A 116,195-nucleotide genomic window follows, 5' to 3' on the forward strand; every position below is an offset into this window, starting at 1 on the left:
GTTATTCTCTTTTCTTTCACCATTTTCGCTTTTGTGGTTACGAACAAGGGCGCCGGTGAGGTCTTGTCGAATCGTGGTTATAAGGAGTATAGGCTTGGGGATTACTCCAGTTGGCTGCAGAAGAGGGTGAATAGTGCTAAAAATTGGAACAAAATCAAGAGCTGCTTGATTGATGGGAAGATCTGTTCCAGCTTTGCTGATAAGTATGTTAATGATACTGTTGAACAGTTCTACCAGGAGCATTTGTCTGCTCTTCAGGTATGATCCATGGGAATGAATTCGAGTTTTGGGGAACTTGTTTTATGTTAGAAGTAGAACCTAGTTGTTTGAATTTCGTTTCTGTTTCAACTTGAATCTTTGTTTTGAGTAATTATCTCTGGTTTTGAATTGCAGATCTGTTCGGTTGATCTTTAATACATATCGATCTCTGTTGTTTTTTCTTTCTTTCTGGTACTAAATTCAAATTTTGATTGGAATTTTAAATGGGAATCCACAAGCTTGTTGTGTAAAGTTCATCATAAGGTTATCTGAAACACAGTTTTGTAAAGTAGTATTGTTCTTGATTGTCTATGTTTTTCTGTTCACTTTCTCAAAAAGCTAATGATCTTTAGTTTAGGGGCATCCTTTTAACCAAAAAGGAAAATTGATACTCATATCATCTTTATGCTTTGTTGACCTTTTCGTCTCTTAGAAACTTTCTGGGTATAGATCTATCGTCTGGGCACCTCCTTTGAATCAATATCAGTTTGAGAAAATTGAGTTTGCATTTTCCAAATGGACATGGAACTTCTTTGCTGAATACATGTGGTGTTCATAGTTCTCTAATAATGGCACAATTTTAGGCTCTTGAAATTGATTTCTGTAGGAAGATAATGACTTTTGCAATATTGTCAATGATTGTAATGTGACATAACTCTGATAGAAATTTCTATGATTGTCGATGATCGTTCTTGCATCTGGGATCGACCGGTATTCAAGTGGTTTTCGACTTGAATGTTCTTATTTGATTTGTTGCATTTTCCCTCCATTTTTCTAGATCATGGATCATGTTCTTCATATATTGAATGTGATAAAGTTCTAATGTTCTTTCTTACATGCAGTCTGGTTGCTGTAAGCCTTCAAACGACTGCAATTACACTTATGTGAGCCCAATTTTCTGGAACCGGAATGCTACAACCTCGGCCAACCCTGACTGTAATTTGTGGGAGAATGACCCCAATATTCTGTGCTTCAATTGCCAGGCCTGCAAGGCTGGCTTGCTGGATAATATTAAGAGCAACTGGAAGAAGGTTGCTGTTGTGAACATTGTATTCCTTGTCTTTCTCATTATCGTCTACTCCGTTGGCTGCTGCGCTTTTCGGAACAACAGAGAGGACAATGCTTATCATCGTCAATGGAAGTGATCTCAACCCGAACCGATAGTTCTGTAAGCATTCTCTTTGTTTAGCTCGCGTTTTTGTCGATTCCCCTCGTGTATATTGTTATTCCCCTCCCTTTCTGGAGGTCGTGATTTTTTCGTTCGACTTTGATCTGCTGTTTTTATGGACATATTCATGATGATTTGTAGTACTGACATTGATCATCTCTCTCTCTCTGTCTCTATTCTTCCTTTTTGTGGATGTTGCTTAGCTTTCTGGTTACTGCACCATGAAGTTCTGCCATGAAATTTCATGTCTCTTTTTCTCCCTTTTGCTGTTTGTACTGTCTCGGAGATACGAACCAAAACCAAACAGGACTCTTGTAAGACCCAAAACCAAACAAAACCCACTGCTAGTAGATATTGTTTTCTTTAGACTTTTACACTCGAGTTTCCTCTCAAAGTTTTCGCATTCTTATAAGGAATGCTTCGTCCCCGTCTCTAACCGACGTGGGATCTCACAACTTAATGTCTAGAGCCCAAATATAAACGTTAATCCATAGGTGGACAGATCGAGATATTGGATGGATAGAACAACATCTCTTTATCATTCACTATATCTCTCTTTTAAGTTCTATGATTTATGAATTTTTGCAGCCTTACAAATCATAAGTTCTGTTCAATATTCGATACTTAACTTTCTTCCTCAATGTTCCTTATTTGCTTCCAGCCTCATCATTGGGCCAATATAAAGGCCCAACAACTTGTCCAATGGGCCTAAGATAAGAGTTTGAGTTGGGCCGGCCCAACCTCCAACAACCAGGCTCATGATATCTAATAAGTCCACAATTGTATCATATGACAATCTATATTAATATCAATTCTCTAGTATACAACTTAGTTCCAATGAATGTGGTATCAATTCTCTAGTACATTTTAAGGTGACCAAAGAATTTAATAAATTAAATAAACAATAAAAAATGTCGATTCAGTTCTTAGTTATAATCGATGTCGAATTTATAAACATATAAAAATATCGAGACTAACACATTATTGGATGGGGCCACTACCATTAGGATTGCATTATTTTATGTGAGAACAAAGCAAATTTGATGAACAACATGCATGTGGTTTGTTTTCATGAGCTTTTTGGACTATTTGAAATTCAATAATAAGTTAATTTTGTTTTTTTTTTGAATATGTCTACACATTTACAATAATATTTGAATAACGTTAGACTAATTAGATCTCGAGCATGAAAATTATTATTATTTAACGTCTATTGAAAAAAAAACGCCTAGAGTGAATAATTGAAAGTACAAAGATGACTTAGTATAATTTTTCCATTCGTTCGTACTCAATGATCACTTATTTTATTTCAACTAGCTTTCTTTTCACTCTTTTATTTCTCAAACAAATTTTCCTTTAAAAATCTTAGATCTCGAAATTTGTTTGAGAGGAAAAAAATAATATAATTAGATGCTTTAAAAACACGAGTGGTGATCAATTATTAAATTACAAATCACGAACAAAGTTCAATGTATAAGATTATTGATTATTGTCCTAAACATCGATGTTCGATGTTCGATGTTCGATTTTTGCAATTATCAAACTAAAAAAAATGATCACAAGAACAAATAAATTGGATTACGTTATTGACCTATCCCAGTAATGGATAAGAATAGAAGCATGATGTTCACACTTAAGCATCGAAGTGCCGTGTGGTTGAAAATTAGCATTGACAGTGAATTGTGCAGTCGTTTTCAAATATTAAGTCAATTTTGCTTCGTTTTATGATATTGTTAATTTTAAATTGATTATAGTTTTGAAACTCTTTAGAACATCTCATTGCCAAGTCCCTCATTTAGATATCTATAATTTTCTCTTAATCTAACACATTACGAGTTTTTGTCTGCATTTCTAACAATCTTTTCCTCGAATAAAATACTACTGAGCTCCCGAAGCTCAAAAATTTCTTTATTCGATATTGGAGGATTCTACTCACCTAACGAATTCAGGGGTATGACTTAGATATTGTCACAGAAGCCATTTTCTTGATTTTTAATTTAGCATAACGTAAATATATATACAAGCTAAAATAAACGATATATATATATATATATATATAATCTCTCCTTATAAATTCGTATGAAAATGAGGGAATTCTATCCCCTATAATTATGTTATTATGTTTCTGGCTTCGTATTTGGTCAACTCTCCCAATATGATAGAGATATTGAATTAGCTATAAAAATCATTCTTATTCATACAAATTAAAGGACAAATAGAGTTGTATATGATTATCCGGTGAAATGTTGATATTTTCAATGAACATATTTATAAAAAGATATTAAACATGGCATAAGATACTCCTCCATATATGTTCACATAAACGATTTGAATCAAATTAATGTAAAAATTACACACCGAGTTATATGAATATGGTTACCAAGATAAGATATCCAACTTGATTCCCCTGCTATAAACCTTTAAAATTATTTCTTGAACATAATTGTATTAATGTCAAGTAGTATGGTTCAAAATTACACTAACGACTTTGAATTTTTTATTATGTTCCCTTTGATTTTATGGGAGTAAATGCCTATAATAATTGCTATAAAATATTTAAAATGTGTTGCTAAAAACGATTCTTTGAATTTTAATACAACACAATAAAAAAAATTAGGAACCGTCTAAAAGAATTTACTTTGTTTGAATTTTTTTGCGTATAAAACATGTGGTTGAAAACGATATTATTGGATGATGATATAACGCCTTCGAGAAGAGGGGGAGTTTACACGACTAGTGGAAATGTTTTGAAACGTTCTATACTTAAAGTGGATGATTATATCTCGAGTAAAGTTCTTAATCATGATTATGCGCATGTAAGAGGACTTGATGTCTCGTTAAAAGGAGAAAGCAAATTTTTTTTATTAGACTAAATTAATAAAAATATTCATAAAAATTTTAAAAATTTTAATAACAATTTATAGACGTCTCATAATTATCTATAAATATTTTAATATATTTTGAAAAGTTAATGAACGTGATATTAATGTAAATGTATTTTTAAATTTGTTAGAAAAGTTTAATGGTGTCTGACATTTTTTAAAGTTATTTTTTAAATATTTTTAAAAGTGAAAGGGTATTTTTGGAACTATTTTGAAAATTCAAAAATATATTTGAAACTTAAAATATTTTTTTTCATAAAAATAGTATTTTTTTTAAAGCTTTTTAAAAATATTTTTTATAATTTTTTAAAAATTTAATTTAATTTAATTTTTTTGTTTTTTTTAACGTTGGACAATAAAATTATTGATTTTATATTGTTGTAACATTTTTTATTGGGCCACATTCAGTATGTTTAAAATTTTACCCATTTTTAAAAAGGAATTTATTTTAAATATAATTTCTATTGTAAAATGTAAAACATCATAATAACTTCAATATTTTTTAAATAAAAATAAAAATATAATATTTTCAATATAATTTCTAAAACTCAAATTCTCTATATTCACACATAATATAATATAAAAATATAATATAACGTTTTCATTTTTCTTTCTTCTATATAGATATATGTAAACACAAAAAAAAATCGAGTGAATGATTTAGGTAAGAAAGGAGACTAATAATATAATCTCTATCTCCCGTCCCATTTAGTTAATGGAGAGAAATCTCTCTTAAGACCCTCTCTTTTAAATAGAAATTTCTCATCCTGTTCGAGACAGTCCCTACAAGTTAAATGGACATCTCTGAATTTTATATTTTTTAAATTAATTTACACATTCATTCAATACTTTATCCAGTATCATTTGATTGATTTAAAATAGTTCAAAATATAAGAACGGCTCCACATTTTAGATGAAATCAAAATGTATGATCTAAAGTTAGATATTCCATCATTTTACTTAGAGATTAGGTTAAGTTTAGGGATGATTTTCAATTAAAAATCAATGGAGATCATGGGAGTACTATCATAGCATCCTCTCTCTTTTTAACCACAAAAACAAAATAATTCGTCCCCCACGTTCCAATACCCAAACATAGCCACCAACTTAAGATTATAAATTCGTAGTGTTTAAGAGCATTTGAGATGAGAGAGGCATGGGGGGTTTGGTTGAAGAATACTTGCCAGCAATGGCCATGTTTGGGCTTCAAGTCACTTATGCCATTATGGCTCTCCTCTCCCGAGCTGCCCTCATGAAGGGCATGAGTCCTAGAGTGTTCGTTGTTTATAGGCAGGCCATTGCCACTCTTTTTATTGCACCCATCGCTTATTTCTCAAGGTTTTCTCCTCAAACCTTCATTTTTTTTTCTTTTGGGTTCTCTATTTTTTGTGTGTTTTCTTACGTTTTGGGGATTTCAGGCCGAAATCAAGGAGGTTGTCTTTGGATTTGAAGAGCTTTTCTCTAATTTTTCTAGCTGCTCTTGTCGGGTACGGTTCATTTTTTCTTATTAGGGTAAATATATTGAATGGTAATTCTTAGCTTAGCTTAGATTAGCTCTTTTTTTAGTTAAAAAAACTAACCCACAAATCAAGTTTTTACCTTTTGGTTAGAAGTGGAAGTATTTTGTATATTTAGAAATTCTTGTTTCTTCTAATTTTTGAGGGTTTGGATAGGGCAACCATGAATCAAAATGTTTACTTTGAGGGAGTTTTCTTGGCTGGCTCGTCAATGGCGACGGCGATGACGAATTTGATACCGGCGGTGACGTTTGTGATAGCGACGATGGTTGGGTATGTTGATGGTAGGGTTAGGTTGGGTAGTAGTTAAAACTTTTGGGCTTGGTGATTTTGATTTGAAAATTTGTAGGATGGAGAGTTTGAAGATGAGAAGCTTAAGGAGCATGGCAAAGATTGGAGGGACAGTGATTTGTGTGAGTGGGGCTATGTGCATGGCTCTTCTTAGGGGTCCAAAGCTTCTCAATTCATCATTAGGGTTTGGGATGAAATCTTCAATATTTAGTGTTGAAAGTGGAAGTCCCCATGCTTGGCTCTTGGGTTCCTTGTGTGTCTTTGGGAGCTGTTGTTGCTGGTCAATTTGGCTAATTTTACAGGTATATTTGAGCAACCGTACAAACTCATCATTAGTAGATATTATCCTCTTTTGATTTCTCTTTCAAACTTCTCCTCAAGATTTTTAAAACGCGTTTGCTAGGAAAATGTTTCCATACACTTATAGAAAAATGTTTCAAAACCCGTCTGTTAGGGAGAAGTTTCCATAACCTTATAAAAAATGCTTCGTTCTCCTCCCCAACCGATGTAGAATCCCACAATCCACCTCCCTTCGGGGCCCAACGTTCTCGCACTCGTTCCTTTCTCCAATCGATGTGGGACCTCCCAAATTGTGTTTTAAAATTTTTGAGAGAAAGTCTAAAGAAACAGTATCTACTAGTGGTGGGATTGGACGGTTATGATTTCAATTTCATTCCGTTGACGTAAAATGATAATAACAAATTAAGTTGAAAAAAATTGAACATAAAAAAACAGGTACCAGCTTCAGCAAGCTATCCCGACAACTTATCATTATCAGCTTGGATGTGTTTGTTTGCCACGATTCAGTCGATCATTGTCACTCTATTAGTAGAGCCAATGAAGGTAGAAACGTGGAAAATACATTCAACAATAGAAGTCATTTGTTATCTCTTCTCAGTAAGTAATTCATTTGATTTCACAATCTTAAAATCTGCTAATTGAATTGAGTTCTTATTTGTGTGCTAATCTGGTGGGTTAGGGAATTGTTGGCTCAGGCATTGCCTTCTTTCTTCAAGCTTGGTGTGTTTCAAAAAGAGGCCCCGTCTTCTCTGCAATGTTCAACCCTCTTTGCACAATTGTCACAACTATTTTGGCAGCTATAGTTCTTCATGAAGAGATTTTTGCTGGAAGGTAAAGTTTTCTATATGGGGTTAATTTTCCGAATTAATCTTAACCCTAATGCGTATGCCCGACTCTAAAATTTGCATGTATCAAACCGTACAAAACTAACAGCCACACTGTCACAAACCGGCTCGAATAATTTTTTCAAAATTTGGTGGGTAAAAGTAATGTTTTGAAGAAGAAGATTCTTACTGTGAACGTGAGATGTTACGTGGAATGAAACATTTTTTATAAGGGCGTGAAAACCTCTTCCTAACACGTTTCGATACGTAATCGTACATTAGGGTGAAGATTCATCCTTTTCTCATATGTTTATTTTTGGAACAATTTTCAGCTTGGTGGGGGGTGTGGCTGTAATTATTGGATTGTACATTGTTCTTTGGGGAAAGGCCAAAGATTATGTGAAGGAAGAACATGGGGTTGAAAAAGAAGAAGAGGATTGTGAATCAGCTTCAACGGACAGAAGTAGCTCTAAAATTGGTTTGGAGGAACCCCTTTTGTTTGAAGGAGCTACACATCATATTGACAGCTAGGCAAAAAGGACTTTATTGCTGTCCTCCACGTGGCATTTATGGTCCACTTGTTCTCTACAAAAACATGTAGGAAAATAAAGAAAGGTATAAGTTGTATTTTATATGTAGTTTTTTTCTTCAATCTTTTTGTTTTGTTTTGGTTTCTTGGAGTTTTTAAGGTTAATTAAGTTCTTTTGTCTTTGATTCATCTCCAATTAGTGATTTTTCTTAGAATATTAATAAAATAAAATAAAAATTAACATTTTGAGTGTTTTAGTCGAATTTTAATAAAAATTATAGGGAATACAGAAAACGACCCAAAAATGTTTGACGGTCAACGATAAAGAAGTTGAAGATGATAGCCACATGTTACTTATACGGTGACTATTAGAAGTTTACCTACTCATTCCCAACAGTGAACTTGTCCCAATTGACAAGAAAATGTGTAGTATTGTAGCTAATCGAAACATGAGGTCATTCCCATACAAAGGTTGCAACTAAGCCTTTAATAATGAATGTCTAAGACTAGTTGGTAGATATCGGGTTATGCCCTAGATTCATGTGACGTGTAGTGCTATTATATCAGGATATTGTGTGTGGGGACGATTAGGGAATGGCTCGGAAGAGTTAGGTTATGTGAACCTAATCATAGAGATAAGTTCCGATGAGCTAGATTCGTGAATTCAATCATACTATTTTAAATAACTTTAAAACCTCTCTCATTTTTTCGATAATATAACGTCTCTCTTACGTTGCATGTTTGTGGTATGCCGATGGTCTCAACTCGAATATCGAGGGCAACCGGCTAGGTTGGTGTTGGTAGCTCACTAAAATTGACTCTTTATTATTGGAGTAAATTAATTATTTAGTAAGGATAAGTGGACCGTATCATATTATTGTGGATGGTGGTTTTTCCTTTTAGCATAGGTAATTTCAGCTAATACTCTTATACTCCCAATTAAGGATTTTCTATAAAAAGCATCTATATAACCTCGATTATATGTCCAATTATATATTATATTTATAAGTTTTTCAAAAAAAAAAAATTTTTAAGTAAATTTTTTAACAAATGAATTACGAAAATTCAAATTTTGTAAAGATGAATAAGGGAGCTTATAGAAGAAAAACGCTATAAATATTCCAAAATAAGCTATACTCACAGAAAAAGTTGCATTTTTCACAAATTCATACCAATTTTCAGAATCGGTTGAATTTTCATGTAACAAGTTTATAGATGTATCAGAATCATTTTCTTTATCTTAACTTAGTCATGTCAATAGAATTCTCAAGTGTCGAACAAATAAGTTGTAAGTCTATTTAAGGGAAGCCTCAATGGTGTCTTTTGTTCAAGGGTTCGAGAGGAATCCTTAAAGGAGGTTTGATGATGTACTTTGTCTGAGGGAAGGATTGTTGAGGATGATTAGAGTCCCACGTTAGACTAATTAAGAGAAGATCATGAGTATATAAATAAGAGACACTATTTCCATTCGTACAAGGTATTTTGGGGAATCCAAAAGTAAAGCTATTATGGGTTACCCTCAAAACTGATAACGTCGTACTATCAACATGGATATTATACGGCATATGGATAGGGCCACAGACATAGAATAATTATTTGACTTAAGAACAGAGCGACAAGTGGGTGAATAACATGTGACATTGATTGAGGTTTGTTTTGAAAAGGATAATTGGTTTTTGGACACTTTCTCACATATTAGTTAACATCCTTAAACAATTTTACTAGATTGTGTCGTAACCATGTCTTTCCTTATTAACATATATCAATGAAAGTTTTTGGCCAAGTTGTCACCTCATTCATTTAATTTAAAATTATATATCGATACATTTGGACACAATTACCTATTCACACGTAATTCACATGGGTTCTTAAATTACGTTAAAAGACGTGAAAAATTGATAAGTTAAATAGTTCAACTTGTGTGTATTGCACGAGTTGAGCTATTCAATTAAATTATGTATCGTGACGGTTTGATCTGAAGTTAATTTGACGTAAATTTGTTAAATATGAGATTGAGTTAGAATTTAAATAATCATAGTTCATTTAAAACAATTGGGTTATGTCGAGATAAATCTAAGTTCAAACGCTTGACCTGAAGTCAATCCAACTCAAGTGTGGTAATCTCTCTTGATCACATGTTTTCGATACAATTGACATCTACAATGTTTTCTTTCAAACTGTCTTCAATTCATTTCCTCAATCACGTTTTATAAAAAAAAAAAAAAAAAATCTCTCAAAACATGATAAGAGATTCGACCATACGTTAAGATTGTTTGTAAAATTCAATTTTCACATTTCTGAATTGTTCACTAAGTTAGAACATGTATCGCAATTCCCTGTCTCGTTGTCAAAAACTTGTGATTGTGATAGCCAAGGCACAAACGTCATTGTCAATCTTACAACTGCATCTCTTACAAAAAATCATATTGCAATGAAGGATTAGTTGGGTTGTTACACATCGACAAGCCAACAAGTCAAAGGTTAATTCAACGATATTAATAAAGTATCAATTTAAGTAGGTTAGCAAGTTAGAAGTCGATTCAATTTGATTAACAAGTCAGAAGTCGATATAGGTAGATCAACATGCTGAGGTCGATCTTTGTAGCTCAATGGTTTTGATATCCATTTCAAATATCGTTTTCAGCTCTATGCTTTATCATATATATTCAATTAGACATTCTTAATTTTAATAATCTCCACACGATTTAAGTGTGTTTAATGTGAAATATAATATCTTTTAAACAAAAATGTTATTGATATTAAAACAATGGCACATGTAGAAACTTGGAATAAGAAAATGTAGAGCATGTGCGATGGCTCCAATTTGGCCAACGCATGATTGGAAGGACAATGAGAGCTATAAATTAATTGTGATATGATATTAGAGGGAGAACTTGGGGGAGGTAAAACCTAACTTGGAGGGGCCTACTACACACAACCTCATAATTGAGTTTTTTTTTTTTTTCTTTATTTTATTTTATCAACTTGAAAAGAAGTTCCATAAGGCCGTGGAAATCCCTCCCTAATACACGCATTTTATAATCGTGTGATTAGTGGCGATACGTAATGGGTCAAAGCGGACAATATCTACTGAAAGTGTGTTTGGACTCTAACAAATGATATTAGAGTCAACACTTGACAGTGTACTAGGGAGAACACTGGACCTCTGATGGGGTGGATTGTGAGATCTTACATCATCCATAGATTCATTTTAAGGGAGAGGTTATGAGATCCCACATCGATTAGAGATGGACAATATTTGCTAATGAACTAAATTATTATAGAAAGAACTCTCTTTAACATACACGTTTTAGCTAAAGTTGAACAATATTTGCGATTAAACTAAATTAATATACTAAAGTTTGGACAATATTTGCAATTAAACTAAATTAATATACTGGAAACATCTTTTTAACCGAAACGTTTTAGTCGATGACGAACAATATTTGCTATTGAACTAAATTAATGTATAGGAAACTTCCCTTTAACAAACACGTTTGAGTTAAAATCATACCATTATTGAAGAACGATTGAGGGTAGAGAGAATAGCTAGGGAAGAAGGAACATGAAAGCCCATGAAAGAAAGAGATCTAGAGAGGGTAGGAAGGACAATGATATGAAGGACATTAATGAAAGAGAGGTAGAGAAACAGAAATAAAAAAAGGATTTTAATTTTTAATTTTTAATTTTTTAATATCTCAACCTGAATATAAATCAACTCGTTATAAGATATATACTCGATTATGAGAAAGATGTTCGAATCCTTCGAACAAATAATAATTCATTCCATTTTTAAAAAAAATAATAATTCATTCCTAAGTTAACTTAATTCAATGGCAAATCCAATGTTAAATTTGAATGTTCTTTAAAAAATTACATTCATCTTGTACTATCTTCACACTAGTTAGAGAGACGAACATAGTATTCTTTCTAAGAGTCTGAAAACCTCTCTTTAATAGACGTATTTTAAAATCGTGAGATTGATAACGATACGTAACAGATCCAAACGAACAATTATCTAATGAATTTAAGCGGACTTTTTTTTTTTTTTTTTTTTTTTTATTTTTTTTTTTTTTTTTTTTTTTTTTAACTTTTTTTTTTTTTTTTTTGTTTCTAATTTTTTCATTTTATTTTTCCAATGTCCTTAGAGCTCGTTTATCTTCTACCACCTTTTGAAAATGGACCTTTAACGCTCTCAATAAAATCAAAAAAAAAAAAAAAAAAAAAAATCATAAAAGCGTATGCACCCATCAAGCTCAGACATTACATTTATCTCGAAAATTTAAATAGTTCTTAATTGACATATTTTAAAGAATAGTAAAAAGGAAGTTAAAGACAAATTAGGGTTCCTTAATACCTTGTATGAGAAGTAGCGTCTTAGGAAGCACCTCCAATAGCTCAAGCAGGTGGATGTAAATGTTTTTAAAAAACACAATTAAAAAGCATTTGTTTAGAACATAAATGTTTGAGTCGGGACAGTGATAAAATAAAGAAGAAATTGAAAAGAATGAAGAGAAGATTTAAGAAAAAAGTGGTTTATTCTCCTCCATTTCATGTCATGTCATGTCATCATCTGGCCCTTATCTTGTGTTCCCAAAGTTGAACGTTAAAATTTAAAATAAGGAAGATGACAAAGAAATCCAGCTGCCAATCCGCAAGTTCAAATGGGGATTGAAAATGAATACCTAGTATCCTCCTCCTCCTCAACCTCACATGCTTCCAATCCCATTTTGCCACATAACTTCAAAAGCTTTGACATGGCACCATCACAGCCGTTGATACCCAATCATCAACTGGTTTTGACTGGTTGACTAAGTTGAGGCCCCATTTTGAGAACATCCAAACCTCCTTGCACGTGGGTTCCCATGGTAGGGTTGGTGTCCTTGTAGCCACAGGGTACCCCATCCACCACATCCATTCTTCTCTTCTCTTTAACCCAAGTCTTTGATGCTAAACGTAAGAGCATTTGAGATGAACATCAAGTCTTCTTTTTTGTTGGAAGACATTAAATCAAGGGTTTGGAGAGGGGAAAGAAGAAGGAATATAAGAAGTTGAATATCTAATAATTAATACCTTCCTTAAATGGATGAACACTTTGTTAGTATCCATCAAACATCCATTCTTTTGTTTAATCATTCCATTGCTAATTTCCTTTTTTATAACTTTTCATGTTATATAAATCAGTGTACCATCGTTTTTTGTTCGTAACATTTTGTTACTCATGTCGGTATTCTTACTTCTGATGAGTTTGGTTTGTCCACTTACCTTCGACCCTAAAATATCTATTTATTTTTATAAAGGAAGACAATAAGGTCCCTATTTATTAACTTTTGTTTGGATTGATTCTTAAACCTTGAATCTAAATTTAATCCTAATGGGAAGAAAGTCTAAACAAACTACTATAGCTTACCCATATTATCTCAATGAATGTTTGACCCATGGTGTAACAACTTAAGTTCATGACTAGTAGATATTGTCTGTTTTGACTTGGTATCGCCTTCAAATTTACAGTTTTAAAATGAGTATGTTGTTAGGGGAGAAGTTTTTACGCTCTCGTAAGGAATATTTCGTTATTGTAAGATCTCACATTGGATGGAAAGGGGAATGAAACATTTTTTTATAAGGACGTAGAAACCTCTCCCTAACAGACATTTTTTAAAACCATGAGGCTGATGACGATATGTAACACACAAATGTGAACAATATCTATTAGCAGTGTGTTTTGGTTGTTATAAATGGTATCAAAGCAAACACTGAGCGGTGTGCCAGTGAGGACGCTAGCCCCAAGGGGGGTGGATTGTGAGATCCCACATCGATTGGAGAGGGGAATGGAGGAAACCTCTCTCTAATAAACGCATTTTAAAATTGTGAGGCTGATGCTTACTAGCGGTTGGCTTAGACGGTTACATCTTGATTTTGATTTTGTAGAAGCTAATTTGGATCAAAAGGAAAAAGTTATAGAAAACTTGAATTTGGGTACTTACATTAGGGTTTCTCTACACGTTAATGTGTACATATATTACAACTTTTGCAAGGGGTTTCCATAGCTTATAAGACGAACAAATTCATAACTTGATTAAAATATGCAAACCCATGTACTTGATATGTACTTGAATTCTAATTTTGAAGTTACACAAATTTGTAAACTAAAAAGTTTTTAAATATAATAACACAAAACAATTAGATGGAACTAAATGATTTGACCCATTTGATCATTCAAACATAATGAGGAAGAAACCAAAAAGCTAAGTTTGAAACATCCATGTATGGTTGAAAAGAGTATGAACACATAAGGTCGCCATTGGAGGGGTACCCTACAATAATAATGCAAGCTATAAGAAGGCAAAGGGGAAAAAACATGAAGAGAGGGGGAAAAATGAAGAAGAAAATAAGAGCCATATTTATGTTTCCAATCATCCATACAAAGTCTTTTTGAAAAAAATTGAAAGAAAGGCCACGCACGTGTGGCATTTAATGCAAAACCCCACATGAAATCGACCATAACAAAAAAAATAAAATAAAAATAATAAGTGTATAATAATTCAAAGGTTCATCACCACTCAAAAGTCTAGCTAGGCTGGTTTGGTTTGGCCTCTTTCATTTACTACCATAGGATATGGTTTGTTGTGACAAAACAACGACACTTTATAAATGATATCAGGTAGAAGTTGGTTGATACTCGAGTAAAGAAATGATACATGAATGAACACAAACCACATTCGAATGAGAGCGATACTGAAGATATGATGACTAAGAAAGACAATAAAATGGTCGTTCTCGTTCGATGACTCAATTATACGAAATTGAATAGCTAAAAAAAAGAATGTAATTAGAGGAAGAGCATTGAAACGAGCTGTAGTCTTCGGTAGCAGGAAATGCGATTCTCTTGTCACCATCATATGAGTCCTCATTCACTTGATGAATTCATTTTGTCAACATCAAAACAGTTCACTCTCAGCTGTATAAAAACGTTTTAAATTCTAACCCATTTTTTTTTTCCTTCGTTTGAACACTATTTTGTTTAGGTACACTTGTTTTTACAATAACTCGAACTTATAATATACCATTAGAAAATGTAATATACCACTAAATCAGTTATGACCTTGAACCGAGTTGATTCTAACCACGATACAATAAGATGAGCAATACATGTATGTAACAGCCTAAGCCTACTACTAACAGATATGGTCTGTTTTGGTCTGTTAAGTATAGTTGGGAGAGGTTTTCACATCCTTGTAAAGAATGTTTAGCTTCTCTCTCCAACCAATGTGAGATCTCGCAGCGTAGCCGACATATATTCAACGTGACGATTGTTTACTCTCTGTATGATAAAGCCACTAAGAGAAATTCGAGAAGGAGAGAACCAAAAATCAAGAAGAAAAAAATCAAATGGATATCAAATGAGATTAATTATTCGTGTTATTTTCTTCATTATTTTTTTTTATGAAGGCCAGAGAAAAGTTCCATGTGAACAACAATAGCACATGGGTTAGCCAATCTTAAGAGGTAGGGAAGCTCGTTTGATAGCGTGACAACGATTTGGACTCGAATTTGATTGTTCCAATTGAAAGTACATTGCATAAGGACTAATAGAACATATGTCGATCAACAGCCTAAAATGTGAGCTTGTCATTTCCAAATTTGCATATCCCTATCTCCAAATTCAGTATTGTTTAAATGTAGCTATTAAACACAGTTCCTTNAAAAAAAAAAAAAAAAAAAAAAAAAAAAAAAAAAAAAAAAAAAAATTAAACATATAAACCTTATTTAGCACGATGTTTTTTTTACAAAGGATTTCTATTACTTTGAATAATACATTCCTAAATTATCCCCTAAGTCCATATTTATACTCTATACTTTTCTTGTATACCGTATATTAGTCACATATCAATAATATATATGATATATTTTATATTTCATATATTAGTACGTCTGATGTATTTTATATTTCGTATATCAATTATATATCAATAGTATTGTCACATTTTGGAGGTTTCCAATCTATGACTACGACTAAAAAAAGAAAAGGAGAAAAAACAAATAAAAAAAGGTAAAATAAAAGAAAAGATGAAAATTTGATAAAATTTAAATCCAAAGAAAGACAGACAACACTAAAATTTAAATACGAAATAAAATTCGATGAGGATCTTGTTCAAATTTATTAGTATGGAAAAGAAAATGAGTTTATGATAGAGTTAGAAAATGAAATACAAAAGACTCCCATATAAGATGATTGCTTTAGAACGATCCAATTTGTGACTACACAACTCTCAAACGCTTCACCACCTCGATTAGCAAACTGAACATGTGAGAAAAAAGGAAGTGAAAAAAAGAAGGGGAATGAGATCAGTATAAAAATATACTTTGTAAGCAACCTACTTATAGGCCTCATCGTATCCTTAACTAAGTTAGCACGGACTTTTCTCTAGGTTCTAAGAAGTTCGGGCTTATTACTACAAGTATCCGAGCTTTTGAGTAAGCCTCGAAATCCTAAATAAATCTTAGTCATCCATCATGAGTCAATTACTTGTGTAGACCCTAATCACATATCAAATCCTATTTCTACACTCATTAGAAACACTCCTTCAAGATATCTATATATGTAGTCTTTAATCTATTCCAAGACCCGTTTATGGAATCGCGACGTCAACCTCAACCCATTCCTACCCTCAATACTTATAAGTTCTTAGTACATATTTTTTATACCTAAAAAGAAAACATTTTTTCCGTACACATTCATAAATTTTGACAATTTTATATATCTTTTCATTTCCCTCACACAAATCTATTTTGATTCCTCCAAAGGTAGGATAATATTTATTTTAAAATCCTCAAACACAATGCTACAAAGATTTTATAACCGTTCAAGCTCATTTCATCACGGGTAGATATTGTCCACCACTTTAGTCTCTTATGTATCGCCAATAGCCTCATAGATTTAAAACGGAAGAGGTTTCCATACCCTTATAAAGAATGTTTCGTTCTTTTCTTCAACTAACTGGTTTTATAAAGAACGTTTCGTTTTACTCTCAAATCGAGCTTCAAAACAAGATTAAAATCGATAGTAGCCCTTTCACCACCGTCTCACTCTCTCCCTTTATCTAATAGCCATCTCTCTCCTCTCTCTCTCTCTATACACACGCGTGGGATCTCGACCTCGTTCGCCTATATAAACACACACTTGAACCATTCACAAACGACCCATCTCTCTCTCTCGCACTCTCTCTCCATTGTAGGAAGCAAAGTAGCCCACGCAAATGAGGTCTATCCACTCATTCCGACAAAGAAGACAAGCCACCTCCACTGCCAATCTCAAACCCACAAGAAGGAGAAGGCTAAAGCTTCTTCACCTCCCAAAAAACACCACCTCCTCCTCCGCCATCTCCGCCGCAGCCACCGGAACAACCCCCTCCCCCGCCATGCACAAACGGCTGAGAAATCTGCAGAGGCTGGTCCCCGGCCACAACCATGATACCGACCTCAACCACTTGTTTCAAAGAACTGCAGATTACATCCAGGCTTTACAACTTAAGCTCAACATCCTCAAAGATCTCACCTCTTTCTATGGCCTTTGAAGAACCATTTCCATATTATTATTATCATTATTATATTAATTTTGTATTTTAATATATGCTCTATGTATATCTATTATAAGTGTTATATTTATGCAAGTATTATTGTTCTTCTTATAACATAGCTAAAATATTGTTTTCTTTTTCAAAATTGTTATTTAAACTAAAAAAGTATTTTCCATGATGATTTTCTTTTCTGAAATTTGGAGCTCATGTGGTTTCAATTTTGTTTGTAATCTTTCAAATTTCTTTTTAGAATTCTAACCGAATTCTTAATTTTGAAAGTGTTCTTGAACGATCAAAAAAAAAAAAAAAAACTTGTAAACTTGTAAATTTTTTTTGTGTAAACTTGTAAATTTATTAATATTCAATTGCGGGTAAACAACATTATGAATTCGAATACGTGATTACCAACTATCAATTGAGATAAATTTAATGTTCAATATGTTTAAAGAAAATTAATATTCTTGTGTAGGATGAACTCGTAAAGACTCGACCCTAAAACTTCTGCACACTAGTAACTCGTGAAATCTAATAGCTCTCGATAAATTAATATATGGGTATGTTGTAATTCTTTTAAGAAAAATTTATTTGTTTTATAAATAAATATTATTAGAAAATTTGGAAAATACTCTATTTCAAATTTTTATGCATTATTTTTTCTGAAAAAATAAGAGTAATTATGATAAAACTTGAAATAATTAAGTAATGGGGGTGTAATTATTAATTTAGTTAGCAGCATTAATGAGTTTGTGGCCATCTTTTTCAAACTTTTTCAGGTAATCGATCAAATCCACCTATAATAGTCTTGTTAGGCATAATGAAGGGACATGCATCGCATTAATTTTATCTTCTCATAACTATTAATTGACTAAGCATCTATTAGAGTTGCATTATTAATACCCTAATCAAAATAATTAAGTTCACATTAATAATCCCACAACTAATCATCAAATCAATGCTTAATAGTTTCCTACATCAATCAAATTGGAGTTTGATAGGATAGCCATGAACCGCTAATGAGTCATTTAGTTAATGACAATGAAATTATTTAGAATTGCAACTCAAGATGTAGTTCTAATGGTGTGGATGATACACAGTTGAATACTTTGGAGAGGTCCATTTGATAAGGATTTTAATGGATAGAAAGATTTATATTCTCCAATAATGGAAGAAGGAAGATAAAATTTAATGGAAATAAATGTTGCATCATTTAAAGCTCTCCAGCTATGAGAATCCCTAAGGGAACAAAACTTGATGAACAGGATTATGAATGCAGACAAACAATGGCCGAAAATGTCAGAAATTGATTCAACCAACCTTCTTCATTGCTTATGAAAAACGACACAACTTGGAATCTTAGGTGTTTGACCATTTTCTTATGTTTAATTCATCTTTTCAATGCTATTACCTCAACGTTTTCAATAATCAAAATGCTACCTTCTATTCTTCTTCTTCATTCTAACAACCAAAAACCAATCTTTGTAATAGGTTATGTCTATTTTAGAAAACGTCTCAATAAATCACTTAATATAGAATTGCTTCAAGTAAAATGCACTTAACTTTGGGGTTTATATGATCGAGCTATTAAAAAAAAAAAGTGCACATTGTTGGTATAAGTGCACATTCTTAGTTATCTTCTCATTCACATGTGATTTCGATTCATTCATCTATCCCTTCCTGTGATATCCTACATGGGTTGTAGAGGGGAGCGAAACATTCCTTATAAGTGTGTGAAAACCTCTTTCTAACAGACATGTCGTGAAGTTGACAGTGATACATAAAGGGCTAAAACGAACACTAACTGCTAACGGTGGACTTGGGCTGTTAAAAATGGTATTAGAGCCAGACACCGGGTGGTGTGTCAACGAGGACACTAGCCTAAAGGAAAGTGGATTGTGAAACTTCTTATATGGGTGTAGAAACTTCTTTTTAGTAGACACGTTTTAAAATCTTAAAGGCTGACGACGATACGTAACGGTTACACTTCTTTACCGAGGGTATCACATTTTCCTTCTTAAAATTTAAATAAAAAATCATTTTCTAGAGATATTAATTTTATTATTTATTGAATTCTCTAAAAAATAATATCTCAAAGTAATAGTATCAATTGCAATTATGACATGTTATCCTTGTTGACTAATATGTGTCTTATTTCCATTGAACCCACATATAATAAAATTTTAATAAATAAAAAAATAATATTGATCATTATTGAAGTAAATAATTTTGTAGATAAGTGTAAAGATAGAGAGTTATAAAATATACCATAGTGGATTAATGTGCATGATTGAAAACACCCACTTTGAATAATCAATAGCATATAGAAAATCAATCCAATTTAATAACTTAAAAAATATCCACTCAAATTAATTAATCAAATACCAAATTCATACCTAATTTCTCTTTTTTTTTTTAAATACAATAACAATTCAAATTTGACGACAATAAGTAACGAGCAAAAACAGACAATATCTACTAGTGTGGCTTGAACTTTTACAAATAGTATCATAGCCAGAATGTTGGACCCAAAAAGAAGGTAGATTGTGAGAGGGAAGAGAACGAAACATTCCTTATACATCACAATATAATTGTGAGGCTAACCGACGTAAAGAAGTTTTTGGGACATTTTATTTTTTCGTTCTCTTTGTATTAAATTAAATTTGGAGTTGTAGGAGGTGAATAATGGGTCAATTATTGAAGCTTGTAGGGTTGTAAACCTAAGTTTTAGGACAGTACTATGGGTCCTATCCATGTGTGCACATGCATGTGTTAGCTTAGGGTGCAAGCGTGTGCAAGCAACACTCTCACTTTGCTCATTTGACTAAAGGATTTTTTTTTTCAGAGGATATGTAATTTTCTATTCCCTGTTTCTTCCATTATTGTATTGCTAAGAATGCCAATAATGTTTGTATGATTATTCTAATGGGTCACACTTTTAATGGTGGTGTGGCGTGGATTCACTTTCATTAAGATATAAAAATTGTGAGAATTAAGTAAAGGAGTTGCGCATGAATGAACTGAGACCGTATTCGAATAAGAGTAATTCTGAGAATAAGATGGGTAAGAAAATCTTAAAAGAATTGAAAGTTATTATCTATATGGTAAGGTACATCTTACTTTTTGGTGGCTCAATCATAAAAACACCAAATTTAAGTATGTTTTTGTTTGGAGTGATTTTAATTTGGGTGTCCTTCTGAAAAGTTTTTCATATGAGCGAGGACAAAATATGTTTAAAAGACTCGTGCTGGTTTGTAGAAATAGTTTTTACTCTAAGAAATGATGAGTAAATAATGTAGTCATGTCGTAGAATGACATAGGAGAATGAGAATGAGTCAGAACACTCAATTAAGCGTTTGTTGGTATCTAGAGCTTCTACTGGTGAGTACCACAAATCTTGCCTTTTGTCTATCCATGGTGCCATTTTCCTTGAGTTTAGTTCTTTCTTTTCTGCTAAGATGTGAGGTTATGGTTGAGTTTGGATCACACTTCCTTATTGCACTTGAGCTCCTTATGTGGGTGGATGCCATGTTGCTGCATTTAAATAATAGGATAAATCTAGAGACACTTCATAGGTGGGTTAGTAGAATCATGATCAAATGGAAGACAATTTTCATCTAATATAACATATTTATTATCGATTAAAAATAAAACGAAATTCAATTACATGCCAATATTGTTCGAGTTTATTATCAATGGAGAATGGGTTTGGGATACAAATTCATACAAAATATGAAAGACCCAAAATACATAGATTAGAGTGATGTCATAAGACGACCTCTTTTGTGACTGCACAGATCTCAAACGCTCTCTAACCTCAACTAGCAGTAAGTGAACATCGAAAAAAGAAATGAAAAATGGGGTGAGTAAAAAAAAAAAAATCAAAGAGTTAATTGTAGACTCTCATCGCATCCCATTACAAGTAAGTATCTACAGGTTTTACTCTCGGCTCTAAAATGTTTAGGCCTAATTCTATAACTATCTGAGTTTTTAGGGAGGTCTCGAAGTTCCAAGTAGTTCTCTTATATGTCACGGACTCCATGTAAATCTAGAAGCTGTTCTTGAGTTCTAGCATTGCCAATTTTTTGGACGACTAATCATTAAATTAATATAAAATCGTAGGGTATTTAATTTTGTATGACTTTTGATATTTTTAAGGAAAACTATAAGAATTGGACTTATCGAAATGACTCCTTTTTCGATGAGGGTCCTTCCTTCTCGAACTAGTTAGAAGGTTTGCAGTTTCTAGATTGACAAACACTTCTGTCTTATAGAAAAACCAACGATTCTGTCCCCATGAGGAAGAAAAAAAAAAAAATGTATCTATATTTTCTTTTTGCTACTCGGGACAACTCATTTGAAGATAAATTTTATTTTTCGAATCGTTGAATTAACTCAACCAGACTTAAGGAAACAACCAGTTATCTGGAGTAGGAATGAATCAGTTAGCTAGACCGCTGAATTTGGCTGAAAACTCCTTTTTAGCTAATGATAGAGAGATAGCTTTTAAAGATTCTTTCGTTCATGCGTATGATAAATTAAACCTGAGGATAGCACTAAACTTTAATATAACTAACGTCTTATGTTCAAGATTTTGATCCATATTCAAAATTTGGATTTGATTCCTGATTGTCTGAAGAAAGATTATCCCTACAAAATAACACAAGTTCTTCTAACATGATTTGTCCCACAAATCAACAGTTTGAAGCGAAATTATTCAAGGATATTCTGACCAAGAAGAAGAGACTAGAAGAGTATGAGACAATGCTGCCATACATCAAGCCAAGGGAACTATGATGGTTGCGTTGAGAGGCTACTTTTAGAGCATTGGGCAGAGGATGTGAAATTTTCCATTTTTAGCATTGACACTGTCATCATATTTTGGACTTGCGTTTTAATGGCATAGTCAACTTTTTTATACAAATTTTCTATTAAGAGTTTAAAATTCGTATTCTCTCAAGCTGCTCCAATCGGCCATAAACCGGAGAGTTTTAACCAATTTGAAAGATCATTTGATGTAGTTGAAATAATTGAAGTTTGGGTTACTTTATACTTCTACTTCTACAGTTAACAATGATATTATTGGTTGTCTTTTGTTGTACAAAGAATTGCTCCTAAACTGAACTTGAACACATACCCAGTAGTTTTTCTTTGTTATTGTGGTCTCCTGCATAGTTGGCATATCTCAAGATCCGTCGAGCCACATTGAAATGAGGCATCATTCTTCACATTTATCTACCATAATTTCCAATTTTTACTTGCTGCAAGGGCTAGCAGTACCAGTATAGTAGTGATTTTCGCCACTAGACTAAAAATTTAATCAAAGTCTAGTTCATATTATTGAGAGAACCCTTGAGCTACATGTTGAGTCTTGTAGCTCTCGATTGATCCATCCACACTTTATTTTGTAAACCCACTTGCTAGTGATAAGTTTAACATCTCCTAGTCTTGACACTAGTTTCCAGGTTTTATGTGAGATTTCACGTCGCTTGGGTAAAAGTTTTTATAAAGGTGTGAAAACATATCCCGAAAGGAAAAGTCCAAAGAAGACAACAAATATATGTTTTTTGAACGAACCTATCTCAAACCTACAAACACGGGTTTTTTTAAATTTGTAAAAACCAAAACATGTAAAAAGGGTGAAAAGAAAGAATATAATAGGAAAACACAGGGTGATGTATAAGTGGAGTGGATAGATGATGTATAATTCTGTGGCTCCAAGTGAGTGGTTGTGTATTGTGTGATGGTGTGAGGGTGGTGAGGCCATAAACACAAGCAGGAAGTAGGCAGGCAGAGGGGCAAAGAGAGAGCATTAGCATTAGCATTAGCATGTAGCAGTAGCGCCCATGTTCACATGCTTTTTCTTACGTACGCTTCTTCTGCACCCATCACCTTCACAACACTTTCCAATTTGATGGATATAAGTGAAAACACAAAGCTGAAGAAACAAACCAAAACTGATGTATTCACCATGTCTTGTCCCATCAACAACCTTCTCATCATTACCCAAATATTCAAATAATATTTTACTTTCATTCAAAATCAAAATTTTTAAAAATCAAACTCGAACCAATTTAATTAAAAAATTTAAGGATTGGGTTAAGTTCGGTTCATTATTTAATAATGATTATTTTGGTCGAAAAAATTCATAATATGAACCATTGTGGGGATGGAGTGTGAAAGTGGGCAAAAAAGTTTGTTGTTTTGTGTTTTAGGGTTTGTGTGTCAAAAAGGTGTTGGAATAATTGGGCAGTGGGAGTCGACCTCTGATTGGTTCATGAATGAACAAGACGACCAGAACTACCTATCTATATACTCTCACACTCCCCCCCTGCAAACTCTATACCTCACTCTACACAAATAACAGACTTCTTTTATTCTTTCTATGAAAGTATGATAATACTCTTGGATCTCTTGTAACCTACTCCTTTCTCGTTCTCTTACGATATCATCAAGTTAAACACGTTTAATTTTGTAGTTCTTGTAATTGAGTTACTGGAAAAAGATGTATTTTGTTGGTATAGACGAACTCTTTTAAATTTTTTATTAAATTAAGAATGAGAAACATACGAGGGATTGAAAGTCTAAGTTCAATCTTTATTGATGTTTACGACGTTTAAATAGAATACAAACTACCAATTTAACTCCTAAAAATAGGAGAAAATATACGAGAAATGTTTTTTTTTTTTTTTTTGTGAGAAGGCATGTAGCAACGTTGAATGTTGTGTTTTTTTGGATATTTGATTGTTTCAAGACAGGGTTTTTGCGACCATGCATGCAACTTTGGGTACATACAAGTTTGCTTGTTCAGCTGTGTTTTGTTTTGAAGGGTTCAGAGTTGCAGCTGTGCGTAAGCTTCTTCTTCCAACTCCAATCCTCGTCTTCTTCTGCCTTTTCTTAGCACAGGAATTATGTGGGCAGTGGATGAACAGACTTATCACCAAATTCTTCATATTTCTTACCCTTTCATTACTATAATATTTGTTCGTATACTCATAAAAGCATTCATGTGACATCTGAGTGAGTGAGTAATAGATTGATCTTGAGAATATGATGGTTAAAAAATGCTTAAAAAAATTGATAGTTGTTATCTATACCAATAAGATGTATCTTTCATTTCAGTGGCTCAATCATAAGAACTTCAAATCTAACTAGTAATTTCATGATAGGAACTGCAAATCTAAGTGTGCTCAGCTTTGAGTAATTCAACAATAGGCGACCTCTTATGAATTTTCCTAGAAAGCGTGTAATTGAGGACAAAGTATCTTAAAAAGACCTGTGTTGGTTTGTGAGGTTAGTCCTCAAAAGTACTTCAAAATAAGTGAGTAGCGAGGTCATGTCGTAGGGGAAACAGTGAAATATCGGGGTTATTAGATGTCGAATTTGGATTCCAAATTCTAGAATGAATCTTGACATGATGTGCTACTGATAATATTGGAATAAAACTTTTGTTAGTAAGACGTGGTTCGAGAATGAACCAAGATGGAAGCTAATGAGCATGTGATGTCTGACTAAAGGGGTATATGAATGAACCGAAACACGTTCTTCAATAATACACGACAACGCCTAGCTTTAACGAGTGTTAAGCTGCAATAGATCTTGGTCTTCAACAGTTCCTCTTTGCACAATAATTATAACTTAATAGTAATGGACTTATATTCCTTGTACCTCACCCCTTTTCCCTTCATGCACCACGCTTTTTGCTGTTCATTCAAGACAACCCCTTTTTGTTCTCATGATCGATCACCTCTTTTGCTCGTGGTATTTGCTCGTGGTATTTTATAAGATGTGGGTAGCTCCATTGAATTAGACATCCATCTTGTAAAACTTGTATGTTCAATAGTTCGTATCTCAAATTTTTCACTCAAGTCACTCGTGCACTTGAACGACCTTTTAGTACACATTATCAAACCCACCGCTAACAGATATCGTCTTTTTTGGACTTCCACTTTCGAGCTTCCTTTCAAGATTTTTAAAACGTATCTGCTATGGAGAGGTCTCCACACTCTTATAAAAAAGTTCCGTTCGCACCTCCAACCAATGTGAGATCTCACAATCCACCTTCTTTTGAGACCAGTATTCTCGCTGACACTCGTTCTCCTCTTTAGTTGACGTGAAATTTCACATAAATCGGAACTTAAAAGATTAAAACAACCAGGACCCATTTGAAACTAAACTCAAAAGTTTGTAAAAACTAATGAATTTCATAACTTTTTGTTGGGAAAATGAGAGAAGTTGCTGAATTATAGTTGTGTTCTAAAGTGGTGATTGGTGAGAGAGATGTGTTGATAATTCATTGATGAAACTAAAAGTAAGTAAGAAGTTCCCTTTCAGAGAAAGTTCTTAAAAACTACAAGTCCCCATGCTCCTCTTTCAGTATACCATTTGCTCATTTCTTTTCAAAATTTACGTGATTGAGAGGGTAAAAGATACACACACATAACACACAGTCATATCATACTTCTTGCTCGTCATGTCACATTCTCTCTCTCTCTCTCTCTCTCTCTCTCTCTCTCTCTCTCTCTCTCTCTCTCTCTCTTTCCCTTCTTCTTTATATAAACCCTAATTCCATATGGCCCATGGCATCTTCCTTCCCTCTTCTTGCATTTTTACATCACTTCATTCTTTCCCAATCTCATCCCTCCTCCCATGTCTGTCATTTCCTCTCCTCTTTTCTTTTCCATTTTTGCTCCTCTTCTACTTCTCCCATGGCCCTTTCTCATCAAACTCTTCAATCATCTTTCAATATAACGTATTTTGGCGATATCTCACCTGAGCTTTTGACGTCTTATGTTTATTTTATTAGTTTTTATATCGTTAACTCCTTTTTTCTTGACCTTGCAGGACTTGTTGTGTGTCACGTGTTGTGACTAGTAGTATAGTGTTTTGTTCATTTTGTCCAATCTTCCTACCTTAACCAACCTTCTCTATTCCTCCTGAGCTGGCTCGAGCACGATTATATAATGTGTACTTTAGCTTGATTCCTATATGTAATCGGTTTATTTGTATTCAAATTCAATAATATATTGTTCTCTATCAAAGCAAAACATGGGCCCCAAATCCACTGTGGGCAGCTTAGACAGTAAAAGACAAATATTCTTCATGTTCATACAAAATGAGGAGAATTTTGAACTTTTCTTTGAATATCTTTGAATTTTAAATTGGATATCTACAACCCATTTATGAGTATCACCAAAACTCAAGCATTCTCTTCGTTTACATGGAAGGGCTAATCAAAAGAATAATGTGAGAAAAATTTAATTTCAAACAAAATGTTTCCACCTTAAACAATTATCAGCAACCGCAACCATTCATTACATGATTCAGGGCAGAAAACCATGAACTTCTACCTTCAATATTGTTCCTTGTGTTCCTGTCAACATTGCTAGGAATCAAGGAAGAGCTGCTACTGTGAGGAGCTCCCATACAAAGATTGGAGTTGAGTATCATTGAAGGAAACCTTTGAGAGCTGAGGGGTTGACACGATGCTCCGGGTGGGGAAAGTTGGGAACAAGTGAACTCAGGGTTGCATAATGGGGTGGTTAATGTGGGAGGTGGTTCAGGTACCTCACTAGAACAAGTGCAGAATGATAGAGACAAACTTGTTCTGGCTATCTCTTTGGCAATTGGCTTTGTTTTGGGAAGTTTAATGAACGAAACTATGCCATTTCGGCAGAGCGGGCACGCAATCGAACCGGGTGGACCATTGGAACATGATGATGTGCAGTTTGTAGAACAGAGATATAGCGCACAGCTTGTGCAGAATTCATGATCACAACCTTCAACGTTTGAAATAATGTGCTTAACTTAGAGAATTATATGGTGCTAACAATAGGACATAAATGAGGATAATTATCATAACTAAGTTACCTTGTGCAGCAACAGTGCATTCTCTTTCCAAACAGACAACACATGGATCTTGGCTTGCAAGTAACGAGTCACAACTTCTCCATCCACATTCTCTGAAAAAACATCGACCGGTCCATAGGTTAGTCATTGTACAATTTTCTTGTGAGATACCACATCGATTGGGGAGGAGAATGAAACATTCTTTATAAATATAAGGGTGTGGAAATTTCTCCCTATCACATGCATTTTAAAAACCTTGAGAGAAAACCTAAAAGGGAAAAACCTAAAAAGAACAATATCTACTAGCGGTGGGTTTGAGCAGTTACAAATGGTATTAGAGCCAGATACCTAATGATATGCTTGCAAGGAGGCTGAGCCCCGAAGGGGGTGAACACGAGGCGGTGTGCTAGTAAGGACGTTGGGCCCGAAAGGAGTGGATTGGGGGGTCCCACATCGATTGGAGAAGGGAACAAGTGCCAGCAAGAACGCTGGCCCCAAAAGGGGGGTGGATTGTGAGATCTCACATCGGTTGGGGAGGAGAACGAAGGATTCTCTATAAGGGTGTGGAAACTTCTTACAAGCATACGCATTTTAAAAATCTTGAGGAAAGCCCAAATAAGACAATAAGACAATATCTGCTAGCGATGGGCATGGACCGTTACATTTCTAATGAATCACAATCAATTGAAGAGGAAAAGAACAGTAAAAACACAGCTTATTGGATATATTGAAATCAGCTACTACATCCATAACTAAGCTAGATCAAAACAAAGGCATGTCTATTATACCATATTTGTGCTATTTTAATAATTTTTGTCAAGAATGACTCACCTAGCAATTTTAACAATGCTCATAAGGGGAAGGGTCAAATATGGTGAAGGGACAAGATTTGTGGCTGCTTCTTCTGGTTCTTTGCTAAGAATTTCCTCGAGCCAGTCTCGGTGCCATGAACGAGCAACCATCAAGGGAGTCCATCTTCAATAAGATAAGAGTAACATTATATTACACTGCTACCCTGTCTTATTGTTGCTGAATAGAAATGAAATTACTTTAAACTCGGGGTGTGCAAATCATAGACAAACTTAGTTAGCCTAGATTCTACCACCTAGCCAGAGATGGAAGCTCCGTTTATTCATCAGGAATAAGAATGACAAAGAATAGAAATGAATATCAACCACAGAAACTGATTGCTATTAAGATGCATAAGCCACACAGTACAGGTCCACAGTTCTTAAAAGGATTCGATCTTTAGCGACGTCGAAAGTAACGAATTTGAACATAAATACTTGAGAGAAACATACCCATTTGCATTTTGAGCAGTAAGACTGGCTCCCCTGGCTATCAACATCTGGAACCAAAACATTCAGAAACCATGTTTATGGGTCGAATTGCGAAATCTTATCATTTCCTATGGTTTTTAAATCACGGACTTACTTGACAACATTGGGCACTCCCGCCGCATGCAGCGTAATGAAGTGCTGTGCTTCCAGCTCCTAAATATGACGACATAATCATCGTTAGAAACTTCAAGAATCTATCTTTTTCAGCTTCCAACAAACTAATTGTGAGATTCCACATCGGTTGGAGAGGAGAACGAAGCATTCATTCTAAGGGTGTGAAAACTTTCCCTAGCAAACGTGTTTTAAAAACCTTAAGGGGAAGCCCAAAAGGGGTTGGACAATTACAAATGGTATCAGAGCTAGACACTGAGCGATGTGCCAGCGAGAAGGCTGGGCCTCGAAGGAGAATGGACACGAGGCGATATGCCAACAAGAACACTGGCCCCGAAGAGGTCATAGAGATAACAGCTTGAGCATAATTTAATTGGTTAAAATATTATATCCAAGATGTCATAGAGAGGTTTGACAATCGCATTATTGAACTCAAACATGTAACTTGATACAGCAAGGTACATAGTAGACCAATTTTCATGATCGAGGACAGTAACAACATGCAATGAATTATCTCCGCTTCAGTAGTCTGGTAGAACACAGTTAAAACCAATGAACATGACATACTTCAACAACATTAGGCTTTTCAGTAATGAGAAACAAGAAAAGAAACTGTTCAATTTCACTAAGAACTGCATAAGAGAAACAAAAAACAGGAACGAAAACGCGACATACCTATTAGATCGATGGTGGTTCCATCTTCTACAGTAACCTGAGAAGCAGAGGCACCTAAGTCCAAAAGTAATTGCACACTGCCAACATGCCCGTTTAGCGCTGCCATATGCAGCGCTGTGATGCCTCCATCTGATGTTCTGTTAACCACCTCCTTAACAACACTGATGGATGAGATGCAGGAAATGAATCAGTGACTTGACGAAGTAGAATAGAGAAACTTATAACCGACTAGGATTAGATTCGAACGACGATACCTAAAATCGAACTTAGAAACTGGTTCTTCATTGTTAGTCCAAAATTTTGGTGTACTGGGTACATAATCAGCAAGCAGAAGTCGGATGCACCGAGAATGACCATTCAGAGCAGCCAAGTGAAGAGCAGTACCTCCGTTCAAATAATCCGATCTGTGAATCTGATCTCCAATGAAATGCATGACAACATTATCCAATATGTCCCTTAAACTACTTCATAAAGAAATCAGAGGGAGGTAGCTCACATTGGCATTAAAAAGTATAAGGGTCTGAACAACCTCCCAGTGACCGTGCTGACAAGCTTGCATCAAGGCAGTCTGTTGATGAAAAATGACATTCTCAATTTTGAAACTCTTCACAATCATGCATACATAGTGAACTTGAGGTCAAACGTTCGAATTCCCACCTTCATATGTTGTATAAACGAAACAATAGCTCACACATAACAAAGGATCTAGTCCTATCATAGTTTTGGTATTCATTGATGGATAAACATCACATTGAGGGATGAATGAAATGGAAACAGAGAGCAACAAACAACGACATTTCTCGTACCTGACCCCGGTAATTCTGTAGATTTATCTCGACCCCAGATTCGAGCAGGAGAGAGACAATCTGCATAAACAGGTAGTGAAGTAAGTTGAGTCACCATTAATGAAAGACATTATCGGTTGGGGAGGAGAACGAAACACCCTCTAATAAGGGTGTGGAAACCTCTCCCTAGCAGACCCGTTTTAAAAATCTTGAGGGAAAGTCCAAAGAGGACAATATCGGCTAGAGGTGAGCTTGAACCGTTAAGAAGAAAAGTGAAATACCTCATGGTGGCCATGAGCTGCAGAGTAATGGAGAGGGGAATTTCGGACACCAAAAGTTGAATACCTCACCAAACGAGGATTGTATTCCAACAGAGCCTTAGCTTCTTGCAAGTCTCCATCTCTTGCAGCTGAGACTAAACGTTCCCCAGAAGCAGAACATCCAAAGGAATTCCCAACAATGCTTAGAAATTTCATTTCCCCACAAAGATTTCACTCAACCTACCTGCTGATAATCTCATCTAAAGTTTTGTATGTTCAACAATAAACCCAAGGATTTACAAGCTAATCCATCCAAATTCACAGCAAAACACAACCTAACTCCCACCAATCAATCAGGAATAATATATAAACAACCTTACATAATTCTCTAGAGTGAAGAGAAAAAGTAAAATACAACAGAGAAAACCCCAAAACTGCAATTTCTTCACCAACGAGACAGACCCAGTTTCGAATTCGATTCAAATGGACGAACCCCACTTCGAAATTCTTCAACAATAGCATTCAATCGGTAAAACCCAACTCAGATATGAATCAAATGATCGAAAACTTAAACACCCACTTACGATTATGAAATAATAAAGCCCCAAATGGTAGTGGTAACCTCCGATTCTTTTCTGCTTTATCCAAAAGTAATACAAATCCTGAAGAAATGGACGCAGAAAAGAATCGAAGGGACGAAAATCCGACAAGGGCGTTTAGAAATCGAATCGATCGGTGTTGAACCCCCCACCCCCCACCCCCCTTGTCGGGATAAGATCAGTCCAAACGAAGAAAAGGGGGAAATGGGGTTGAAGAAGGAGTGACGGTTTGTGAAGATGGCGAAGAACGTTGTAACGAAAAATGGCCAAAAACGAAGGGCGTGTATTTTGACAGTTTTTTACAATACAAAAGAATTGAGGATTACTTGATATAAACTTGAAAAAGCATACAAGAATGGTGTTTGTGAAGGGAAGAACGTGTATTATGATTGGTGATAATTAGAGAGTGAATATATTAGATGGTTGTTTGTTCTTGTCTTCCATTTCTTCCCCAATCCCAATTCAATTTTTTGTTGGAAAAAAAAAAAGTTCGAATCTTTAATCAATAAAAGTTAGAAAATTTCCTGATCTCCCTATGTAATCTCCTTATGAAAGTGGACCAATCTCTTTCTTTTCTCTAAACTCATGATTTTTAGCAACTACTTAAATGCATCATCCATCCTGCAAAATCAATCTAAAATTAGACCTAACCTTTCTCAATGTATTTAATTATTAATCCAACAAAATCAATGGTGTGTCCTTTTGTAACATGAATGTGGTACAGTTCACTCGATATTCATTAGGACATTTCATAAGCTGAAATATGTCCTTCATGACGAATAACATGATCTCACATTAGTTAGAGAGGAGAACGAAACATTTCTTATAAGGACGTGAAAACCTTTCTTTAATAGACACGTTTTAAAATCATGAACTTGACGGCGATACATAATGGGTTAAAACGGACAATATATGCTAGCGGTGGGCTTGGATTATTACATTTTAGCTATCATTGGATCTTTAGATACCCCATCAAATGTACGAGGGTCCCACCCGCTAAAATCTTTAAAAAATGATACAAGCAATGTGAAACTAATTATTGGAAAATGATACAACTAATAAACAACTATACATTTCATCAAATACAATTAACCTAACTATAATGTAATCAATTCCATAAACTATAGTGTAAATTTAAATTAGAGAAATATAATGGAGAGTATGAAGATAATGATGAGAAATTAGCTTAAAATNTTTTTTTTTTTTTTTTTTTTTTTTTTTTTTTTTTTTTTTTTTTTTTTTTTTTTTTTAAATGGCTTAATCCATGTATAGTGAACGTGCAAATCATTAAACTCCCTATTTTTTTTTTTATTAAAATAAAACTTTCATTAATTTATTTTTCTTTTTTATTGTCAAAGCTTTCACATCAAAATCTTAAATTAAAATCCATTTTTATTAAGAAATTATAAATTTGACCATTTCAATAATATAATTATAATTAAAGAGAAAAAGATTAGTTTTTCAGTTTTTTTCCGAAATTATTAAAGAAAAATGCAAAATTTAAAAAAATAGCGGTCTTAATACAACCCTCCCAGCTTTCACGAGCTGACGATCACTTAAGTTCAGCTACTGATATAGTCCAATTTCATTTATAACATTCAAAGCATTCGAAAAGTTAATCTTAAAGTTCGTTTATAAATCTGCGACCATTTAATTATCCTAAATAAACGTAAATTAACCGACTTGAACCGGTTGAAAAGGCCCTATAAACTGTCTTAAAATAGGCTGAACCGCAGCTGGAATGATCGAACCGAGCCGACCAAGCAGTCAAGAGTTGACTGAAGGCCGATCAAAGCTGACACGACGCACGAGCAGCTGGAAGCTGCATGCGTTGAACCGCGTCGAGCTGAGCTGAATTGAGCTGGACCATACCGCACGTCTGTTTGAGCCACTTGCATGGGTTGGCCCGAGTGCCTGGGCTTTGAGTTACTGATCATATGGGCTGCGCTTTGTGGGCTGAGCATCTGGTGGGATTGGTATTGAGGTGTGGACTGGGTGGCTGGATTCAACCCATTGTACCGCTCTATGTCCAAGATTCGAAATTTAAATTTAGTATCTATCTATGAAGTTCGTATGATTGAACTACTAAAAGGGAAGGTGTACCTGGTTGATATGGATAGTGACTTATTTTTTAAGTCTTTCTTAGTCATTCTATTTCAAGATCGCTCTTATTCAAATGTGGTCTAAGTTCATTCATGTACCACTCCCATCAATAATTTTTAATAAATTTATCTTTCAAACTTGTTAAAAATGAGAAGTTTGAAAAAAATGAGAAATAGAATTGAGATGGAAGTGTGTATTCTCATTGATATTCATAAACTTTAAATAAGATACAAGCAAACAAATAATACCTACCGATAAGAAAAATATAAACTAATTAAATATTAAGAATAAAATAAAATATACTACAAATCAAATCATAAAAGAAAGAATATACAGATATAATATTTAAGATATATTCCATAATTAATATATTTTTCAAATATTATATCTTAACAAAACTACAACGTTAAATCAACCCGTCAAAATCATGTTAGGGAAAGGAGAACCCAATAATTATCAATTTGAGTAGTTTTGGTATTTTCCATAAAAACAAATCAAGATTTTTTTTTTTTTCTATTTTGTAAAATAATATTAAAAATAGTTTTTGTTATTGTTTTGCAAATAGCTTTTTGAGAATCATGTTTGAATTACTTTCATTTTTAATATCATTCTAATTTTAAAACCATAAATAAATGAGAGTGTTCATGTGACCAATAACTCAGATTGTTTTAGCTACTCAACTCTAATCATAAAAACCATAAATGTTCAATTGAGTTAGGTCGAATTTTAGAAATTTTTTTTTTTGTTTTTTGTCGGGTCAACCTAACCGATCCGGAACAAGATTACAATTCAATTCAACTCTACTCGAATTGTTTGGGTCTCCAACCAAAAATTTTGGATTGGTCTAAAAGTATTTTTCAATACGTCCATACTAAAAGAATTTTTTTTAACATAAAAAATAACAATAACCTAGGCATATTAAAAAAAAAACAACCTATAGAAATACAAAAAACAATCGATTTCTCAACAACCTTAACAAAATTATGTGTTTTTTTTATTTAGTATATAATATAACATAGAGAAAATGATGGAAGAGAGAATCCAAAGTAGACAAAACAAGTAAATGCAGGACAAACATGACCTCGTAAAAGATGAGAGGGAGAGGGAGTACACATCATTTTTGTATTTTGAATTTAAAGGTCCATTTTAAGCCACATTTACCATTGAAGCTCTATATATTCTTTTTGCTTCCCTAAAATAATTAGGTTTTGTTGGATAATTGTTTGAACTCCACTATACTATATCTTTACTAAATATCGAAAACATATGTTCATGACCTTGCATCAAACGTTGATACGATCATGCTTGTCCAAGACATGTTGTTTGTGGTCGTGTGTCGGAAGTCCTAGTCTTGTTTGTCCAAGACATGTTTTCCATGATTGCATGCCCGTTTCAAATCTCTTTTATTTGCTTTTATGTGGAGGTAGGTCATGTAAATACGGGGGTGTATGATTGTTCACTCAAATCATGTCTACGCCTACATGTGCTAAAAAGCCCCAAAATGTACTATAGGAGATGTGACTAATTGTCAATTACTTTTATACTCGGGTTATATGTTATTAAAGTTGTGATTATTGCTTATTCGCTTTTAGCCTATAACGTTACTTTCTTTCAAAAAAAAATTCAATGCATTTCCTCACTCATGTTTTATAAAGTATTTTATGTCAAATGTGATTCGAGACTCGATAATACGTCAAGATTGTTCGTAAAATTCAATTTTCACATGACTAATTTGTTCATCGTTTGGAACAAATACTGCATCATTGTTCTGCTTCTTGCTTCTACAAGAGTGCAATTGTGACACCATGCATCTCATTATTCTTACTTGAAAGAAAAATGTTATGGAAAAGACTAAGTAATATAAAATTTTCACTATATGAACCCATTATTAGAGTCGGAAAATGCAACCACAAGACTCGTACCATCCATATACATAGTCTTATGTGCACCTCTTCGTACATACATGAACCACCAGACTTATACCATTTTTGTAATTCCTTGGTCTCATTGGGAACACACTTCTTTCATGGGAAAGCGGTATCAATTTCATATGCACCGACGCTAAACTAAATGCTAAATGAAGGTAGGGATCCTAGAAGAGCCACATAAAGAAGAAAACAATGTATTTCATACTTTCTTGAATCACGCATATACCTGGAGTCCCACAATTTAAAAAAACATCAATTTCAAAACATGATGCAACATTATAAACATTTCTTTTCATGTAATTTAATTTACAATCACATTCACTTTTGGTTACCGTTAAAGATCATTTATTAACAACAAGAATCATGAACGACTATCAAGAGATCGATTAATCGAAGTATAAACACAAAAAAAAGATATCGAAAATTTGGACATGTTTGACCATCCCATTCTTGGTCCTAACGTATATTTCATAGAAGAATATGACAGAAGAAGAGAGGTTAAAATAAGGAAAAGGACATTGTTGTTTATCTTTGGAAGGTAAATAAAGAATTTCATTGATATTCATACACAAATTTCTTTGTTGTATTTTAGTTCCTTAAAAGTCAACCAAAGTTCCCTTATTCTTTTGTCCAAACCATTCTACTTATTATAATTTGTTTTTATACATTAATTGCATGTTCGTGACAGAGGTTGCCATGTTAAGTCCTAAAATGAATCATCTCAATTTGAATTAGAACAGAATTCATCTCGATCTTGATCGTATTAAACATCTGGTGCAATAAGAGCTATACAGAAAGAAATTCAAAGACTCGACCTACGATTGAGTTGATTTTTCATCAATCAAAATGATTGATCATGGAGCAAATATAAGTACTAAATTCATTAAAGATCAAGATAGTGCGAGATCTCACATCGGTTGGAGAGGAAAACGAAACATTTTAAGAATGTGAAAACCTCGACTCATTTTGAAAACATTGAGAGGAAGCACGGAAGAGAAAGCTAAAAAATGACACCATTTACAAACATAGAATACATTAAAGTATGAAGATTAAAGTATCTCATTCAAATCAAACGGTCTAATTAAGCAAGATTTGTTTATGATGTTAATTGATTTTCTTATAATTTTCTTTCTATGATTGATGTATTTGTTGTTATCTGTCAATCTGGCATCATTTATTTCTCTTCCTCTTCTTCAACCTAATATTTTAATTTCATCTTCTTTCTCCAAATGGGTCCTTCAAGCTTCTAAAGATTCATCCATGGCCGCTCTCTCTGAACCCATTTCTGCACTTCCTCCGCCGCCGCCGCCGCCGGAGACCACATCGGACGGGGGTTTTCGTATAGACAAAGAAGTGAGTCCCACAATTCTCTTAGCCATAATCATCCTCGCCATAGTCTTCTTCTTCTCCAGCCTCCTCCATCTCCTTCTCCGATTATTTCTCAGGCCTCAAAACAGAACAGACCCGGAAGATATAGCCGTCGGCGACGGCGATACCTCCGCCTTCCAAGGCCAATTACGGCAGCTTTTCGATCTCCACGACGCCGGAGTGGACCAATCCTTCATCGACACCCTCCCTGTTTTTGTCTACAAAGCCATAATCGGTTTGAAAGTAGACCCATTTGATTGCTCTGTTTGTCTCTGTGAATTTCAGCCAAACGATAAGCTCCGATTGTTGACCAAATGTAGCCATGCCTTTCATATGGACTGCATCGACACTTGGCTGTTGACACATTCCACTTGCCCTCTCTGCCGTGCGAGCTTGATTTCAGATTTCGCCGCCATTAATGGCGGATTCACGTCCCCACTTGTTGAGGTTCTTGAATCTGCAAGTAACAGCTCGAGAGAAATTGGGGAAGTTCACACCGGTTCCTTTCTGGGTTTTCTTGGAAATTCCAATTTTGATGAACTGAAACCAGAGGAACCTCCGGCAGCGGCGGCGGAGACGGTGGTTCAGATAAAATTGGGAAAATTCAAAAGCTTGGAGAGATATGGAGAAGGGAGTAGCAACAATGGCAATGTGGATTCAAGGAGATGTTTTTCAATGGGTTCATTTGGGTATGTAATGGACGAGAATTCCTCTCTGCAAGTTCCGATCAGGAAACGCGCGGCGAGGAAACAAGCGATAAAGAAGAAGAATCTGCCATTAACGCCGGGAACTCGAGCGGCAATGTCAGAATGCGATGGCGAATCGAGACGAGAGTTCAATTTCATGGAAACGAATCGGAGAGTCGAGAGTTTCCGCCTTGGGAGCTCGAAGGAGAGCTTTGAAGCGAAGGTCGTCGGCGCCGGTACCGGATTGCCGGTGACTGATTTAGCAAGAAGGGCATTTTCATTTCATTTTCCGGCAAATTGGAACCGACCCAGATCGGAAAATGGGATGGGAACGATGGATGAAGAGAATCAAAGAAGAAACAGCTCGGAATTTATTGAGAATCGACCGTCGTTTGTGAGAAGAACATTACAGTGGCTGATGGGGAAGAACAACAATAGGATTGTTCATTCATGTTCTACACCCAACGATTATGATTCAAACTCATGATTTTCCATTTCTGTTGGGTTGAATTTAGTTTTCTCCATTTTTCTCCATTAAATGTGTTCAGAATTGTTCATGGACGATGAATTTTTTAGTACCAAAAAGAACAAAAACATGACCATTTTTGGGCAATTTAGAACCAAAATTCCATATATGTTGGGATAGGGAGAAGATTTGGGGATATTTGGATAATTATTTGATAAATAAATTTTGGATTTTAAATTGTTTATGGAAATTGAAAGTTCGGTAACCTATATGAATGGAGAATCATAATTTTACCATAAAAGCAGCTGCTACCTTATATTGTTTGAATTATATTATTTTGAATAAATGAGATATAAGCTTTAAATTCTTAAATTTGTTCCACTAAACTCAACATTTCAATACATTTCCATCTTTTTTTAAGATTTGGGGTTGAGCTATGAGCACACTTTTAAAGATTATTAATTTTGTTGTTTATTTAAATTTAGAATAATAACTTTTTTTTTTTATGCTGGATTGAAAATTTTTCTTGTACTACCCCAAAATTTCGGGTTTGTTGGGATGGTAACCTAAAGAGTCTTAATATATGTTACATTAATAACTAAAATCTCATAAATTTCAAATATCAAATACTTATAAGTCAAGCTGCATCACTAATATTGGTTACAAATGTTAAATATTCTTAATCTGTAACTCTACTTTCGGTTGGTCGGGTTGACCCGATAAAAAAAATGTCAACCTAACGACCGAACCAAATTTTCAATTTTTAAAAAATTCAACTCAACCCAAACCGAAAAAAAAAAAAATGAAACCCAACTCAAAATTTATAGCAAATTGGTCGAATTATCGGATCATATGACTACCCCTCAAAATTGTTTGAAATATTTTAATGAAGTTAATATTTTGAATTGAGAGTAAAGGTGGTCCATTGGCAGAAGAAAATAATATAAGAGGGGGAAGGGTAGCTGTTGCATTCAATTTAGTTTTGTGAGGTATTAATGTGGTGATGGTTAAAGTGACCATTTCAAAGCGGTTGGAATGACCAATTTTAGGTTTTATTAATCCCACCAAACTTTTCTACAACACAATAAATATACAAAAACTCCCTTTGAAATATCTTAAATTTAAAAGTATTATCAAGTTTAAATCACGTAAATCTGTAGGAGCATAAAGAAAATTTGATACAATATTGTTTATGATGAGCTCGAATTTCATCAACAATCTGATACGTGTTTGTATGGCTTGCGTAAAATTGTTTGAGGCCATAGTACTAAAAGAAATGATGGTTAATCAAACTACAAGCTAAGTAGTTTTACAATGGTCTAGGCATAGTGATCAATTTAAAAAGTGGTATCTATATGCAACCGAGGGTCATTGTATATACCGATATTTTCTTCCATGCCCTCTTTTCAACTTCTTTCTTTAGTGGTCAATTCGCTACCCCACAAAATCTCTTCCACATATAACATGTTCATCTTCATAATTCTGTAGAGACGACACAATAGAAAAGTGTGAAAATTCTCTATTTATAATCACTTGGAGAATCAAATAAATTACTAGGAAAATGGAAAGAATAATAAATGAATACACGATATTTACAAATATGATATCTATCATGGGTGCCTATATATATGGTCAACTATAATTCAGAATTAAATATACTTAACATAGCTTTCAAAATTTGAGTTAAGAGACTGTTACTTTAAGATTTATCAAGTGTGTTTTGTAATCAAGACCTTGTTAAAAAATTAAATATTTCTTAATCCTAACTCATATCTATCCTTAAGCAATGTGATACGGGAGTAAAGGGTACATGAATAAACTAATGACCACGTCTAAATAATAGCAATTATGAGGATAAGATGGTTAAAAAAATGCTTAAAAGAATTGATCTTACCACCTATACGAACAAGGTGCACCTTCCTTTTTTGGTGGCTTAATCATAAAAACTCTATTGTTAAACGTATTTTGCTTGGAGCAATTTCATGTTAGTGACTTCTTGTGAATTTTCCTAAGATGAATGTGAGTTAAGACAAAACATGTTAGAATGACTTGTGTTTCTATGTGGGGATAGTCTTCACTCTTAGAAGTGAGGAGTACATAATGTGATCATGCTGCAAGTAATGCAGAGAAATGTTGGGGTCATCGAGTGCCGAATTCATATTTCAAATCCTGATGTGAATCTTGACGCAATATCTACCACTCAAAAGTGTGCATAGATATGAAAATATTATTACTCAACGAAAGAATACCGATTTAAGAATAAGAAAAAGAATTGGGATCGAATGTTCCATCTTCATTGATCTTCACAACCTTTAAATAGGATACAAGATACTAAATAATATCTACACAGAAAATATAAACTGACTAAATCCTGATAATAAAATAAAATATACTACTATTCAAATTCAACTGATTACGATATCTAAGATATATTTCCTAACTAATATATTCTGGAAGATTATGAATATCATATATTCCATAACTAATTCAAACTAAAATAAGTTGCACTAAATTGTGACAAATCTTAGGTGTGAGTCATGACAATTTGGATTCAAAATCTTGATCCAAATCCTAAATATGGGTCGTTACAAGCAATATCACTCTTTTCCTATTGACTTAATGAATTTTACGTTCCTTGTTAGAATTCCCCACCAAAAAAATTTCATAATCGTTTAAATCGTTTAAGTTGCTTAAAGCAGCTAAGAGGAGTAGGCTGGAATTGACTACGGGCATTGGCGATTACTGTGACATGGTTGGCTCGACACACATCATATGTTTGAGCGTGTCCATGGTGTCATGGCCTTCGCTTGGTCTTCGATCATGGTGACTTATTTTTTATGATTTTTGAAAGAAGTTTAAAGTAAGACCATAAATGTCTTTTACGAGATTCTTTGTTTCTAACCGAAGATATTAATGTACCTCCATCAACTATGAAAAAAAGTCCATAAAATTTTATTAAATAAGTGGTAGGATGCGTTTGACCGAAAGGAGGACAATAAGGATGGATGGATATAAAATTCAAAACTGTATAAAGGCTAATAATTGTGAATTTTAATGTTAGAAGGAGTATTGTGCACAAAAACATGTTTGAATATTGTGGTTGGTAAAGGGTAGGAGGAGGTGAATTATTATCACGAAACTTATTGGGAAGAATCATGGCATAACCATATAGGGAGACTTATAAATGCACCAAATTAAATATTATTTTAAATTTTAAATTAGGATAGTCGTGGTGTATAGATGACGTGTAAATTTAGTACGTTCTTTTTCTGCGTCTTTCAAGGTTACTAAGAATAAGATTGATACCCTTTACATACGAAAGTGGTGCCACCTAACAAGGTTTAGAAATTATAAAAGTGGTATGAACCTATCTGGAACTTAGAACGTTGTTTGTATTTGCATTTCTCGACTCCAACAATAAAGTTACTTATTGGGTTTTTTAGGCAAGAACTACTTTTTTTTCAAAATGTTTCTTTTTCAAGCACGAGAAAGTACATATGAGGTGACGGGCGATTATGGTTCAAGAAATTTTTGTATTTAAATTAGCTTGAGATCTATACGTTTAACTTTATGATTTAGTTTTAAAGATTTTTATGGGCCCGTGATCTTGAAAGTTATTCAACTCATTTAAATCTCGAAAGAAATTCATAGCTTAATAGTAATGATTAAAGTCACGTTTAAAAATAGGGCTAAAAAATATAATTGAAGTTATTGTAGAGAACATTTGACTATGAAAAATAATCACCAACTTTGTTGAGAAAATGATTGTCATTCTTTTGGTAGCATTGTGAAAACCCGATATCTAAAGAGATACAAATATTGTATATTTTGGTAGCGTAAGTGTATGCTAGCAAAAAACCAGGTTTAGAGGGTACGTATACGAGCTTGCTTGGGGTTCATGTGCACATACGTCGACCGTGTAGAGAAATACTACACATTCAATTATGGTCAGACTGGAAGTAGAGAACAAGGTCATGTCGGTCATGTCATGATATCTTATGAAATGATAGATCCCAAACATGATTACATGTGATTTTATTTTATGTTCCCAGCTATAAGATATTGTCCTCTTTGGGCTTTCCCTTTTGAGCTTCCCCTCAAGGGTTTAAAATGTCTATGCTGCTAGGAGAAGGAAGGTTTCTATACCCTTATAAATGAGATTTTGTTCTCCTCCCAACCAATGTGGGACATTACAATCCACATCCCTTCGGCGCTCAGCGTTCTTACTGGCGCACCGTCTCATGTCTACCCCCTTTGAAGAACAGCCTCTTCACCGGCATATAATCCGGTGTCTGGCTCTGATACCATTTGTAACGGCCCAGATAAGCAGATATTGTCCTCTTTGGACTTCCCCTCAAGGCTTTAAGACGCGTTTAAAGCCTTGATCGAAACCATAAAGAGGACAATATCGACTAACGGTGGGCCTGGGTCGTTACAAAGTCACGTGCCACTTTTACTTTTTAGGTAAAAATAACACACTTTTATACTGATAAGGATGTTGAGGTAATGATCATAAACCGAAGTTGAGATATATGCATTCATGTAGGTTCTAAACTTAAACTAAACAACTAAATTAAAAGAACTTATAAATAGATTTTCAAAAAAAAAATCAACAAATTCAATCGAATTTGATTGGTCTTTTTTTTCGCAATTATTTTAATATTTAATGTATCAAATATTATAAATATATTTTTATAATGTCTTAAATATTAATTTAAATACTTTAAATTAAATATTTTTCTTTTATATTTAATTATTTAATATACTAAATATTAATTTAAACTTTTCACAATAAATATATCGACTATAACATAAGTTACATTTATTGATATAATTATTATAAGCAAATCGATCCATATAATTTAATGAGGCACTATAATGTATGAGACTTGTCTCTACTAACTTAGTGTCAATTCTCATCCCCCAACTTCCAGTATGAAATATTTATCTTGTCCAGATTCAAATTCCACAAAGTATGTTGTATGTTTGTAATTATTATGTACATGTTTGTCGCACCCCATTAGATACTCAGCATCTTCAAAAATATTACTTTTCAAAAAATAGCAGTAACGTACAAATTGTGTATCAAGACATTCACTAATCAAGTCGTGAAGTTTACGTCTAGCATGATTTTCTACTTTATTATAGGTCAAGAGTTTAATTTTGGATCATGTTGGTGACTCGAAGATAAGAAGAATTCACAACTCAACACTCTATTTTCGGTTGGGGTTGTTCATTTATTAAAAAAATATTTTTTTAGAAACTCTACTTGTTTAGTATATGTTACATTCATAACTAAAGTCTCATAAAACTCGTTTATTTTTTAAAATTTCTAAATTATTTTTTAAAATATATAAATTTAGAAAATCTACTTGTTGAATACATATTATATTCATAAAAAATTTACAAATTACCATCCTTAACTAACCCTGTTGATAAACGTCAAATATTCTTAATTTTCATAACATCTTTAAAATTTGTACCAACTTTATAAAAGTCCAATTTCAAGAGGGGGTACAATCAAACCAAATTTTCAATTCTTCAAAAAAATCAAACCAACCCAAATTAGAAAAAAAAAAAAAAAAAATTATGACTCACAAACTCTTAAAGTTGGAAATGGGTAGGTCTGTTTGGATTCATATCGTATCAATTTCAAGAAAAAAAAAATAGACCAAACCAAACCATGCCTTGTCTAAGATTATTAGGAAAGGATCGTGGTTTTATAAGCAATGAATACATCTTCATAGTTTTGAGGCCAAAAATCATCTGAACTTATCCTTCAAATGTACATTATCATATCATTGTGGAAGTCCGTAATTTTTAATATGTTCATTCAAATAAAAAATAAATGGGTCGTTTTAAAATTAAATTATAGTCCTTAATCCTACCTAGCCAAATATAACATTTTTTTTAATTGAAAGAATAGATTGAAGTGAAGCATATCCTAAATATTAAAAAGACCAAAGTCAATAAGCCCGCCTCTCACACCCTTCAATACCCATACGCTCACGCTTTCCATTCCCATACTCCTTTTTTCATCGCTCATATCCCAAATTCCCAATCCCCCATTTCTCATCCGCCGCCGCATAACCATCCCAAATGCCCCTTCAAGATTCCGCCGCCGCGAGCGGCGACTCGCTTCCCCACCCACCACCGCCGCCGAAGCCAGAGGGTAAACTCCTCTCTCTGCTTCTCAAGGTTGCCGTCATGATCTTCTTTACCACCCTCTTCTTCGTCTTCCTCGGCCTCGCCACTGCCCTCCTCCTCTTCCACCTCTGCATCGCCAGCGCCCTCCATCGCCGCCGTGCCCAATACCCCGATTCCTCATCTGGGTTCTCCCGTCGTGACCTCAAAAAGCTCCTCCAGTTCCAATTCTCTAATGGGGTCAATCCCCATTCCCAAATTGATTGCTCTATTTGTCTCGATGGGTTTAGAAAGGGCCAGTGGTGTAGAAAACTTGGTGGGTGTGGCCATGTTTATCACCGGAAATGCATCGATTCGTGGTTAGTTAGGGTTTCTACTTGCCCCCTTTGCCGCCGCTGCGTTCGATTGGATATGGAAGAACATAAAATTAATTGTGTAAGCTCTCGCAACTATGAGATTTTGTATGCTCTGTAACCATAACTCTTGTTTAGTTTCTTCTTGTTTTGGCTCTTTCCCCCCCTTATAGATGTATATAATAAGGTTTCTATTTGTTGGTTCTGATATTGCTCTGTTTTCTCTGTTTCTACGATGCTTTTGCTTTTGGTTCTTGTTTTTGTTCATTACTTTTGAGATTCCTTTTGAATTAATCATATTCAAACCTCTTAAAGATACAATGACTTAATTGGACTTATATTCTTTACTTGTGAGATAGAAATTTTTGTTGGGAATTTGTTTAATTGGAAGTTCATTATCTTAGCTTAGGTGAGAACCCGTATGGTTTTGATACTTATTCTCGATCTAAAGGTTAGAGGTTCGAACTTTCGACCAACGATATAGCGTTGGAATGTTGATTGAATTGTGATTGGAGGAAACTTTTCTTCAAAACTTAGAATTTGTCCCAAGACTAATTTGCGTGGAAAAGTGGTGTGGCGTGAGTATTGGTCATCAAATTTGAATATTGACTCGTTCTAGTTATGATACCCATTTATATAGAGTTTATCATCTTGGGGACTTGTTCAAAATCAACCCCAAAATGGCCTAACATTAAGAATGAGGGCGGCTTTTGAGATGTCTTTTGAAAAGTGAAAAGAAGAGTTGTTGAATGATGTATATCTTTCAATTTTAATAAATCTTATTAAAAGTTATTTACATGTTATCTAACTCTTATAAGATCATCTCAATTATTGGTTTCACATGATCTGCACGCACGTACCTATTCTACGAGACAATTTATTACTAGAGATGAGTGGATGACTCTCTAGCAATTTCCATATAATTATAATTATAATCAACGTGACTCTTGTTCTTCATAATATCTCTAACAATCTCTACATAATAACCTATTGTCACTGTTATGAAATGTATATAGGGCACGACCTTATATCATTAAACTCATTTAGTACAAATGTGGACCATGTCTATTGAGACAATTTCACTATTAAAGATTGACGATTCTTTAATTCCCTTTGTGCCTCTGCTATGTGGACCCTTATCACTCGAAACAAGTTCAATATTAGAGATTAGTTAACTACTCCTATAGTTCCCTCACATCGAGGCCTATAAACATGAGCCACATCTTATCATGCTTCCAATTCTATAGACTCACGTGATATAGATTAATCAAACAATACTGAACACCTCTATATGCTATCAAAAACCTCCCTCAGGAAATCCGATCCTCACAAATTCTCTACGGACAATCCCTACTTCCCTACTTCGATCTCTAAGAAAATAAATACAAAATTTTGTGATAATGAAAATTGAAATATTTAATAAATCCTTCCACTTTCAATTTTATGTTTACAAAGTCTATCTACATGTAAAATGTCCACAAAATTTATGAACTTTTAATTTTGTGGCTAACCATTTATTGGAAATTTTAAACTTTTAAAAATTAATTATTATATTAAATATAAATTAAATTTTTTTAAATTGAGTGTCCTTTAAAGTTTAAAACCTAATAATAGAAATTATCATAAAAGTTTAAAACTAAATTTATAATTTAATTTAACCTCTTTTTAATATGTCAATTTTTGACAGTCTACAAGAATTTAATGTTGTTTTTTTTTTTCTATCAAATTAAGCCAGCTCGTTGGAATAAATAGAATTGTCAACTATTTGTACTCATTACCGACAAAAGTCAATATCTTGTTGACATATGTACAAGAGAATAAATTTGAATTAGAGATATTCATTTCACCTGAAGAGGTGAGGGTGGGAGAGAGATTTCTTGATTCCCTCGACCTCGCTCAAATCATTTCTCTGCCCAACTTTATATATATATATATATATATATATATATATATATATATATATATATATATATAATGGTAAAAAATTACATTATTAATTAAAGTTTATTAATATAAACATTCTATTATATTTTTTATTATCAAATGTCAGTAAATTTATTATGCTGTTTTAAAGTTTGTAACAGACCTCAGGTAAGAAAATGAAAATTATTCATGAAAAATTCCTTTCCAACTAAACAAATATTAAAATTAGTTTTGTAGAAATCGAAAAAAGAAGCAAAGAGAAGAATGATAAAGTTTTCTCTTTCTCTTTTTCTATATCAATTTGTACACTGCTAGAAGATATTGTTTGCTTTCACTTGTTGGGTATCACTGTCAGCCTCACAATTTTAAAAAGAAGTTTCCACATATTTGTAAATAATCTTTTCGTTCTCTTCTCGCCCGACGTGAATATCTCACTAATATCAGCCGGACTCATTTCTACCTCCTCGACCCTCTCTTCCAATTACTTCAAAACGCCTCCATCCCAATCTACATTTATTAAAAATTCCCTCGAGTTGCGTATTAAGTTTTTGGAAGAATTTTAATAAGCCAAGTAAACCAAGTTAGGTGGGATGCACGTATTTTTAAATATACCAAATAATGTATCAATTTGTTATATTTTTAAATATCTATGAGTTTAAAAAAAAAAATAAATAAATAAAAGAACATATATAATAAAATGTTATAAAATGTAAATTATAAGCATTTTTGTAAATTTTTGTTTATTAATTTAACGATTTATGAGATGAAATCTTCCTACGGTAAATCTTTGCAAAATAATTAAATAAATATCTTCGAAGATATAGAAACTAAAATGATACTTCAATGTAATTTATAAGAAACGTTTTACTACGTTGGGTTGGTCAACATTTTGACTTAACATCGAAAACTTATTTTAAAAATTTTCACAAAAAATAAATTCAAAATTAATATTTACAAAATAAAACTAAATATGGGAATCAATTTTACTTCATTATATTATTTCAAACCAAATAAAAAGTCAACGGATTTTGTTAGGTGAAAGTGTACGATAATATTCTATTATATTGATTTCCAATTCTTGATTTCTAAATGTATTAGCATATTTATTTTTATAACAAAATAAATCTCACCAAACATATTATATGAAATTTAATCCAATCAAGTTAGTAATTAATGTATTTTATTTTTATATCTTTACACGTTAACTATAACGAAGATATTTTAACGGGATGCTTTTTGCCTTTTATTTTTCCAATAAAAATATTATCGATGACATAATCTAATCATTGATATAAGTATCATATAATGATTATTATTAAAAAGTTTGAAAACCTCTTGCAATTTTTGTACCAGACACCAGTGGATTTTGCGTATTTATTGAATATATTATATATCGACACTGTCTAAAAATTATAACTTTGAATTTAGGTACAACTCTCCACAATAGTATGGATGTTGTCCACTTTGCTTTGGGCTTCCCAAAATGCCTCATATTAGTGGGGAGAATGTTTCTTGATTATAAACGCATGATCATTTTCTAAATTAGCCGATGTGGGACTTCAATCCAACACTCTACACTTTCGGGAATTCAATTACAATCAACCCCTTTTTATTAATCAAAATTTCGTACATTTTTATTTGGGTGAAAATGAAAGAAAACTAATTATCATTAAACTAAATACAAGTAATATCCACGTGGCAACAATAAACAATCTCATTGGAAAACTTGTCGCTTAGGATTTGTATTTAGGAGAACGCCACGACGACGTTTTGTAGTCCTACGTGGCGCATATGATTGCCTATTGGACAAACGTGGTCTCTGCACCTTTCATTTTCTCACCAACCACGGATTTTTGGACAATTTCATTTATTTCTATAATTTATTTCATTTTCAAATATTTTCACATGATTGACCTTAACTTATTCTTATTATTATACGTTCATATTTTCCTTTTTTAATTTTCTCCTCCTTGTACCACAAGTCATCAACATTTTGGAGAGTAATCATTGGCCGTTGCCTTCCTCCCGATCTGATTCTACGCATAATCTATGATTGTGTTTGGGGTAGCTTGGAACAAGTAAATTCATAGATACAATTGAATTGATGTCAAGAATTGCTAACGGTTCGAGGACAACTGTGAAAAGTGACAAAGTTGGCTAGATGAAGAGAATGAGACAGGGAGAGACACAATTAAGGGTGTTAAAAGAAATCCAATGATTCGAAAAACCTGGTCAACTCAATCCAACTTGAACAATGAACTTGTTTAGGTTGTGTTAATTTACGGGTTCTCTCAAACTAGATGGGATCGAACCAAACCATCTTAGATTTTGAAATGATTTTTTTTTTTTTTTTGGGTATTTGAAAAGGAGAATAAAAATGTATTAAAATTAACGTCAAACTCCATTTCATCAACTCCACCTGTATCACCACCTACTCCATATTACTTGGCACCAAAAGCGTTGCTCACAGAAACTAAACCAAAATTTCAAGAACCCCATCAAACCAAATTCTCTCATCCTCCTAATTTTCTCGCCATCCAAACACCCAAAACCGATGGATTCTCAACTTACCAACGCCCAGGATTTCATCTTCCGATCAAAGCTCCCCGACATCTACATCCCAAACCACCTCCCCCTCCACACCTACTGCTTCCAACACCTCTCCCAATTCCACCACCGCCCCTGCCTAATCAACGCCGCCACCGGCCAAATCCACACCTACGCCGCCGTCGACCTAGCCGCCAGACGCGTCGCTACCGGTCTAAGCAAGATCGGTGTCGGACAAGGCGATGTCATAATGCTTCTACTACAGAACAGCCCTGAATTCGTCTTCGCCTTCCTTGGCGCGTCCTATGCCGGCGCCATTAGCACCACCGCAAACCCATTATACAAGCCGGCGGAAATCAAGAAACAGGCGGCCACGGCGAGGCCGAAGGTTATAATTACGCAGGCGGAATTTGTGGAGAAAGTTCGGGAATTTGCATTGGAAAATGGGGTGAAAATTATATGTACGGATTCCCCGCCGGTGGGTTGCCTGAGATTCTCCGAGATCTTAGAGGCCGATGAAAATGAAATTCCGGCCGTGAAAATTAACTCCAACGATGTCGTTGCTCTTCCGTTCTCGTCCGGAACCACCGGAGTTCCTAAAGGCGTTATGCTCACACACAAATCTCTCGTTACAAGCATCGCTCAACAAGTCAGTAAAAACCCGTTAGAAATTACTACTCTCCACGATCATATGATATTATTTACTGGACTTCTTTAAAAATATTCGTGTCAATTGAGATGTATTCCTTACTTATGATTATTTCCTAAATTAGCCTTGACGGAAAATTTGAAAATTCAAATATTTGACCGTTTAATTTTGCAGGTGGACGGAGAGAATCCAAATGTGGATTTAAACAGCAACGACGTGCTTATATGTCTTCTTCCATTATTCCATATCTACTCTCTCAATTCCGTTCTCCTCTGCGGACTACGTGTCGGCGCGGCCATTCTCATCCTCCAAAAATACGACATGTCGTCTCTTCTCCGCCTAATTCAGACCCACAAAGCCACTATAGCCCCCTTCGTCCCTCCCATCGTCTTGGACTTCGCCAAAAACCCCGACATCCACCGTTACGACTTGTCGTCCATCAGAATCGTCATGTCGGGTGCTGCCCCCATGGGCAAGGCCCTGGAAGACACTGTCAAGGCCCGACTCCCCAACGCCACGCTTGGACAGGTAATTCTTAATTTTCTTTTATTTTAATTTACAATTGAAACAATTCTTCAATTTGTTTTATTAAAATATTTTAAAAAACATTATAAAATTATTTTAAATATATAGTATTACCATTATTGTTGGAGTATGATTAATATTAAAGTCAATATATATTTACAAAATATTTAAATTATAAGAGAAAACAGAGATGTTGGTGGGCAACTTGGTGGTTAATTTCTAATTTAAATTTTTGTATTTTAAAGTATAATATTTAATGTTGACTTTTCAAATGGATTTGATTTTTATTTTATTAATTTCGGTATATTCTAATTTTCATAGAAATATAAAAATAGAAGAACAATTCAAACGATACCATTTATATTCGATCATGATATAAGATATTTTTTTTATAAAGTGAGATATTAATTAATTTTTTTTCTAAGTCAAAATTTCTTAATAGTTTTTGGTTAAATTATTATTATTATTATTTTAATCTTTATAGTTTTAATAAATCTTAGTTTAATTCGACTTGAATAGTCTATAAACTCTTAATTATTTTATTTTAAATTGATTTTTCCATAAAAATTATTTGAATTCAACTTTTAAATTTTTAAATATTAATCTCAAAGTATATTATATTTAATGCGTTCTTGTTTGACTGCATTTGAATTTTTAACGTTTAAGAAAAATAATTTAATGATTAACTGTACATTAATTAAACTTCAAATTATGCCTAATTTGATATTATTGAAATTCTTAAGTGTATGATCCAATTTAATAAAATTTAAATGTTATAAAGCAAGTTTAATTTTCTTTTCGAAGACAAGAGGAAAATAATAATTAAAATAAAAAAAAAAGCATAAAATATAATATTTAATGAATTAAAAATAGAAAAATTGAATGTGCAGGGATATGGGATGACGGAGGCCGGTCCGGTTCTGTCGATGTGTCTGGGTTTCGCAAAGGAGCCGTTCGAGTTTAAATCAGGTGCGTGCGGGACCGTCGTAAGGAACGCTGAGATGAAGATCATACACCCTGAAACTGGTGTATCTTTGCCACGTAATCACCCTGGTGAGATCTGCATACGTGGCTCCCAGATCATGAAAGGCAAGTCCCACAATCCACGTCAGCTTTTTAAATTATTATTTTTAACGTCGGTAGACCCCACGACACGACACGACACGACAAATATATAAATGGAAGCCCTGAATATGGTAGAAGAGAATTAATTTTTCAAATAAATGTGTGACAGAAAAATAATAAATGCCTCTATTTATTTATTGAGGTCAGATGTAGGCCTAAATATGATCCATAAAATAATAAATAATGTGTTGAATTAATAAGGCATGTGAAATATAATAATGTGAACAAAATTAAATAATTAATTATTTTTATAAAACAAGATAAGGTATAATTTATAATGGGCTAAATTAGAAGCTTAATCATAAACCAGGTTACCTTAATAACAAAGAAGCCACAGAGAAGACTATAGACAAGAATGGGTGGCTCCACACTGGAGACTTGGGGTTCATCGACGACGACGACGAGATCTTCATCGTCGATCGACTGAAGGAACTGATCAAATACAAAGGATATCAAGTGGCCCCAGCTGAGCTTGAAGCTCTCTTGACTTCAAACCCTAATGTTTCTTCTGCTGCTGTCGTACCGTAAGTTTCCACGTGAACATGATTATGATTATGATTATGATTATGATTATGATTATGATTATGATTATGATTAAGGAAACAAATTGGTTTGATGGTTCATAGAATGGAAGATGAAGCAGCTGGAGAGATTCCGGCTGCATTTGTTGTTAGAACTGAAGGCTCCAAGATTAGTGAGGATGACATCAAGAAGTATATTTCTGATCAGGTGAGTGTTTTTATTTTTTATATTTTTTCGGACGCTCGTAGCTCTTATATTTCCACACTCTTATAAAGAAAGTTTTGTTATCTTCCCAATCGACGTGGGATTTCACAATATCTGCTAGTTGGGTCACTCATTCTCTTCTCCAATTGGTGTGGGACCCTCCAATCCACCCCTTTTCGGGGTCCAGTGTCCTTGCTGGCATACCGCTTCGTGTTCACCCCCTTCAAAGCTTAGCCTCCTCGTTAGCATATTACCCGATGTTTGGTTTTGATATCATTTATAACAAACCAAGCTCATCGGTAGAAGATATTGTCCTCTTTGAGCTTCCCCTTTCGGGCTTCCTTTTAAGGTTTTTAAAACGTGTACGTTAAGAATAGGTTTTCACATTCTTGTAAAGAAAGCTTCGTTCTCCTTCCCAACCCATGTAGGATCTCACTAGGCCAAGCATCCTCGCTGGTACTTATTCCTCTTTCCAATCGATGTGCGACCCTCCAATCCCCCCTTTCAGGGCTCAACGTCCTTGCTGGCACACCCCTTCGTGTTCACCCCCCTTCAAGGCTTATCACTTAATGTTTGACTTTGATATCATTTATAACGACCCAAACCCACTGGTAGGTGATATTATACTCTTTGGGCCTTCTCTTTTGAGCTTCCCTCCAAGTTTTTAAAACTGCTAAATCCATTAGGGAGAGGTTTCCAAACTTTTATAAAAAATATTTAGTTTTCCTCCTCAACCAACGTGGGATCTCACCGGTAGACAGAAACCAAATTGTCTCACGATGTTCTAAACCCATCCAGCATCTTTATCAACCGTTTTAATTAGCCAAATCATGAATCACCGTGGTTGGAGCCATGGTCGAAAAAGCTCGAGTGTGGCCATATAGACCTTTTTGGCTGCAAAGTTATAGCAATATATTTCTTACTAGAACGTTTGGTGGTTGTTATGGCTGCAGGTTATATACTACAAGAAAATCAGGAAGGTTTTGTTTGTGGACTCAATTCCAGTTGCTCCTTCAGGCAAGATCTTGAGGAAAGTGTTAAAAGCTCAATTGGAGAGTGGTGCCTTTTAAATTAGGGTTGGTCACTCAACCAATGGACTTATAAACTTTACAATATCCACATAACTTTGGGTTTCTCTCTCAAAAACAAAATGTATTGAAGAGAGAAAGAGGATGATTCTAAATTAAGAAGATGGGTTTCTTAATTTGTTGTGAATAATATGTAATTTATATCCACTTTCTTATACATCTTCCTTAAGTTGCAATCCAAATGTTTTTTAATATATGATCCGGCTTGAAATTCTGAGCGACCTTTGAAGGGTAGTTTAAAGACAAAAGCGATTTGTGACGACTTAACCTCACCGCTATCAGATATTATCCTTTTTATTTTTTTCTTTTCGGGTTTTCCCTTCAGGTTTTTAAAACATAAATGGTGTTTTGTTTTCCTCCCAACCAATGTGGGACATCACAATCCACCCCCTTTCGGGCCCAGCGTCCTCGCTGGCACTCGTTCCTTTCTCCAATTGATGTAGGATCGCCACCAAATCCACCCTCCTCGGGGCCCAGCGTCTGTATTGACACACTATCTTGTGTCTACCCCCCTTCGGGGAACAACGAGAAGGCTGGCACATCGTCCAGTGTCTAGCTCTGATACCATTTCTTGAAAGTGAAAAATCTATGTTCTGAAATTTCAGAATTAGATGCTGAAGAGCCAGTGAGTGATGCTCGATTACGACGTTATCTTATTCGTGGATTACGAAAAGAATTTATGCCTTTTGTTTCCTCAATACAAGGGTGGGCAAATCAGCCTACGGTAATTGAACAAACCGTAGAATCTTCTTTCAAATCAGGAAGCCTTGGTTAAACAAATGACCACCAGCAACCAATTTTCCCCAAATTCAGAAGATGCGTTGTATGTCAAAGATCAAAGGAGACAAAATTATCATTCAAAGCCTTCATCAACCAATGGTATACAATTCAGAAGTGAGGAGTCGTCAAAGAAGCCACAGTAAAACAATTCATTATGATAGGAAAAATTTTGACACCCTTATCAGGAATGTTTCGTTCTCCCCTCCAATTGATGTAAGATCTCACATATAATGGTTCGAAACTAAGATATTAGAAATTCAACGTTGTCTACTAACAAAAACTAAATTCTAACCACTTTTTTAATTCAAGCTCTCCTCCAATTGTGAGTTATTCTTAATTTTTGTTGTTGAATAAATTACATATATGAGAGATACAAACATTATCTAAATACTTTTAAGTGAATTATATANAAAAAAAAAAAAAAAAAAAAAAAAAAACATTAATAAACAGGATCAAAAGTGGGCCTAACCCATGGTGAATTATTTGTGGAGTAAAACTTTAGGCGCACGCTCTCTTGTTGCAGCCTAGCTACCTTTTAAAGTGAATTATTTTCAATCAATTATATCAATTTTTTTTATATTATTGTCAAAAAAAAAAAAAAAAAAAAAAAAAAGTCACAATAATTATTTAAATAAAATTAAGGGTATTTTACGGGTTGAATTGGACCTAGTTGTAACATTTTCTAAATTAAATCGGAGTCGAACAATTTTCAACTCAGCTCAACCATTAATTTTTTTTAATTGAATTAATTTAGATTCTTTTATCATTTATTAAAATTTTTAAAATAAAAATATAATATTAGTAGATAAAATATTTATTTATTTATTTTTAATTGTTTAATTAAATTTTGTAACTCAATTTATTTTTATTTTTAATTGTTGAAGACAATTCATGCTATTCCATAAAATAAAATACTGACTAAACGGATCATAGGATTACAGTACCTATTATTACAGGGTTAGTAACTAACTAAAAATTTGAGCGAAAGAACACGTTTGATAAACTCATATCTTATTCCCAATCTAAATAAAACAAGTTCTTCATAACTATATACCCGAACTAACAATAAGATTGTGCAAGTCGAACCGGGAGCACACGTACACATTACAATATGCTAACTAACGGAAACTTGTAGACACAAATACACAAATGTTGGAAGGTTAAGAGAAAAGGAGAAGAATTCAGTTGTTGGATTTGAGGCGCAGGAAATGGTTTGGTGAATAATGCCTAAACAAGTTGAAAGCAGAGAGGAAGGAGATGAGAAGCATGGTAAGGACAGCTGCATAGCCACAAAGGAAAGCTCCGGCAGCTTGGTAGCAATATCTGTGGAATCTGTTGCACAGCTTCATCCATTGGAACTCCTGGTTGCCCCTCACCGCCACAAACGCCGCCTCCATCCCCGCCGTGTTCGCCGCAAATGTTAGGTAAGCAACCGCCTGCCAATGTCAGTTCAAACTACTTTAATTCCAATCTAAATTTTTAAACTAACTTTTCTAATTATTTATATATATATATATATATATATGTAAGGAAAAAAAAAGAAAAAAAAAAGGAAAATAGTTTGGGGGCCTAATTGGACATATTATATGATATTATTTATGTGAAATATATAATTTTTTTAAAAAGTGATGATTTTGTTCTTATTTGCAAAAGTTTAATATAATTTCATAACCCAAAATAAATTTATGTCTACTTTGAAAAATATGAAAACAAAAAGAAAAAGACCAAAATCAGACCAAAATTGAAAATGTATTTGATTTTTAAAAATTAGAGAGATTCGGGTAATAGAACTAAACATTTTTTATACGGGTATGAAAACCTTTTTAATAGACACCCTTTAAAATTTTTGAGGCGAAGTCCGAAAGAGAAAGCGCAAAAGAGACAATATGATATGTTATCGAATTGTTACCTGATCGATGGAGAAGGAAAGCCAAAATAGGTGTAAGTGAAAGTGAGTTTGTAATTGGAAGGGAGGTTTTGGGTGAGCTGAAATCCAACATTTGGAGAGTTGAAGAATGTTGTAAGCAGCTGCGATGGAGTCCACATACATGATCACTCTGTAAAGTTACACCCAAATTCAAGACACAAAGAAAGAAACAAACAAAGGTTGATGATTTAAAGGGCTTACTTGAGAGCACCCAAACTTCTGAAAGAGGCTGTCTTGTCCACTCCAAAGATCTGTGTGGTTTCCTTGTCAAAACCCATCAAGAAAACTGTCAAAACCAAGCAAACAATGGCACACAATCTGAGTATCCATTCAGTTCTTGCATCCCCAAACCCCATTGCTGCCACTTGTTGTTCAGAATATTGAGAGGGCAGTCGGGTGGTGCCTTTATTTATGGTTTCTGGTTGGGCACACATCAGGTACACCACTTATTCAAAAGGAAGGGGAACTATTCCATCTCTTCACCATCCTTCACCCAACTTCCTATGCTATTTATTAACCCTACACTTTGCTTTCCATACTTCATTTTCTACTCCTCTNTTTTTTTTTTTTTTTTTTTTTTTTTTTTTTTTTTTTTTTTTTTTTTTTTTTTTTTATGAAATCGAGAGGCTACATCGTCATATGGCCTTCACAGCAACATCGTCATATGTACAGAGATGCAACTACCCTAGCTTCGGTTCTTTGGCCTTCACAACAACATCATCATATGTACAGAGATGTCTTACCTTTACCTGAGTAGTATGTGACTTGAGTAAGTAATCACATGCAATCATGTTTGGGACCTATTCTTTCATAAAATATCGTGACATCACCATGGTCTCTACTTTAGTCCGAACAAAATTAGATGTGTAGTATTTCTCAGCACACGGTGCATGTATGCGCACATGAACCCCTAGGTGAGCTCGCTTATGTACCCCCTAAACCTGACCTTCAACAAACGTACACTTATGCTGTCAGAATGCCATGGAGGGAAGAGAGTGCGCATAGTATTATGGTGTACACAATATCATAACATAACATCATAATGTACGCGTGTGTACTAATCATAACGAGGAAGTATCCTAATACACGTTAACATACAATATGCATGGAGTCCCTATAGCTTAAAATCATGGCATGTATCCGTAATACAAATTATACCTTCGTTCATTTCATTCATAACTTAATCATTTATGTCATCTCATATTAACCCTAAAACCATCTATATTTTCGAAAATTTAAATTTTAGATTTAGTTATCCGTTACATTTAATCTTTGAATACTTTCCGGCATGGATAATGATTTGTGGTCTTTGTTATCATTAATATTATTAGGGAAACGGTGTGACATGTTTTTAACTAACTTTTTGTCAATTTGGTGTGAAATTCGGTACAAACTTAGATAGTAAGACATATTATATAGTTTATGTTATATAAAAAAAGAATGGTTAAATTTATAAATTAATTAAAATATATTTGGAAAACATTATGTTAAAAAATATTTACCTTGTTTTATTTTTTTTTATTCATAAATATTTTATTAAGCATTGAAAGGAAATATTAATCACACTAGAACATTCATATTCATGGATGATTGCTTTCAACACATTTAATAATAACATCTACCTTTCTCATAAATGAATGATATAATTTTTTTGGTTAAATGATTTTAAAAGGGAATGAATTAAATAATCCTTTATACATTTTGGTTTTGGTTCAGAGTTCATGTGGTAAGCGATTGAAATTAGCTCAGACTCTCGCAAGCCAATGACATGACACTATGTTAAGCGATTATCAGAGAAAAACGACATCCAAGTAACTTGATGAATTTCGGTAATTTGCACTATGTGAGGAGGTAGAGAACACCAAACGTAATGAATGTGATAGAAACAATTTGAGGGTTGGAATGATCGACAAAGACACAAACGACGAAAAACGGAGCGACAATCATTATCGTGAAGGATAATTGAAGCTTAAACGTTACATCAGTGGTGATTTAATATGATATCATAATAGTAGATTTCACCATTAATTACTAAGATTTTGAGTTTAACAGTGATTTAACGGGTTCAATTACTTACCTAACTTAGGGTCGTAGAACTTAATCGATCCATTGGGTAAATAATGGTAAAGAAAAAGGAAAATAAATTTTGAGATTGATACTACATCCATATTGTGGGCTATCTACAATAGACATTGATTGCAATTTGGTGAGCAAACATGTTAAGGATTGAAACCCCATTTAACACACCATATGCAATTTGGGGACCAAACATGTAAAGTTTAATTAAAAATGAAAATGGGTGTTCCATTATTGCTGCTTTGTAGCAGAGGTTTAAGCAGGCTAGACAAGACAACACACAAGGCATTGCATAATAGTAAGGCTTTGCATTCAATCATTTCACTACTACTATTGCACTATTATGTACTTAGGGTTTATGAGTCACAAGCCTCTCCCTTAACTCAATTATTGAATTAAACTATTAATATTACCCGCTTGTCAACTACTTTTCACTCTCTATTGTAACAGTTCAAGTTCGATGCTAGTAGATATTGTCTGCTTTGGTTCATTGCATATTGTTGTTAACCTCACGGTTTTAAAACACATCTGCTTGGAAGAAGTTTCTACATCCTTTTAAGAAATGTTTCGTTCCTCTCTATCACATAAAATAGAAGATATGTGTGACACCCGAGTAAAAGAGTGGTACGTAAATTAATCGATATCACAACCAAATGAGAATAATCTTAAGAATAAGATCTCAGAAATGATTAAAAGAATTGAAAGTTACTATCTATACGAATAAGGTGTACTTTCCTTTTCAATAACTCAATTAGAGAAATTCGAAAGTTTATGTTTTGCTTGGAGCAATTCTATGTTGGGTGACCTCATGAGAATTTTTCTAAGATGCATGTGAGTGAGAACAAAACATGTTAAAATGACTCGTGTTAGATAGTCTCCACTCTTAGAAACGTGGTGTAAATAATGTGACCGTGTCATATGGATGCAAGGAAATGTCATAACTATGGATGTAAAGGAATGTCGGGACCATCAGGTGCCCGATTCAAGCTTTAAATTCTGATCAAATTTGGACATGAAATGTTATAATATATGAAGAGTTGTGTTCAAACGTGACAAAGTAAAAATTAAGTTTCAATATGAAATAAAAATGTTGACATCTTAATTTTTGAAAATGTAAACTCAATTGACTCCACAAGTTTGTAAAGATATTCTCGAACAAGAAATCAGAAGTTCGATGATCAAATGGACAAGATTAAGAAACATTAATTCAATGTTTCTTGTGTGTTTTTTAAGGTTGACCACCTCCTAGTAGGTGTTGAGGTAGCATTCAAGAGGGAAGCCTTGTGGGAACCTCTTTGTGTCTTGACAATAATTGTAGATCATGTAGTTATCTTGTGCCCATTTCATTTGGCTCTTCTTTGCATATTCATAATCAAGATTGCTCCACATCCATGAATTTGAATTGGGAGTGCAAGATGAGTATCCATTGAACCAAAAGCAGCCATCTTCACTGAAGTTCTTGTAATAAGCTCTGAATGGGGCTTCACTCCAATCTATCTTCTCAAGACCACCTCTTGTGGCCCAATCATCAGCTTCCCATAGACTTGAATGCAATCTCATGGCTTGGTATTGTGGGAATGGCACTCCTTTATGTTCAAAGTTCTTGAATTCTCTTATAGGAATCTCGTCTACGTAGAAACTGAAATATCCAAAGTTTAAAAGATATCGAATTCAGAATCTAAATTTAATACATGATATTGTCCTAATTTATTCATACAATCCTCCTTACTCAGACGTCACGTCATCTTTCAAATGTTTTATATAAATAATTTTTATATTTTGTCTCTGAATTTTTTTGAACCTTTCTATTTGGAAAAAAACTTATGCTAAACGTACTCGAAATTAGTGATTGTTTCGAGTAGACTCGAGGAATGAAAAGAAGAATGGTACTTACACAATGTGTTGGGTATTCCAGAAGATGGTGTAGGTATGGAAATCAGCAGTCGGGTCAAACCAAAGGTAGAATTGCATCTCTCTGTTGCCAACTCCTTGGCTAAACACATTGGTATGAAGGATGTAAGGATTTCCACTTGTGTTTCCAAGAAATTCGAAATCTATCTCATCGTGGTACTCTCCTTTTGAAGTTAACTAAAATCACATTATCATATTAAAATTTAGTTAATATGATTAAGGCATTAATCCCAAATCCAATATTGATCGACATTTTCATATATCTATGAGTTTGGTATCAACATACATGATAGACGAATCAATATTTCGATTGTAACGTAGAAAAAAATTATGAAGTATTACTGATCAAAAGGTTTGAATAAAGAATTCAAAATCGACGTAAAGATAACTACGACCAAAATAAAAATAAATAAAAAAAGATGGATCAGTATGAACTTAACCATTACCCATTAAACATTAAACTACATGCTCATTACGGAATGTAAAGTGCTCATTGATAAGGTTTTATCAATTTTGTAGCTAAGTGCTCAAGCCCACTACTAGTAGATATTATCTGAGTTGTGGTGCATCTGCTAGGAAGAAGTTTCCACATGCTTATAAAGAATGCTTTGTTTTCCTCTCCAACTGACGTGGGATCTCACAATCCACCCCTATTCAGGGCCCAGCGTCCTCGCTGACACTCATTTCTCTCTCAAATTGATGTGCGATCTCACAATCTACCCTTCTTCGGGGTTTAGTGTCATCGATGGTACACCGTTCGGTGTTTGACTCTTATACCATTTGTAATATCTCAACCCACTGCTAGCAGATATTGTCCGTTTTGAACTTTTCTTATGGGCTTCCCCTCAAGTTTTTTAAAAAGCTTATGCAAGGGGGAAGTTTCCACACCCTATACAAAAATGTTTCGTTCCTCTCTCCGATCATGGGAGAAGTTTCCACATCCCTATACAAAAATGTTTCGCTCCTCTCTCGATAGATGAGAGAAGTTTCTACACTCCTATACAAAAATATTTCGTTCCTCTCTCCGATCGATGAGAGAAGTTTCCACTCCTATAAAAAAAAATGTTCCATTCCTCTCTCCGATCGATGTGGGATCTCACATCTTGATTATCTTAGCATAAGTTGAACATTTTTTAGCAACGAAAATGTCAATAAACACATCATTCACCGACATTTTCAAAGTGGAATCACTCGATTTCCTCTTTCTAAATGACAAAATCTCAATATAACAATAACACGTCTCAATAATAAAGTATCCTCTTTTCATAACAATATAGGGTTAGGAAGGAAACTTACAAAGAAGGTAGTGACGGTGCCAGCAGAGTTACCAGGGACGAGTTTGATATGCATTTGAACCTTAGCAAATAAGTATTCATTCTTGGACTGAAAGCCAGAGCCAGAGCCTTTGTCCAAGCCAAGCATTAGAAGCTCGTTATTGTTAAGCATCTGACCTCGCCCATCGCCCCAACTGATATCAATAAATTTGAACAAGTCATTGGCCAACGACACATGAATAGAACAGAACACAGCACAAATAAACAGAAGCTTCATTGTTTGTAGGGAAACTTGGAAGCACATATGGAAGAATGATCTATGGAGAATGGAATTTATATGCGAATGAATTTGAAGTAAGCATTTTTTTTCTCATTTTGACTTCTAAAAACATCCTAAACGCGTCATTAATTATAATGGATGTTGCTGTATTATTCCACCGTTTTGCTCGACGTGATGGCCACACCATTTGGAAGATGCATTCCCTCATGGCTACCTGCACCCATTGAAGGTTGTGATATCTCGTTCATGTCTCGTGTTTGTCGTTAATGCTTGCATGACATGTTTGGTCATATTGATTAGAAAAGATATGACCGTGTTAATTTAACCATTTCAATAATAAAAAATATTTTTTTTGCTTTTAAAATAATATACTAATTTATGGACTTTTGGTCAACAAATGACCGTATGATATGATACGTATATTTACTAAATATTGTTTAGTTTGAGACAATATCTTATATATAAAGGTATTCAAACACTCAAAAATCTCGATCAGCCCAATTCAACTAGTATAGTTTGAGTTAGATTATGAACTTATTTAGAGTGAATTAAGTTCATTCCGTTTAAATTTGGTTGATTTATGGGGTTTTCTAAAATATATATCCAAATTGAGTTGTAAATTTTATTTAAATGTTTCAAAATAAGTAAATAGATTTTTTTACCAACTAACATTTTACTTTTAATAAATACAAAAATTTGAATAAAGGATCGGTATAATTTAAACCAACCAAACAAAAAATAAATTATAGTTAGGTTGGGTGGGGTTAGGTTCTTATTTAATAAGACTTGTTTGAGTTGAAAATTTTACAACCCGAACAATTAAGTTGAGTCTAAAAAAATGTCAACTTGTGAGATCCCACAACAACGAAACATTATTTATAAGAGTGTGGAAACCTCTCCCTAACATACGTGTTTATAAAACCTTTAGGAAAAGTCGAGATAGAATAATATTAATAGCAGTGGGCTCGGGATGTTACATAACTTAACCCACAAACACCCCTAGGATACATAGATAGTAAAAGTCTTTTGTGAAATATATCATTCTAATCGGATTAGTTTTCTACTTTTCATTTATCTATTGTGTTGTTGAAAATTTTAATCAACATTTGAACTATTAAAGTTTATGACCAAATTTATAATTACTACATATTATATCGATTAAATTATTATATACTTGAAGACTAGGTGTAAATTAATTTTAGTTTCATCAAACTAATATGTTATATTAAAAAGAAATGTCATATTTTTGTGTTTAGATACATCTTTGTGGGATGTTTCTTTCCAAGTTTAATTCAAACTTTATATTATAAAATAAATTTGAAGAGCTGTGCTGTCACGTTGACTCACAAATTATGGCGTGTTGGCCACCTCTTCCCTATGTACCTTTGTACGTGCTCCTCAATATTTATTCACATTTTATTAGAGATTCACTTATTTTTTTTTATAAATTACAAATAACATAAATAAATAAATAATTAATTAAATTTATAAACAAGATTTTGACTCTTCCAATATCAATAATTATTTCGCTTCTGAGTCTTCCAAACAAAAAAAGGAAAAAAAAAAAAAAAAAAAAAAAAATCTCTGAGAGCTCTTTCCTTGATACGGAAGAGAGTACTTGAGTTCTCCCAATAACTCAAAGTGTATCAAAACTTTGTTTTTGGTAGTCTCAAGAAGCCTCATACTAATAAAGATAGTGTCGGTTGCTTCTATATTCATAATATTTTCCGTAATTAGCATATTTAGTTAATTAGTGAGTTTTCAACGTCACAAAATTAAAAAATATTGTATGTCACATTCAGGTACATTCTCTCTAAACAGGAGATTCAGGCACGTAACTCAAACATCGAGATCTCTTCTCTTAGGTTGGTGGCTAATTTCACCTCACAAATATTGTTGGTGAGACCTAAGATAAAAGATGTTAGGGTTTTTTCGTGGAGAAAAAATGAAGTCTCGACCCATGTAGTGGTCATTTAGGTTTTCCATACGGCTGCATACACGCACAACTGAATTTTGATGGGTTATTGTGCCATTTTTCTGATTAACAATTTAAGTCTAGATTCATTTTGAGTTTTTGTGGTGTGGTAGCAAGTAAATTTGAGAGAATCGTATGTACTCTCTTGTCAAAGTCGTAAATTTCTTATGTTTTTTATTCTGAACTACTAGATTATAGTACTTCAAAGTCAACAATAATTCGAGTTGAGCTATTGAAGGAGTGATTCGTTAACGAACAAAGAGGTAGTTTGATCTATCCTTGAGTGCCACACTCAGGGGCGAGGCCTAGGGGGAACCTCTTGAAATCAGTGCAATAGTTATAAATCATGTAATTTTTGTGCACCCACTCGAGCTTTTGGTGTGCGGCCGAGTCCAACTGTTGGGACAGCCAAGAATCGTCTTTGGATGAGGCGGCGCAAGAGGAGGAGGCTGAGGGAGACCAAATGCATGCCTGATCGTCGTTGAAGTTTGTGTAGGCGGCGGTGAAAGGAGCCTGAGACCAATCGATCTTCACTCGGCCTCCCCATGTGGCCCAGCTGTCGCCGTTCCACAGGCTTGATTGTAGCCTCAATGCCTGCTTTTGGGGGAATGGAATGCCCTTGGATTCCATGTTCTTGAACTCTCTTATCGGAGTCCCATCCACGTACAATCTGCCAACAATTTATAACCATTAATAAAGTGTCGATCTTTTCTTACTTACTAGCCCGTGTTCACGTCCCTAACAGTCCAACCCCACTCACTGTTAGTAGATATTGTCTTCTTTGAAACACGTCTACTAGATAGATGTTTCCACACCCTTCTAAATAATGTTTTGTTCTACTTTCCCAGTAATTATAAATGAGAGAAGAGTTGTTAACTTACATGATATTTTTGGGATTCCATAAAAAGGAATAAGTGTGAAAATCAGCGGTTGGATCAAACCAGAGGTAGAATTGTTGCTCTCTATCACCTTTACCTTGAATGAAGATGTTTGTATGAACAATATATGGCTCACTACTAAGGTTTCCCAAGAATTCGAAGTCTATCTCATCCCATTTTGACCCTTCTGAACGTAACTGCAATTCGTATTACCATTCAAAGTTAAACATGCGATTGTCTTATAATAACTGTTGAAGATAAATTCACTGAATATAAATCCGAGATATTTATCTTTCATTATCCAACGATGAAAAACTTTAAAAGTTAAACATGTGATTGTCTTATAATAACTGTTGAAGATAAATTCACTGAATATAAATCCGAGATATTTATCTTTCATTATCCAACGATGAAAAACTTTAAAAGTTAAACATGTGATTGTCTTATAATAACTGTTGAAGATAAATTCACTGAATATAAATCCGAGATATTTATCTTTCATTATCCAACGATGAAAAACTTTAAAAGTTAAACATGTGATTGTCTTATAATAACTGTTGAAGATAAATTCACTGAATATAAATCCGAGATATTTATCTTTCATTATCCAACGATGAAAAACTTTAAGTAACCTTAGTTCCGCTTTAAGATGACTTTATCAAACTAATTACCTAATTTTGTATTGGGTAATATTTAAATTCAATGTACTAAGTCTTTTTTTTATTTTTTCATTAAAATGAGTTTGTACCTTAAATCTACTTTAATAGCCTAATTAATGACTTTTGACTTTACCGGTGATTTTTTTAATAATAATTAATGTAAATTATTATAGGTAAAATATCATATCATAAAACTCAATACTAAAAATATAAACTTTAATTAAAAAGAAGATGATTTGAATTTTTAATTATATTCCATAAAACCTTTTAATACAAAGTTATGAGAATATTTTATGAAAAAGACTCGTGTCATGAAAGTACAATAACTAATAAATCAACGAAAGTTAAATACAAATTTTTAAAATATAACTAAAATTGATATATTAAAAGTCCAATGTGAGTCATTATAGGTTCGAAAAAGTATACGGTTTAATAAAAAATTTATAAATTAGCTGGTTCACAAATTTTTCTAAAATTAAATTGATTGTTAATTTAAAAAAATATATATTTACTTCCAATATAATTATATATACATTTTTTTTAAATTTTATTTTATTTGTACAATGAATTAAAATTTATAATTAACGGTTAATAAATAAAGAATTTATGAATTAAACATTATAGTTTTATCAAAAACAAAATTTTAAATAAAACAATTTCAACAAATGATTAATTTATAAATAAATGTTTAATTCAATGTAATGGAGTGAAGCGGCGGCACGAATTTGAGTTACGTGTTTTAATTTTATTGAAGGAAAATCAGGGAATTAGAGAGCTTACGTAATACGCCGTCACCGTGCCGGCGGAGTTTCCGGGGACGAGCTTAATCTGCATGTCGATTTTGGCAAACAAATATTGGTTCCTCGACCAGAAGCCGGAGCCGGAGCCTTTGTCAAGCGACAGCGTCAGCTCATTTCCGCCGTCCAGAAACTTGGCTCGGTCGCCACCCCACGTGATCTCCAGCTCCCCGTTCATATCGGCGGCGGCGCCGGAAAACCCCAACAAACAAACAACCAAAACCACCAAACACAACGGCGGCGACGCTCCAGCCATGGGTGTCAGCGGCTTTGCTTTTGTAGTTGTTGCGAGAACGAATGGCACTGAGAAGTAAATATTTATAAAAGGAGAGAGAGAGAGAGAGAGAGAAAGTGTTGACGTGAAGATGAGTGGTTCGTTGTAAAGCGGTTAAGAAGAGATCGAATTTGGTTCGTTGGATGAATCAATGAGTGGGGTCATGAATGAATGGACATGAAGAAATAAAGGTAAGAAAAAAATAATACCAAATTTGAATATCTCAATTTTATAGCATCAATATATTTTTAATTATAGGTCTGGATGAAAGTCTCCACTAATTTAGGAAATGATCATGAGTTTATAATCAAGGAATACTCTTTTCGTTTGTACGAGTCATTTGAACTTATGCTCAAAATAGACAATATCATACTGTAGAGTGGTGTTCTATCAATTTAATAACATATATGGGATGGGATGAGAGGTTCGAAAATGCATGTCTTAATTAATTGAGCTCATAAAACGTATTCTACTACGGAGAGGTTATCACACACTTGTAAGAAATGTTTCGTTCCCCTGATGTAGAATCTCACAATCCACTTTCTTTGGGAGCCAGCGTTCTTGCTCGCACACCGCGAACAGATATTGTCTGTTTTCATCCACTTTCTTTGGGAGCCAGCGTTTTTGTTGGCACACCGCCCGATATTTGGCTCTGATATCATTTGTAACAGTCCAAACCCACCGCTAACCGATATTGTCCGTTTTAGTTTGTTATGTATCACCATCAGTCTCATGGTTTTAAAATGTGTTTGCTAGGGAGATGTTATTACACCCTTATCAGAAATGTTTCGTTCCCCTCACGTGGGATCACAATCCACCTCCCTTGAGGGTCAGCATCCTCATTAGCACACTGCCTAATGTCTGGCTCTTATACCATTTGTAATAGTTCAAACTCATCGCTAACAGATATTGTATACTTGGGCTTATTATGTATGACCATCACCCCTCATGGTTTTAAAATGCGTATACCGGTGAGAGATTATCACACCCTTGTAAGGAATGTTTCGTTTTCTTTTCCAACTAATGTGGGATTTCACTGAACTCAAGATATGTTTGTTGCTCGAATACTTATACCGATGTTAAAATTAGGTGTATAATCCAAGAATTTAAGCTACTAAATTAGAATCGAGTAAGATTACATATTTCATGTCATGTGAACGAAAATAACAAAGTAGAATAGGGCTAAAATTATAATTTTACAAGACATTTAATTCCTACCAACCGTAAGCCATAAAAGGCAAACAAGGTTGATTTTGATTTGGTCGAAGTTAAGAAAATGGTATATGGAAGAAAATAGAGCAGGCGGTTAGAGCTATGATATTACAAGTGATATTGTTTTTTAAGGTAATGAGTAGCTGTGCCCACCATATCTACTAGGCTTCCAATTATGGGTCTTATGCTGCATTCAACGCAAACAGAGGTACCCATAAGTCACCAAAAACTAACCTTCCCATCTCCAAATTTCAAAGCTTTGTTACATATGGATCCTCTAACTTCTGTAATCTTTCTTTCTTTGACCGTTGGTTGTTAATGTAATGTATCATCGGCAGCCTCACAACTTTACAATGCGTCTATTCAGGAGAGGTTTGTTTCTCTCATCAAGCTTGATTGAATGTCTTTTAGTGCAGGCAATTGTTTGCACCGAAAGATCTGATGTGTGTCCTAGTGTACTGTTATCTACCATCTTAGTGGGAGAATAACTTTTGCGTTCATAGAGCTACCTTGCGCCCATCTGAAATGATTTGTTAGATTGTTCGTTGTAATGGGCTTCTCTATTATCCTAGGTGGAGCTGTGTCGGCTCTTTTCCTCAGGATCTGTTTATTTAACTTGTATTTTGTATGATTGTGATTCGTTTATACATTGACCTCAAACTAGGAGGTCTTCTAACTCCTCACGGGGTCTTGCCTATTGATGTTCACTCAGGCCGATATTTTTGGTTATCGGATGGAGGTAATTTGATGCTCAACATTCTAATATCGGTTTTTAAATAAAAATTATGAATTCTTAGAAAATTTGTCTTTTGAGAAGATACTTTAATTGAAAATCTTAGTTTTATTTTAGTTGTAATATTGTCCCTATAATTTGGTCCAATCTTACGGATTGTTATTGAATTTATGACTTAGAATATGCTTGAAAATTGATTGAGATTGGCGTATTAAAGTATGTTAGAGATTGGTGGCATATATTTGTACTCATAAAGTTTAACTAGATTACATAAACCTTTGTGCCGCCAAGCATTAGAACGAGCTCAAAAGAACCAGATTATGTGGCACCAATCGTTAGGATAAGCTACGTGGAATTAGATAGCAAACATCAATCATTGAGTAAACTTGTGACACCAATGAACTAGATAAGTTCAAAGAAGCTAGTTGACCTACTCATTTAGCAGGTCATGAGACAACAATGATTAAGATATGAGCTTAAGAGAGTTAGACGATATGGTACTAATCATTAAGCTAGATCCAAGTTGACTGTTTTTTAAGATACGATGGTTGAACAAAATTTAAAATAATGACTAATTTTTATTTATATCCATAAGATACACTTTCTTTTTCGATGACCCAATTATAAGAAATTTAAACTTAAGCATGTTTGGCTGTTCATGGACATAGTTTTCACGGTTAGAAAAGACGACAACCATTACTTTTGTTTTTTATAATGTGGTTATGTTATAGGAATGTTGTGAGATCCCACATGTTTTAAATTCAATAGGCCGACGACAATACGTAATGGGCTAAAGCAGACAATATCGACTAGCGGTAGGCTTGGGCTGTTATAAATGATATCAGAGTCCGTTATTAGATAATATGTCAGCGAGGACACTAGTCCCTAAGGGGGTGGATTATGAAATTTCATGTCATCTTATAAATATGTAGAAACTTGTCTCTAATAAACACGTTTTAGAACCATTAAACACGTTTTAGAACAATTGGCCAAAGGTGTACTGATGGTGTATTATTCTTTCCTTCATAACAAGGAGCCAAAAAGGTATAAAAGCGAGAATATGAATATCAGGGAAAGGGCGGCAACCAACAGTTTTGTTCCATAGAGTAAGCATTTGCAGGAGCGAGCAAGGGATCTTCAATGGCTTCCCGTGGTGAAAATCCCTTGGTTTATCGTGGACATCTCTGGAACTTCCTAGAAAGGTAAAACACTATCTTGCCTTTCTTTCTCTGTCTTCTTCATGCTCATTTTCAAATCGTCGTGCACCATACTCGGACAAATCGAAGCTATACTCTCTGCAATTCTTTTTTTCAACTTAGCCGTCCTTCAATTTGTTGTACTGCAAACGATAGAGTTCGTTTTGAATTTTATTTCGTGTTCATCTGAGGCGGAGAAGTTATTGGTTGTCTTTGAATCCCAAAAACCCTTTTCAAATTTGATATAGCAAATTTATCAGCATTCTTTTGCTATTTGTTTAGAATTTGAAATTTTCTTTTAGGTATTATTTCTTTAGTTGCTTTGAACTTGAGATCTCTGGGTGTAAGTTTCATTACTAATTGTTTGCTCTTAGGATCGGTTTTGATTTGGTGATTTATTATTAATTGAAAATTGAAATCTCTCGTAGGAATGGCTTTTCTAGAGGTAAAACAGAAACTCCTACGCGAGATTGAAGATCTAGGATTCCCAAGGGCCCGAGTTGTCCGAGCACTTCATAGTACTGGTGAGAATAATTGACTGACATTCATAGGTTGAGTATATCAATCACATGCTACGATTTGGTATGTGACAAAGTAGGAGCCATTTCACTATTTTCATTTCTTCACTGAGTGTGAATGGTGATAATAAACGATTGATAATGACAAACAATTCTCTTTTACCTCTGCATTCCAAATGTACAGCTAAAGATAGATGTAAGAGGACTGAGAGCCTTCTACTGTTTATCATTCTCAGAGAAGTACTTTCTTTGTTCTTCAGGGAATGTCAGCACTGAAGCTGCAATTAATTGGCTCATTGATCATGAGAATGATCCAGATATAGATCAAATGCCCCTGGTATAATTCTTTATCTATATAGATTTCTTTACTACATTTCATTCATTCAGTTAGATTTATATTTTGATTGCATGCATTCTTAATGATCAAAGATCATGTGAGATCCCACATCGATTGGAGAGAGGAAAGAGTACCAGTGAGGACGCTGGGTCCCGAAGGGGGGTGGGTTCCGAGATCCCACATCGGTTGAGGAGGAGAACGAAGCATTCTTTATAAGTGTGTGGAAACCTCTCCCTAGCAGATGCGTTTTAAAAACCTTAAGGGGAAGCCAGAAAGGGAAAGTTCAAAAAGGATAATATCTACTAGCGGTGGGCTTGGGTTGTTACAAATGGTATCAAAGTCAAATATCGGGTGGTGTGCTAGCAAGGACGCTGAGCCCCAAAGAGGACAGATACCGGGCGGTGGACCAGTGAGGACGCTTGGTCCCGAAGGGGGTGGATTGTGAGATCCCATATCGGTTGGGGAGGAAAACGAAGCATTCTTTATAAGAGCGTGGAAATCTCTCCCTAGCAGACGCGTTTTAAAAACCTTGAGGGGAAGCCCGAAAGGGAAAGCCCAAAGAAGACAATATGCCCGAAAGGGAAAGCCCAAAGAGGACAATATCGGCTAGCCGTGGGCTTTGGCCGTTACATATCAAAATACTGTTGAAATTTTTATACGATGTCATATATATTTCATGCTTTTCAACGCTGGATTAGATTTTAGTTTCATGCTGATAAATATAACTAAGGAATGTTATGCAGGTAGCAATAGAGATTGATCTTGAATCTCCTGAACCATTTCATATCACAGAGGAAATGAAAAGAAAGGCTAAGGAACTAAGGTATGATGTCATAATTTGTTTATTGTGAAAGACTTCAATGCTTTACACTTTTTTTCTTTTTCTTTTTTGTTTAATTTAATTACTATGCCATTTTATTTCACTTTAGAGCCACCTTAAATTTAGAATTTTATAATCTGAAGTGCCTTCACATTAAGTTCTCGAATAATTCCCTGAACTTCCCTGTTATTTTTCTCTGTTTAGGGATCATGTACGGAAAGAAAAAGAAGAAGAAGAAAAAAAGTTAGAAAGACAGAGGGAGAAGGTATCACATACAAATCTGTGATTTTTCCATCTTATTCTTTTTAACTGGTTGAAGATTATTTTGTATAAATGTAGTAAATTAGCAATAATTGCAAATCAACAGAACCGGTACATGAAGAGTTGTAAATTTAGCATTGATAATGCTATGGCTTGGAAATTTACCATTATATGTGTATTACTAGATGGTATATGGCGTTTCTTGGCATGCTTTTACAAATCATTCAATTATCACCATTTTATTCCTTCACTATTTGGTGGCTCTAGTGTTGTAATTGTGGGTAACAAATTTTAAGCGTTGACCACTTGGTATGCGCAACAGTCTCCAATCATGAATATATATATTTTGATTTTGGTTCCATTTTATGTTATTTTTAAGCTTAACTGTATGTTATTTTCATCAGTTAATGCTTGCAATTTTTATAGGACAGAATTCGTTCTGGTAAAGAATTACAAGAAGCAAAAAGAACCGCAGAAGAAGCTGAACGGAAACGGTGTGTTTGCTTTATTAGTCTCGTTCTTAATTTTCTTGTGTCACTTAAATCATTGTAACTTTCTGTTTGAATTGAAAGATTTACTCTTCTTTGCTCAGCTATATAGACTCTAGGCAAGCTGATAAACAGGAGGAGAAGAGAGCAAGGGAAAAAGTTCTACAAAAACTTGAACAAGATAAGGTTGCTCTCTCCACCACTTCTTTTATCTTACTACCAATAATATATTTCTCCATGATTTATAATTAAATGGCTTATTTTTATTTCCAACATGTGATCAATTCATCAATTTTGGTTTCTGTCTGGAAATTCTGTTCTTCATGCTGGTGCTCTTTACTAGTTGTTACTATCTGGAATTACAGCTGCCTATCTGATTTTTTTGCCTTCTCTGGTTTGGAACTAAGGTTGTATACTGGTTTTTGGTCATTAGTCTCAAAGCCTTGAAGGTGATGGTTTCCCAAGTCTAAGTTTTTATCTGCTTCAAGGAGATTTCTTGTCTTCAATCATCCAAATTAAAATACAGTTAAATTACTGGTTTAATCCCTGAAACCTGAATTTTCAAGTCATATAGATCCTTGAACTTTAAAAACGTGTCTTAAAAGTTTTTAAACTTTTGACTTTGTATATAATAAATCCTTAAACTTTCAATTTTTGTGACACACCCACGCGAAATATCATTTCTTGATTGTCAGGGCAGGAAAAATATTCTGATCATTGTAATGTTTAAACCTTCTGCCAATTGCTGCTACATTGCTTGTTACTTTTGACTAAGATCATATCCTGGATAAATATCACTTCAGCTTAGGATACGTTGTATAGCTATAACTATAACAGGCTTGTTGCCAAAAAGGCTATAATTTTGTTGCTTCTTTTGAGCTAAGAGAACTGCTATGGTTAGGAAAAGGAAATTACAAAAGTTATACATTATAAAAAAATAAAAATTATGTACATCTCTCCAGATAGAAAGAAGGAGGAATAGTGGAATGCTCTCTGAAAGGTCTGAAAGCCTTGATACAAAATCTAACGCCACCGAAGCAGGGAAAAAGGATGAACTTAGATCGCAGAATTCACTGCCAGCAACTTCAGTTAGTAAAGCAGTTTCTATGAGAGAATGCTTAAGGTCTCTTAGGCGCCATCAAAAGGTAATGATATCTATGGAAAATGTGTGACTCATCTATTGATGAACCATTCTTTTAAAGTCTTATCAGTCATGATCACTGCAAAACGTCACAATTGCTAGATTAACATGCTTTCATGCTCCTAATTGTTCTATTTCTGGGTTCAAGGATGATTCTGATAAAGTGAGAACTGCCTACCGAACCCTCTTTATCTATGTCAGAAATGTAGCCAAAAATCCTGATGAGGAAAAGTTTAGGAAGATTCGACTCAGTAACCCTTTGTTCCAGGTAAACTTTCTAATCCTATATGTTGATTATGTTATGAACTCATAGTTACAACAGCATGTAAAAATTTCTACAAAAACTTAGATATTATCCACCAATGAGGTCCAAAAGTTTCTTGTAGTTCTTGGTCTTTGTTGCGTAGTAGTTTGAGCACTAAAGTAAATTAGTCTTCATAGACATTCAACTCCTTAAAATTTATAAGATCATTATGAGCATGAGCACAGGAGAGCAAGAACTGATAATTACTAATTTATTAAGAATCATGTGAGACCCCACCACGGTCGGGGAAGGAGAATGAATAATTCTTTATAAGGGTGTGGAAACCTCCTCCTAGCAGACGCGTTTTAAAAACCTTGAGGGAAGTCCAAAAGAGAATATCTGCTAACGGTGAGCTTAGGCTTGGACTCTTACAAATCATGTTTTTGGTACTCACAAGATCTCGTTCCATTTGCTCGTTTTTTTTCTCTCCCAAGTCTTCTAATTACTCATTGCAATTGAGCTTTATGAAAACTTTAGCATGAGATCCAACTAAATTTTCATTTTTGAAGCTCTAAATTAGAAAGATTAGTGTTTAGGAAGTGCAGGCATTGTTGGAAGTAATGTCAGCATCTTGTTTTGTTCTTGAACAGGAGAGAGTTGGGAGTTTGAAAGGAGGGATAGAGTTTCTGGAGCTTTGCGGGTTTGAGAGAGGAGGAGAGTTTCTGTACCTTCCCCGGGATAAAGTCGACCGGGGGGCTTTAGTCACTGCTGGATCACTGTTGAAATCTGCAATGACAAACCCCTTTTTTGGTGCAATATAATCATCAGGTAGAGCCTGTTTATTGAATTTGTTCAAAACCTTCTTGCTTTGGAATTTAAACTTGAACTTTAAAGAATAATGTGCATGTTGGATATTGTTACAAATGTGTATGATTTTACTCATTCGAACAAGATCAAGATGGATCATCCATTTAATTTAGTAGCTTTTGTAACTAGGCATATTTTTTGTTTTATATAAATAAGAAGTTGATCGAAGTATTATAGTTTTAATCAGAGAGACAAAAATTAGACTAAGAGATCTCGACCCTAAATTTGTTAAACAATCATGCTAATTAAATAGTGTAATCATTCGAACTTATGACCTCTAGAACAAATGCATATATCTCAATTATTAAGTTATACTAATGTTTTACCATTTTTGGTGATTATGAAGATATTTGAAGAAATTCTCTACAATTCTCAATCACAATTTTTTCATCCAAAAAAAAAAAAAAATTGTTTAGTCTTATCATGTAATTTTGACCTAATTGTATAATTTAAAAGCTCGTTCTACCCTTTTAATTACATTTTCATCTTAATTACTACTTATTTTCTAATAAAAAAAATTTAAAGAAAATTTAAAGATTTAACCATAAGCTAAGAAGTTGTAAGGCAAGTGGGAGCTCTCCACCATGACTCTACGGTATTTGTTTGAAGTTTAATTTTAAAACTCATAAATACTTTTTTTTTATATCGACGTTTGTCCAATTTTTTTCAGCAACCAAATAAAAATATCAACATAATCTTCATCACTACAAATTTGGTAACCCACCTATTTTCTTTCGTATAATCCACACACTCAACTATTTTTCTCATTTCTTCTTGATACAACGAGTATATCAAAAGGATGGAAGAACGAGAGTAAAAACGTACTAAATGGAAAGAAGAAAAAAGTGTTTTGAAAATTAATTAAAGAAGATGAGAGAGAAAATAGAATAGGAAGGAGATGTAAATATATTTTTAACCTTTTGTTTTAGTTATTAATTTAAATTAATGAAACTTTCATACACTCATTAATGATAATTATATATATATTTTTTTTAAGTTATTTCATCAATATATTGTAGTTTTTTTTAAGGACGTCTAAGATAAAATTGTAAAAGTTGAGGGACTGGTATCTGTCTACCTCGAGCTAAGTTCATAACTAACTTGAGCTCAGCCGTTTGGATTCGATTGGATTGATGCATTACAACAATAAATCACAACATTGTTAATGCCCTGATTTACAGAAACAGGATTTATCGATCATGAATGATTAGCAGATAAGCACACACAAAGATCCAGATTATACATACCATAAATCCACGAATGCAACCAGAAATGCACGCCAAGAGAAATTCCTGGTCCGAGACATTTCCATTGCTCGGTCAGCAGAATCGGCTTCAATCGCTTCCTACTCGACTCCCTTCCTCTGTTGTCGGAATGACTTCTGCAACCGACGCCGTCATTCCCCCTCGACCGGTCTTCCTCGGCGTCAACGCTGGCACCGCCACCGCTCACGCAGGTTTTTCCTTTTCCTCACTCCTCTGTTTTGACTTACCGATCGATATTGTTTTCATTTGATTTTATTGCGTTCTGGGTTCAAATTGGGATGCATTTGAAGTCTGCATGTGCGGTGTTGTATGGGTTTTTGCACTCGAGGATGATGGATATTCATTGTCTGTTTTGGTTCTATGTGCTATGAAATGTGAAGGGTGTTGAACAGTGGGTGAGTTTTTTTTATCTTATGTGGGTGATCAACTGGAGGTTAGTTAGCAGCCGTACAAGTCGTTGATTGGAACTTTGTTGGCCAAGTTGGGGTGCGAGAGAAAGTGTTATAAGTAGAGAGGACAGTTTTGGCTAGATTTGTTGTAATAGCCCAAGCCACCGCTAACAGATATGGTCCCTTTTTGTCTGTTATGTATAGCCATCAGTTAGGAAGAGGTTTCCACACCTTTATAAGGAATGCTTCGTTCCCCTCTCCAACTGATGTGGGATCTCACAATCCATCCCCTTGGAGGCTAGCGTCTCTGTTGGCACACCGCTCGATTTCTGGCTCTAATACCATTTGTAATAGCCAAAACCCACCACTAATACATATTGTTCACTTTGGCTTGTTACGTATCGCCGTCAGTCTCATGGTTTTAAAACCCGTCTGTTAGGGAGAGGTTTCCACACCCTTATAAGGAATGCTTCGTTCCCCTCTCCAACTGACGTGGGATCTCACATGTGTACCAATTTACTCCTAGTTTGCTTGGTTGGGGACTCGATTGGCTGCTTCCCAACAGTTGAAAAGTACATAAAATCTTATTGTTGGCTTGTTTTGACTGCTTAAGATTAACTAGTTGTTAGTTTCAAGGGGTTGTGAGATAGTTGGCACATGAGTTAGATAGATAGTAGTTTGTATGCTATCCTAGCTGAGGCGGAAGAGAGCGTATTAAACATGTAAAAGATTAGCGAATTTGGATAGTAAGTAGATTCTGGGATTACTTTGTGGAAGAGCTAAGCATCATGAATATATCCTTGTATGTTTTGTTTCCAATGAACAGTAAAAAACTAAATAAAGTTCACGTTTTGTTGATCTTCCTGTCCAAATTCTGGTTCCTCAGATTTCCTTCTTTGACTGTTGCAATTTATTATATTGGAGTTCTGTTTCAGGTATTTTTGATGAGAGTGGGAAACTTTTGGGTTCTTCTAGTAGTCCAATTCAGATTTGGAGAGATGGAAATTGTATTGAGGTAATGTTCTTCTAGTAGCCCAATTCAGCTTGCTTCTGCCCATATAACAATGATGATCGTTTGTATAGCTGCCTGCCCAAAGATTGTTGGGCTTGCATGATTATTTATAAGCTTTCTATTTCAAACCAGCAATCCTCGACAGATATCTGGCATGCAGTCTGTGCTGCAGTAAGATTAGCATGCTCCAAGGCGAACGTCTCAGGGGAGGAAGTGAAGGGTCTTGGATTTGCTGCTACCTGCTCTCTTGGTCTGTCTGTTATTCGTCGGTCATTTTATCTTTCTCTATTAAAGAATGACCAACTCACTAGATAATATTCGTCGGTTTGTTTTCAGTTGCGGTCGATGCTGATGGTTCACCAGTTACAGTATCTTGGAGTGGTGATTCAAGAAGAAATGTAATAGTGTGGATGGATCATAGAGCTGTAGAGCAGGCTGAAAGGATCAACTCTTCCAATTCACCAGTATTACAATACTGTGGTGGATCTCTTTCCCCTGAGATGCAGCCCCCCAAGGTACTCAAATAGATGTTTGATCCTTTTTTTGTGCTATACATATTTGCTTAAAAAAAGGATCCATTTTCATTTATTTAGTGTAAAAGTATATCTGATATCTTTGCTCCCTGAGCTTTGCACCAATGCACCCACATCCCCATCTTACTTAGGGTGTCTAGTTACAAATGTTGGAAAACATTTCTCTCGTACAACAAACTCTAATGATCATCTTGGTTAGATTTTCTTAGTGTAATAAATGCTTTTATAACATACTAAAGCGAGGAGAGAATATGTGAGATCCCACATCGGTTGGAGAGGGAAACAAATCATTCTTTTATAAGGGTGTGAAAACCTCTTCCTAGTAGATGTGTTTTAAAACCTTGAGGGGAAGCCCGGAAGGGAAAGCCCAAAGATGACAATATCTGCTAGCAGAGGGCTTGGGCTGTTACAAATGACATCAGAGCCAGACACCGGGCGAAGTGTTAGTGAGGAGGCTGGCACATCGATTGGAGAAGGGAAGGAAACGAGTACCAGCAAGGACATTAGGCCCCGAAGGGGGATGGATTGTGAGATCCCACATCGGTTGGGGAGGAGAACAAAACATTTTTAAAAAGGGTGTGGAAACCTCTTGTTAGTAAACGTTTTAAAACCTTTTGGGGAAGCTTGGAAGGGAAAGCCCAAAGAGGACAATATTGGCTAGCGGTGGGCTTGTGCTGTTACAGAATAAACGGACCCTTTGAGCTCGATTCTCACAGTTTCACTTTCTACTTCTATGTTTTGTATGCTTGTGTTTGACAACTGAGAGAAAGTGCAAGATACACCTTTTATTACAGATGCAGTCACTTTCCACTTTTTTTTTTTTTCTTTTCCGTTTCCACTTTCTACTTTCATGTTCTATAATCTGATCTTTGACTATTGAGATGAAGTGCATGATATGCCTCTTTTCATAAATGTGTCATGGAATATGCTATGATACAGATTATTCTTGCAGCTTCTCTGGGTGAAAGAAAATTTACCAGACACATGGTCAATGGTGTTCAGGTGGATGGACTTGAGTGATTGGTTGTCATATAGGTAAAGAGACTGCCAAACCTCTTGAAATTTCAATATCTTTCTTACCTATATGGTCAATATCTGCATGTTCTAGGGCAACAGATGAGGATACACGCAGTCTTTGCACCATTGTGTGCAAATGGAACTACCTTGGCCATGCACACATGTCACAGTACAACGAAAAGGATTCCCGAAACATGGAAGCTTGTGGATGGGATGATGATTTCTGGGAGGAAATTGGATTAAGAGATCTTGTTGATGGTCACCATGCCAAAATAGGTCTGAATGAATCACTTGGAAATATATCTTGGTTTTGAGTGTTCTTATTGATGAAATACTTAAAATTTCAACATCGTTTTTCACTGACGTGTTCCGAGCGCAGAACTATCTTGATTTATTTCTTGTATTAAGGACTCGTTCGTACATCCATTCAGAAGAAATGCAAGTTTCTCTCTGATAGTTTACCTTTTGATTGCAAGGGAAGTTTCTTGATTGTACAAAGTTAACAATGTATAATGTCATTAGGAAGAAGTGTAGCATTCCCCGGTCATCCCTTGGGTTCTGGTCTGACTCCAGAAGCTGCAAAGGTAAGAAATATAGTACTCAAAATTTTGACTTGGTTAGTAAATTCCATATTAGCAAATATGCATGCATATTCAAGGGGAAAGGAGAAAAGTTTCAACTTGATTGAATCGCTTCTTTCTTCATGCTTATCAGGAAATGGGTTTGGTTGCTGGAATCCCTGTTGGTATTTCATTGATTGATGCTCATGCAGGTGGAGTTGGGGTGATGGAAAGTATACCTGTGCAAGGTTCTAATTCTAAAGGTTGTGGCTCATCCAATATATGTTCATCTTTTTTTCCTTAGTGTATTTCATTCATTCATATTGAAAATAACTATTCTAGAATTCGATAAGGAGACGATATTGCATCGTATGGCGCTGGTTTGTGGAACATCTACCTGCCATATGGCTGTCTCAAGGGATAAACTCTTTATTCCTGGTGTTTGGGGACCGTTTTGGTCAGGTATGATTGAAATTAATTCCAATTTTTTGTCAAATTTTTCATTTTGAATAGTAGCCTGGTAAGGAAGAAAGGGGCAGGTGGACTATGTTCTAAGTTCTAACTGGCACGATCAAAATGCTTGTACTATCAAAATGTACATGGATATGTTCTGTGCCAATTACGATCCCATATCGGTTGGAGAGGGGAACGAAACATTTCTTACAAGGGTGTGAAAACCTCTCCTAGCATATGCGTTTTAGAATCGTGAGGCTGACGGTGATATGTAAAGAACCAAAGCGGACAATATCTGTTAGCAGTGGGTTTGGGCTGTTACAAATAGTATCAGAGTCAGTCATCGAGCGGTGTGCCAACAAGGACGCTAGGCCCCTGAGGGGGTGGATTGTGAGATCACACATTGGTTGGAGAGTGAAACGATGCATTCCTTATAAGGGTGTGGAAACATTTCCCTAGTAGACGCATTTTAAAACCGTGAGGCTGGCGGTGATATGTAACGGGCCAAAGCGAACAATATTTGCTAGCGGTGGACTTGGGCTATTACAAATGGTATCAGAACTCGTCACTAGGTGGTGTGCAAGCGAGGACGCTGACCCCTAAGGAGGGTGGATTATGATATCCTACATCGGTTGGAAAGGGGAACGAAGCATTTCTTATAAATGTGTAGAAACCTCTTCCTAGCATACGCGTTTTAAAACCGTAAGGCTAACGACGATACATAATGGGCCAAAGTGGACAATATTTACTAGCGGTGGACTTGGACCGCTACATATTTGTTATTTTGTAGTCATTGCTGCTGAGTTTAATTTACTAAATAAAATACCTATATAATCGCATGATTGCCATAAAAATACATACATGATACATGATTTTCTAAAACGACAGCGATGGTACCTGAGTATTGGCTCACTGAAGGTGGTCAGAGTGCTACCGGTGCTCTACTTGATCACTTAATTCAAAATCATGTCGCCTCTCCTCATCTTTCAAACTGTGCTGCTTCGCAAAGTATGACGTTTTTGTTATTATATTTTGATATTAATTTGTGTACTGTGATAAAGTAGGGTAAATATCAATGATTGTGTCTAATCTGGAATGTTCTATCTCCTCTTTTCCTTCTTCTTTTTGTCTTTTTAATCTTTCAGATGTCCCTGTGTTTGATATTTTGAACAAGTTGTTGGAGAGTTTGATGGTTGATCTAAAGAGTCCATTTCTTGCTGCTTTGACTGAAGATATACACATACTTCCTGATTTTCATGGAAATAGGTGAATGGATGACTGAATCATTTGCCCTGTTCTTTTTGTTCCTTCCCCTTCTAGAGATTGTCAAAACACTTCATTGCATCATGGATTAGGTCTCCCATTTCGGATCCGAAAGCCAAAGGAGTGATCCATGGTTTAACACTTGACACAAGTGAGCAAGAGCTGGCTATCTTGTACCTTGCCACAGTTCAGGCTATTGCATATGGCACTCGCCATATTGTGGAGCACTGCAATTCCCATGGTCACAAGGTATGGTGAATTCATCTGTTTTCTTTTTTTAAGACAAATGGGATTGGATAGCTGTAACGGCTCAAGCCTACCGCTAGCAAATATTGTCTTCTTTGAGCTTTCCCTTTCAGATTTCCCCTCAAGGTTTTTAAAACGTGAATGTTAGGGAGAGGTGTCCACACCCTTATAAAGAATGTTTCGTTCTCCTCCCCAACCATTGTGGGATCTCACAATTCATCCCCCTTTGAGGCCCACTGTCCTCGTTGACACTCGTTCCCTTCTCCAATCGATGTGCGACCCCCCAATCCACTCCCTTTAGGGCCCAACGTCCCTTTTGGCATACCGCCTCGTGTCTATCCCCCTTCGGGGCTTAGCCTCCTCGCTGGCACATCTCATGTGTAACGACCCAAGCCTACTGCTAGCAGATATTGTCCTCTTTGAGTTTTCCCTTTCGGACTTCCCCTCAAGGTTTTTAAAACGCGTATACTAGGGAGATATTTCCACACCCTTCTAAAAAAATGTTTCGTTCTCCTCCCCAACCGAGGTGGGATCTCACAATAGTATTAAACTAGTTGCGGCGATCTCTTGTTGCGTTAGAAAGATCCTCTTTTTTTCAATAAATTCTGAGTTTAGACACCCCACCATCCCTTTGATGTAACCTGATCAGATCCTTATTGACTGCTACAAATAAACTTATTTCATTCTCTTTACCCACTGAATGCTAGCACTTTCTGGTGGGTTGAAACGGAAAAGAAAGGATAGTTACAAAACTCATTAGAAAGAGCTATCCAACTTGAAGAATTGATATCTCTATGCAAATGTTGTGTGTGTCTTTGAAGGGGTTCCTGGGCAAAAGTTAAATATCTGTCTCAGCATTATGAACTCTATAGTTTATTTCAAGTATTTCTCCTTATTTTTGTTCCTTCTCCTCCGACAGATTAGCACTTTACTTGCATCTGGTGGCCTTTCAAAGAATTCATTGTTCATTCAAGAGCATGCTGATATTACTGGTTGTGCTTCACCTCTCCTCCCTCGATATGATATTTTCTAAGATTTTCTTCTATGTGCATCCTTCAGAACTAAGCATTTGGACTGTTTTTTCCAGTAGGTTGATATCATTTAGATCTTACACCTTGGTAACTTTGGTGATTGAGCAGGTTGTCCTATTATTTTACCTCGGGAACGCGAGTCCGTGCTCTTAGGTGCAGCCATTCTTGGAGCTGTGGCTGCTAGAAAATATTCTACTTTGCAAGAGGCCATGAAAGCTCTGAATGCTGCTGGTCAGGTATGCATCAAATTGTTCTTTCCTGTTTTCCCATGATCTAATTCAGGGACTAGAGTTTACCATTAAAATTTTGCTTCAATTGGCAGGTGATTTATCCGTCTACAAACCCGAAGGTGAAGGTATACCATGATGCCAAATACCGAATTTTCCGAGAGCTTTACGAGCAACAGTTGTCTCATCGCTCGATAATGGCACAAGCTCTGTCTTAGCTGGTGTCGATCGGTATCGTATTGCAAACGTTTCCTTCTTGTTATTATTCCATTCGTTTCTTCTTACGTATTTCTTTCTGTCTTCTGTCAAGCTCTCGCTTGCTTTGCTTCATCATCTCCTGGCCTTGCCTTTCTGGAGATGGCTGGACAGAATGAGAAGTGAAATAAGGAAACATTTTCACAGTTCTGATATTGTCACTGTCTATATAGATTAAAAAGTCAATAATTTTTTATATTAGAACTTTTTGGTTATTAATAAAGCTCTTAATTATAATATTTAAATCACTAAAATACTTTTTTAAAATAATTTCTGCTTTATTTGTTTGTTTTATTTGGTTCTCGTTATAATATTTGAATCATTAAAACGAGTTTTTTTAGATTCACTCCATGTTAGTCATGAACCCCTGAAAGGGCTACCATGCTAGTCTCTTGGAGCAAATAGGATGATCGGACCGAGGGCAGCCCCCTCTTCCCCTCATTCTGCTTTCCCTAATATAAACCTCGAGTCATGAAAGACTTTCTGACTCTGCCTAGTCCGATCGCCCTATACGACTGGCACAGCCAAAAGGCGAAGAAAAAAAAAAAAAATCTAAACAAATACCCCAATTCAAGAATGGAAGACATCTAAATTCCCTACAAACATTCAAAGTCCAACCCTAAGATTTTATATCATACAAAGCCCTCCATTTATGAAGAAGTACAAACGCAAATCAGCACCACAAACACAGACTTCCAAAACTCGTATATTTCATAACTCAACACCGGAAACATCGACTTATTAGCTCCACCGACTTACTAACCCCGACTTCATAGCCCAACTGAGGCACTCCTAAGTGCTTGAATTTTAAGATAAATCTCTCCCTTCCCCCTTTGCAACTAAAAGAATCTTCTGTAATTTGCTTTGGGGATGGATGTTTCCTACCTGATATTGTAATTTCATTCATCAACAAATTTGTTTCTTCTCAAATGAAAAGATACGAAAAGAAATAACTCATCACCTGACAATCATCAATCTCCGTCAATAAAATTTCAATGAACAGAAAAAATGTAGCCAGTTTGTGGTTGATACTACCTTCCTTGCTGTTGATTGTACTTCTCTCGCAGCAGCAGCATTACAAATCTCTAGATATAAATTCAAAGGGCCCATTCTTTTAACAAAAAGAACGTCACCCGATTCATCTCTAACAAATTGTCGTGTATCTCATTTCAAATCTAAAAGAAACGTCTCAACCAGGTAACTGGGTGCTAAATCCCCATTGTTCCAGATTAAATAAGGGGAAAATGAAGATTAAATCAAGCCCATGTGAATAGAGATGTGTACATGTTTTGCATCGACGTCCCGACTCCATTACATGTAAAGTCCTTCTGGAACTCCCTCTTTCTTTTTGAACATAACCTTATCTTTTGCTTTCTTAAAGTCTGCATGAGTCACCTGAAGAACAAAGCAAGTTATCACACGTTGATCATGAAGCCATACTATTATACCAGTAATTAAAGAACTATGCATACAACAGGAAACCCTCACTGTTTAGCTACCAATTTTCAGATATTGGTAACTTTATCGCGAGCTAAAATGCACTGCATGTATAGCTAGAGGAGAAAATTCTTGTTCAAGTTTATTAGTTGTTATGTACAATAGTATTACCTTCATTCTACGTTCTCTTAGAGCGAGCAAGCCAGCTTCGGTGCAAATTGCTTTGATATCAGCCCCAGAAAATTCGTCTTTGGTCATTACAAACTCTTCTAAGTTCACATCCTCAGCTAGTGTCATCCTTGATGTATGAATCTAGATTTTATGAACAGCAACGTTAATAAAACCATATGATAAAAAAAATGGTCGATTGCGATCAAAGTCTCATTCAAGGGTACGGGTGGTTGTGGGCAAGAGGGTATTTGAAGCACCTGAAAAATGCGTCTTCTTGTCTTTATATCTGGAAGGGGAAATTCAATTTTTCTATCTATTCTTCCAGGTCGTAAAAGGGCAGGATCGAGGCTTTCGATTCTATTTGTAGCAAGAATCACTTTAACATCTCCTCTTGAGTCAAACCCATCCAACTGGTTCAGCAATTCAAGCATAGTCCTTTGAATCTCACGCTCGCCACCAGAATGAGCATCATACCTAGCCAACATATAAATACGTGCAATGCAATAAGGAATGCTGCTTGCATACAACATAGAAAATGTGTCCCAAGAATTTTCATTAGAATGAGCACCTCTTTGTACCGACTGCGTCGATTTCATCAATGAATACAATTGATGGGGAGTGATCATCTGCAACTCTAAAGAGTTCCCTGACCAATTTAGGTCCATCTCCCAAGTACTTCTGGATCAATTCACTTCCAACTACACGCAAGAAAGTGGCTGAAGTGGAGTTTGCCACTGCCTGAACACAATCAAGTTACAGATAAAGTCAAGCACAGCCTATGCAGCAAAGACTTTGCTGTAAATTCATAAACTAAAAGTTGGACGTCGACTTGGTGAGCAAATATAGAACTTCTAACAACCATTTCACTAGCGTGAGTTGGAATAAACATTACACCGTTGCTAAATCAATACTCGTCCTAATTTCCAGAGTAATGCAATTTCGTGTGTGTGTGCGCGCGTTGCTAAGTTAATAGATACCTTTGCGAGCAATGTTTTCCCTGTCCCGGGCTCCCCATAAAGTATAACTCCTTTAGGGGGTTTAATTCCAATGTCTTCATATAACTCAGGATGAGTAAGAGGAAGCTCTACAGCTTCTTTAATCTCCTGGATCTGAGCATCTAAACCACCAATATCAGCGTAGGATTCCAATGGAGCCTTCTCAATCTTCATAACAGATACCATGGGATCGACCTCGTCTTGAAGAAGCCCAACAACAGAAAGAACCTGAGTAAAGTGCAAAAAACCATCCACATTTCACAAATCAGAAAGTAATTTTCATCAATATTGCACTTCACCATAGACAAAATCCAATTTTCCCAGCAAGGAGTCATCATAAAACTTAATCTAGGGCTCATTTTTCGTTCAAATTTTCCCGAAGCGAACAAACCCTAACCCGATATTGTTCTCCTTGAGAAATTGATATGATTACATATTAAAAATGCACGAACAAGAAAAATGCAGCAGCTCAATAACCTAGAATCGAAGAATTGCGAGAAGTAAACAGACCAATTGCAAAAATCCATCTCAAAAATGCAGATTTATCCAACTCCTCGACGTTTTCCAGTTACAGAAACGAAACATTGCCAGATTAGGTACTGTAACAAAACCTACCTTGTTGTGCATAAGAATCGCACATCCAGGCTCCAGTTGGTCTTTGTCAACAAACGACAAGATCCCGACATAGTACTCCGGACCGACAGACGACGACACAATCGCATGATTCTCGTCAATCAGCTCCTCCAGATTCCCAACGCTCATGGGCGACCCACGAAGGTCGTCGACCTTAGATCTATCTTCTTCATTCTTCTCCTCCTGGGGCTTCAACCGTTCCTGATTGGTAACAAACTCCTCCTCCATGAGCAAATAGTCCTTGACTCGATCGAGCTTCAGAAGGCGGAGCTTGCACTTGGTGTGTGGAGTGACCGTCGGTAGGCGGGAGGCGGCGTCAGGACCCTTCTGCTTCCGCTGCTTGCGGCCGACACGCGACGGAGGCGCCGCTGGCTCGAACTTTTTGTCCTTCTTGTTGGGATCATCTTGCTTGCGGTCGCCCGGAAGACCACCCTGCTGGTTGAGTCCGCCGGGAGTGCCTTGACCCATGTTTGGTGAAGTGAGAAGAGAGGTGAAAAGGCAAGGGAAGCTCGATGTGAATGTGAATACTACTGAGAATGAATAGAATGTTGCCCAAAAATCTCTCCTTTTGGACGGCTTTTGAATCAACAATTATACCACCAAACTAAAACTATATTACATTATATGTATAATTATAAACCACATCATTATCAAATCGACTATCTTATATGCAATGTCGTAGAGATGTTCACCGAGTGATGACGGAAATGTCTTATATTAGGATTTGCATAGAGATTCCAGTTGTTTTTTCTTAAATTCGAGATCTGCATCACTTTCATACACGTACAACTTACTAATCGAGTAGTACTTTCCATACTCCCTAGTCTTCTTAGGATATGCATTACTTTCGCACACCCTCTCCAACTGACGTGGGATCTCACAATCCACCCCCTTGGAAGTCAGTGCCCTCGCTGGCACAGAGTGTCTAGCTCTTATACCATTTGTAGCAACCCAAAAATCGCTAGCATATATTATCTGCTTTGGTCTATTACGTATCGTCGTCAGCTTTACGATTTTAAAATATATCTACTAGGGAGAGGTTTCCACACCATGTTTCGTTTCCCTCTCCAACCGACGTGGAATCTCACATAAATAGTCATTCATATTATTGCTTTATTATAAAGATTTTAGATATTAAAATGAAAGTTGTGTGTCATGTTTCTTAAGCTATGAGCTTGTTCTTTTGCATTTCTTGTGTTTATATTTGCATACTAGAGTCATTCAGTCCAAAAGAATACATCTATATATTCCTCTACTGGCATTGGCACTCGTTTCTTTCTCCAATCGATGTGGGACCGCCACCAAATCCACCCCATTTGGGGGCCAGCGTCCTTACTAGCACACCGCCTCGTGTCTACCCCCTTTGGGGAACAGCGAAAATGTTGACACATCGTCCGGTGTTTAGCTCTGATACCATTTGCAACAACCCAGACCCACTACTAGTAGATATTGTCTTCTTTGGGCTTTCCTCAAGGATTTAAAACGTGTCTGGGGAAGATTCCTACACCCTTATAAAGGGTGTTTTGTTCTCCTCCCCAATGAATGTGGGACAACACACGTTGTATCCATGAATATATCATTGATCCTCTCATGAACAATTAGTCTACACTACAATAATAAAACAAGTTCTTCTCGAGCCAATGAAAGAGTGGAACCCCAAAATTAGTATTTAAAGGAACTATTTATTACTTTTCCTATATGTAAATGTTTGTGTCCAAAATGACAAAAATCAAATGACAAACTCTTATCAGCACAAGTTGACAACATCCTCACAGTTAAAAATCGAGTCACATATGATCATCATAAAACACTAAAATTTTCTATTAATGAAATTATAAAAGATTTAAGGAAAGCATAGAAATTGGAATAAATGACTAGAAATTAAAGTGAAAAAGTGACATAAATAGAAAACACTTGAGAAAAAGTAAGATATATTTTGTTTGGAAAGGGAAAGAGAATAGCAATAAATGGAATAGGCATATCCCTGGAGGAGATAAATAAGATGCTGAGACGAACGCTGAAACCACGTAGTGCCACGTGGGACGCTACCTGGCGAACGGGCATCGCATCTTCCCTTGGAACCACCCTCGAAAAAAGAAGAAGAGGGAAAGAACCAAAACAAAAAACTAAGCCACCATTCCTATGGCGGTCCTCTTTTTCAATCGCCATCTCTTCCAATCATCTTCTTAGTTTCATCCTCGTCTCAGACTCTGTCTGCTGATGGACACTCTCTCCCTCGGACTCCCCATATTCAGAACCCTCTAAGGAGGGAGATTTTGCGTCTTAGTTGTAAACGAATTCACTTTAGCCTCGAATTCCCATCTGGGTTTGTTTAGTTTATCATTACCCTGCTGCCTTTTGATTCGTTTTCTCAGGTACCCAATTCCCGCTTCTTTGTAAATTGGAGGATGTGAATGATTTTTTGATCTGTTCTTAGAATTTCTCCATTTTTCTTTTAAGTTTTGTTTCTGGGGTTGCTTTGTTTTGGTTGATTCATTACTATTTTCTTCTTTTTTCTTCTCGTTTAGAATGATTTTGTCGGGATGTTTTTTTTTATTCCTGATGATGTATCAATTGGATATGGGGAAACCGAAGGATTTGGTTCGTTGAAAACCGAGGAACTTGGGAGTTGCTTTCTGGGTTGGTTTCAAAATTTTGGTTTGTATTAGGATTGCGTGATTTTGTTGTCGTGTGTGATTAGATTCAATGTTTGAGCAAGACTAAGAACCGCTGCATCGATTAGTGACGTTCAAATATCAGGCTGCAAACAGATGGATAGCCCTTTGACATCGATCTCAGCCCCTAATTCCTCACCTGTTTCGAATCCTGGTTCGAATGATGAAAACCCGCGTGTTAAATTCCTGTGCAGCTTCTTGGGAAGTATAATGCCTCGCCCCCAAGATGGCAAGCTTCGTTATGTTGGGGGAGAGACAAGGATTGTGAGTGCTCCGAGGGATATTACATATGAGGAGTTGATGGTTAAGATGAGGGAACTTTATGATGGGGCTGCAGTGTTGAAGTACCAGCAACCAGATGAGGATCTTGATGCTCTTGTGTCTGTTGTCAATGATGATGATGTGATTAACATGATGGAAGAGTATGATAAGGTGGGTTCGGGTGACGGATTCACTAGGCTCAGGATATTCTTGTTTTCGAATCCGGAACAAGAATGTTCCTTGCCTTTTGTGGATGGGGATGAGAGGGATACTGAGAGGCGATATGTAGATGCTCTTAATAATTCAAATGATGTGAATGATTTTGTTCGACAACAGCAGCCAGATTCCCCTGTAATTAGTGGCATAGATGATGTGCACGGGATAGAACATTTTTTGAACCCAATGAATATTGAAGGTAGTCTTCACACCCAGAGGAGTTGTGAGCCCTTGTCACAATATCAGCTGCATCAGCTCGCAGTCCCTTATATTGGATCTGGGCAGCAACAACAATCCGTGGCTCAAAGGTATAGTGAAATGGAAGCTCCATGGAGTCCTGCTTTCGTTTCACCCAGGCATCCTGGTCTGTATGATCCAAGACCAGTGGGAGAATATCCATCTTCTCCATCTGCGTGGTACCGTCTGCCATTCCCTGAGTTTCCAGATAAATACTTTGAAAGAATGCCTGAAGACTACACCAGGGAGCAAATGAATCACCAGTATATGTATGAACATCAACCACAATCTAATGAGAACATTGTCTGGCTGCCAAATGGACCTATTAGTGAAAAGTCAGGTTTCCCTGGTAATATATTACACGGACATGGTGTTCCTGATGGGAATAGTTCTTGTGAACACTGTCGATCAAATTATCATCGGTATCAAACACACATGGAGCAAGCTAATATGTTAAATGGACTTCCTCATGAATACTCTCAGAATAGGGAGGCATTGATGCAAAAGGCTGACACGAAGTTCCATCATGGTATTTTCCCAAATGAGCAGAATATTAATGATCCTCGATCTGCTTATAACGAGACACCACCCCATGAGAGAGGATGGATTGTGCAACACCAGATGAGCGTGCGGGGGGATGACACGAGAACATATGTTTCTGGGGCTGGACGATTGAATGATCACTACATTGTGGATGGTTCTGGCTCAAATTTTCCTCCTACACAAAGTAATATAACTGATGGCTACCAAGCTTCCATGAATTTTCATGATGAGGTATTTCGTGACCAGGTTGTGCCTAGTGGGCAACATATGTGTGTTCCTCCTCCTGAAGATCGTGGTGTTGGTTATATGAATATGCCTTATGGATATGGAGCAGATCCTCAATATCCTCCTGTGGCACACAGGCATATGCCTGGAAATGCTGCCTGGCGAAATGTTCAGAACCCGTCACATGTTGCTCCTCCTTATGAAGCATCTGTTTCCATTCAGCAAGGGAATGTGACTGTTAATCCAGGATATATCAGAGCCATGCAGGAGGGTAGCCCCCGCATTCATATTGGTACGGACCATCAAAATCCTTGGCATGAATCCTCACAGAAAATGTTGGGTATTGAGGGAGCAACTGGTTCAGAGCATTTACCTGCACTTGTTTTGAAGACCAATTCGACCATGGTTGGCCATGACAACCAACAATTCACAAATTTAGAACATATCCAACCACATCTAGATAAGATAAACCTCATCGCTTCTCCTTTGCAGAGATCAGATTCATCTTCAGCATTTATTCATGAAAAAATGGTTTCACCTTTTAATCCTAGCCAAAATCCACAACCGAGGACTGTTAGTGTGATTAATGAAGCTATGATGATGGAAAGGAAAATTGTGCCTGGGGAAGGAAACGAACACATGATAACTGATATGGGGGAAGCTGACATTTCTGAAGCAGGCCTTGTATCTCATCCAGAGCAGAATAACACTGATGATACATATTCCAAGGATGTACCCCCTGAATCGTTAAATTCAAATTGCACGAACACTCCAGTAGATAATGGTGATGACTTGAAATCTGATGTAGAGACTCTTGAAAATCCAAAACTATCTGTCAGCCGTCTGAGTTTCTTACCTGAGTTGATTGCATCTGTGAAAAGAGCAGCATTAGAAGTATCTGAAGAGGCAATGGTTGAAGAAACCGCTCTAAGGACACCTGATTCAATAGGAAAAAAAGAGACAGCTAATGAGCTAGGCTCCTTGGTTAGGACAAAGCAATTGAGCAATTTTATTTGACATTTGACAATATTTTTTCATTGTATTTGTTTATGTTTTTGTTGTTTTCTTTGCCATACAGAACGCCCATGGGGAACCTGAGTTGGAAACTGGGAGTGAGAATCAAAGCTCCACAATTGAGCCAACAAAGGCTGAAGAAGAAGCCATTTCAAGAGGATTACAAGTAAACTTATAATTATGCTCATCTTCTTTCACCTATACTTTTGTCCGTTTCTGGAAGGCGCTTTGGCTATTCCTTGTGTTCATTTATGACTTTGCTTATGCTTTTCACTCGTGCTTTGATGCTTTATCTTTGTATTCTTTGTTTAGACGATTAACAATGATGATCTGGAGGAGATTCGTGAACTAGGGTCTGGGACTTATGGTGCTGTTTATCATGGGAAATGGAGAGGTTCTGATGTTGCAATAAAGAGGATAAAAGCTAGCTGTTTTGCTGGACGACCCTCAGAAAGGGAACGTCTGGTAGAATCTTGGACTTATTGCTCTTCCTTTCGCTAGGCATTTATGGTTCCGTTGAATGAAGAACTTGGTCCATATCTTGCCATATGCTTGTTACTTGTTCGTGTGTCAACGTATAGTTTGTGTAACCAAATATTGACCAGCTTTTTTATACCACTTTTTGTATTGATTTGTTACTCATTCAGTTCAATGTTTTGGTGGACTACACGCAGTTATCGATTTTTACTTCTTTCCTATAACAGATTGCAGATTTTTGGAAGGAAGCTTTGATATTAAGTTCCTTACACCATCCAAATGTTGTTTCCTTCTATGGTATTGTTCGTGATGGTCCTGATGGTTCCTTAGCAACAGTGACAGAATTCATGGTAAATGGATCATTGAAACAGTTTTTGCACAAGAAGGACAGGTAAATTGTTGTGGGATAGTTCTTATTTCACTTTCTTAACGATCGTTTGTTCTTTCATTGAATGTATTTCATGTTAAACTGCTATGATAGTGAGTCGTACTGGGATTGTGATCGTAAATACTACCTTTTCTATAGGACAATTGATCGTCGTAAGAGACTAATTATAGCCATGGATGCTGCATTTGGGATGGAATATTTGCATGGGAAGAATATTGTACATTTCGATTTGAAATGCGAAAACCTTTTAGTGAATATGAGAGATCCTCAGAGGCCTGTTTGCAAGGTATACTGAGCTAAATTTGTTTGTGGTTATTATTTCCTATTCTGTTTTGTAGCATACTTTCTTCCTGTTATTCGTGTCGGGACCTATAGGCTTGTATAAATCCACTGCTTTTGTTCTGTTCTTTGTTTTCAACTTTTTCGATGTTCAGCTCATCAGACATATATTGTCGATGAAACCAACGGTTCAAAACGTTTTTCTTTCAACTAAAAACTATAAATTTCCTCCCATCGTGCTTTTCAAGCGAAAAAATATTGAACCGTGGGGGCATTTTGTGTCTTGGGAAGCACCTCAATTCTAAGTTCACATGCTGTGTGCATGATTTTTTAGATCGGTGATTTGGGATTGTCGAAGGTGAGACAACACACGTTAGTATCGGGAGGGGTTCGTGGAACTTTACCCTGGATGGCACCCGAGCTTCTTAGTGGGAAAAGCAACATGGTGACAGAGAAGGTAGGCTCACCCTTTTCTCATTCTTACCACTTCATTTGGCTAATCGCATTTTTAAAGCTTATCTGTATACTTAAACTGTTTTGGTTGAATACAGATTGATGTTTACTCATTTGGGATTGTTATGTGGGAAGTACTCACGGGAGATGAACCGTATTCAGATATGCATTGTGCTTCTATAATCGGTGAGCATTCAACTATTTGAGTAACTTCATGCTCTCTTATCTATCAGCTATGCATTGTTTCTTTTTAAACTATGAGCAAATGCACTATTCACGGTTCGGCACAAGCAGGAACGACCATGAATCCGTGAAATAATTTTGAAATTAACATTTGTTTGCTGTAGTAATGTCAATGAGATCTAGGATAATTATGCACATATATGATATTGGAAAGGTACGTATATTATTTTCCGTACTTTTTTAATAATGCAATCATATCTTAAGCTTACTACTGATTAAAAATATTCGGAACATTATATGAATAAGAAATTATCAAGACTGCTAGTGGCGATATTGTCCTTTTTTGAGCTTTCCCTTTCGAGCTTCCCCTCGAGATTTTTAAAACGCGTCTGCTAGGGAGAGGTTTTCACACCCTTATAAAGAATGTTTCGTTCTCTTCCTCAACCGATGTGGGATCTCACCACATGAAACTGGCTAATAGATTTGTAGTCTATCCATCAAAGAAATGTGGGATCTTTAAAGTAGGCCAAAGAAATGTAATTTCACTGTATCCTTCTTGTTTCTTGTTTGCAGGAGGAATCGTAAACAATTGTTTACGTCCAGAAATCCCGACATGGTGCGACCCGGAATGGAAGGCTTTAATGTCAAGCTGCTGGGACTCAGACCCAGCTATGAGACCATCATTTTCAGAAATTTCTCAGAAGCTAAGGAATATGGCAGCTGCAATGAATGTGAAATAGTACTAAATCTTGGATACAACCAACCCATCCACTATTCCATTCATATGCTAAGCCAAAAATTGGAAAAAGACATTAAAAAAAAACAAAACATGAAGCATAATTTTTGAAACTTTACGGCCGCCTGCTGATGATTCTCAAAGTATAAGAAGGCTATTAGATGTGATATCATTCTCTTGTGGAATCCTTTTCGTGTTCTATACACTGCATTGCTGGGAGACTACAAGTACAGATATGAAGGAGATCCATGATAGGCAATGGGAATGTAAGCCTAAGCCTTCTCTTTTCCTCTTCTTTTCGACTTCGTGAGTATTCTTGCTAGTTTAGTATTCTCGTACTTGTTATTTGTACTGATTCCCTGATTCCCTACCTCAGGACTTCACCTGGGAGTTCGGCGTTGGAAGCATACGCCATACGGTACGATACGGTACATTTGCCATGATTTTCTGGAAGACCTGTTTTTCTGAAATTTTTGTTTTTGAGTTGTGTGTTGGGAGTATATGTAAATAGGGCGGTGGGGGGAAGGAAAGGGAGTGATGATACTGCAACAAGCCTACAATGTACTTCCATATCTGAGATGAAACTGAATTGAAGTTATTATACATATTTTGAGAAGAAAAGATGTTGGTTTGGGTGAATTTGGTTTCCATTTTCTTTTCTATGTTTGGATTATTTTCCCCGACGTAGTACCTAGTACGCACACAAGATCTAGCCCTTTCGATATCGAAGTAGAGTTCGTTCTTTGGTGTTTGGACGACATAACCATCGTATTGTTAACGAAGATTTGGTAGTAGGTAATAAAGGGGAAAAAGAAAAGGAAAGAGGGTTGTGAATGGTTGGTGAACTTAGGGAAGGAGGAGCAAGAGACATGTGAAGTCATCAAGTAGTGAATGGATTTGCAATTTGTTCAAAGGGGAAAAGTGCTTGGACATGACTGCAACTACGTGCTTTAGGTTTTTTTTTTTTTTTTCTTTTACTTTAACTTTCATCAAAATATTTAAATCTTTAAACACAAAAATAAGTTTTCATCACTTATATTTTGAAAACAAATATAAATATCAAATTATTATCAAATGGACAATTTTTTTAACATACAAAACATTTATTATCTTCATGAGGTGTCTTAGATAAACGTCTTGAATTGAGTAATTGGTGAAGAAATTAAGGTTGGAATAAATGTTCCACAGCACTTATTGATTAATACAGGTGTTTGATACTACCTATAATTGTAAAACTAAAAAAATTACCTATAATTGTAAAACTAAAAAAATTACCTATAATGGTAAAACTAAAAAAATTACCTATAATTGTAAAACTAAAAAGCGATATGAACATTACTTAATCTCTTGAATTAATTGGTACTTCAATAATCTTACTAGTGTGCCCTTTGGTCAGTTATTATTATATCCTCCCCTAATTCGTTAGTTAAGTTATTATTACATCCTCTTCAAGAAAAAAATTATAATTCTAACATACATGCTGTTGAACTAAATATAAAAAGAAAAGGTCTTCATCGTCCATTACTAAATTTTTAAGCCTATGGTTTGATCATGAATGTGTAGTTTAATAAATTTGTTGTTAAGTCACAAACCCAACTCAAATTATAAATTTGGGTAAAAATAAAATAATTATGTATACATAATTATATGAAATTAACAACAAATTTGGGTAGGTTTAATTCTAACCCATCAAATTTTCATTTACATTTTTCAAACCAAATTAAACTACCTTCAACATTTACAGGGTTTTTTTTTCTTTATATTTTTAGTATTTATATGGCAAGTTAAATAATTTTTATTTTATGATTATTTTTTAAAAAGCAATTTTATATTTTCTTATAACATCATTTTAAAGGTAATACTTCGAAGAAAACAAAATTCAATTAGAGTTAAAACATTTATAATTGGCAATTGGAAATAGAGCTGTTAAAAAAACAAATGAAAAACGTTATGAATTCAACCATTTTACTATTTAATTTATTTTATATAATAAACCTTAATTAACTATTTTACCTTTTCTTTAAATAATTAAATTTAAACTAAATTCAATTTAATTTTCATTTGATTTTGTATCTTAAAATAATACCCTTCAAAAAGATACAAAATGTACGAACAAATTACCCTAAAGAAGATTAGTTTTGACACTAATATGCAAACAGACTATCAACATACCTGATATTCAATTCAGCTCTCTAAATCTATCAGAGCATTGCAAACACCAAAAAAACGACAAAAGCCTATCTCTTCAATCTTATTTTCTACGGCAGAAAACAGCATATCAAAGAGCAAGTCTGCACAAAAGGGACTCCACAAACCCAAGTTCCAGCTACTAAATTCTACTCTTATTCTGCTGCTGCTGCTGCCGCCGCTGCCAAAATCAACACGCCGGAACCTCTCTTGATGCTGATACTCGGTATATCCATTTCGGTCACCTACCCTGTAAGTGGAGGTGGTTTTGAACTCATCCTTCGACCCAACTCTCCCACTTGACCTCTCCTTGAATGTTTCACCACGAGAAGCAACCTCCTTTGTTGAAGCGGTCGTATAGGTTCCAGTATGCCTGTTGCGATCGTGAGTCCTCCAACTTTGTTCATAGCTGCTCACTTGTTTGTCTTCTACACTAACAACACCCACATATCCTATTCTTGCCACTTGTACATTCCCTTGCGAGGAGGACTGTACGAGTAGTCATCCAAATCATCGTCGTAACTTTGGTACCCATTCCCCCATTGATCTAGCTGCTTCCCTGACATAGCTGCGTTTTTCTACCACCACAAACAAAACGAATCAGATTTCATAGTTGAAACTACAAGATATCGCTTATAAGGTCAAACTGTTTCAATCATCCCACATAAAAAATAGCAATAGTTTCGAAAGAGAGAACAAACAGCTTCAAGCAAACGTTACTAGGATATTCAATATGAGAATCAGAAGTTAAAAAGGTCACTTAAAGCTCTATTACCACAACCCATACAAGCATAGTCTAGGAATGTGTGATATCCTTTTGTCGTGCATGAAATACCCAACAACAAGAAACCGCCATTTNGAGTTCGATTCTCGGAATGCCCCTCCAAAAGATAAAAATGACAATTTTGAAATGAAAAAAAAAAACAAAAGAAGCACACGAAAATCAATGAAACCAGTAGAATAATAAAGAATAAAGAACTGAGAATCTCACTTTAGCCGACAAGAGATAAGTAGCCATTAATATTTTAACAAGGAAAAAAAAAAAAAAAAAGCAAAACATACTATAGTATCTATTTAGTACCCAATTCCAGAAAGTAACACTTTGTAACCGAGTGAGATTGTTTCTTGGTTAACTAAGAGAAGAAATGTGATGTATCAATTCTAAAATGATGTTTCATTATTACTTCTCTCAACACCCTCCCTTGATTCTTCCTCTCTTTTCTCCTCTTCTTCAGTTTAACGTCATCATCAGTCCATTGATCACTCAGTTTCTGCTTCTGATTCTGTTTGTTCTCAGTTTTTCACCATTTTACACTACAACAGCAGGGAAGAGGAAGAAATTTTCTTCCTCTTTCCTCTGTATCTCGTGCTACTTTCTTCGTTTTCATTTTAAGTCGGAACTTTATTTTTGTAGAAATTAAAGAGGAGAAATGTATCAAATCCGTAGAAGATGAATCAAGAAACGGAGAAAAAAGACGGCTGAAATCAGCAGTAATCATTGAAGAAAATGCAGTAGAAAGAAGATTGTGTTGATGATAAATGAAGAGGACGAAACCATATATCATCAAACGCAGAGAAAGCCAAGAAAAAACCAATAGAAGAAGAAAACCTGCAATTTACTCAAAAGAAACGAAGAAAAGAAGCAATAATGAAGAGAAGAGACGGTGGTGTTCTCACCTTTTGGCTGTTTCTGAGTAATCCAAGGGTTAGGGTTTTGGCATCGGGGACGACGTAGGGTTTATATAGCCAAACGGATATGATTATCTGCTTCCGTTACTAGTACATCCGGCTTCCAATTCGAGAGGTGGTGGGCCCGACTTATGTGCCGAGTAAAACCATAACCGTTGATATCCGTTATTCATGTATGATCTCCGAATATTTAGGAAAACTTTCCATTTACTTCCGATTTTAAAATACTTAAAATTATTTTTAAATATACCTCTAATCATTCAAAATTGAAATTAATTGAATATTTAATTTAAGAGTTCATTTTAGTATATATTTCTTCACCAAATTAAATTATAATATTAAATTAAGAGGATTAAATGTGCATCGTGCATATTTAATAAATAGATATTGTGATTTATCGATGCTAAACTGTATTAATAATAACAAATATATGTTCTCATAACTTCATTTATTGACTTGAAAACGTAAATAATTCTAAATTTATTAGAATAAAATAATAAAAATATTTGAAAAAATATCTTTTCAATTTTTAAAGTTTTAATAATACTCATACTTTTTTTTTTTTAGCTCTCTATCGCATGTGACGGAGTCTTGGACTAGAGGGGATCTATTTGGTGGTGTCACTGACTATTGATCCTGAGAAGATTGTAAGATCTCACATTAGTTAAGGAGAGGTACGAAACATTGTTTATAAGAGTGTGAAAACCTATTCCTAGTACACGCGTTTTAAAACTGTGAGACTTGCGGTAATACGTAACGGGCTAAAGCGGATAATATCTACTAGCGGTGGGCTCGAACTGTTACAAATGGTATTAAGTTGAACTTATCATCTAGTTAGGATCAAGTTGAATGTAAATTTGTATAATCTGAACCTCAATACCCTAAATCTATTCCATCCCAACTCATGAATACTCCTAATGCGAACGGGCGCCTGTTCGGTTTGACCATCACTCCGAGTTCTGCATTTTTGGTATTTTGTGTGAGATAACTTAGACCTGATGGAGGATTTGTGTGCAATTTTTCAAGAACTTGCTAAGATGATTTATGGTCGGGATTAAGAATTCAGATTTGACACTTATGTGTCATGGTATTCTCCTATCTCCAACTGGAAAAGAAGGTGCATCTTGTTGGTATATATAATAACTTTTAATTCCCTTAAGCCTTTTTTAGTCATTCAATCTTCATGATCGCTCTCATTCAAATCTAGTCTCGATTCATTTATGTATCGTCATTTACTTAGGTCATCAGGTATCGAATCTAAATTTTGAATCCTAATATGACTCCTGGACATAGGACGTTACAACATAATTTATATCGTCTCTAAGATTACTTGTAAATGGATTGTTAGAATCAATCCTGTATTCATCTCTATTTGTCGACTTTATCAGAAAAATTCAAAAAATTCCTATACGTGGATCGAGGATGAACCAACATTAGGGACTTGGGTATAAATGATGAAGCATTGATCAACTAAGTGATGGGTTACATTGGACCTCAATATTGATATTATGAGTGAATCAATTTGAATGGTCAAAATTAACAAAAATATTCAAGCGTGGTTGTACATGCAAACAATTAAGGTCTCGTAAATGTATTTTACCGTTCATTGTTTGAATTTTAGTACAATAAGCGTCTCCCCTATATATATATTTATTTTTTTTAACAATACTTGATGTTAAAATTAAGCGTTTTTTTCTCTAAATTTCTATCAATTATCAGAGTTGACTAATTATGTTTTAACATCTATTTACTGGAATGGAATTAATTAATTATTTATTATCAAACATTCAACTTACATTTACTGAAATTAATAATCAATATATTACCATTTACAACATTAACTATACTTGAAAAATTAGTCNAAAAAAAAAAAAAAAAAAAAAAAAAAAAAAAAAAAAAATAATAATAATAATAATGATGGTAAATTATTTTAGATTAAATTAATAAACTCTTAAATTTTCCACGTCAGCAATTTCGTATTTAAAATTTTGTGAAAAAGAATTTTCCTTCAACATAAACAGAAAAAAATAAAAAAGGAAAAAAAAAGAGCGAATTTTGTTCATATAAAATTTTCCTCGGAAGTGACGTGGATAGAACGCACCGGAGCAGGAGGAACACGGCCATCAAAGAGATTTCGGTACTCCAGTTCTGGAGAATTTTGAATCGAATTCGAGAAGATCAGCGAGTTCCTAACTGTGAGTCTCCTCTTCACTGCTACTGCTTCTCCAGATTTCTCATTCAATTCATAATCCTGAGATCAACGCAGGTTCCGTCCTCTTCTAATGCCCGTTTCTTGATTTTCACGTCTCTGTTGGATGTTGAGTCTGTAGCTGGTTTTTCCAGGGATGTATTGAGCTCTGCGTTGAGATCTGATCCCTATCTATCTTCCTATCTATAACACAACACATCATTCTGTGCGCACCATGGGGATTTTGTTTACTCGAATGTTTTCTTCGCTCTTCGGAAATAAGGAAGCTCGAATCCTTGTTCTTGGGCTCGATAATGCCGGGAAAACTACAATTCTCTGTACGTTTTTTTTTAATTATCTTTTCTGCTTACATTTTGTGATGTGTTGGGTTTTTGTGATATCTGGATGGAGACTTGGCGCCATTTTGTGATGGATTCTTTTCAAAATTGTGCAGATCGGCTCCAGATGGGGGAGGTTGTCTCGACAATTCCAAGTTGGTATTCTTTCCAAATGTGATCTTGTGGTTCTCTTGTAATTATAATTTGATATGTGGGATACAAAGCATTTTCCTAATTAAGGCTATAAGAATTAAAATTTGAATTTTCGGCATTCAAGTTTAAGAGATTGTGTGGAGTTGCCATGATAGTTGCTGCATTAGTTTTGTAGATCATTTAATACTGTTTGGATTAGAAACAATGGTTGCCTCCTTCATTCTCTTTGGAGATTTCTATAGTTCGAATTTTTTGTTTTCCCCATACTTTCTGTGTTCTTCTTTCTGTGGACTCTCCATCCCATTTGGAGAAGGACAATGATCGGAAATTACATCTTGAATGTTAAAATTCAACCACAAGAAGCATAGGCATCTACTTTTGTTTTTTCAATTGTTTAATTGTAAATACTGAGAAGTTGATTGGAAACAACTATGGGCAGGCCATAGATCTAGATTCCTTAAAATGATGAATTCAAACTATAGTAGTTTTGTTGTGAATTTACCATGAGAAATTTCTTTGACTGAGTTGTTTTACGTGGAAATATTAAACTAGGTTCCGCATAATCGTTTGCTTTAGATTTGTTAGTTTGTAGGTTTATATGCTGTTCCTTTTTTTTTTTCCTTCTGTTACTAATTTATGAGTGGTTTCACTTATAGAGTTTTGTAAATTTTGTGGGGTATTTTTCTTTGTGTACCCACAAAGTTCTTTGATGTTCCTAATACCTTCTTGTTACAGTATATTTCATATTTCTCAGTGGAAGTTTCATAAGTGAAAAGCTGAATTGAAAACAATTGTTTCTTGCATTGACTTTCCTTCAGCTACTGTTCAAATATCGTATAAACTATATCCATTTTGTATGCAGCAATTGGGTTTAATGTTGAAACTGTGCAGTACAACAACATAAAATTCCAGGTCTGGGATCTTGGTAAGCCAATCTAGGTCCTGATATCTTTTAGTGAAGAACTGTGATCTCATGTTGTATTATTTTCTCCATGATTACTCTTATGAGATTGCAACACACTCGAGAGAGAGAGAGAGAGAGAGAGGCATGCATTGTTCTGCTAAATTGATAAATAGGTTATGCAGGTTTATGTTTCTTATAAAAACAAAAAACAAAGAAAGATTGTGCAAATTTGTAATGATTTTATTCTAAATTCTACATACATGCGATTCAGCATGAAAATTAATTTTCATATTAATAACATTAATGTTATAAAGCATTTGATAATACTAATTTCTTTAATAAAAAAAATTGTTATAGAAACCATTTTCATTGGGGGGGACGGGTGGGGGGATTATTCTAGCCATATGTGTGTTTGATTGCATGTCCGTGCTTTTTTACTATGACAATCTTATCGACTTGGGGCAAGTATTAGCTTCGATTATTTTGTCAAATCCATCCAAGCATCTTGGTTATGTCATTAATAGCTTTTCGTTGTCTGTAATGCAGGAGGACAGACTAGTATCAGGTTAGTCTTGTCCTTTTATCAGTTTTTGGATATTTTCCTCAAAAGTTGAAATTTGATATGCTTTCTAGTTTTTCTTTCCAATGCTTGTTTAAAATCTCTAGCTTGTAGAAATAATATCTGGTAAATATTAGGAAAGACAGGGTTGAATATAATCTGTTCAACAAAAAAGAAAGTTGTTTAAGCAGGTAAAGGCATGTAGGTGGAAGTTGTTTAAGCAGGTAAAGGCATGTAGGTGGTTGTATATTGAAATTAATGATATTGCATAACATATGCAAACTTGGAAGGTTGTAAGAGTAGAAATTTATCTCAGGTTGTCATTTTTGTTTTTTGGTTCTCTCTCTCTCTCTCTCTCTCTCTCCTCCTTGATGGATAATAGCTTATAATTTTGTTATTTATTATCAAGTGTTCATGATGGTTTTTTCGCCTAATTTTTTNAAAAAAAAAAAAAAAAAAAAAAAAAAAAAAAAAAAAGAACTCTATTTTACTAGAATTGTTAAGACACTCTTAAATTTGGATAGCCAGCTCTCACTTGTCTGTGAATTTCTTTGTCAATGTAAATATTTTCCCATCTAAACAATGGATTAGCTCCATCCTGCACCCCTGAATGAGATACGATGCTCTTTTTTTTATTTTCTCCCCCAAATATTTAACCTGGTGCTCCCCCTGGCTCCCGCCTCCATTTCCCAGATTGATGGTTTTCTCAGCTGGGAGGATATATATATATATATATATATATAATCAAAAGATAGGATAGGAGGATACTTTTCTTTTATTTTTTTCTTCATCATTTTTCCTTTTAAATGAAGACTTATTATGTTTCAACTGATAATTATGATAATGTAATTTAATAATCGTTCCAATAGTGCTTTTCAAGAAGCTATTTGATTGCACACTTACAGCAATACCAAATTCTGATTGAAAGAGCACGAATTTGGACTTTATTTGGTTCTTAGGAAATAGGACCGTGTGATTTATTGTTAGCTTACATGATTACTGTTGTGTGGTTATCAAATTCTGTGGAAGCCTGTCTCTGTGTCTGGTCTAAATGGAGATCCATGTCTGGTTTTTCCGTTAATGTCTTTATTTTTGGAAATACTCTTGAATTTAAATTTCTTATTCACCCTTCGGTTCTTTTGATAATGAAAATATTCCATCTATTCTTTACCAGAACTAACTTATGTCACAGAGTTTCCTTCCACAGATAGTAGTCTTGGGTTATTCCACAAAGAAACAGGAAGTGGATACTTGACCTTGTTCATTTGAGCCTGTATCAGGCTTCAAAAATAGACTCTCTCATGTCATGTGTCAACAATATATTGTATTTGAAGTTGACTAATATGTGTATTTGTGACTTGATGCATACTTCAGCCAATCTATATTCTACCTGTTTATTTACTATAATTAGCTCCTTAAACTTTTCTTTCTCCGTCATTTTTCCTTTCTCCTCTTTTTAAATTGTTCAAGCTAATTAGTTGCTTGCCTTGTGTCGTAGACCATACTGGAGATGCTATTTTCCAAATACGCAAGCTATAATCTATGTGGTTGATTCAAGTGATACTGATAGGCTGGTGGTAGCAAAAGAGGAGTTTCATGCAATACTTGAGGTACAATATGGTCGGCACTTGTTACAGAGTTGGTACACAAAATGTAGAATTTGTCATACCTGACCTTGTGTGTTTCTGAAATTTGGAAATAAAGTCTAATGATTAGTTATATTGTCAAATTATGCATTTTAGTATATAAGGTGTATGGTTTTATTTGATGCTGAGTAAAATCTCAATTCTGCGTTAATGAAATACATCATCAAGAGCGTGGATTGTATCTGGTTCCTAGATGGCAATACTCAGTAGTAGTATGTTTGCATCACTATTCCTTTCCTTCAGTTTCAAAAGTCCTTCCGCACAATAAATAAATTGAACGTCTCTGAACTGTCCACACTTTTTTTATGAAGTATTGAGCTTGGTAATAGTTTTGTAAGTTTGTTTATTAGTCAAGTTTACTGTTTTCAATTTTCAGTCGATTTTTGTCAGCCAGTTCCAATAGTTTTTCTTCTGTGTGTTTGTTCAGGAAGAAGAGTTGCGGGGTGCAGTTGCGTTAGTTTTTGCGAATAAGCAGGTTAGTGCTGTTGCCGATTATTTTTATTGTGAGCATTTTTGGTCAGAAAATAGAATCCAATAGACTTTGAATCTGATAGTTGAAGTATGCATATGCAATTGGGCTTAAATAGTAGGATTTAAGGATTCGTTTGTATGTGTTTTGGAAAGTACGTAAAAAATATCATTTTATCTTTTTTGTTTTAGAAAAACCGTTCGGAACTATTTTTCTTTCTAGTGTTTATTTACCTTTTATTTTATTTATTCAAATACATTATTTAGTTTCCTTTTGAGTTCATCAATGGATTTGAACCTTTGACCTTTTAATTGAGAATACACATGTTTTTTTTTTTTGTCAAGTTGAGCTATGTTCATGTTGACACATTATTAAGTTTAGTAACTATGAAATGTGAAATTGAATTGTAGGAGAGTTATTGCTAACAAATACTGGAAACAGTAATTCTTAGTTCTTTCAGAAAATAATGGAAAACATTGAAACCTTATTCTCTTTCTATCATTTCCCCGATAAATTTCTCAACTCAAGTTTTGTGAGTTTGAAAACTGTGTAGCTGTTTCTCAAAACAACGGAAGGTCCAAGACCAAGCATTTGTGATTGTGTGTCTGAGGTGTTTTGAAGGCTTGTACAAATGTTTAGTACAAATGGTTAATGCAGTTTCTATTTTTCTATCTTTTCTACATATTATCTTTCCCATCGGTATAGGATCTTCCGGGTGCACTTGATGATGCTGCAGTCACAGAGGCTTTAGAGTTGCACAAGATTAAGAACCGCCAATGGGCTATATTTAAAGCCTCCGCTATAAAAGGAGAAGGTCTTTNTTTTTTTTTTTTTTTTTGGGTTTTTTTAATGATTCCAGAAACTTTAATACTTAGACCCTCCCCGACCGCCTAAATGCATTGTTTTGTTTGACATAGTCGACCCAATCTTGTGAATTTATTTTTGGATACCTTTGTTCGATATCAAATGCTAGGAGCAGCATTGTCAGTCAGAGCTACGTTCTTAAACGATTTCACTTTTTTTACAGCTTTCTTTTATTTAGTTTAACCGGTTAACGTGCTAATTCAGGTTAAGTAACACCCTCAAGTCTGGAGGTGGCTAAGTATTACCAGCCAAAGAAGAACACTTGAGGCACCCAGTTGGAGAATACGATGTTTGAGCATCATGACTTGCAGAAGAGAACTCATTTGCCGAGTGATTTCGCCAGTTTTACTTGTTTTAGTCACAATTTTTTTTTATAAAAGGGAATGATCTATTTTGTATACATGTAAAATTGCTTTCATTAAAGAGGCTTTTTCTTGTTTCCCATCTTTAATTGCTTGCTGTGATTTGAATGCTATTTGTTAACATCATTTCTAATTCAGGGATAATGTCTAAGATTGAACTTTTGTCACGATTCCCTTGAAGAGGATATTCAAATTTCAACTCCTGAAGCCTAGAATTCATTGTATGGTGCTGTCTTTACCTTGTCGACGAAAAGGGATGCTGGATCCACATTTGACGAGCTTTTTTAAGTCTTAGATGCGTGCTTGCCTTATAAACACATACAAATATGAATCCTTCTTTGTTTAGGTATGCCCCAGAGAGACATGGAAGTTGCTATAAGTCTCTCAACAAACCATTCAAAGAATTAATTCAATGTTGGTTTGGGCAGGGTTAACTGAACTACAAAAGAGGTACGATCGGGCTTTACTTTCGTAACTTCTATTACGAGGGGATATTGCTTTTTATTTGGGTTGGTTCGGGTTATTCTTTGTTTAGGGATGTTATTATTGGGATCAAATGTGCGAGATGATGTTTAGTAGTAGAGTCTCCATATGTTGCAGTAAAGAAGAAAGGCCTTGATGTTAAGTTGATCATTGTAATAAAAGAAGTGGCCTAGGTAGGAGTTAAAGTAATTGAATTATAAAGGTTGTTTTGTTGGGGAAAAGGTAGCACGAAAGTAATTGAATTTAAAAATACTACATAACTTAACCCTATTCTTGGATCACATAACGCAAAAACTTGTAATCACAGGGAGATCTATCCTTTGGAAGAACATCACGACCTTGGTCTCTACTTTTTAGATCATGCAGGATTGAATGTGTATTACTTTTTTTACATATGATTGATATACGTGCACGTAGGCCTACCAGGTGGACTCGTATATATACCCCTATGCCTATTTGTTGGGGTAGTGCTACATATGACTGACGTACGTGCATGTGGACCTACCATACCAAGTGGGGCTTGTATATCTATGCCTATTTGTTGGGGGTAGTGTACACTCATGTAGCTGGAAGCCACGAAGAGAAAGGATGGCACATAATATCACAATGTACATGATATCATAGTATATGCATCCGTACTAATCATAATGGAAAATTATCCCGATGCACGTGACATATAAAATGCATTAGGTCTCAATAACTTTAAACCATAGCATACACTTAAGCAACTCATGCCTCCATTTTTTTATTACATAATGTTCCCATGAGACATACATACGTAATAGTTGTCATATTTATGTGATTAACATACATGTTAACATAGTTACACGACGTGACATATGGAGATTGATGCATCATACAACATTGATATCACAACATAGTTCCATAACTTAACTTAATCATATAATAGTATAACTGATACATAATATAACTTGTAACACAACATATCATATATTGTACCATAAACATAAATATAACACAAGTTAATAATCATAACACACGACACGTGTAAGGCTATAGGACACACGTCATTCATTAGCAAACAAGTCATCGAACTAAGCCGACAACGAAGCTAGTTACATGGTTGCTCTTAGTTGGAGTTCTAATTATTCTTGTACTAGCTTTAATATGCTCCTCAAAGTCCACTTCTACCTAAGTGGGTCCACAACATTCAATTATATTTAATATATCAGAGATAGTAAATATAAACGAAGAAAAAATATATTTAATTTAAAGTGTTGACATTTAATAAAAAAAAAAATCTATATTTAATTTGATACGTTGAAATTAATATTTAAATAAATTAATATATAAATACATTAAATCAAAATATATATTTAGCTTGGTTAGATATCTGTTGAGATATTTTATAACTTTTAAATATATTTTAAGTAAAATTATAACTTGATATATTAAATATTTAGATAAATTATTCTATATTTAAATATATTCTCCCAAAATTCATATAAACGAATAAGAAAATGTTTTATCCCTCGAGTTAATAATATATATTTTTTCAATATTATTTATTATTGCATACAAGATTAAATTTTAACCTTACAAAAAAAAAAAAATAAAAAAAAAAACCTTTTAATTCTTAGCCTTTATTATTATCTTTCTTGTAGCATTATACAAATTTTTTAATTAATTGTTATTAATACTTAAATAGGTTATTATTAAAGTTTCTTGAATGGTCCAAACAATTATGATTATGTAAAACCCGTGCTAACAACGAAACAGTGAAATACTAATCAAGCCGACCTCGAATTTAGCTTATAATAACTTTAACTAAACATCTTTATTTATTATATATTTAAGAAAATACAAAGAAAAGTATATATTTATAATTGTTTTTATTTTCAAATGGATCTGAAATAGACATTTTTCATCTAAAAATGGCTATTTTTCTTCCAATTTGCCATTTTATTACACCCCTCGTTGTTTTAGCATTTGAAGCCCAACATACCTGCAAAAATAATTAAACAAAAATTATATTTTTTATTTTAAAATATATATATATATATATATGACTCTACATTGGTATGATATTGTCCACGGTGAGCGTAAGCTCTTCTGGCTTTGCTTTAGGCTTCTCCTTCTCCAAAAAGCTTTAAATTAGCCGATGTGGGACTTTTATTATCGAATACCTCCTCTCGAACAAAGTACGCCTCCCCTTAATCGAGGCGCAACTCCTTTGGAGTCTTAGTCATTTTTTAATGACTTTGAGGAGATCTGACTCCTTTTCTGTTGGAGTTCTTTATTCGACGTTTGAGAATTTTTGTTCGATATTTGAGGATTTACCAGTATATTGGCACGACTAATTGGCCGATATGGGACTTTCATCATCCAACACCTCCCCTCGAACAAAGTACACCTCACTGCCTCACACCTCCCCTCGAACAAAGTACACCTCACTGCCTTTGAGGAGGCCTCCTTTGTTCGACATTTGAGAATTTACCAATATATTGGTAATTAGTCGATGTGGGACTTTCATCATTCAACACCTCCCCTCGAACAAAGTACGCCTCCCCTTAATTGAGGCTCGACTTCTTTGAGTCTTAGTCATTTTTTACTGCCTTCGAGGAGGCCTCCTTTGTTCAACATTTGAGGGATTTACCAATATATTGACACGACTAAGTTTAGATGAACACGACTCCCCACGGCCACGGTATGATATTGTCCACTTTGAACATAAACTCTCATGACTTTGCTTTCGGCTTCGCGGAAGCCCGAGAAGGGAGAGAGAGGATCATTCCTAAATTAGCTGAGTTTCATCATCGAAGATTGACCACTCAATTATTTATTATATTAAATACTGACCGGCCGAGCATCATGAGGGTGGCAATAGGGTTAGATCCCGGCGACACGGCGAAAGTGGAGCCGTCAAGAACACGAAGATTCTTCAGTCCGATGACACTATAATTACCGTCGACCACTTTTCCGACCAAACATCCACCATGGTAATGCCAATACGTTGTGACTGTCCTCTTACAAAACTCCGCCACAGAGCTATAATCCGACAAGTTTTCCGGCAACGGAGGCCCTAAAAACTGAATTACTCTATTACCCTCCAAATCCCTGGTTTTAATGTTTTGTATGATTTGGGTTTTTAGAAAATCCCCCACTTTTCTCACTCCTCCAACGCAGAGCTGAATATCAGCAGGGTTAGAATAGTAATTGAATCGCACAATGGGGCTGGTTTTGACGTCGGTGGAGGAGTTCAGGCGGAGAGAGCCGACGGAGGTGAGTTTGGAGAATTTGCCGCCGATGGTGGCTATGCTGAGGTTGACGGTCGTGGAGTTGGGGGGAAGGAGGCTGAAAGAAGGAGGGATTGAGAAGGGTGACGTGCTGGCGATGGATTGGAAGTAGTAGGTGTTGTTGGTTGAGATTCCGATCACTTTTGAAGAGGTGAAGTCTAGTGGAAATGGAAGAATTGGAACGACGCCGACACGGGGATTGTCCTTCATGAACTCACCCACGTGTGGGTTGTGGAGGATGAGGGGAAGGTTTAAGGATGAAAGATGGGATTTTGGGCCAACCCCACTTAGGAGAAGAAGCTGTGGGCTTCCAATGGCTCCTGCACTCACAATTATCTCTCCATTCTTGCGGATGACTGCTGTGTGTTGCTTTCCTTTTGAATCAGAATACAAAACCCCATTTGCTGATGATCCTATAAACCATTCATACGGATTTAGTGGAATAAGTTACTAAACTATGGAGTAATTTGAGTAGAATTGTTAGTCGACTTTGTACCAAGTTCGAGAAGGATAATATATGTTAGTGGTGAACTTGGACTGTTACAAATGGTATAGAGCTAGTCTCGGTGTGTCAGCGAGGATGCTGGACTTCCGAGAGGGGTGGATTGTGAGATTCCACATCGGTTGGAGAGGGGAATGAAACATTCCTTGGTAGAGGGTGGAAATTTTTCTCTTAGTAGACGCGTTTTAAAAATCTTGAGGGGAAGCTCGAAAGAGAAAGCTTAAAGAGGATAATATCTACTAGCGGTGGACTTGGACTGTTACAAATGGTATTAGAGGCACCAAGCGGTGTGCCTACGAGGATGCTGGGTTCCCAAATGGGGTGAATTGTGAGATTCCACATTGGTTGGAGAGGGAAACGAAGCATTCTTTATTAGGGTGTGGAAATCTTTCTCTAGTAGACGCGTTTTAAAAATCTTGAGGGGAAGCTTGAAAGAGAAAGCCGAAAGATGACAATATCTACTAATAGTGGGCTTGAACGGTTGCAATTACTGGTTAGTGTTTTCTGTACGTATGAAATGTATGCTCTTTTTACACTTACAACAACAAACAGGATTGAAACACTAACCAGAGAAGATAATTCTTTCGACAGTAGCCCGAATAGCGACTTTGAGATTTCGGGGTCGTGCCTTATTGAGAAGCTCCACAGCTCCATGCCTATTCCCATTGTCATCAAAAATAGAACCAGTAATTTTAGTACCCACAACGTCTCTCAACTCAAACCCATTATCAGGCACAATTCCTCCTTCAACAAGAATCCTTCTAAAAGCATTTTGCCAAGCATTCAAACTCGGCCTATACACCAAAGCTTCTTCAACCCATTTATACGCCTTCTCCACCATTTCCATGTCAAATTTCTGCACCCCTAACTGTGTTTTGAAGAAATCCGTGTTCGGTTTCGAGTACACGCCGCCGTTGATCATGCTAGTGCCACCAAGAACACGCCCTCTTAGGTTCTGCACACCCTCCTTGGAAGTGAAACGATTGTAGGGATTTTTGCCATCATCTTCAACGGTGAAAACGTTGAGTAAAGCTTGTTCTTTAAGCACTGATGGGTATTTATTGGGTTCACTGCCTCTTTCAATAAGGAGGGTTGAGAAGTTTTTTGATAATGTTGCAGCTAATGGGCACCCTGCCGTTCCTCCCCCTACAATTATGTAGTCATACTCTTCCTTTTCTGGAAAATCATTGCCATCTCGTACGAATTTCATGTAGCTAATATCTACACACAAAAAAAATCATACAAATATTGATCACATTTTTACGTTATAAATTATAAACTATATCGACTAAATTATTAGCCGCTCAATTTGATGGACTAAATTGTTACAAAATATAAGTGTGAGGATCAAAACTTTATGGATTAAATTGTCATCCCGTGTAACATGTTAACGTTGCTTACTCTTTACTTCTAAAAGTGAACACTATCTCCACAAAGGAATAGCTTTTTTCCAGCACCATTTGTCATCACTCACATGTATCCTAAAAAAATTTCTAAGAGATTACCTAACATAGAATTACTCTAGGCAAAACACGAACTATGGAGTTCTTATAAGTGAACTACCAAAAAGGAAGGTGCACTTTGTTTGTATAAATAGTAACTTTCAAATATTGTATGATGTTGTTCTTAATCCTCCTATTCATAGGATCGCTCTCATTCAGATATGACTTTGGTTAATTCGTGTACCATTCATTTACTTAGGTGTCACATGCTTACCAGATTCTACCTTGGTTCGCCTCTGAACTACATATTATGAGCAAGTAATGTGAACATGTGGTAAGAAATGATAGAAAATTAAAAAAAATATATTATCCAACCATATCTTAATTACTTTATTTAAGCCTAAATATGGTTGATTAGGATTTGATAGAACACGTTATAATATTCACAATCTCCATGCTCAAAATTAACTCAGTGTCAATGTGAGCATATCTCAACGATCAGTCGAACCCTTACAATAACTATCCGAAAGAACAAGAAGAAGAGAGATCGAAGGAATTTACCTTGATTGGGTTGAGTGTTGGTAGAGATTGAGAGTAGTAATTGGGAGTGAGAGAGAAAGAGAAGTATGAGGAGGAGAAAGGTAGGCATGCTTGAATTCTCCATGAACACCTCCCTCCATAGTTGCGATGTTTATATAGACACAGGATTCTATGTAATTCTTTAAATTGGTTTAAAGATATTTTCTAATATGTTAGTCTATAACAAGTTATTAAATTAAATACTTAATAAATGGCCATAATAACTTATTTTACTTTTACGATCTATCTCGATTCAAAATGGAAACTAAAGATGATATTGGACTCAACGTACCATAATTATGAAAATAAATTTATGGGAAAATTTTCGGGTATTCAACTAGTCTATTGATGAATGTAATATACGTGTATAGAACAATCGATGAGTGTGAGAGATATACTTATAAACACTTTGATTACAGTGGTTGGTTATTATTTGTGGATATAGAAGATTTTGTTCGCTGTGAACTAAGTAAATCTTTGTCTCTTTGTTTAACTTATATTTATAGGTGTGTGAGTACGATCGATATTGCTTTAGCTTCCACTACAACAGTAAAAATATACTAGTCAAATCGTTTTGGGACCCAACTAATACTATAGCACTCTTGTATGTTTGTAAGAAAAATTATGCGCTAAATCATGAGGTGCTTGTGTTTGACGATAGATTGTCGCACATAGAACTTTTCTCTCCATTCTTCCACGAAGATTTTGTTGCTATGATTGTCTTTCTAGGGACGAGCTCAATCGTGTTGCATCTAGCCTACTTTAAGGTGGTCCCCATATTTGAGATTTTTTGTTGGAATAGCCAACCTCTCATTTGGGCTGATTTTTAGCGTTTGAATCTTCTCGCTTCAAATGTTGCTTCAAACATTATGTTGTGTGAACCGAGTAATTGGAGTAAAGGTTGATTAGGGTTGTCGCCAAATCTTTCTATCGTACATCACATATTTCGCGTACGAGTTGGATTACATGTTGACTATCGAGCCGAATAAGTTGTTTCCAAGCTGTCAGAACTAAGTAAGTCGAGCTGAGTCGTATGAAGCTGAAGGCAGGGCAATCGCTAGTCACGTGAAGCAAGTGGGTTGGTTGTGGACGTCACACGGGCTAAAGTGCGCGCATGTTAGGTCGTCATGCAAGCTGAAGACAAACGTATGTCGACTTTGGGTCGTGAGACGTGTGCGACAATGCGTATCTAGGCGGCTGGATCTAACACCAGTGTGGGGTTACCCTACCAGAATATCTGGCCTATGGATTTGTCTTCTCAATCTGATTCCCTAAAATCGCAACTCTTCTCTTGTTGAGGTGTTGGGAGGGAGTTGCACGTTAGCTAATCAAGGGGTGAATCATGAGTTTATAAGTAAGGAATAGATCTCCATTGATACCATACCTTTGATAGAAATCAAAAGTAAAGTTACTAGAATTTATCTATTTTTCCCTCAAACGTCCCTAAATTTAAACAATTTTCGATAATGTATTAGCTAATAATGAGTTGAAATTTTGTAATCAATCCCATTTCAAGAATTAAAACATAAAACATAAAGTTTATCCAAGTTCTTGGGAATAAAAAAAAAAAAACACATTTTTTTTATTTCTTAAATTCGTATACAATCTTTATAAACTAAAAATATAAATATCAACGATCAAAACACATACAATCCAACAATGTCAAGCAATAATCTCTCTTAATCGACACTCCTTAACTTGATCTTTGTTGCAGCACCTTAAGCCCAACATATCTGCAAAACAATTTCAAAATTATTAGTTCATGGAAATAAAAACATAATCAGAAAATCTCAACTTTAGCTTAACAACTCACCGGCCAAGCATCATGAGAGTGGCCATAGGATTAGTCCCCGGCGAATCGGAGAACGTGGAGCCATCCACTACACGCAAATTCTTCATTCCGATGACTCTGTAATCACCGTCGACCACTTTTCCGACCAAACATCCACCATGGTAATGCCAATAAGTCGTCACTGTTTTCCGGCAATACTCTTCAACAGAGCTAACATTCCACAAATTTTCCGGCAACGGAACCCCCATAAACTGAAACGCTTTATTACCCTCCAAATCTTGAGTCTTAATCTTTTCCATCGTTTGGGTTTTAAGCAAATCCCCCACTTTTCTTACTCCTTCAACACACCGAGCAAGATCATCCGGATGCGAGTAATAATTAAATCGAACAATTACATTGTTCTTCGCATCGGTGGTGGAATTTAAACGGAGAAATCCCTCAGAATGAACTTCCGAGAATTTCCCAACAAAAATAACCAAGCTGGGGTTGATCGAAGTGGCTTGAGGTGGAAGAAGACTGAAAGTTGGGGGACCCGAAAACGGTGCAGGGCTCGCAAAAGCTTGTAAATGCACATTGTCCTGCAATGTCCCGACGACTTTTACAGAGGAAGAAGCCAATTGGAATGGAAGCACGATGGTGGCGCCGAAACGGGGATTGTCGGACATGAATTCGCCGACGTAGGGCTGATGGTGGACGACGGGGAGTTTTAACGATGAAAGATGAGATTTTGGGCCAACCCCACTTTGAAGGAGAAGCAGAGGACTTCCGATTGCGCCGGCGCTTAAAAAAATCTCACCTTTCTTGCGGATAAACGCTGTATGAATCTTCCCTTTTGAATCTGAATATGAAACCCCATTTGCTGATAAGCCATTAAAGAGAATTCGCCGGACAGTGGCGTTAACAGCGACTTTAAGATTCTTGGGCTCTGCTTTATTGAGAAGCTCCACCGCGCCATGTCTATTGCCTTTGCCATCAAAGATGGAGCCGCCGGTTTTAGTGCCGATAAGGTGTGTCAAATTGAACCCATTATCAGGGCCAACGCCGGCTTCCAATAACGCTGATTTAAAAGCGGATTGCCAAGCGTTCAAAATTGGCTTGGAAACGACGGTTTCTTCGACCCATTGATAAGCCTTTTCCACCATTTCCATGTCCCAATTGACGCCGGCTGTCTCGAAGAATTGGCGATGGCCTCTTGAGTAGAAGCCGGCATTGACCATGGTGCCGCCGCCGAGAATGCGGCCTCTGATGTTCTCCACGCCGTCATCGGAGGTGAAGCGTTGGAAGGGGTTTTGACCATCGTCTTGTGCTAAGAAGGCGTTTAATAGACCTTGTTCGTTTAAGACGGAGGGGTATTTGTTGGGTTCGCTGCCTCTCTCGAGAAGGAGGACTTTGAATTTTGATGATAATGTTGCAGCTAATGGGCAACCGGCGGCTCCTCCTCCTATTATTATGTAGTCGTATTCTTGTTTTTCTGGTAGATCGCCGGCGTTGTGCACGAATTTCATGTAGCTAACATCTGAACAAACAGAGCACAAAACAATCAAATTTTATTGGGGACAATCCCCTCGTCCCTTTTCAACCTAAGTTCTCATGGCTTTCCCGTTCCGAACACGCCTCGTGCCAATGGAGATAATATATTCAGAGATTATAAATGGATTAGTATTAATTGATTATAAACACATGATAATTCCCTAGAGACTTTCCTTCCACCGTTGTTTATAATTAATTTTTAAAAAATATATTTTTTCCTAGGGACATTTTATTTTTATTAAAAAGATTAAATAAATAATTTGAACCATCCAAATCAATCTAACCTAAGGGTTGGATTAGTCATTATTTAACGAGGGTCATTTAGTTTGAAAAATTGACAACACGAACCAGTAGATTGATTTGTTAAAAATTAAAAGGTCTGAGACCATGTTAAGAATGAGGAACATAAGTGGAATTGAAAGTTCGAGAAACATAAGTGCGATCAAAAGTTCAAGAAACATAGATGGAATCAAAAGTCCATCATCCTCTTCTGATCTCTGTGGTGCCAACTTATGTTTCTTGACTTTCGATTCTATTTATGTTTTTCATTCTTAACATAGTATCAAAGCAGGAGAAGATGAAGAATAGAAGAAAAGTGACAGAGACTAGAAGAAGACGACGAATGAATTGGGATCACCTTCCACAAGATATATCATCGTTTTAAACTCACTTCAATTTCTCATTCTTAATAGGATTGGGTATAAAAAATGTCCGAATCCAACTCAACACAACTCGAGAACACTCGTAGTGTAACAGCTCAAGTCTACCACTAATAGATATTGTTCTCTTTGGGCTTTCCTTTCTGGTTTCTTCTCAATGTTTTAAAACTAGTTTGTTAGGGAGAGGTTTCCACACCTCTATAAAAAATATTTCGTTCTCGTCTCCAACCGATGTAAGATCTTACACCTAAAATCTATAAAGAAACGAGCATAAATTTTTATAGAACAGAACTAGAAAGAGTGTTTAATTCATACCTTGATCGGGGATAGTGTCGGAGGAGATGGCTCCGAATTGAAAGGTAGAGATGAGAATGAGAAGGAGAATGGTAGCCATGGAACGCTCAATAATTGTTTATATCTTCAAGTTTGCAACGGTGTAGGGTATTTATATACATACAAACTTCCACTCTTAATTTGAATGCAACTAAATTACTATTGATTTTCAACCAAGCTAGTCTTTTCTCGTGTGCTGCACATTTTTTAAATGAAAATTTATTTATATTCATTTTCATTTTCATTATCCAAAAATAAAAATGAGATATTTTAAAATATGGTGAAGATATTGTAACAATCCAAGTCCAAGTCGATATTGTCTGCTTTGGTTCGTTACGTATCGTCGTCAATCTTACAGTTTTAAAACACGTCTACTAGGGAGAGGTTTTTACACCCTGATAGTGAATGTTTTGTTCCCCTTTCCGACCGACGTGGGATCTCACAATCCACCTCCCTTGAGAACCCAATATCCTCGCTAACAATCGCCTGGTATCTAGCTCTAATATCATTTGTAACAATCTAAATTCACCGCTAGCAGATATTTTTTATGAAAATCGTGAGGCTGGCGAGATAAGTATCAAATCAAACAAAATAAGAGTTTTTGAGCATAAATGTTGAGTAATTTAGTGTTATTTTAATTTTATAAAATGATAGTGACATGTAATAATGAATAAAAAGCAAAAATTGACCATTCATGATTTCCTTTTTTGAAATACAATGAATGTATCATTGACTCTTAGCTAAAAAAGATTATCACTTGCGACAATAATCTCACTTTTTTTTTTTGGATCGATGTTCTCACTTCTAACCTACCATGTTGATAATGCTATAAAATAATTTATTTAAAATAAAGCTTAATATATAATCGATGTGATTACATCAACTCAATGTCACGAAGACATTTTCTTTTTGGAGGTTTCTATGCAATTACGTTTCTATTTATCATATGCCAAAATGACATTCATGATCTTTTCCTTAATTAACAAATAAAGACAATATAATCTAGAATTCTCGAACAAATTACACTATTTATTCCATACTTGAGTCATTATGATTATACGTTCAAGACCCATAATTTCTTTGTTCGACACTTAAGGATTCTATCGACATTACTAAGTTAAGATAAGAACATGACGCTAATACCATGTTAGTAATAATGATCTTCCAAGCATAAGTTCTCATGTTTTGTTTCTGGTTTCTTCCAAAGGTCTCCTATTATTGGAGATAATGTCCTTTATTTATATACCAATGATCTTCTATTTAATTAGCAAAGGTGGAACTCCAACAATCCACAACATATGGTTGTCTTAAGTTAGTCAAACTTGTTGAATATGTTAAATTAAGATAGTAGGAAAATGATGGAAATTGAAGGTTGACCAAATCAAGATGAACTAGGAGTAGGTTGAAATTTTGTTTCTCTTAGATCTCTGGTCTCTCCGCTCCTTCTAAATTACTCTCTCCCTCGCAACCAAGTATCTCTTCTTATTACAATCTCTCTTCCTTTCGTTACTTGAACGTAATGCAGAGCTATGTATGAAAGTGATGCATACCTACTAATATCTAGGGTTCATAAAAGTTATGTTCGTCTAGCGGGTTTAATGCACATAGAACTGTGTTTTAAAATGATAAACATCTCGAGAAAATTAAAAAAATTAAAAACAAAAAACCCAAATACCAAATTTTTAGATTTCACCATAGTCATGTTAATCTAAATCATGACAGACAAACAATCCTATTTTTAATATTCAATCTTTTTCTTAAGACAAAGACGGTGGCATCCTATATAGGTGATGATATTTGCAATGAATTTTCTATTCTACGTCAATTTTCCATTGTTTAAATATTC

The 116,195-nt window shown here is 35.2% G+C and overlaps 16 protein-coding genes across 21 annotated transcripts in view; 9 read left to right on the top strand and 7 right to left on the bottom strand.

The window, feature by feature from the left end:
• Positions 1 to 1,584, top strand: part of LOC111806166 (tetraspanin-8-like) — a 1,901-nt gene extending 317 nt beyond the window's left edge. The window contains exons 1-2 of the mRNA XM_023691536.1: positions 1 to 258; positions 1,101 to 1,584. The exon at positions 1 to 258 is cut by the window's left edge and continues 317 nt beyond it. Of these exons, the coding sequence (XP_023547304.1) occupies positions 1 to 258; positions 1,101 to 1,403 (561 nt within the window). The 3' untranslated portion in view covers positions 1,404 to 1,584. The remainder of the gene's footprint in view (positions 259 to 1,100) is intronic.
• Positions 1,585 to 5,464: 3,880 nt separating this feature from the next.
• LOC111806120 (WAT1-related protein At4g30420-like) lies at positions 5,465 to 7,816 on the top strand. Its single transcript, XM_023691477.1, has 7 exons — positions 5,465 to 5,646; positions 5,727 to 5,795; positions 5,982 to 6,098; positions 6,175 to 6,418; positions 6,852 to 7,013; positions 7,096 to 7,247; positions 7,573 to 7,816. The coding sequence occupies exons 1-7, from the start codon at positions 5,465 to 5,467 to the stop codon at positions 7,769 to 7,771; spliced, it is 1,125 nt and encodes a 374-aa protein (XP_023547245.1). The 3' UTR covers positions 7,772 to 7,816.
• An 18,641-nt stretch (positions 7,817 to 26,457) lies between these two features.
• Positions 26,458 to 31,344, bottom strand: LOC111805945 (E3 ubiquitin-protein ligase XBAT32-like). The gene is made up of 10 exons (XM_023691248.1): positions 30,383 to 31,344; positions 30,123 to 30,182; positions 29,813 to 29,884; positions 29,571 to 29,728; positions 29,317 to 29,477; positions 28,625 to 28,683; positions 28,492 to 28,538; positions 28,022 to 28,165; positions 27,212 to 27,303; positions 26,458 to 27,120 (listed from the first exon to the last, which is right to left on the bottom strand). The coding sequence occupies exons 1-10, from the start codon at positions 30,575 to 30,577 to the stop codon at positions 26,636 to 26,638; spliced, it is 1,473 nt and encodes a 490-aa protein (XP_023547016.1). The 5' UTR covers positions 30,578 to 31,344; the 3' UTR covers positions 26,458 to 26,635.
• A 4,858-nt stretch (positions 31,345 to 36,202) lies between these two features.
• Positions 36,203 to 37,697, top strand: LOC111805849 (RING-H2 finger protein ATL13-like). The gene has a single exon (XM_023691099.1). The coding sequence runs from the start codon at positions 36,252 to 36,254 to the stop codon at positions 37,530 to 37,532; it is 1,281 nt and encodes a 426-aa protein (XP_023546867.1). The 5' UTR covers positions 36,203 to 36,251; the 3' UTR covers positions 37,533 to 37,697.
• A 5,811-nt stretch (positions 37,698 to 43,508) lies between these two features.
• On the top strand, positions 43,509 to 44,295 carry LOC111805894 (RING-H2 finger protein ATL56-like). The gene has a single exon (XM_023691178.1). The coding sequence runs from the start codon at positions 43,611 to 43,613 to the stop codon at positions 44,127 to 44,129; it is 519 nt and encodes a 172-aa protein (XP_023546946.1). The 5' UTR covers positions 43,509 to 43,610; the 3' UTR covers positions 44,130 to 44,295.
• A 4,075-nt stretch (positions 44,296 to 48,370) lies between these two features.
• On the top strand, positions 48,371 to 52,773 carry LOC111805816 (4-coumarate--CoA ligase 2-like). Its single transcript, XM_023691051.1, has 6 exons — positions 48,371 to 49,127; positions 49,302 to 49,655; positions 50,543 to 50,741; positions 51,088 to 51,301; positions 51,404 to 51,506; positions 52,457 to 52,773. The coding sequence occupies exons 1-6, from the start codon at positions 48,486 to 48,488 to the stop codon at positions 52,571 to 52,573; spliced, it is 1,629 nt and encodes a 542-aa protein (XP_023546819.1). The 5' UTR covers positions 48,371 to 48,485; the 3' UTR covers positions 52,574 to 52,773.
• Positions 52,774 to 54,367: 1,594 nt separating this feature from the next.
• Positions 54,368 to 55,699, bottom strand: LOC111804981 (CASP-like protein 2C1). Of its 2 annotated transcripts, none has more exons than XM_023689829.1 (3): positions 55,500 to 55,699; positions 55,281 to 55,399; positions 54,368 to 54,807 (listed from the first exon to the last, which is right to left on the bottom strand). In XM_023689829.1, exons 1-3 carry the CDS (start codon positions 55,652 to 55,654, stop codon positions 54,599 to 54,601), a joined length of 483 nt encoding a protein of 160 aa, XP_023545597.1. In that variant the 5' UTR covers positions 55,655 to 55,699; the 3' UTR covers positions 54,368 to 54,598. The 2 variants fall into 2 exon arrangements, with proteins under 2 accessions (XP_023545597.1, XP_023545596.1); XM_023689828.1 differs by having other exon boundaries at positions 55,281 to 55,428.
• A 2,715-nt stretch (positions 55,700 to 58,414) lies between these two features.
• On the bottom strand, positions 58,415 to 60,836 carry LOC111804979 (xyloglucan endotransglucosylase/hydrolase protein 22-like). Its single transcript, XM_023689827.1, has 3 exons — positions 60,582 to 60,836; positions 59,269 to 59,462; positions 58,415 to 59,013 (listed from the first exon to the last, which is right to left on the bottom strand). The coding sequence occupies exons 1-3, from the start codon at positions 60,834 to 60,836 to the stop codon at positions 58,620 to 58,622; spliced, it is 843 nt and encodes a 280-aa protein (XP_023545595.1). The 3' UTR covers positions 58,415 to 58,619.
• Positions 60,837 to 62,965: 2,129 nt separating this feature from the next.
• LOC111804978 (xyloglucan endotransglucosylase/hydrolase protein 24-like) lies at positions 62,966 to 65,447 on the bottom strand. Its single transcript, XM_023689826.1, has 3 exons — positions 65,132 to 65,447; positions 63,696 to 63,889; positions 62,966 to 63,484 (listed from the first exon to the last, which is right to left on the bottom strand). The coding sequence occupies exons 1-3, from the start codon at positions 65,402 to 65,404 to the stop codon at positions 63,088 to 63,090; spliced, it is 864 nt and encodes a 287-aa protein (XP_023545594.1). The 5' UTR covers positions 65,405 to 65,447; the 3' UTR covers positions 62,966 to 63,087.
• Positions 65,448 to 68,439: 2,992 nt separating this feature from the next.
• LOC111805354 (UBX domain-containing protein 1-like) lies at positions 68,440 to 74,505 on the top strand. 4 transcript variants are annotated; one of them, XM_023690407.1, is made up of 11 exons: positions 68,440 to 68,569; positions 68,992 to 69,087; positions 69,342 to 69,418; positions 70,162 to 70,241; positions 70,443 to 70,503; positions 70,926 to 70,993; positions 71,092 to 71,173; positions 71,950 to 72,132; positions 72,277 to 72,396; positions 73,023 to 73,200; positions 74,421 to 74,505. In XM_023690407.1, exons 2-10 carry the CDS (start codon positions 68,994 to 68,996, stop codon positions 73,191 to 73,193), a joined length of 936 nt encoding a protein of 311 aa, XP_023546175.1. In that variant the 5' UTR covers positions 68,440 to 68,569; positions 68,992 to 68,993; the 3' UTR covers positions 73,194 to 73,200; positions 74,421 to 74,505. The 4 variants fall into 4 exon arrangements, with proteins under 4 accessions (XP_023546175.1, XP_023546173.1, XP_023546174.1 ...); XM_023690405.1 differs by lacking the exon at positions 74,421 to 74,505 and having other exon boundaries at positions 73,023 to 73,323; XM_023690406.1 differs by lacking the exons at positions 68,440 to 68,569; positions 74,421 to 74,505 and adding an exon at positions 68,593 to 68,769 and having other exon boundaries at positions 73,023 to 73,323.
• On the top strand, positions 74,434 to 81,729 carry LOC111805352 (FGGY carbohydrate kinase domain-containing protein-like). Its single transcript, XM_023690403.1, has 15 exons — positions 74,434 to 74,695; positions 75,829 to 75,908; positions 76,038 to 76,155; positions 76,242 to 76,420; positions 77,391 to 77,473; positions 77,547 to 77,731; positions 77,978 to 78,039; positions 78,170 to 78,278; positions 78,358 to 78,477; positions 79,357 to 79,476; positions 79,614 to 79,734; positions 79,824 to 79,980; positions 80,897 to 80,969; positions 81,117 to 81,244; positions 81,331 to 81,729. The coding sequence occupies exons 1-15, from the start codon at positions 74,500 to 74,502 to the stop codon at positions 81,451 to 81,453; spliced, it is 1,854 nt and encodes a 617-aa protein (XP_023546171.1). The 5' UTR covers positions 74,434 to 74,499; the 3' UTR covers positions 81,454 to 81,729.
• Positions 81,730 to 82,444: 715 nt separating this feature from the next.
• LOC111805353 (26S proteasome regulatory subunit 4 homolog B-like) lies at positions 82,445 to 85,301 on the bottom strand. The gene is made up of 6 exons (XM_023690404.1): positions 84,709 to 85,301; positions 84,076 to 84,321; positions 83,667 to 83,836; positions 83,356 to 83,572; positions 83,099 to 83,239; positions 82,445 to 82,885 (listed from the first exon to the last, which is right to left on the bottom strand). The coding sequence occupies exons 1-6, from the start codon at positions 85,192 to 85,194 to the stop codon at positions 82,802 to 82,804; spliced, it is 1,344 nt and encodes a 447-aa protein (XP_023546172.1). The 5' UTR covers positions 85,195 to 85,301; the 3' UTR covers positions 82,445 to 82,801.
• Positions 85,302 to 86,795: 1,494 nt separating this feature from the next.
• On the top strand, positions 86,796 to 93,052 carry LOC111805106. 2 transcript variants are annotated; one of them, XM_023690001.1, is made up of 10 exons: positions 86,796 to 87,101; positions 87,255 to 89,867; positions 89,962 to 90,063; positions 90,210 to 90,362; positions 90,602 to 90,765; positions 90,901 to 91,048; positions 91,376 to 91,498; positions 91,593 to 91,680; positions 92,251 to 92,679; positions 92,790 to 93,052. In XM_023690001.1, the coding sequence occupies exons 2-9, from the start codon at positions 87,498 to 87,500 to the stop codon at positions 92,415 to 92,417; spliced, it is 3,315 nt and encodes a 1,104-aa protein (XP_023545769.1). In that variant the 5' UTR covers positions 86,796 to 87,101; positions 87,255 to 87,497; the 3' UTR covers positions 92,418 to 92,679; positions 92,790 to 93,052. The 2 variants fall into 2 exon arrangements, with proteins under 2 accessions (XP_023545769.1, XP_023545767.1); XM_023689999.1 differs by having other exon boundaries at positions 86,796 to 89,867.
• Positions 93,053 to 98,335: 5,283 nt separating this feature from the next.
• Positions 98,336 to 103,916, top strand: LOC111805501 (ADP-ribosylation factor 1-like). Its single transcript, XM_023690604.1, has 9 exons — positions 98,336 to 98,484; positions 98,633 to 98,815; positions 98,932 to 98,970; positions 99,831 to 99,893; positions 100,419 to 100,437; positions 101,930 to 102,041; positions 102,505 to 102,552; positions 103,252 to 103,386; positions 103,911 to 103,916. Exons 2-9 carry the CDS (start codon positions 98,713 to 98,715, stop codon positions 103,914 to 103,916), a joined length of 525 nt encoding a protein of 174 aa, XP_023546372.1. The 5' UTR covers positions 98,336 to 98,484; positions 98,633 to 98,712.
• A 2,259-nt stretch (positions 103,917 to 106,175) lies between these two features.
• LOC111805875 ((R)-mandelonitrile lyase 1-like) lies at positions 106,176 to 110,120 on the bottom strand. Its single transcript, XM_023691146.1, has 4 exons — positions 110,018 to 110,120; positions 108,582 to 109,235; positions 107,076 to 107,925; positions 106,176 to 106,221 (listed from the first exon to the last, which is right to left on the bottom strand). Exons 1-4 carry the CDS (start codon positions 110,118 to 110,120, stop codon positions 106,182 to 106,184), a joined length of 1,647 nt encoding a protein of 548 aa, XP_023546914.1. The 3' UTR covers positions 106,176 to 106,181.
• A 1,473-nt stretch (positions 110,121 to 111,593) lies between these two features.
• LOC111805062 ((R)-mandelonitrile lyase 1-like) lies at positions 111,594 to 114,423 on the bottom strand. Its single transcript, XM_023689931.1, has 3 exons — positions 114,332 to 114,423; positions 111,849 to 113,343; positions 111,594 to 111,768 (listed from the first exon to the last, which is right to left on the bottom strand). Exons 1-3 carry the CDS (start codon positions 114,408 to 114,410, stop codon positions 111,729 to 111,731), a joined length of 1,614 nt encoding a protein of 537 aa, XP_023545699.1. The 5' UTR covers positions 114,411 to 114,423; the 3' UTR covers positions 111,594 to 111,728.
• Between the last annotated feature and the right edge of the window lie 1,772 nt (positions 114,424 to 116,195).

Source organism: Cucurbita pepo, chromosome LG11 (assembly GCF_002806865.2).
Source record: "Cucurbita pepo subsp. pepo cultivar mu-cu-16 chromosome LG11, ASM280686v2, whole genome shotgun sequence".
NCBI lineage: Eukaryota > Viridiplantae > Streptophyta > Magnoliopsida > Cucurbitales > Cucurbitaceae > Cucurbita > Cucurbita pepo.

Coding starts and splice junctions, on each gene's coding strand:
- LOC111806120 (XM_023691477.1), top strand. CDS start 5,465: ATGGGGGGTTTGGTTGAAGAATACTTGCCAGCAATGGCCATGTTTGGG. Junction 6,099..6,174: donor GTGATAGCGACGATGGTTGG/GTATGTTGATGG, acceptor GAAAATTTGTAG/GATGGAGAGTTTGAAGATGA. Junction 7,014..7,095: donor TCATTTGTTATCTCTTCTCA/GTAAGTAATTCA, acceptor CTGGTGGGTTAG/GGAATTGTTGGCTCAGGCAT.
- LOC111805945 (XM_023691248.1), bottom strand. CDS start 30,577: ATGAAATTTCTAAGCATTGTTGGGAATTCCTTTGGATGTTCTGCTTCT. Junction 29,729..29,812: donor TTATACTTTTTAATGCCAAT/GTGAGCTACCTC, acceptor ATTGGAGATCAG/ATTCACAGATCGGATTATTT. Junction 27,304..28,021: donor AGCATTGTTAAAATTGCTAG/GTGAGTCATTCT, acceptor ATGTTTTTTCAG/AGAATGTGGATGGAGAAGTT.
- LOC111805849 (XM_023691099.1), top strand. CDS start 36,252: ATGGCCGCTCTCTCTGAACCCATTTCTGCACTTCCTCCGCCGCCGCCG.
- LOC111805894 (XM_023691178.1), top strand. CDS start 43,611: ATGCCCCTTCAAGATTCCGCCGCCGCGAGCGGCGACTCGCTTCCCCAC.
- LOC111805816 (XM_023691051.1), top strand. CDS start 48,486: ATGGATTCTCAACTTACCAACGCCCAGGATTTCATCTTCCGATCAAAG. Junction 49,128..49,301: donor TTACAAGCATCGCTCAACAA/GTCAGTAAAAAC, acceptor TTAATTTTGCAG/GTGGACGGAGAGAATCCAAA. Junction 51,507..52,456: donor AGAAGTATATTTCTGATCAG/GTGAGTGTTTTT, acceptor TTATGGCTGCAG/GTTATATACTACAAGAAAAT.
- LOC111804981 (XM_023689828.1), bottom strand. CDS start 55,654: ATGGGGTTTGGGGATGCAAGAACTGAATGGATACTCAGATTGTGTGCC. Junction 55,429..55,499: donor AGAAGTTTGGGTGCTCTCAA/GTAAGCCCTTTA, acceptor GTAACTTTACAG/AGTGATCATGTATGTGGACT. Junction 54,808..55,280: donor TTTCCTTCTCCATCGATCAG/GTAACAATTCGA, acceptor TGACATTGGCAG/GCGGTTGCTTACCTAACATT.
- LOC111804979 (XM_023689827.1), bottom strand. CDS start 60,836: ATGAAGCTTCTGTTTATTTGTGCTGTGTTCTGTTCTATTCATGTGTCG. Junction 59,463..60,581: donor GCACCGTCACTACCTTCTTT/GTAAGTTTCCTT, acceptor ATGTGATTTTAG/TTAACTTCAAAAGGAGAGTA. Junction 59,014..59,268: donor TGGAATACCCAACACATTGT/GTAAGTACCATT, acceptor TGGATATTTCAG/TTTCTACGTAGACGAGATTC.
- LOC111804978 (XM_023689826.1), bottom strand. CDS start 65,404: ATGGCTGGAGCGTCGCCGCCGTTGTGTTTGGTGGTTTTGGTTGTTTGT. Junction 63,890..65,131: donor GCACGGTGACGGCGTATTAC/GTAAGCTCTCTA, acceptor TACGAATTGCAG/TTACGTTCAGAAGGGTCAAA. Junction 63,485..63,695: donor TGGAATCCCAAAAATATCAT/GTAAGTTAACAA, acceptor AATTGTTGGCAG/ATTGTACGTGGATGGGACTC.
- LOC111805354 (XM_023690407.1), top strand. CDS start 68,994: ATGGCTTTTCTAGAGGTAAAACAGAAACTCCTACGCGAGATTGAAGAT. Junction 69,419..70,161: donor ATATAGATCAAATGCCCCTG/GTATAATTCTTT, acceptor AATGTTATGCAG/GTAGCAATAGAGATTGATCT. Junction 71,174..71,949: donor AAAAACTTGAACAAGATAAG/GTTGCTCTCTCC, acceptor ACATCTCTCCAG/ATAGAAAGAAGGAGGAATAG.
- LOC111805352 (XM_023690403.1), top strand. CDS start 74,500: ATGCAACCAGAAATGCACGCCAAGAGAAATTCCTGGTCCGAGACATTT. Junction 78,279..78,357: donor GCAAGGTTCTAATTCTAAAG/GTTGTGGCTCAT, acceptor TAACTATTCTAG/AATTCGATAAGGAGACGATA. Junction 81,245..81,330: donor CTCTGAATGCTGCTGGTCAG/GTATGCATCAAA, acceptor TTCAATTGGCAG/GTGATTTATCCGTCTACAAA.
- LOC111805353 (XM_023690404.1), bottom strand. CDS start 85,194: ATGGGTCAAGGCACTCCCGGCGGACTCAACCAGCAGGGTGGTCTTCCG. Junction 83,837..84,075: donor GGAAAACATTGCTCGCAAAG/GTATCTATTAAC, acceptor GATTGTGTTCAG/GCAGTGGCAAACTCCACTTC. Junction 83,240..83,355: donor CAAGAAGACGCATTTTTCAG/GTGCTTCAAATA, acceptor CATAAAATCTAG/ATTCATACATCAAGGATGAC.
- LOC111805106 (XM_023689999.1), top strand. CDS start 87,498: ATGGATAGCCCTTTGACATCGATCTCAGCCCCTAATTCCTCACCTGTT. Junction 89,868..89,961: donor CTAATGAGCTAGGCTCCTTG/GTTAGGACAAAG, acceptor TTTGCCATACAG/AACGCCCATGGGGAACCTGA. Junction 91,681..92,250: donor GCATTGTGCTTCTATAATCG/GTGAGCATTCAA, acceptor TCTTGTTTGCAG/GAGGAATCGTAAACAATTGT.
- LOC111805875 (XM_023691146.1), bottom strand. CDS start 110,120: ATGGAGAATTCAAGCATGCCTACCTTTCTCCTCCTCATACTTCTCTTT. Junction 109,236..110,017: donor CAACACTCAACCCAATCAAG/GTAAATTCCTTC, acceptor TTTTGTGTGTAG/ATATTAGCTACATGAAATTC. Junction 106,222..107,075: donor ACCCTCATGATGCTCGGCCG/GTCAGTATTTAA, acceptor TTATTTTTGCAG/GTATGTTGGGCTTCAAATGC.
- LOC111805062 (XM_023689931.1), bottom strand. CDS start 114,410: ATGGCTACCATTCTCCTTCTCATTCTCATCTCTACCTTTCAATTCGGA. Junction 113,344..114,331: donor CGACACTATCCCCGATCAAG/GTATGAATTAAA, acceptor CTGTTTGTTCAG/ATGTTAGCTACATGAAATTC. Junction 111,769..111,848: donor ACTCTCATGATGCTTGGCCG/GTGAGTTGTTAA, acceptor ATTGTTTTGCAG/ATATGTTGGGCTTAAGGTGC.